The sequence below is a fragment of the Papaver somniferum genome, chromosome 4 (genome assembly GCF_003573695.1).
Source record: "Papaver somniferum cultivar HN1 chromosome 4, ASM357369v1, whole genome shotgun sequence".
Taxonomy (NCBI): domain Eukaryota; kingdom Viridiplantae; phylum Streptophyta; class Magnoliopsida; order Ranunculales; family Papaveraceae; genus Papaver; species Papaver somniferum.
In genome coordinates, this window is record NC_039361.1 from 136879745 (window position 1) to 136986486 (window position 106742).

At 37.2% G+C, this 106742-nt stretch overlaps 6 protein-coding genes and 2 long non-coding RNA genes across 14 annotated transcripts; 3 read left to right on the forward strand and 5 right to left on the reverse strand.

Moving 5' to 3' along the window:
• Positions 1 to 45639: 45639 nt before the first annotated feature.
• Positions 45640 to 46385, reverse strand: LOC113273177. Its single transcript, XM_026522937.1, has 2 exons — positions 46349 to 46385; positions 45640 to 46106 (listed from the first exon to the last, which is right to left on the reverse strand). The coding sequence occupies exons 1-2, from the start codon at positions 46383 to 46385 to the stop codon at positions 45640 to 45642; spliced, it is 504 nt and encodes a 167-aa protein (XP_026378722.1).
• Positions 46386 to 48207: 1822 nt separating this feature from the next.
• Positions 48208 to 49734, reverse strand: LOC113273178. The gene has a single exon (XM_026522939.1). The coding sequence runs from the start codon at positions 49732 to 49734 to the stop codon at positions 48208 to 48210; it is 1527 nt and encodes a 508-aa protein (XP_026378724.1).
• A 94-nt stretch (positions 49735 to 49828) lies between these two features.
• LOC113273179 lies at positions 49829 to 50731 on the reverse strand. Its single transcript, XM_026522940.1, has one exon. It carries the CDS (start codon positions 50729 to 50731, stop codon positions 49829 to 49831), a length of 903 nt encoding a protein of 300 aa, XP_026378725.1.
• A 3588-nt stretch (positions 50732 to 54319) lies between these two features.
• Positions 54320 to 58027, forward strand: LOC113362769 (protein NEOXANTHIN-DEFICIENT 1-like). Its single transcript, XM_026605265.1, has 11 exons — positions 54320 to 54403; positions 54831 to 54899; positions 55014 to 55097; positions 55178 to 55241; positions 55711 to 55757; positions 55885 to 55939; positions 56172 to 56210; positions 56846 to 57011; positions 57244 to 57310; positions 57402 to 57458; positions 57561 to 58027. The coding sequence occupies exons 2-11, from the start codon at positions 54835 to 54837 to the stop codon at positions 57796 to 57798; spliced, it is 882 nt and encodes a 293-aa protein (XP_026461050.1). The 5' UTR covers positions 54320 to 54403; positions 54831 to 54834; the 3' UTR covers positions 57799 to 58027.
• Positions 58028 to 71620: 13593 nt separating this feature from the next.
• Positions 71621 to 76498, forward strand: LOC113362770 (ATP-dependent Clp protease ATP-binding subunit ClpA homolog CD4B, chloroplastic). Its single transcript, XM_026605266.1, has 10 exons — positions 71621 to 71785; positions 72257 to 72879; positions 72951 to 73066; positions 73188 to 73310; positions 73414 to 73599; positions 73731 to 73946; positions 74197 to 74414; positions 74674 to 74749; positions 74841 to 74930; positions 75049 to 76498. Exons 2-10 carry the CDS (start codon positions 72312 to 72314, stop codon positions 76228 to 76230), a joined length of 2775 nt encoding a protein of 924 aa, XP_026461051.1. The 5' UTR covers positions 71621 to 71785; positions 72257 to 72311; the 3' UTR covers positions 76231 to 76498.
• Positions 76499 to 76983: 485 nt separating this feature from the next.
• Positions 76984 to 79487, reverse strand: LOC113362771 (serine carboxypeptidase-like 45). Its single transcript, XM_026605267.1, has 9 exons — positions 79150 to 79487; positions 78957 to 79058; positions 78779 to 78874; positions 78509 to 78681; positions 78146 to 78427; positions 77931 to 78055; positions 77746 to 77838; positions 77530 to 77647; positions 76984 to 77406 (listed from the first exon to the last, which is right to left on the reverse strand). Exons 1-9 carry the CDS (start codon positions 79409 to 79411, stop codon positions 77254 to 77256), a joined length of 1404 nt encoding a protein of 467 aa, XP_026461052.1. The 5' UTR covers positions 79412 to 79487; the 3' UTR covers positions 76984 to 77253.
• An 8142-nt stretch (positions 79488 to 87629) lies between these two features.
• LOC113362772 lies at positions 87630 to 90344 on the forward strand. 5 transcript variants are annotated; one of them, XR_003365825.1, is made up of 7 exons: positions 87630 to 87942; positions 88021 to 88198; positions 88383 to 88574; positions 88947 to 89023; positions 89251 to 89328; positions 89553 to 89618; positions 89762 to 90344. It is a non-coding gene; the product is annotated as an uncharacterized LOC113362772 (long non-coding RNA). The 5 variants fall into 5 exon arrangements; XR_003365823.1 differs by having other exon boundaries at positions 88021 to 88164; XR_003365822.1 differs by having other exon boundaries at positions 88021 to 88574.
• A 339-nt stretch (positions 90345 to 90683) lies between these two features.
• Positions 90684 to 93297, reverse strand: LOC113362773. 3 transcript variants are annotated; one of them, XR_003365829.1, is made up of 4 exons: positions 92991 to 93297; positions 91887 to 91983; positions 91320 to 91391; positions 90684 to 91062 (listed from the first exon to the last, which is right to left on the reverse strand). It is a non-coding gene; the product is annotated as an uncharacterized LOC113362773 (long non-coding RNA). The 3 variants fall into 3 exon arrangements; XR_003365828.1 differs by having other exon boundaries at positions 91142 to 91391; XR_003365827.1 differs by having other exon boundaries at positions 90684 to 91391.
• Between the last annotated feature and the right edge of the window lie 13445 nt (positions 93298 to 106742).

Genomic DNA, 106742 nt, shown 5'->3' on the forward strand with positions numbered 1-106742 from the left:
ACTTATCTATCACTCAAAAGTCTATCTACTCTATCTCCTATCTTGAGAAAAAAATCATTTTACTATATAGACTATGATTGTACACATTTGCTATTTCGAGTCGAGTTTATCTCGCTTATCTATTTCTCGAAATATGTGTTGGTAAGCTTTCGCTTTGGCCAAGTTCATCTTTACCTAGTGACGAAAGTAAAATTATGTTTCAATTACTTGAAAATGGCTTTGATGAAAAATAATTTGTGAACAACAACTATATAATGTCCTCTAAGAATGTTTCAATGATTGAAATGAGAGTTTAGAAGATATAACCATTGTTGGATATAAGCATTGTGTGGTAACTCATATATATGCATAAGTCCTTATTCCTTGAACCAAAGTTTGCGAACTTTGCTGCTTAGGAAAATCGGAACCAAGTCCGCGAACTCAGTCCGTGAACTTTCGGAGGATCTCGTCCCGAGAAAATCTGCTGGAGTTTGTGAAATTTTTTACGAACTTATTCCGGGTACTTAAGTCCGCGAACTTAGATTGGTTATTTTCTAAAAACGATTATTCATGAACTTATACTTATATTAACTAAGGAATGCAAGTTTGCAAACCGTGGCTATAAAGTTCATGAATCGATTCGAGTGAATCAAATCGTTTTTGCTTCGATTGTGTCTTGTATACTTCTATACGATCTAAGCAATTGAACAACTCTCTAACTAATTCATTTAAGTCATTTGAACTAGTTATGGTGAAGAAGAATATGGTTGATATGAAAGTAATCATATTGCTAACCATTTGGTTAACTATTGTTGAACCAACAAATGTACATGTTTGGGTACGGTTACACAAAACTAAAATCGTGCATTTCATTTGTGTGTAGCAAGCTAAGTTTTCGATCTAACGGTTGAAAGATATTAGCTTGAATCTAATCAGGTTTTCATCTAACGGTGAATATTGAATGCTTTGTTACTAAGCTAACATTGATTGCAAACCCTGATTTGAAAGACTATATAAAGGAGAACTTTATCAACTTGGAAACCTAATCCCCAGACCTCCTGTGTGATACTAGTTGCATAAGCTAGAGTCGATTATCCTTTAACCTTAGGTTTCTTCGAGACCCTGTAGGTTAACGACTTGAAGACTTCATTGGGATTGTGAAGCCAGACCGATACTACTTTCTTGTAGTTGTGTGATCTGATCTTACAGATTCTATCGTACGAGTACAATCACAACGATTGGATTGAGATTGATATCTCCGATAGGTAAGATATAAAAGTAATCACAAACATCTTCGTCTCATCTTTTGTGATTCCACAATATCTTCTTTCGCTGCATCGATTAAGATTATTGTGAGGTGATTGATAATACTGATATGTTCTTCGGGAATATAAGTCTGGTCTTTCAATTGGTTCCTGTTCACCTTGATTTATCAAAAGACTAAACAAAACTCGTAGGTATTTTTGTGGGAGACAGATTTATCTATTACCGTAGAATTTTCTGTGTGATACAGATTTGTTTATTAAAGTCTTCGACTTTGGATCGTAGCAACTCTTAGTTATGGGTGAGATCAGCTAAAGGAATCAAGTGCGTAGTATCCTGCTGGGATCAGAGACGTAAGGAGCGCAACTGTACCTTGGATCAGTGTGAGATTAATTTTGGTTCAACTACAGTCCATACCGAAGTTAGTTTGTAGTCGGATAGTATCTGTAGCGGCTTAATACAGTGTGTGTTCAATCTGGACTGGGTCCCGGGGTTTTTCTGCATTTGCGGTTTCCTCGTTAACAAAACTTCTGGTATCTGTGTTATTTCTTTTCTGCATTATATTTTTTTATATAATTGAAATATCACAGGTTGTGCGTTAAATCAGTCAATTAGAATATCCAACCTTTGATTGTTGATTTACACTAATTGACACTTGAACATTGGTATTTGGTACCGTTCAAGTGATTTCTCTTGTATTCAATTAGACTCGCATATTTCTATTTGCTTGAGTAAGAATTGAATCGAGAAAGAGAGATATAACTCTTTGATATACTTTATTAATATTGAGTCTAGTTGATTCTCTTGAAAGTATATTGGAGTTAGTCCATACAGATTGCTAAGTGAAATATTGGGTGTGGTTGTTGTACCCCCGCTTTTTCAGTGTTGTTACTGGTGCAACCGCCTATTCGGAGAGGAAAGTACCCTAATTAGGCGAAATCTCTTACGGCCACTCGGTTTAAAGACTTCTTTAGGATTGAGAAGCTCTATTAGCACCGTTGGTGGGAAACTAGATACTTGCAGCTTATTATTAGTTTTTGATTGATTTGATTGACTAAAGGTTGTTGAACTTTGATAGCACCTAGTTTTTTTATGCTTGAGAATATTCTCTTCTGATATAAGATTCACTCAAACTAGATCGAAGTTTCGACGGGGATCTTTAGACTGTTTGTAGATCTAAAGACGTCTTGTGATAGTCCATTGTTAACAGACTCCGTTCTGTGTATGATTGATCACAAGAGATTCAAGTTGATTGTGTGCAGGTGTTTATTGAAGATCTAAGAAGATTTATGATTTGGGTTCATAATCTTTGGTGTGCACAATACTTGTTTCGGATGGAAAAGGATCCAACTATAATCAGTTTATCATTGTGATAGATTGGATTGATTAGTTGAGTAGATCGCCATCAATACGATTCTTTGTGATTAAAATTATTGATTGCAAAATCTAGATACAATTACTTTGGTAGTTGTTATTGGATAGATATAAGGACCTGACAAAGGAGTTTATTGAGATAAACGGAAAAGCCTTTGTCAAACTCATATCACGTTGTTTGAAAAGAGTTGTTACCGAACAGATTTTTTGTTCCTTTATTGTTTGGAATACGAACCAAAGGAATTGTTCCAAGGGCATGACTTATTGCAAGTTGGAGGCGCATGGATACATATAAAACTAGGTGAACTATATGTTTAGTTGCTTGGTCTCAAATATATGAAGTTTGTTTAGATTTTGTATAGCGGCTTAATCCTGAGAGTATTCAATTTTGGACAAGGTCCCATGGGTTTTTCTGCATTTGCGGTTTCCTCGTTAACAAAATCTTTTTGTGTCTTTTACTTTTCTATTTCCACAATTATAATTATTTTATTGTAATTAGAAGTAAAATACACAAACGTTAATTCCTGTTTACTTGATAGCAATCCTATTGTGTTTGGTTAAGTCCGAACCATTTATCAAGTAACATACTTCATTGTTGTATTGTCTTGATATTGTATCCATAGTCAATCACACAAGTTATATTGTTGTCGTATTATCTCGATATCGTATCCATAGACGATCACACAAAGTGTGAACCGATTAGTTGTATTGTCTCGACTCATTCCATAGACAATCACTTTCGTAGAAAGGACTTATAGGTGGAAAAGTTTTAGATTGAGGTATATTCGGGTACCCTCGTCTTCTCAATTGGTATCAGAGCAGGCAAACACGAAAAGATTTAAAAATCTGTGTTTGGTGCGATCCAACTTATAAGAATGAACTCGAGTTCTCATGAATCGAATTCAATTAACGTACCACCAAGTTTGACGGAACAAACTATCTATGGTGAAAATCTGCTATGAGATCTTTTCTTCAATCACGAGACTTTAATACATGGATATTAGTCGCCGACGGTTATATTCGTCCAAAGATAGAAAATTCTGAAACTGAGTTTAAAAGCTTAGAAGATTTTTCAAACGAAGAAAAGGATCTTGCAAAGCAGAATTCAGTTGGTTTGAATGATACAGTGCATGTTGTAAGTCGTAATCTACAACATCATGTATCAACATGTCAAACTTCGAAAGAAGCTTGGGATAATCTTCAGATCGTATTCGAAGAAAACACATCAGAGAAAGAAGCTGGACTTCAAACTCTTACATCCGATTGGGAAAACCTTCGAATGGATGACAACGACACTTTTGAAGAGTTTCATAGTAAACTCTCTGAGATAATTAATGCTTTTATCTCTCTTGGAAAGACTATTTCTGAAAAGGATATAGTGTGCAAAATTCTCAGATTGTTGCCATCTAGATACGATTCTAAGAAGCATGCAATCATAGAAGTAAATGATCTTTCAATACTATAATGAAGCACACTCATCGGAAAGTTAAATATCTTTGATCATGAATCACAGTCTATTCAAACAAAAGGAATCGCTTTTAAAGCTGCAAAATATCTGAAAGCTCCAATGGAGAGGAATACACAGATGGATGATTCAGATGAACAGATTGCAGAAAATTCTGATGATGAAAATGAACAATCATTATCATTGATTACTAGACAGTTTCGAGATCTCTTAAAGAAAATAAATAAGAGGTTCATAAAGGATACTCATCGATCTTCTCGTCCACATGATCGAGTCCTGTCAAAAAGGATCATGAAGAAGATGATAAATATCATCCACAGTGTTTTAAGTATAAAGGGTTTGGTCATATTGCTAAAGACTGTCCCAATCTTAAGAAATACACTGGAAGTAAGGCTCTGGCTGTAACTCTAGATGAGAACTCTGATTCATATGATTCTGAAGAAGAGGAAACAGCTAATATTGCATTAGTTGTCAGTCTTATTTCTTCCTCCTCCATTAGTGATTTACCCATTTTCAAAATGGACATATCTTCCGATGTTATTAAATCATCTAATGGTAAAGGGAAAAATAAGACAAGATGCAAAAACTGTCTTAAAAACAAAATTGCTAAAAGTTGCATAGGCAACCCAAGTCAATCTCAAGATACTTCGCCAGTTCGAGGTAACAAAAGGAGAATTTCTCATATGATACTAGATCAAGGACACTCTGATTGTTCAAAATTCCATAATGATAGAAAATCTCATACTAATACCGCCCAATCGGTATTAGCATTCTTTCCTCATCTCGTGTGCTAATTTTTTAGTGAGGAAGAAGAAAGATCAAGGCACTTACGTGTAGGTTATGGAAATAAATCTAGTAATTGAAAATATTTGAGATATTCATATTTTTAGGAATATTATATTTTCGGTAGTATGAAAATTATAAAAAGATCCTTATCTTTTCTTGGTCATTCCTTGTCTGAACTATGAGTCTGGATCCAATGTCGTCTCTTGATAAGATGCTAGATCAGAAAGATCACTTTAGGAATAAGTTTGCATCTTCTCTTGATATAGAGAAATAAAATAGAAAAATCAAAAAGAGAGATTGGCTTAGCAAGAAGGAAAGAGAGAATATGCTGCAGAAAGATCAGTGTATTGAAGCATTGACACACTTCTGTGTTCAATCAAAGACCGAATTACATGTTATTGCAATCCTTCACGAAAATTTCTCAACTGCAAGAAATTCAGGTCAAACAACAAGGTTATCTACTTGAAGAATTTCACAAGTTGAAGACTGAAAGTAATAATCTACCTTCCTCTAGCATTGAGATGAAGGATTAATCAAGAAAAATAGACATCAGTTTTTGATTTCTTTCAATAATTATATAAGGTATATTTTGAATAAAACTATCTATTATTTTATGAATACAATTACTATTTTATAATTTTTCTTGTGATAGTTTTTGATTACATAACATGTGCTTGAATGCTTTATCTTATTGCTATGTATGTTTATGAGATATTTGATTTTGGTTTTCATGACCTTAATATTCGATCTCATATGTGTGAACCCTTATGGTTTGGGTGACTTATTGATTTAGCGGGATTGAGTTCTAGCCCATGTTGGTAGGCTTTATCAAAGGATCATAAGGGGTTCTGATTGAAACAATACGTGAAAAAGTCACAATATGTTGAATCGTTTGGTTTGCATAAAAGCATATGTGTTTCGGGATTTCAACTTTTGCATTGCAATAATTAAAACCGGTTTTCAACCTTTCTCTGGTAAATTTCTTTGTTGTTATTATTTTTTTTGCGAGAGGATGACAACATAACGGGGGAGAGTTCTAATGTGAACTTGCGCTTCGGGACATATCTATTGGTGGTGAAGAGGATGCGGAATTTGAGGTAACGAATTTGTTAGTTAATCGTTTCCTGTTTAAGAAAAGCCTGATTTTATTGCATATATTTATTGCTTTTGCTTAACAAAATTTCGGTACAATTAATGTTTTATTCCATTATTTGTGTATGGATGTGTGTGTGATTCAATTGTTTCCGGTTAAGAAAAACTATTATTTTCTTGCTTTATTGTTTGGTATCAATTGTTTAGGCTTACAAAATTTTGGTGAAATTGCGGTACTTTAATGTCTATGATGTTTCAATTGCTTCCGGTTGAGGTAAATAATTACGCAAGTTGATTTATTTGGTTTGTATGAATTATTTATGGCTTAATAAAAAGTTTTCGGTATGAATCGTTTACTCCAATTCGATTCCGGATAAGAGAAACTAAGTTAATTATGATCTTAGTTAGACTTATCAAAGTGAAGGTTTCGGTTATTCAAGTATAATCGAATGCCTTAACAAGAAATGCTAGTTAACTAACCTAGTACTTGTCTTGTTTAAAAGTGAAAGTCTAAGTTACTGATGAGAATAACTAGAGCCTGATGAGAAAAATAGAGTCAATTATGATCTTTATTTTGGTCTTATCGAACAAGCGATTGTATTTGTACAATCAGTTTAGCAAAGGAACTAAGGTGCTTATCCGATTTTTGGTTTGCTAAACTATTACGGAAAATTGCTTCAGGCAATTTTTTCCTTGGTAACATATCAAAAAAAAAAAATTACTTTATAGTTTCGGTTTTGATATTGGTTATAAAAAATGGTGTGTGGAACCCTCGTGCTTAACTCTTATAGGTTTTGCAAGTCTCTTTGTAAGATTTGTAAGATCCTTTCGGTTTGTCCTTTATTTGCTCGTACCTTTCTCATTTTGTGACAAAAAGGAGGAAAAATATATGGAGTAAACAAGTGATATTGATATTGATTTGGTATCACTAAAGGAAAGGACAATGGTGCTTAAACATTATATCTAACGAAAGAGTAAAGCATAGACTAAAGGGGAGTAACATATCATATGATGATGGAAATAACAAAGACGTGCGGATTGAAATTCTACATATCTTACCTTTAGGGGGAGTATTAGCTTTGTTATTATAATGTCAACAACGACATTTATGAACCGAATGTATAAGGTTATTTTGCTATTGAATTTGGGAATCAAGCGTATGTGTAATGAATTCTTATAATTTGTTTATCCATATGGTGTAAGAGTTTTGTCACTAAAATTGACAAAGGGAGAGATTGTGAGAGCATAGCTCGGTTAAACCTAGCAAGCGTTGGTATGTTAAGATTGGTTGTCATATTTTAGTGAACCAAAACTCATTTAAAGAGTCGCTTGATTATTTACTAGAGTCAACTTCGTATAGGTTAGCTTGAAAGTATTAGGATATGAGACATTACAAGTATTACGTGAAGACTTGAAGAATGCGAAGAAGTAAGGAGCTACAACGACGACATCACCCTTCCACTTGAGGTTAGTAATATTTGACTTGAACTGTTTCATTTCCTAACGTATCTTTCAAGTCGTGCATATTGAAAACATAACTGCGAAGCTGTGAATGATTATACTCTAGTTAGACATAGTATTAAGGAATTACAATACGAAGTATAACGTCTATCTTTTGAACTTCGTATATAAGACATCGACATAATCGTATGAATGTTATTGTGATTATGTATGGGTATGGGTGAAGCCTTCCTCCTAGGAAACAATGTTTTACAGTCGTTTAAAGGAAGTAAATTCATAAACTTGTTTTGTGAATCGAAAGGGAAATCGCTAGGCTTATTGGTATTGTTATTCATTGCAAATATTTTGAATTACCAATATGTGTGTTTAGTATAACCGATCATAACTTGTTTATGTATCTTGGTAAAACTATTCACAAGGCCTGACTTTTGTATTGGTATGACTTTTATTAGTGAAACCAATCTTAAGTAATCACCTGAGATGGTAAGATCGATATCTTGAATTTGGTGTGACTAAATACTAGCCATTGGGTAACCGATCCTAGTAAGAGGTGTGACCGATCACAAGAGAGAGTGTAATCAATCCTTGTAAGAGGTTTAACAAGTTTTAATAAGTTGGTGTAACCGATCCTATAACTTGGTCAACCGATCACAAGTTTTACCATAAGAAGTGGTAACCGATCCTAGTACTTAGTTAGCCATTTTATGGTAACTAGTGCAACCGATCCTAGTACCCACTTGGAGATAGAACCTAAACTTTATGTTGAGGTAGAACCGTGAAACCCATTAATAGTGATATGATAGGATAATAAATCACATAGTTCTTGGAAGTCAGATGAACCAATTCTAAACTTGTTTGGAAGTGTGGAAAATAGGTTCCAAGATTGTAAATATGAAAAAGGATTTACAAAGTAAAGATGTCGACATACTTTGAATATGTGCAGTAACTCTTATCTTTTATTGTTCAAAGATACTACTTAATAGCTAAAGGAGAATCCTGGATCGAAATAAATTGAGAATCTTTTAATTAAGGTTTTTAGTTTTATATGCTTTTAATTTCCAGCAATTAAAATGCATATCTTTAGATAATAAAAATTAGTAATGTGCATTTACTAGTTGGAGATTTTCTACTGAGATTTCGGTCAATATTTGGACAAAGCATTTCCAGGAATTATGAAAACCGATTTTGGCTTTATTGCATATCTTTGAGAATATTCGGTTTTGGAAATTCCTTGGTTTCCAAACTTCCTTGTCTATAAATACTGAAGTTTGCATTTCTATCAAACTAATCCTCAGAGCCAGCAAAACTACCTAGTTGTGTTGTTACTGGTGCAGCCGCCTATTCAGAGAGGAAAGTACCCTAATTAGGCGAAATCTCTTACGACCGCTCGGTTTAAAGACTTCTTTGGGATTGAGAAGCTCTATTAGTACCGTTGGTGGGAAACTAGATAATTGTAGTTTATCATTAGTTTTCGATTGATTTGATTGACTAACGGTTCTTGAACTTTAATTGTACCTAGTTTGTTTATGCTTGAGAATCTTCTCTTCTGATATAATATTCACTCAAACTAGATCGAAGTTTCGACGAGGATCTTTGGACTGTTTGTATATCTAAAGTACGTCTTGTGGTAATCCATTGTTAACAGACCCGTTTTATGTGTGATTGATCATAAGAGATTCAAGTTGATTGTGTGCAGGTGTTTATTGAAGATCTTAGAAGATTTGAAGGCAAAGATGGTTTCTGATTTGGGTTCATAATCTTTGGTGTGCAGAATACTTGTTTCGTCTAGAAAAGGATCCAACTATAATCGGTTTATCATTGTAATAGATATGATTGATTAGTTGAGTAGATCGGCATCAATACGATTCTTTTTGATTAAAAATATTGATTGCAAAATCTGGATACAATTACTTTGGTAGTTGTTATTGGATAGATCTAAACGGAAGAGCCGTTTTTCAAACTCATATCACGTTGTTTGAAAAGAGTTGTTACCGAACATATTTGTTGTTCCTTTCCTTTTTGGAATACGAACCAAAGGAATTGTTCCAAGTGCGTGACTTATTATAAGTTGGAGGTGCAGGGATACATACGGAACTAGGTGAACTATAGGTTTAGTTGCTTGGTCTCAACTATACGAAGTTGGTTTAAATTTTGTATAGCGGCTTAATCCTGAGAGTATTCAATTCTGGAAAAGGTCCCTGGGTTTTTATGCATTTGCGATTTCCTTGTTAACAAAATCTTGATGTGCCATTTACTTTTAATTTCCGCATTATAATTGTATTATTATAATTAAAGTAAATTTCACTTTGTACATTAACAGGACACTTGATATTGATCTAATTGGTTTCGGTTATCTTCGTACCTTTTATCAACTGATCACTTTGTTATTGTATTGTCTCGATTCCATATCCATAGACAATCACACAAAGTGTATTGGTTTTCTACCCTTGCCTTTGATATTTAATTCACGAGTTAGGCCAGTTCGGACTAACCCTATATCAAGTGGACACTGTGTTGAAATATTTCTTGAGTAATTGTATCTCCAATAGGTTTATACACAATGCTCTTGTATAGAGTGCGATCAAAATAAAATATTGTGGTTTATTTGGGTACCCTCGTGTTTTCACATCTTTTGCATTGGGTAAGACTATTCCTGAAAAGGACATTGTGGTGAAAATTCTCAGATCATTACCATCTAGATATGATTCTAAAAAACAGGCCATCGTTGAAGAAAATAACCTTGATGCGCTTTCCAGAAATACTCTTGTTGGAAAGTTAAAAATACTTGATATTGATAAAAACACAGTCAGAACATCTGCATTCAAATCTGTTGATCAAAACACAGTCAGAACATCTGCGTTCAAAGCTGTGACCAACACAAGTGAATCTTCTAATTTGTCTTGGGCTGATGAATGTTGTTCCTATCATGTTGATTTTGATAAATCACTGATTACACTAAAGATCAAGGATATTGTAAGAAGAAGCAAAAGATGTGAGAAAGTCTCTTTTGGTTAATGCTTCAGATGATTCAATACAAGAAACATCATCCCAGGTTGTGAAAATCGTGCATACTTCTGATGTGTGCAATGAACTTTCAGCTTTCGCAGCAGAAACTTCTTCCTACTCAAATTCTGATTCAGAGTTTGCGTCTGACACTGAGATTTTTTAATTCTTGGATAAGTGTGGATAATTTCACCAAGAAAATCTCCAACTAAAGGCTTCGTTGGAGAAACTTGAATCATCATTTCAGGAGGCAAATAAGCAAGACAATAAATTTTCCTTGATTTGTTCGTTTTGTGGAAATTCAAATCATGTCCAAGATAAGTGTTGGAAATTCAAGAGGAATGACAAAAGGATTTCCAAACTTCAAAATGACATGCAAAGAATGAATCTGGCCGTGGGTAATCAACAGGGTACTCCTGAAGACAAGAAAAAATCCAAAAGAACCAGATTCAGACATGTTTCATGGCTTTTGTGACTAGAGGTACCACAAAAAGGGATGCAGTTGAAGCAGTTAATGTGTATTTTTGTGAAGGAATCATTTCCTCAAGGAAGAATAAGGAGAGATCCACAAATGATGAAGAAGGTTATTCCTCTAACTGCCTCTTGTCTTTTTGTCATTTTGATAATAACTTTAGAGGTATGGTGAAGGATTTCATCAACAAAAGAAATGTTTTAAAATCTCAAATCATTTTAACTTTAGAAAATATAGCTCACTATGAACGTATGTGTCTCTAACAAAGAGCACCTTGTGTGGACTAAAAACAGAACTTGGTGAGTTAACTGATATTTCTGAAGATCTGGAGGAATTGAACGATCCCATAATCAATGGGTTTTTCAATAATGAGAAGGAATTCTCAGTAGATGCTCTGAGAAAGCTCTACGATGTTTAGGAAACTTTATATGAGAATTTATTCTTGTGTTTTAAGAAGGATAACTAGGGTTTGGAATAGCAATTATTGTGAGTACACATAGCTATTTCCAGCGATTTTAATCTTGCAATGTTTTTAGATTTATTTATTTAAATTCCCAAGTTTATTTGGAAGATGATTTTACAGTATTAAACTTTATGGTTTTATATATTGCAACTTGTTATGGGATATGTGTGTTTGCGTCCGTGAACTGTGGTTATCCCATATTTGCTCAAAAGTTAAGTCTATCATATGTCTTTCTTGATAAAAGATAGAATAAACTTTTGACAACAAAAGTTAAGCCTATTATGTTATTATGCAAATATTGATGGAAGATGGGATGAACTTTTGTTTACAAAGATTAAGTCTATTACATGTCTGTATGAAAATATTGATGAAAGATATAATGAATCTTTGAATATTCCGCAGTATTGGTCTTTCCTTGATCCACATATTTGTGTAAATACTGTGCGGCTCCATAAGTTCTCTTATGTGAGCATTTCCGATTAAATTAATCATGGGTTCTCCTGTGGTTAATTTAGTTGAGTATTTTAGATACAAATTCATGTTTCATGTGATTTGTTAATGTTCAGAGAAATCCTTTTTTTCTTGTGAAAATAAGGTCGCTCTTGTTGTTCTTTCAGGAATAACATTTTGTGGGGGAGAGTTCTTATTTGAACTTGTGCTTAATTTCCAAATCTTTGTGGGGAGTGTGGTTGTGGAATATTGTAGGAGTTTTCTTGTATATTTATAAACTCCTTGATGAATACACTAGTTTCGGCTATGTGAAATCATCGAAACAAAGTTGATATGTTCTCTTTTGGTCATGAAGTATCTCTATGGAAATTTTATTAGGATCCCACCAGTTTTCGTACCTTAGCCAATTTATATTGACAAAAGGGGGAGAATTAATATGTAGTTCACACTACAAATACATATGGTGTACGGATCATTATGTAAGTGGGAGTGGTTTTCATGTGAGATGAAGTATTGACTAAGGGGGAGTGATACATATCACCATAGTATTGTTGTCAAAGTTGTGATACAATTAGACTTTGATGTTGTGTAATAATACTATGACATTGTATAACAATGATTGAGAGCAACTGTTTTCTCATTGTTATAGCTACGGATCTTCAGCAACTATGATGCTGAGTTGAACACGTTCAGAATCACTAGAGTACTTGGAAGTGACGAAGATTTTTAGTAATGTTGAAGAACCAAGGAAATCAAGAATTTGGATGAGAAGCTACAAAGTTTATTTATTTTGTAATCCATGTATTGATAGTTTTATCACTAAAATTGACAAAGAGGGAGATTTTTAGAGCACTGCTCAGTTGAACTCGCAAGCGTTGCTATCTCAAGCTTGTTTGTCAAGATTAGTTTCCAAAACTATAAGTCTTGATTTATATTCTATTTATAGCTAAGTATCGGATTAGGATAGAAAGTGTAGTTGAGCATTAGACTTCACGACGTCCATCGATCGAAGACGAAGAACTACTAATGGGAGATTGTGGAACTTCATCAACAAAATGTATGTGAAGACTTGAACTCATATATCACTCAAAATTCTATCTACTCTATCTCCTATTTGAGACAAAAGTCGTATAGCTATATAGAATTCAATTATACACATTTGAAATTTCGAGTTGAGTTTAACTTGCTTACATATTTCTCGAAATATGTGTTGGTAAGCTTTCACTTTAACCAAGTTCATCTTATATTCTTGAGGAAAGTCAAAAGATGATCATGTGAAAATCGCCTTGTAACATCTTACATGATTTGTGTGAGACAGTCATCTGATGTAGACTCGGAATGTTTCGTATTGATCATTCGATCACTTGAAAATTGGTTTGGAGCTAATAGTTTGTGTGAGACAGCTGCTGTCGTCTTACAAGAATGTTTCAATGGTTAGAATGAGAGTTTAGAAAAATTGTATATAAGCATAGTATGTGTACTTTCATATATGTAGTCCAAGCCCGGGAACCATGGTATGCATACCCGTATACATACTGGTTGGTTTAGTGAAAGTCCGGGAACCTTGTACGTATATCGGTACACGTAATGGTGTGAGGTTCAGGTACGGGAACTTCTGCTGAGTTTGGTGGTATGCGTACCCGTTCACATACTGGCGAACCCAAACTTAGTCCGGATACTTAGGTATACATACCCATTTGCATACTTGAGTGGATAATGTTCTAAAATCGATTTTTTTCATGAACTAATACATTTATATAATAAGGAATGCAATCTTTTGAAAACCATGGATATAATGTTCATGAATTGATTCGAGTTAATCAAAATCGATTTTGCTTCAATTGTGTCTTGTATACTTCTATGAGAATACAAACAATTGAACAAATCTAGAACTGGTTTCACTTGAGTCATTTGAACTAGTTATGGTTAAGATGAATCAGGTTGATATGAAAGTGTTCATATGGAAAACTTCGGTTAACTATTGTTGAGACAACAAAGGTGTACACGTTTAGGTACGGTTAGTCATATCCAAATGTAGTCACATTTCATTTTTTTTATAACAAGCTAAATTCGATCTAACGGTTGAAATATATTAGCTTGACTCTAATAAGGGAAAACTCTTGCAACTGGGAAACCTAATCCCCACACCTCCTGTGTGATACTAGTTGCGACTAGAGTCGATTCTCCTTTAACCTTAGTTTTTTTCCAAAACCCTGTACGTTAATGAATTGAAGACTTCATTGGGATTGTGAAGCCAGACCCTACTATTTTCTCTGTAGTTGCGTGTTCTGATCTTGTTGTTTTGTATCGTGATTGAATACTATCTTCTCTAAGATTTTCTCGAGATTTAATCTCCGATAGGCAAGATGAAAAGTAGTCACAAACATCTTCGTCTCATCGTTTGTGATTCCACAATAACTTGTTTCGCTACCATACGATTAAGATTATTGTGAGGTGATTGATATTTCTAGGATGTTCTTCGGGAATATAAGTCCGGTATATAAATTGGTTCCTGTTCACCTTTATTTATCAAAAGACGGAACAAAACAAATAGGTTTTTCTGTGGGAGACAGGTTTATCTATTCAATATACTTTTCTTGTGAGACAGACTGGTTTATCAAGTCTTCGACTTTGGGTCCTAGCAACTCTTAGTTGTGGGTGAGATCGGCTAAGGGAATCAAGTGCGCAGAATCCGGCATGGCTCTAGAGGCGTAAGGAACACAATTGTACCTTGATCAGTGTGAGATTGGTTAGGGCACAAATACATTCCAGTCTGAAGTTCACTTGGAGTAGGATAGTGTCTGTAGCGGCTTAATACTGTGTGGTGTTCAAATCTGGACTAGGTTCCGAGTTTTTCTGCATTTGCTTTTTTCTCGCTAACAAAACTTCTAGTGTCTGTGTTATTTCTTTTCCGCATTATATTTGTTTATATAATTGAAATATCATAGGTTGTGCGTAAGTTCAATCAATTGTGAATCCAACATTTGGTTGTTGAATAAATTGATTGACACTTGGATATTGTTTTTTGATACCGTCCAAATTATTTCTTATATTCAATCGGGCTCGCAAATTCCTATTTGTTTGATTGCAGATTGAATTGAGAAATTGAGATATAACTCTTTGATATACTTTTCTTACTATTGAGTCTGACTGTCTAGTTGATTCTCTTGAAAGTATATTGGAGTTAATCCATACAGATTTCTAAGCGAAATATTGGGTATGGTTGTTAGACCCCCGATTTTTCAATATTGATGTTCATAGTGCGACTATCTGAGTAGAGCTCTATCACTTATATATGAATTTTAGTATGTGAGTGCAAACTCGTGTACAACAATTGGAATTTCACATAAGGGTACTTCCTCCTGTAGTCAATGAGAGTATGCCAACTAAGGAGGTTCTTTAGTGCTATTCCAAGGTTCTGCGTAGATAGCTAGGGTCTGGAGTAAAGGTTTTGTGGGTACACCTCTGGTAAACCCTCCCGAGACTATAACTCGGCCACTAGGGCCACCTAGAGGTTTAAAGGCTTGTTGCACAAGTTAAGTGCAATCGCGATGCCTGCGACAGTGAGTTAGGATTTTATTTTGTGGATTTGATTTGCTCGGGACTAGCAAATAATAAGTTTGGGCGTATTTGATAGACGCATTTGTGTGTCTATTTTGATCTCGATTTTTTATATTGCTAGTACCCATTTTTGTACTTATTTTGGTGTCTTATGTCTTTGTAGGTATTTTTGGAGAAATAAACATTTGCGGAGAAATCGAATCCAAAAGTGGTATTTGTACCCCCGGGAGAAAGTACTGGTGGCACCCCAAAAATGCATTAAAGGCACTCGGAGAATTGCTAAGGGGCACTCCAAGGTTATTTGCACCTCATGGATAAGGGCACCCGCAGATTGTTAGGGGGCATCCTTGTTCTTCCTCTTTTGAATTTTGAAAAATAACTTCCACAACTGCGTACTCTCCTATGAGGAATTTCAACGAGTTTTATGGAGATTCAACTGCAAAATTCGGATGGGCTGGACTTCAACTGATTAGACAGAAACTGTATATTTTTCGGATCCAAATGGATTGGGCTGGATGATGGAGGAAAAAGGAAACAGAGCGAAGTTGGTTCACGGGAAAATAGTTTCCCACCTGCGAGTATTTTTGAAGATGATTTTGGAAAAATCCTCTTGACATATTCTCGGATTTGGATTGTTTTGAATTGGCTACGACAATACAGGGGAACGTGTTTTGCAACCAAAAATCTCTTATTTTCACTTATCTAAAACATGGAAGTGTTTATTCGTGGACGATTTGTTGGCTATATTTTTGGGAAGATATATGCAGATAAGGATATATATTCGATATATATTCTTTTAGAATCCTATACTATTGATCGGAGAAGATATTACAGCTCATACACGTAAAGTAAAGAAGAAGAAAAGGAAATAGTCAAGACTTGTAAGAGAAGAGAAAAAGAGATTTCATCGATATCTTATGACCCTGTCGTGTATATAAAAGTTGGTTTGGAGTCAGAGAGATCTATCGGGAGTTTGGGGTAGCTGCAGAGCTAAGAACGAAGCTGCAGAAAAGAATAGCAGCAGCTGCAGTAAAAGGAGGAAGAAGAAACACAGTCGACATAGCGGAACAGTCGCAGAGGACTATCATTTATCAACGGCAGAAAATACTTATCGTTCTTCGACAGTGCTCGCAAAAGATCTTTAGCAATTTCTGTAGTGAACCTTTATACAACTGTTTTATTACTTTTCTACCTTTTCACCTTTGTAAACACAATTTGAGTTATGAATCCATATTACTTTTCTCTCCAATAATGTTGGTGTCGTTGTAGCCGACCGCTTAGCAGCCTCATGGAGTTCAGAGAATGTTTGAAGACGTAAGTTTTCCAGTAAAGCACGATAGATGGGAACCATACCATTAATGCATGACTCCACTAACTGTTGTTCAGTCACGTTTGGATCATGTCAATCCAGTGCTTGAATCCTGAATCTTTTAACGTAATCATTTGGATGCTCGTTATTTCGCTGGAACATTCTCCCCAAGTCTGAAAAGGTGATTTTCTCGGATACGAAGAAATACTTCTTGTAGAAAGCAGTTACCATCTCACACCAGTTGGATATGTTGTTCGGTGCAATGTTGTTATACCAGGTGTATGCTCTCCCGGTAAGTGACTTCGAGAACTCTTTCATGCGGAGGACATTAGTTGTATTTGTGCTCTCCTAATGACTCCAGAAAACGAGAGATGTGTTCGCGAGCGTTACCAGTACCGTCATAAAGAGAAAATTGAGGAGTGGAGTATCCTCTCGGGAGAGGAACTTTTTGCACATCAGGAGGATACGGAGGTTGGTGCTGGTCCACCAGATTTTCCTTTCCTCGATTTTGGAGAAGTCGTTCTAGGTCTTCACGCGTGATGAAATTGGATGGTTGATTCCTTTCTCTTGAGCGCTCATGAGTAACACGAACTTCCTCATCTATGAATGCACACCCTGTTGGAGCGCTTGCACCAAGAGTGTTGAAGGTAATACTTATTGGTTTCATGGGCTGACGCGACTCTTGTCGTAGTCATTCTGTTAGCGTCTTGAGGAAAGTGAGTACCTCATTCTGAGTTGAAGCCATGTCCGTCTGAGCCTTAGCGAGAATTTATTGTCTCTCCATCAAGTCAACAATGGTAATAGGGGGTTGGCCCCCTCTGGCTCCTGCAGTTTCTCGTCCTGATGGGGGAGCGGCAACAACTCTAATAACAACCGGGGGTGTTACGCTTGAAGAAACATTGGGGGTAGCGGCAGCGGCTCTGACTCTGGTGATTGGAGGTGTCACACCTAAGGGAACGTTTCCTGCGCTGCTGGTGTTGGTGGTTGAGGATGTAGTGCCACGAGATGCGTTGATCGTGCTGGTAGGTGGTACATTGTTGTCACCGGCAGGAATGTTGACACCATGGGTGTTGTCAGCGCCAGTAATATCGGGATTTATCGCTGATTCAGACCTAAGATCCACCATCTTGAATTTGAGAAAATTGAAATAAAATTGAAAATTGATCTTGCAACCGAGAGATTAATCTCCCACTGTGGTCGCCAGTTGTTTGAGGTTAAAAATGATTCTGTTGTTTTTGGTAAATTTTGGGTGTGTTGATGAGAAACAAATTAAAACCTTAAAAAAATGCACTGCACGGGAGTACTTTTAGATTCGAGAGATCAATTCGTAAGACTTTGGCCTAAACCAAGAAATGGTCGTTCCAGATTCAATTCGACCATAAGGTGAAGGAAAAGGGTTGATCTTAGGGAGGGAAGCGAAGAAGGTGTTTGAGATCAAAATGTTGAATTATGAAGGTGTGGATGTATATGACTTGTGTATCAGAAAATGGTTTCTGGCTACTTGTGTTCTGTCATTCGAAATAGATTGAAAACCTATTTATACAAGTCATTGAGCGCACCCTGATCTCTTAGGAAGTGGAGAAAGTAAAGTAGTGGAGAAGTGGGTTTGGGCCGAAGGTAGTGATCATCGTGTTTCCGTTATGAGGGAAGACCGACCACACGATTCTCCCACTACTCTCATCACCATTAACCGTCCGCCTTTCCTGACACTTTCTTATAATGGGCGCATTGCACGCCGCACGCTGTAAACCGCCAAACCAATACACCATTATGTATCCCCCAGTTTGTGACATGTTTGATGTCTCGAGTGAATGAGTCAAGTCATGTGACTTGCCGCTAAAATCAGCACGTAGTGCTTTTAGGAAAAACAATGAATTATTTTCAAAACTGATATTTAAAAGGCGTTGCTTATAATCGATGTACGAAAAGCATCGCTTTCGAATAAGCGGATGAAAGTAATCGATGTGTTAGAAGCATCACTATTTTTTAGCACGATCAAATCAGTCACGGATTGAGCGTCTTAAAAGTAGCACGACCGGCCACCTTTGGGTGATTGTTTGAGGACCCTATGGATGTGCTATGACTTGGTCGATGACCCCTTGTGAAGGAAGAATGGCCGGCGATCTCAATGCTGCTTTGTGAGCGTTTGAAAAATAAATCTATGCCATCCAACTAGGCTGGCGAAATTGGATGGTCGTGATCAATCTGCGGCAGTTGTCCACTGTCATTGACGCGATTTTTAGGGTTTTAGGGGCCGCGTGGCTAACCCCCTTTTGGGCGAGCGAATCGAGGCGCTGTGTGTCGGTTCGAGAAGGTCGACCGACCTTGTGCAAAGGTGGGTTGCCGGTGAGCATGCTGGTGTCTCCTGAGCCGCTTAAAATTAGATCTAAGCCATTCGATTTGGCTGGCGAAGATGGATGGCCGTGATCGATTTACGGCGGTAACATATTGCCGCAAACACCAATTAGGTTTTATAACGGTCGCGTCTTCCCTAGTTCGATCGAACGACTTGATGCGTTAAGGGCTTGTCGTGAGTAGTCGATCGACCAAGGAAGGAGTTGGGCCGCCAATGAATACTTTGGTGCTTCTTCGATCGTTCGAGATGCGATCTACGCCTTCCAATTAGGCTATCCAAGTTGGACGGACACGATCGATTTGCGACAGTTGTATACTGCCGCGACCCAATTTAGTGTTTTTGAATACGACGTGTTTGCTCAAGTTTGGGGAAATGGTTGAGCACCCTATAGGCTTTCCGCAGGAAAGTCGATTTTCAAAGGGGAAAATTGGGCCGCCAATGAACATGACGGCACTTACTTAATCGTTTGTAGGAAGATCTAATCCGTCCAACTAGGCTAGCAAAGTTGGACGGTCGTGATGCGTTTTGAGAAAACGGTCTCGGCTCGTTCGAGCTATTTTTATACAGCGTGATCACCCATGTTTGGGGTCGGTGTTCGAAGCACTTGTGGTTGAGGGAATGGGACTCGATCGACTAGGGCACTAGTGGGCCCGCCTGTGGTCACTGCAGTGATTTCCTAGTTCTGCTAGGAGTCGGCTATGCTTGTTGAATCGTGCGGCCAACTTGTGTGGCCGTGATCATTTCTGAGACTGATATTAACAGTCAAGATTTTCCTTAAGAAATTTAAGCGTGTTCGATCGAGCTAACTCAAAAGTGTGTCGATACGAAATCCTCTTTGTCAGAGGGTGATGCGACATATGTGGGTACTTCCATGCGGATCTCAATGTCGACATTTCGAGAGATTCATGCTACTCTGCTGAGAGTGAACATTTGATCGTCATGTCATGTCAATAATGAGAGTTCGGCTGGGAACATAGCACGAGAAAATACTAGGCGAGTCATGCATTAATGGGCAATGCTAGTAGAATAAAGAATTCACAGAAAATTTTGGGATTGCTGCTACACGCACCATTCTGAGTGAATTTCATGTATATTAAATTTCTCAATGAACGAGGAGGTTTTTTGCACTCGTCATTTTTCAAATAGTTCTATCCCTTGTAGGGTGATAGCACATTAAGTACAGGATTTTACAGTTTTGACCCTGGACTAAAAACCACCATCAACAAGGCCAGGATTGTACAGATTGATCTCTCGAATCTAAAGTACTCCCGTGCAGTACATTTGTTTAGGTCTAAATTTGTTTCTCAACAACACACCCAAATTTACCAAAACCAGCAGAAACAGTTTTTACCCCAAAACAACTGGCGACCACAATGGGAGATTCTCTCGGTTGCAAAATCAGTTTCTCAGGATTCATTCCATTTTTCTCTATTTCAAAAGGGTGGATCTTATATCAAATTCAATCATTAACCATAATTCACTTCAATCTCCAATCCCAGCTTTCCGCTTCATGATGCATCCCGGCCATCCGAAACACTTCCAAAGCTGCCAATGCTCGAAATCCAATTACCATGAAAGGTATGGAAAAAATATCAGAAGAAGTTGTCACAAATCAAGCTGATATTGTCAAGATGCAAAATGAGACGTTTTGTCTCTTAAAAGTATGGCAAACCGGCTCTATCAAGAGCCAGCAAACATTCGCTCGGAGAACGCCACCAAATTTCAGATATGGCACAAAAAATGTTGAATCCTTGTCTGAAGTTTGTGCCTCCGCCAACGACGATGCAGACAGAGTATGTGGACGTATCGAACAAGAGCAAAAGTGAATGACCAACACCAATATACCATCCGCAAGCGCAGTCAACACATCCCATGGATTTACATCCTCTAAAACCAACACCGGCGGTGCAGGAAACATTCCCTCTGGCGTGACGCCTCCTATCACCAGATCCAGAGCCGTTGTCACCCTTCCTAATGTTTTTTCGAGTGTAACGCCCCCAATTGATACCAGAGCTACTACCACTCCTTCATCAGAATGAGAGGCTGGAGGAGCCAGAAGAAGCCAACCCCCTATTACCAGTGTTGATTTGATGGAAAGACAAAATTCTTGTAAGGCTCAGACATGGCTACAACTCAGAAAGAGATACTTATTTTCCTCAAGACACTAACGGAGCGGCTACCGCAAGAGTCATATCAACCCCATATAGAGCTGAGAAGGAATACTTTTAACACCCGGCGCAAACACTTCAGCAGGACATGCCTTTATAGATGAAGAGGTTCGCGTTGCTCCTGAACACCCAGTACAAAGGAATCAGCAATCCAATTTCATCACACGTGAGGATCGGGAACAACTTCTCCAAAATCGAGGCAAAGAAAATCAACAATCCTCTTGATTTCATAGAGACCATCTTCCCGTCAAGAGCCGCATGATTTCTGGGGAATCCGTCCACAAAATCGTACAGTCTATGATGGAACATTTATGTGAGATTCTGTATTTCTCCAAGGCGCAGCGTCAAGACATATTTGCATCCCTCAACTGCACTGTATCAAGAAAGCAGTTATTTCCATCCAGGGAAGCAGTTCCCAAACCCCAACATCTCCTGGAAAGCACGATTAATAGATGGAACTGGGGACTCCTGACCACTGCTCACTTGAAGGATATCGAGTTTGACAGCATGCTGATTGATGCGGCCTCCGACCTCAACATTTTAACTGTCAAGACTCTAAGAGTTGCAAGGGAAAATCAAACAGAAGAAGCGTATTCTTTCCCATGAGGATAAAACACGACTTGCCGACCATCACTATTTGTGTGTCGTCTTCCCATCCGCCATACCGTATCAACTCGTTTTTCGAATTTAAGGGTTAATGACACCCTCACTGGAGTTCTCTCCAGGAGACGCTTCAACGTTCGCTCAAGGAGCCGCTTCAACGTTCGCTCCAGCAGCCAATCTGCCTCAACGTTCGCTCCAGGAGCCACTTCGCCTCAACGTTCGCTCTAGGAGCCGCTTCAACATTCTCTCCAGAAGCCACTCCGCTTCAACGTTCTCTCCAGAAGCCGCTCCGTTCAACGATTCCCTCCAGGAGCCGCTTCAACGTTCCTTCCCGGAGCCGCTTCAACGTTATCTCCAGAAGCCGCTCCGCTTTAACGTTCTCTACAGAAGCCACTCCGTTTCAATGATTCCCTCCAGGAGCCGCTTCAACGTTCCCTCCAAGAGTCGCTTCAACGTTCTCTTCAGAAGTCGCTTCGCTTCAACTATTCCCTCCATGAGCCGCTTCAACATTCTCTCCAAGAGCCGCTTCAATGTCCGCCCCAGCAACCGCTTCAACGTACTCTCCAGGAGCCGAAGCCGCTTCAACGCCTCTTTCCCGCCAAGGATCGTTCTGTAGCCACCACTTCTTCCTTCCAAGGTTCGTGCCCGTAGCCGCCAGTCCTTTCTGCTAAGGATCGTGTCGTAGCCGCCACTCCTTCCTGCCAAGGATCGTGTCGTAGCCGCCACACTCCTCCCTGTCAAGGATCGTGACCGCATCCAGCCAAGGTTCGTAGTTGTGTCCACTTTTTTTCCCATCCCGCCAAAGCTCGTGGTCGTCGACAGTTTTACTTTCTTACACAGCCAGCCAATCCCCTTGCTTCCACGGACGCCCATGCAATTCCAGCCAACCTATTTTGATCCCACGACGATGTAGCCTCTTCTGATCACAGCTGCTGCCAAAAACCTTTGCTGCTCGTTTGTTGATACCAGCCAGAGCTTCACCACAGCGACTACCACTACAAAGGTAATCCATACTTCTCCATATTTTAGTTTCACGTAGAAGAAGTAATAGAGTCACCAGTACAGATGCAAGATGGTGATATCTTTATCATGGTCAACCCACCGACCATACAAGATAGAAACATGTAAACCACACTTGGGAACTGAGGCTCTACACAGAATCCCTTCACTGTCAAAACTCAGAAGACACGGTAAACCAAAAGTCATAGCCACGACAAGGTCATCTATTCTTCAAAGGTGTAGCGTAAGGATATAATCACCTCTCTGTCTAGAAGGCGCCTGCAACATTTTACGAGGCCGTGACGGATCCCAAGCCTACTCAGAGAAAACAACTTCAGTAACTAAAGAGAAGTGCGACTGGGGGCTTCTCATCCCAATCCGTCCCTGGCAACAATCAAAGATTCATGAGATAACTCCATAGACGTGGTTGAAACGTTTTTCTTGAAGAAACAGGGGGAGCCACGATTAACAACATAACTCTCCCACTTCTACCTCTTCGTTATCTAGAATATTTCGTCCATGTGATGTTCCAAGCATCCCAGCATCGCATTCAGGGAGTACAATAAGCTTGTATCAAATCCCAGAGGCGTGGATTCAAGGTGATACAATCAAAGTAGTCTACACTTGGGGACTGAAGCCTCCTTCAGGTTTAGTAGTTTAAACGCAGTCACCACCTTACCAGCGAATGCAGTAGAAGCACATCTTCCACAAGAAAATAGGCTCAGGATAATTACGCATGGGGAGCATGGGATGCCTTCACTTCCCTAAACCAGGTTATTTCTGATGTTAACATCGTCACTGTCGAAGCTTTACGAGCAGAAGGAATTTCTCAACATGAAACCATACACGTGCATCAAATACTCCAGAAGCACGCCGCATAGGTATTCACATATCCGGCCATGCTATCGGATCTATGACCAGACAGAAGTGTAACTGGGGACTGCTCATCGCATTCTATTCGATACAATAGTCCAAGATTCATAAGGTGGTTCAAAGGATGTCACTTGGAATGAAGTTCTTGAAGACTTGATAGAGCACGCTGGTAACAGGACGCCTCTCATATCATCTACTTCACCCAATGGCTCCGGAAGATTTCAACCATACAAGCATACACAACATATCATCATCGCAATCAGAAAGGAAAGAATAATCCTTCCAGACACCGGCTCAGCAGTCCAGATACCAAATAACTTAAATTCAAGGACGGATCAAAAACGCATATACACTCTCTAAGATTAGCCCTGACGTGATCACTGTCGAGCATATATTTCATCCATCCATGGAGTGCAATGGAGTTTGGTAAATTTGGAATCCATTGGAGAGGTTAGATGCTCATTCTTCTGGAGAAGATCGATGGTACTGTTGGGTGGCTACATGCGCAAAATAGAAAAGATCACCTACCTTGAGTTCTCTTGGCTCGCCTGCTGTTGATTATAATTATTGGAGATTGCTTTGTTGTCGTTGACGCCGCTAACAAAGAAAGTCATTCACACCGAGCTAAATGTACAAGTTTGATCAACTACTCATGGATATTACACTCACAACTAAAATACGGATACAAGATGAACTTACCTTGCCGCCGACGATTGGCACGCCTATGATCGAGCTGCTGCAAACAAACACGAGAAGCAGACGAGCGAATAATAAAAGGAGAGGAAGTTAGCACGCCCTTTTAAATGCATAGCACTTTTAAAATTCGAATAGAGCAGGTTTTTCCTTTTGGACCATGCACGGGAGAAGGCAGCTGGCTCCACAGCACCAATGCTCCATGGCACCAACCTCCATGACCGAAACAGCAGCACGCCAGCACGAGGAACACCAGCTTCTCAACCTGCAACGCTCCGTAGCCAAACCAGACGCTCAACATGCAACGCTCCGTGGCCAAGCTAGCAGCGCGCCAGTACAAAGATCACCAACCGCTCGTACTTGTTGTTAAAGGTCGGTCGAACTTTTCCTGGTAACCTCTACATGTCTTGCATTTTCGATTTTTAGCTTGTCACCATCTAATGCTTACCCCGCAACAATGTCACGGTTACGTACTAAGAAAGGGACTTAATATTGATGGTGATTTTTAGTTCAGGGCTAAAAATTTAAAACCCTATATTTAATGCGCCATCTGCAAAAGGACTGAGCCATATTAAAGTAATGAGTGCCCGGGCCTCTCTACTCACACAAGTACTGAGCAACTCAGTATATTATTCAGAATGGTGCATGTATCAACAATCCCAAACATAATGTAAACTCTTTCCTACATTACTCATTAGTGTATGGTTTATTAAGTATTTTCTTATGTTATGTTCCCCAGCTGAACCCTTAGTATTGGTATGACATGACAATTAGTGTTCACTCGCAGTTGAGTAGCACGAATTTCCCGAAGTATCAAAATTAAGGTCCGCATGAAAATGATCAATCAGAAGATGCGCTAACTGCTCTCTGAGAATAAAAGGATTTTGTGTCAACATACATAATTTGTTCAATTTTGTGATAACACACAAAATTCAAGTTTTGACCTAATTAATTTGAAAAATTAGGCCTTTTTGTGCCTGTGCAAATATCTCGAACCCTATTGGTCGAGGCCAAACCTATGCAAACTAGGAAACTAATCTGTCATGGAGCTAGTAGGAGCAAAGTCCTACCAGAAAACAAGAAATAAAAGAGGAGCCGCAGAATAGGAGGAACAACAAAAGGAGGCGTGGCCACGTCACATGGACGGCCAGTTTAGGTGCCACCCGCAGACGGCCACGCCTCATGCTTCTTCACCGTCCCCTCTGTTTCATATCGACCAATCAGGTCGCTCTAAAGCCACCACGTGCACTAGAGATGTGGCCACGCCCCCATACTGCTTGTCGGCCTCCTCTTTCCCATCGACCAATCAGGTCACTCTAAATTCGTCACATGCACATGAGATGTGGCCGGGCCCATACTTTCCGGCCCTCTTTCCTATCGGCCAATCAGGTCGCTTTAAATGCGCCGCGCGCACTAGTGATGTGGCCACATCCTATGTTTGGCCGGCCCCTTTTCTATTGACCAATCAGGTCTCTCTAAACCCGCCACACGCATTAAAAGGCCAAACTATGTGAAACGTCCACCATGCTAATCGGCATGCCAAACGTGCCATGCCGCACAAACATGCTAATCGTCATGCCAAACATGCCATGCCGCGCCACCATGCTAATCGGCATGCCAAACGTGCCATGTCGCGCCAACAAGTTAATCGGCATGCTAACATGCCATGTTGTAGCAGCAACATGCCAACACACCACTCCGCTGCAGCAACATGCCAACGTACCACAAACAGCACAGCTACGAGCTAACCCAACGCCATAACAGATTCCGGTTAGGGTATTCTGATCAGAAAACGATTCTTGCTTTAGTGGCATTAGTCGAAACCCTAATTTTTGGTCGTGGCCCAAATTACGCCACTCTGGCCCCACAATATGCCACGAGCCATGCGGGACCCATAAAACCCTAAAAAAGGCGCTATGCCATGGCCACCCATGGCTATCCTTGCGCCTGTAGTCGTTCCCACATATGGCCCTGCCATAATTCCTTTGATGCGGCCATGGCACCATATGCACAAAAAACGTCACTGTGCCGCGACCACATGCCACACGCGCTAATTAGGGTTGCGGCATGCCAAACCCTAATTTAGGCAGGGCCTCTACGCCACATGCCACACGCGCTAATTAGGGTTATGGCATGGCAAACCCTAATTTAGGCAGGGCCGCTACCACACATGCCACACGCACTAATTAGGGTTGTGGCATGCCAAACCCTAATTTAGGCAGGCACCACTATGCCACTAACTGGCGTCATTACGCTATTATGCCACTACTGGCGCCAACAAGATGTGGTCATAATCAACGGCCACCTTCTCTCATAAATTGCAATATCAGTCGTCCAACTTCGCCACGGAGTTAACCGGCCTATAACAAGTCTCAGGTGACCAACCAAGACTAACCTAATAGCGTCACACGCTATTTTCCTACGGCAAGTCTCATGACTTAACTTGCCACACATGATTATCCGCCACTTAGCTGGCGTACGATTAATCAGAATAGCCAGGTCTTGCACGCAAGACCCACTCAGGAATCTTCTGCACATTTTCCACGAAAATACTCGAGACATCAAACATGTCACAAACTGGGGGATGCTCATCAGGGTATTGGTCTGGAGGTTTACAGCGTGCGGCGTGTAACACACCCATTATAAGAAAGTGTCAGGAAAGCGGGAATTTAGTGGTGACAAGAAGTAGTGGGTGTAAACTAACCCGTTTCCTTCATAGTGAGGACGTGGTTTCTAGCATTTACACATTACCCCACTTCTTCATCACTCAATCACTCCCACTTCATACGAGATCAGGGTGCGTTCAATTATGACTTGTATAAATAGGTTTCTACCTATTTCGACCAAATAACAGAGTTTTGGTTAACAACAACACAAGTATCCATAAAAAAACACACACAAAATAACTGATAGCTTACATTTCGCAAGCCAGTTCTACATTCTGACACAAGTTATAAAATAGTCACACCTTCAGTATTAACCATTCTGGTCTCAACATCTTCTTCGCTTCCCTCCCTAAGACCAACCATTCTCCTTCACTTTGTGACCGAAGCAAGACTAGAACGACCATTTCTTGGTTTAGGCCAGGATTGTACAGATTCATCTCTCGAATCTAAAGTACTCCCGTGCAGTGCATTTTTTTAGGTCTAAATTCGTTTATCATCAACACACCCAAATTTACCAAAACCGGCAGAAACAGTTTTTACCCCAAAACAATTATTATGGAATTACTAAATAGAAAATTACACCCTCGATGATTGATGAATAAATCAACAAACTATGATCCGTCACTGTGTTGATCATGGCCCTTAAATAACTCTCTCGAACAAATTTTTTCATAATTCATCGAATAATTTCTCCAACAAAATGAGGTAAAATACTTATCTCACATAGCAAAATGGTCTTCTTTTAAAATATGTCTCTTCCAACACAAAATGATGTATCTTTCATCATCAACGAACAAGAAGATGGTCTCTTCAACAAACATAATCTCCCACATCTTTCATCATGAATAATTATTGATTTAACTATTCTCCTTCAACACCAGAGAATGGTCTCTCCCTTCTCACTAAAACTCCACCCCTAAAGGCGGGATGGAATCCCTCAAACTCTCTATACCCTTAAGAAGTCATCATCATATAAGCCTTCATATGTGGTTGCTCTGAACTTGGCCTTCAAGTATAATCTTAGACTTGCGAACCCTAAGCTTGGTCTTCTATTATATTTTTAAACATGAAAACCTTAAATGAGATTCAATTGGGAGAGAAATTACAGAATACTTACATAAAGAAGAAAACCACGAAAATAGGGTATCTAATGCTCTCAAATTTAATATCAAGACGTGTTTGATATCATTCATTAATAGTTATTTCTTTCAACTTTATATACATTTGGATTGCGTTGGTGAGTTGGCCCCAGGTTGTTCTTCAACATGCAAGCAAAAAGAAAAAAGGATATATAGGTGGGTCCTAGAACCACTAAAGGAATTATCAGTAACTTAGTCAATAATAAAAATAACATCCAAAAATAATAATACGATGGAAATATTGCTGTCAACTTTCATATCAAAATGCCCTTGACATATTGATTAAGATTATTTGCTTTCAAATCTATTTACATTTGGATTGCGTCGGTGAGTTGGACTCGGGTTATTCTCCAATCTTCAAAATTGTAGATAGTTGTAAATGGTAAGGCAATGTAAAATTCCAGTTACTAGAGGTGTTAGGCAGAAACATCACATTTCTTATTTTTAGCTGAAAACATTCTCAGTAACAATAGGAGAAGTAAGCAACATGGGTGGTAGTAGTAACAACATCGTGAGCCGACACCATGCCATAACAACATAATAATGGGGACACAAGGTTGATGATTCTTCTAGTATGATGAAGTCTCTTGGAAGATGAGACACTGGTAAGATGAGAGTCTCTAAGAAGATGAGAGCTTCTGAAAGCCTCTGAGAAGCCTAACTTCTTAAATCCCGTATGGAAACCCTTATCTGCACAACATTCACTCCAAAGGTTTTAGAAACTTCATACGATATCTAATTGAGATGCTTGACCATAATTCTTAAATGTAAGAGGATAAGTTATCTCACATAAAAATAATCACTCGATTTGGAGCTCGTTTTCCAGTCAAATATGCGTCCACATTTGTTATTAGTGATCCCCTGCAGATTTTATGACTCCATGGACTTAGGTATAAAAGTTATATCTCTTATCTCGTATATCCGATTCATGCGTCCTTTTAGTATGTCGTAGCAGAGACAAAGACGAACACTTTCCATAAAGTATACATTGCACCGTTCCTTACTGATTGTTTCCGATTTTCAGGTTTGTGGAATGTATAAGTAATATTAAGAGTAACAATGACGAATAAAAGAGTCGGTGCAGGAAGGTATTAGCGTAAAAAAATGTTAGCATCATGGGGGATGTTGTTTCTATAAGATATACAAGATAAAGTGAGACTCTGAGAAGAAAGTGAGGACCTCATGAATAGATGGTGAGGACCTCATGATGGATGGTTAGGGCCTCATGGATTTGAGTCTATGACATGCCGGGTTTTTGAGAAGTTGGGTCTCTGAGAGAGGTGGAGACCTCTAAATATCGTCTAGAAATTCTCGTTTGCACACTGTTGTAGTAGGGTAAAATATGATCCTGGAGAAAATAGTAAAAGTGGGTAGGTTGATGAGAAACGAGTCTAGACCCTAAACAAATGTACTGCATATGAGTACTTTAGATTCGAGAGATCAATCTGTAAAATTCTGACCTAAACTAAGAAATGGTCGTTCTAGTCTTGCCTCGGTCACAAAATGAAGGATAAGGGTTGATATTAGGTAGGGAAATAGAGAAGGTGTTAAGATCAGAGAGGCAGGATCTGTAAGGTAGGGTTGTGTATAAATTATCTCAGAAAACGGAGCTTGCTTGTAAAATGGTAATCTGTGTGTTCTCTATATTTTCTGGATACTTGCATTTTTTGTTGATTGAATAGATTGGAAATCTATTTATATCAAGTCACAGTCGAACACCCTGATCTCATAGGAAGTGGAAGTAGTTGAGTTATGGAGAGGTGGAGATCGTGTAAAAATGATGAGATCCATGTCCCTATTGTGAAGGTAAGACTGGTCGGTTTTACATCCGCTACTCCCTCTTATTGTCAATTGTCCGCCTTTCCTGACACTTTCTCGTAATGGGTGTGTTGCACACCGCATGATGTAAACCGCCATACCAATACCATGATGAACATACCCCAGTTTATGACATGTTTGATGTCTCGAGTATTTTGGTAGACAGTGGATCTTAGTCTTGCATGACTAAGGCATGCCTGTTTGTATGGTGAAGCCCACATAATGTGGAGCAAGTCGTGTTACTACTAATAATGGGAGGCGTGATAGTTGTTGAGTGTTTCCACCACCACGACATGTGAGAAGTGGTCATGAATAGTGGAAGAATGTGTACGTGATTATTCAGCAAGTAACATATTCCATGATCCTTGTACGTAAAATCTACAAGTAGAGAAATATTTCGACCAATCATGTGCAAGCTGGGCAGCAGGTGACAAGTCAAGCATTGCTTTTCATGACATCAACGAGAGGTGATGGGTAGTCATGAAAGGGTGGAGAAAAATATATATGATTATGGAAGTACTCAAGGATATGAAGCATGACATATGGTCTCATAATCACATTAATTCACCTCTCGTGAAAGAGTGAATGGAAGTTTATGTTAATACATAAAGGAATTCGTGAAATTTCGTAGTCAGAAAATTCAGATGTAAGACTCTTCACTAAAACTGCTGTAAAATCTTCATACGAACTCAGATTTTAATGGTTGACCCCACCATTCTTTTCAGAAGAGAATTTCCTATCTTCAGGAGAAATTATGTCAGTTTTCAGCCATGACCTAGCTCGGTTTTTAAGTTGTATCTCTTAGATTGTTAATCAGATTGAGGTGAGTTTTTAGTATGTTATACTAGTGTTTATGGGTGAAAACCGTTTCTGTTGATTTTGGTAATTTCGTGTGAGAGGGTGAGAAACTTAGTCTAAACCCAAACAGTGTGCTGCACGGGAGTACTTTTGATTCGAGAGATCAATCTGTAAAATCCTGGCCTAAACCAAGAAATGGTCGTTCCATGCTCGCTTCGGTCACAAAGTGAAAGAGAAGGGTTGGTCTTAGGGAGGGAAGCGAAGAAAGTGTTGAGACCAGAATAGTTGATTCTAGAGATGTGGGTGTTTTGTGACTTGTATCAGAAAGTTGAACTGGCTAACTGAATGAAAAGCTATCAGATGACTTCTGGATGTGGTATTGTTCTCCTAACCAAAACTTTTTGTTTGGTGGAAATAGGTGAGACCTATTTGTACAAGTCGCAACAAAATGTACCCTGGTCTCGTAGGAAGTGGAAACGATTGAGTAGTGGAAGAAGGGAGTAACGGGTAACGCCTGGAATTTATGTTTCCATAATGAAGGATACGTTTACACCATTACTTCTTGCCATTACTAACCGCCCCGCTTTATGACACTTTCCTGTAACGGGCGTATTTGCACGCCGCACGCTGTAAACCGCCATACCAATACCCTGATGAGTATCCCCAGTTTGTGACATGTTTTGATGTCTCGAGTGTTTTCTTGGAGAACGTGTAGCACTTTTCTATGTGTGGCAAGTTAAAATTGAGAAGCTTGCCGCAGGTAAATAGCATGTAATTCTATTAGGTTTGTCTTGGATGGTCGCCTAAAACTTGCCACGATCTTGCCGGCTCGGTGACGAACTTCGATGGCCGAGATCACATCTTATGAATAAGGGTAGACGTTGATTGTGGCTACCTTGTGTTGGCGCCTGAAAATGGCGCAGTGGCGTTTTGGTGTACGCCAGTGGTATTGCGGCATGGCTCGTGCATGCCAGTGGCGCAAGTGGCGCCTGGCGTAGCCATGGCCACTGGATTTAGGCGGCTGCCCGCCTAAAAGTTGCCATAAGTCTATCAGTTTGGTGGAAAACTTGGATGGCTGAGATTGCATCTAAGGAGGAAGGGTATCCGTCGATTATGGCTATCTTCTGTTGGCGCCTAATAATGGCGAATGGCATTTTTAGGGCATGCCAGCGTTGTTGTGGCATGGATGGCATGGCTCGTGCAAGTGGTGCCTGGCGTAGCCATGGCTGCTGGATTTAGGAGGTCGGTCGCCTAAAAGTTGCCACAAGTCTATCAGTTCGGTGGTGAACTTGGATGGCTGAGATTGCATCTCAAGAGGAAGGGTAACCGTCGATCGCGGCTACCTTCTGTAGGCAGTGGCGCCTTTAACGCGCGCTGGCGATGTTGCGTCATGTATCGTGCATGCCATTGGCACGGTTGCGTAAGTGGCATAGCCACACCTGTGGCATGGCGGCATGGCCAAAGTTAGGATTTGGTGTCGTGACCAAATTAGGGTTTGGCAATGTGGCCGAAATTAGGGTTTAGCGTCGTGGCCAAATTGGGATTTTGGTGTCGTGGCCAAAGTTTTGGCGGCATGGCTAGCATGGCTCGTGCATGCTAGTGGCGCAGTGGTGCAAGTGGCGCCTGGCGTAGCCATGGCCGCTGAATTTAGGCGGCTGGTTGCATAAAAGTTTCCACAAGTCTATCAGTTTGGTGACAAACTCGGATGGCTGAGATTGCATCTCAGGAGGAAGGATAGTCGTCGATTATGGCTACCTTTCGTAGGCAATGGCGCCTTTAATGCGTGCCAGAGGCATTGCGGCATGGATGGCACGGTTCGTGCATGCCATTGGCACGTGGGCGCCTGGCATAGCCATGGCCACTGGCACGCTGGTGTGGAAATTTTGCCTAAATTAGGGTTTGGCTTGTCAAAACCCTAATTAGCCTATATGGCATGTCGCATGTGGTGAGTGGCCATGTTTGGCGCGTTTGGCATGTGTGCATGGTATGTGCGTTTGGCATGTGCGCGTTTGGAGCGTTCGGCATGCGCGTTTGGCATGTTGGAGCGTTCTTGGGAAGCCAATTTGGATTTGCGGCCATCTGGCGCGGTTTCTTTCTTTTCAACACTGTGGCGAGTTTAAAGAAACTTGATTGGTTAATGTAAGAGGGCCGGCCAGGCGTGGGCGTGGCTACACTCCTTTGTGAGTGTGGTGGTTTTAGAGCGACCTGATTGGTCGATGGGAAGTGGGGCCGGAAAGCTAGGGCGTGGCCACACTTCCAGTGCGCTGTGGCGGATTTAAAGTGACCTGATTGGTCGATGGGAAGTGGGGTCGGCAAGCTAGGGCGTGGCAACACTTCCAGTGCGCTGTGGCGGATTTAATCGCCTAGTTTGGCTAAGCATAGTTTTTCGACCAACGGGGAGCGAAACCCTGATTTTGCAAATTAGTCGGGTTTATGAGTTCTTTGTGAGTTATCACAATAATTGGCTGGATTTTGTATGCTTCCACAAAAATCCTTATCTACATAATGCAGTGTGCTTTCCGTCTGAGCATTTCGTGTGATGGCCTTAACTTTGGTACTTGGAGGTTCATGCTACTCCGCTGCGAGTGAACATAAATTCTTCATGCCATACGATATTAAGGGTTCTTCCGGGTAACATAACATAGAAAAGTACTCAGTGAGTCTTGTATCGGCAAGGTGCCGAAATTTACAGAGTGTTTGGATGGTGCTACATTTGCCAATATGGATAATATTTCATGTAAATATATTGAATGGCTTAATAAATATGCCGGTGGAGAGATTATCACTCACAACACCGTTTCCTTGAAAAGTGACGTCACATCAGATGCAAGGTTTTACGATTTTAACCCTAAGCTAAAAACCACCATCAACAACTAGACATCCATACGAAACGTTTTCCATATATATCACATTCAGATTCTTTACGAGTTACTCCCAGCTATTTGGCCAACCTTGGGTGACCTTTCAATTATTTGAGACGGAGCAGGTAAACTAGGAGAGATCTGATTGGCTGAAATAATATAAGGGCCGCAGGTAGCTACTATAGAGCTTGCTTGGTCATTCTAGGAGAGGGCCAAGCTTGTTAAAATGACCGGCCAAGTCGTGTGGTCGTGATTAATTTGCGACTAACTTGGGCGTCCAAGATATATCCTTTAAGAAATATAAGCGCTTCGACCACTAACAATATAAAGAGAAGCTTGCAACTTAGAAGCAATGTGATTGGATAATACGAAAGAGGAGTGTGTGGGGGCGAACATGGATCAAGGGTGATCGGCCATAGGAGGCGCGGTCTAGGGAAAACCGGACAACCAAGTGGCACGGTCATGCCCCATCCGTGAGTGACCTAGTTCGTCACGACTTCCCTTTTTGTTTATTCTTCATACTTCTCGTAGGATTTTATTCCTCTAGATCCATGATAGGAAAATCTCCTAACTTGCCTACGTTTAATCTCGACCAATAGGAATCAAGATATCGTGCATGCTCCATTTTAGGACAACAAACCTAATATTTTGTGAATTGACACAAAATTAGGTTAAAATTGAGTTTTGTGAATTGACACAAAATTAATCGATTTAGGTGAATTTTGTATGTTAACACAAAATTACAAATTTTTACTCTTACGAGTAGCGCAGCTCTGATCTTATTAGCACAACTTGCGATTCTGATCAGGTACCCTTCATGCATATCTCGCTTCAGACACTTCGGGAGATTAATGTTACTCAGCTAAGAATGAGCACTAATCGTCATGTCATGTCAGAATTGAGAGATCAGCTAAGAACACAGCATAGAATAGATACTCAGCAGGCTCCCCATTAGTGAATAATGCATCTAGGATTAGTGCTAGTAATCAGTCAACAACATTGTAAGAAACATGCAATCAGCAGGTAGTTCTAGACAACAGACGGAACTAGTGACTATGAGATGATGGCTCAAGTTGTAGATGATAGCGGCGAGGTGGAAGACATAATCAGGAGAAGCTGATGGCGGACTCCGATAGTTTTCTTGACGTGGACGGAGATGTCGTGGTTATCTTGATCCTTCTTGGTAGCCAAACTGGTGAAGCAGATATCGACCATCAATACATAAGAGAGAGTCAGTAGCAACTAGGAGAATATGGTATTGAGTAACCTCATTATCTAGGGATTTTAGGGCGTCGGCTCATTGCAGGTCTCTATTTATGGTATTAGGATGGTAAAAATCATAGTTTGAGAACGTCGACGTCAAATATTGAAAACGGCAGCAACCGGTTGTGGAAAAACTTGCAAGGAGAGGTGTGGTCAATGAAAAGACGAGGGTACCCAAATACACCACAATATTTAAATTATCTACCTATAAGTCCTCTTACTGAAAGTGATTGTCTATAGACAAAGTCGAGACAATATAACAAATCGGTATTCACACTTTGTGTGATCGTTTATGGATACGAGATCGAGACAATACAACAATCAAAGTGTGATTACTTGATAATAGATTCGGACTTAACCAAACTCTATAGGATCACTATCAAGTAATACAGAGTTAACGTCTGTGTATTTTACTTTTAATTATAATAAACAATTATAATTGCGGAAATAGAAAAGTAAAAGACATAGAAAGATTTTGTTAACGAGGAAACCGCAACTGCAGAAAAAAACCCGGAACCTAGTCCAGAATTGAATACTCTCAGAATTAAGCCGATACAAAATATAACAAACTTCGTATAGTTGAGACCAAGAAACTAAAACTATAGTTCACCTAGTTTCTTCAGTATCCTTGCGCTTCCGATATTCAATAAGTGCGCGCACTAGAACAATTCCTTTGGATCGTATTCCAAACAGTAAAGAAACAACAAATATGTTTGGCAAAAACTCTTTTGATTCTTTCAAATGAAGATATCTCAAGTCATATGCAAAGGATCTTCCATTTAACCAATAAACTCATTTGGCTGGTTAGATCAATCTATCCAAACAACTACTGAAGTAGCAGACTTTAGATTTGCAATCAATCAATAGAGAATCAACAAAGAAATTATAAGGTGATGTCGATCTTACACAACTAACCAATCGAATAAATCTGATTCTATTTGGATCCTAGTCGATCAAGGTTTGTGCACACCCAAAGTTATAGAAAACAAATAAGAAATCTTCTTTGTCTTCAAATCTTCTTTAATCTTCAATAAACACCTGCACAACACCACTTGAATCTCGTGTGATCAATCACGTAAAGAACGGAGTCTCTTAAGAATGGATTATCACAAGATGTCTTTAGATCTACAAACAGTTACAAAGATCCCGTCGACACTTCGATCTAGTTTGAGTGAATCTTATATCAGAAGAGAAGATTCTCAAGAATAAACAAACTAGGTGCAATCAAAGTTCAATAACCGTTAGTCAATCAAATCAATTGAAGACTAAAATAAACTACAATTATCTAGTTTCCCACCAACGGTACTCGTAGATCGCTTCTTGATCCCACAGAAGTCTTTAAACGAGCGGTCGTAAGAGATTTCGCCTAATTAGGGTACTTTCCTCTCCGGATAGACGGCTCTACCAGAAACAACGAAAAGATGAAGTTTTCCTGGATCTTAGGATAGTTTGATCGAAATGCAAACTTGAGTATTTATAGACCAAGGATGTTTGGACACCAAGGAATTTCCAAAACCGAATATTCTCAAGATATGTAATAAATTCCCAAATCGGTTTTCATAATTCCTGGAAATGCTTTGTCCAATATTTCCGAAATCTCACTAGAAAATATCCAATTAGTAAATGCACATTACCAATTATTTTTTTGGAGTTTTACAGTTTTAGCCCTAAACTAAAAACCACCATCAACAACTGTTCACAGTAAAGGTTGTAAAAGCTTCATACAACGTCTGTATTGAGTTTTGAAAAGGATAGAGTACCAAGTATGCTACCAAATTTTTTGTTCGGAAATATGTATGTAAAAAACCTAATGCAATTGCAAGTAGACCAACTTAATGATCCTTGACAATATGTATGTAGAGTTTATATTTCTAGCTCTTCTTAATCAGAAAGTCTAGACACAAGAGTGCATGAACCTGATTGTTAAGAAGAGTACTAAGACGATCTTAAAAATTAATATCTCCAAATAATTGAATCAGAATTTTTCCAAATATGAAACTTGTTATCTATCTTTCAAGATACAAATTCTACAAGAACGAATCTCGTAATCGACCAGATTTAATATGGACTTATCTACTAGAATTAATTAAGTACAACCTGTGTTATTCCTATTATAAAGATATAACAATATAATGCGAAAACGAAAAACACACAAGACGCCATAAGTTTTGTTAACGAGAAAAATTGCACCTGCAGAAAAACCTCGGGACCTCATCCAGATTTGAATACCGAATTGTATCAAGACGCTACAGACACTATCCCACTATCAGAATTCAGACTCGAATGTAGTTGAGACCGAATTTACCTTCTAATAAATTCAACTGCAGTCGTGTTCCTTACATATTTTGAACCTCGCAAGACTCTACGCAATTGATTCACTTAGCTTACTTCCTTACATCCTAAGTGTTGTTTCAGCCTAAGAGAATACTTTTGGTGTCAATTTGCCTAACAGATATGCATGTTTGATTTCCCTTTAGATCCAATAGGCCAATGGCTTGGAAATCTGTTTGCAATAGACATAGCTAACAAATCTTACAAATCCGGAACACTTATACTTAGTTAGCTGAGAAGCATAGATTTTTAACCACCAACCAAGAACAACCTTAAAACTAATCACTTAAGAATAGTTTTTCAGATATCTTGAGGAATCACAAAGTATGATATGAAGAGAACTTTGCGATTTCTATCCATCTCGTTCCTTAAAGAGATTACTAAAACCTCGATAACAGAATGAACAAGATCATGATACACGAACTATCTACGTAAAGATAGTCATACCTGGCTTCACGAATCCCTAAGTGAAGTCTTTCAGTCGTAGATCTAATTATGCTTCTCGAGGAAACCTAGCTCAATAAAGGACGACTCTAGCAAACAACTAGGAATGTTACCAAGATTATATTTATCAAAACATACCAAATCTTCTTATGACCACTTTCCTTTTGCCAATTTCTTTTCTATAATGAAACCACTAGAAGAAACCTTTTCAAAGGTCCTACTACTAGAATCATTGATAAATATAATTCTAATAGAATCTTGGTCACTTGGTATGTTCATACTCATAAGAGATGAGGAGTTATGATTTTTTGAAATCTTCTTAGAATTCTTATCATCATTATTTATTTTCCCCATGAACCCTAAAAATTGAGAGTAATAATAAGGAGAAAATCTTACTTGATATGCTCCTTGAAGATGATGACAAGCCTTTGTATCTTTGGCCTCCAAAAAGAGAGTTAATGGAGTAAACTCGTGAACCCTAGAAACACCCTTGTTCACGAACGCAGACAAAGGGATGAAGAAGAAGAAGGGTACGCATACTGAAACCCTTAAAAACCCGGTAGTGGGTATGGACCCACACCGGTTCGGTAACCCATAAAGGGAAACATGATTTTATTTCTAAATCCCAAACCATGAGGTTCGCACACTGAGGAGAAATTAAATAATGCAAAAACTAAAGTAGTATAAAACTACATCGCGTTAATTAACCTCAGGCAGACAAAAAAGAATATGTAAGACGAAAATTCCTTCAAGGAAAAATAAATTTCAAAAACTAACTCATAGTACAAAGACACAAAACAAATCAGACCGTTACTTGCCCCATTTCAAGTTATATACAAATGGGGTAGAGTCAATCTTGTTACCAAGAGGCAATATGGGCAGGAGAACCTTCATGCACCTTCTCCGGTCGATATTTGTGAATTGTACCAGAAGTATAATCATAGTAATGATGATACCCAGGAGTAGTTAAAATTTTTGACTCATTTTTCTTGTGATTAAGGAAAGGATTTTCCGACTTCTGGAACTTGTTCCGAAACTTGTAACATGAATGGTCGGAACTTTTTTAGCGGTTTTTCCAAAGTAGTTAACAAGACCCGACTATTTGTCACGAAAGACATAGTCAGAAATTTTTCCAGTACAAACCTTTTCCTTAATCGAAATTAGTCGTTCCAGCGTTTTAAAAATGTTTGTAAAATCCATAAATAGATCTTTGTTAATTGATCCATCACAATAGTATTCAATAAAAATATTGATAAGCAGTCTAGAGAGGTTCCATATCCTTGAGATTTTGTACACACACTTCCTACAACGAACCTTTTTAAAGGAATCTTTTTTTTTTCCTTTAGATTGTTTCCATCATATAAGATTTCTAATGTTTTAGATGATGTGATATTATCTTGAGAGACCAGAGGTCTTGAGATAGATAAACTCTGAACAATCTTTGAGGATTTCTGGTGTGCGTTACAGATGCACAGAACAAGTTTCCCAAAGATATTTCCCATAGGAACAGTGCTTAGGATCAACAAACACAAACTTATTAGGTTTATCGTATTTGCCCGCTTTGATACCAATTGAAAAGGCGGGGGTCCAACAACTACACCCGATATTTCGTTCGACATTCTGTATGGACTAACTCCAATATAATTCCAAGAGTATCAACAAGACAATCAGGCTTAATCAAAGAAAAATATCCAAGAGTTATATCTCAATTTCTCAATACAATCTGGAATCGAAAAAATAGAAATCTGTGAGCCTGATTGATATGAGAAATAACTTGAACGGTATCAAAAACCAATGTTCAAGTGTTAATCAATTTAAAGCAACAACCAAAGGTCGGATTTACCAACTGATTGAACTACGCACAACCTGTGATATTTCAATTATATAAACAAATATAATGCGGAAAAGAAATAATATAGACACCAGAAATTTTATTAACGAGGAAACCTCAAATGCAGAAAAACCCCGGAACCTAGTCCAGATTTGAACACCACAATGTATTAAGCCGCTACCGACACCAGCCTACTACAAGTTAACTTTGGACTGGAATGTAGTTGATCCCTAACTAAGTATCACACCGATTAAGGTACAGTCGCGTTCCTTACGCCTCTGAATCGCAACAGGAATCTACACACTTGATTCCCTTAGCTGATCTCACCCAAAACTAAGAGTTTCTACGACCCAAAGTCGAAGACTTGATAAACCAATCTGTTTTACAAAGATAAGTTTATTCTGATAGATAAATTTTTCTCCCATAGAAATATCTATGAAGTTTTTTTTCCGTCTTCTGATAAATCAAGGTGAACAAGAACCAATTGATAATCCGGTCTTATGGTAGTAGAAAAGGTTATTGTGGAATCACAAAGAATGAGATGAAGAGCTTTGTGATTACTTTTTATATCTTACCTATCGGAGATAAATCTCGATCAGAAGATCGTACTTAATACGATATAATAAGTAAGATCATAACACGCAACTACAGAAAAATTAGTTAGGTCTGGTTTCAGAATCCCAATGAAGTCTTTAAGTCGTTAACCTATAATGGTTTTAGGAAAAACTTAGGTTGAAGGAGAATCGACTCTAGTACGCAACTAGTATCACACATGAGGTATGGGGATTAGGTTTTCCAGTTGCTAGATTTCTCCCTTATATAGGCTTCAAATCAGGGTTTGATAGCTTTGAAACAAAGCAATCAATATTCACGGTTAGATGAAAACCTGATTGAATATTCAAGCTAATTTTTCTTAAAACGAAAGAAATATCTCTCAACCATTAGATGGTCTTAGCTTGTTACACACAGATGAAATATACCTTCATTTAGATATCGGTAACCGTACCTAAACGTGTATATTGAGTTGGATCAACAATAGTTAACAGAAGTTAGCCATATGAACACTTTTCTATTAACCTCATTCATCTAACACTTCTATATCAAATGATAATCAAATGAATCTAATTGTGTTACTCATAGAGTTGTTCAATTGTTTATATTCTCATATAAGTACACAAGACACAATTGAAACAAAATCAGATTTGATTCATGAGAATCAATTCATGAACATTAAGCCACAGTTTGCAAAGATTGCATTCCTTAATATATATATATATATATATATATATATATATATATATATGTGTATTATGTATTTGTTCATGAGTATAAAATCATACTTAACCGCTTTTAGAAAATAAACCAACTTAGTTTGCAAACGGGTATGCAAACTTAAGTTCCGGATATTGGTCTTGTCCGACAGTTCGCAAACGGGTATGCATATTGTCGTACCGGACCGCAACTCAGGTGAAACCGTTTGTGAACGGATATGCAAACTTGGTTCTCGGACTTTGATAGTAAAAACCATTCGCATACTGGTATGCATACTTGATTCCCGGACCTGAATCACACTACAACAGTTTGCATACTGGTATGCATACCGTGCTATATCCAGACAATGGTTATTAGTTCTAATCTCCCATTTCAATCACTGAAACATCTTTAGAAGACGACAATAGCTGTCTCACACAAACTATTAGCTTATAAGTAATTTTCAAGTGATTGAATGATCAATTCGAAACATTCCGAGTCTACATCAAATGACCGTCTCACACAAATTATGTAAGTTGTTTCAAGGTAATTTCCATATGATCACCTTTTGACTCATTGTTTAGTTGCCAACAAATAAATCATTTCCAACTAAACTCGTCAAGAATAATGATGAACATAGTTAAAGCAAAAAGATTTCCAACACATATTTAGAGAAAGATATAGGCGAGTTAAACTCAGCTCGAAATATCAAATGTGTATAATGTAAAGTCTATATAGATATACGACTTAGTCTGAATAGGAGATAGAATAGAATAGACTTCTGGGTGATAAAGAAGTTTTAGTCTCCACATACCTTTTGTTGATGAAGTTCCTTCAAGATCTCCTCAGTAGATCTTCGTCTTTAATCGATGAACGTTGTGAAGTCTAAAGCTCAACTACACATTCTATCCTAATCCGAGACATAACTATAAGTAGACTAGAAAGCAAGACTTATAGTTGTGATCACCTAAACTTGACAAACAAGCTTGAGATAGCACGGTTGCGAGTTCGACCGAGCAGTGCTCTAATACATGCTGCAATACTCCCAGATATTCTATACTTTTATAATGAAATCTCAAGCTCTTAGATGATTGCTCACTAGTATAGAGCCGAAGGAGTATCTGTTTGGTGCTATGTTCCTCAGCTGAAATCCTAATACTAACCTAACATCCATGTTCATTTTTAACTGAATAACATGAATTTACTGAAGTGCCTGATCAAAGCATCACAGCTATGTCAACGAGACCGGGTAATAAGCATGCTAGACACAAGAATTGTAAATTCAACAATTTTATGTCAACACACAAAATCTGCTTATTTTATTCAATTTGTGTCAACACACAAAATTTGCATATTTCACCTAATATTGCGTCAATACACAAAAATTAATTATTTTGTGAATTCCATGCAAGCACACAAATTCATGGTTTTACTTGGCAATTCATGTGTTTTAATTTGCTCCATTCATGAGTTTTACTTGGCAGAATTTCGATTTGATTATTTTGGATTTTTGTTATAGGGAAATCTAAAGTGTTTACGGGGAAATTTGACTTCCCGGTCCAACAAAATTGACTGAGGATGACTTGGGCAGAAATAAAAAAACTTAGTAATCTTCCATCTTGAACACCACTGCATGTGTTCAGTGCATCTTCATCTTGCATATATTTTTATCTCATGAAGGAATCTTGTATATATTTCTCCTCGTGAATTGATTGTTTACTTCTTCTCTTCTAATCCGATCTTTTTCGAACATATTGAAACAAAGGACAACTTTCTACCATTGGCCATTTGGACCCGGTTACGATTAAACCCTCGGATTTCCGGAATGAATAAGCTTCTGATCATATGAAAATAAATTAACGAGAACATGGTTTTCAAGTTATAACACATTAATTAATTTTTATTATCTAATCACATGGTTAAATATAGATTATTGTTATGATCATATCATCATCAAAACGTCGAAATAATGATACACATCGCATTCTTTGCATCTCATTTTGGATTGCGGCCCTATCTTAACTGTAATTCCATGAGTTTTATAGTGAGATTATTTGTATTTTTTTTTTGTCAGTACATTTCATACTGAGACTTTTCTTGCCCCTCAATTCCCACTTGAATCCCGTTTGAAGCAAATCATTGATTCACATAACTTAACAGTAAAAAATCTCTTTAAAATTGTGTGCGCGAAAAGGATTTTTGTAATCAGAAAGCTAAAATATTTATAGGGGGCGACAAATTGTTTCAATCAAGATGGAAGATTATTGATTTGAGTTCTTTCTTGAGCTTTTTATTTCTGCCCTAGTGATCCATAATCAAACTCGATTGATCAGAAGTCAGGTTTTCCCGTAAACGTTTTAGCTTTTCCTATAACAAAAATTCTATTTTGATACGACTAGATTGATCCTGGATATTGATTTTTGAAATCGTCTAAGTACTCTTCTTAACAATCATATTCACGAAATCTTGAGTCTTAACTTTCTGATTGAGAAGAGATAGAGATATAAACTATATACACATATTTTCATGGATCATTAAGTCGGTTTACTTGCAATTGTATTAATTAGGTTATGTACATACAGGTTGCCGAACGAAAAAGTTAGTGGTGTACTTGGTACCCTTTCTTTTCATTTTATTTTGTGATTCTTCTCTTCCGATACAAGGTCACTCGAATAAGTTTAAGTGTCAACAATTTCAGATTTGCTTAATTGCATCTGGATATGAAGATGGAACTTGTCATCATCCATTATTAACACACTTTGTTTTGTACGCGTGATCGATGTGGAATCTAGTTGTTTGTTGAGGTGCTTTGAAGACAGAAGATTCGAACACTAGAATATTTTCTTGTTGGTATTATGATCTTTATGATACTTCGTACATACTTGATTGAATGGGATCAGACAAGCTCATTTATCTTGATAGACCTTTTATAGCTTGTTGTATAGATCGACAATATATCACTTGGTGTTTCCCTTTAAAAACCGAATTTGATAAATTGTAAACTAAGATTTGATATTTTGGTAATCCTGATTTTAGTTGATCTAACCGATACAAAAGAGTTTATATTAATTAAACGAAAGATTCTTTGTAACTCAATAACATCTCTGATTTAATTTCTGAGACTGATTAGAACGGAAACTGGAACATATTTGTCCTTTATTTTTTTGGAGTACAATCCAAAGGTGTTGAGTGCTAGAAGACTTCACAGCAGGTGAAGCGACTTAAGATAATGGACTCGGTCTAGGATTCACGTGCATAGACCAGATTGGTAGTAGGCGCAGGGATACTGAAGGAACCGAGTAAGTTGGATTTAGTTTACTTGGTATCAACTATACGAAGTTGGTTGTAGTGTTTGTATGATGGCTTCATTCTTCGAATATTCATAATTGGACTAGATCTCGGGGTTCTTCTGCATTGACAGTTTCCCCGTTAACAAAATCTTGTGTATGTTTTTATTTTACTCTCCGCATCATAATTATTAATTTAGTTATAATAAAGTAAACCCACTAGTATGTTAATCAAACACTTGGCTTGATCCCATAGTTTAGTCGCGGTTTCGAACTTCTACTATATGCCAAGTGTACATCCTATGATTGTCATCTTTTTGACGGTTCTTGTCTATATTAGATTGCACAAGGGTGTTTTGAATAAGTAAATATTGAAAGGAAGATTGTGGTGTACTTGTACCCTCGTCATTTTATATACACATGTAGCAACGTATGCCTTCTAAATAATATTGCATCAATGGTATATAAGCAATGCATTTTGTAATATATTTAAGCATATTATATTGAATGTCATAAATTATAAAACGAACCTTAATCATAAAAACAAATGATCCGACTGTTTTTTTTTATTTTTTGCTAAGTCCAATAGTTTATTAAAGCAAAAACGTAACTACAAGTAATTACAAATGGAGGCCCTAAGGCCCCCCACCCCCATAAACCAAAGGGGTTAAAAGACATAACGCCAAAAATAACCCCAAAAGGATACTAACAAAAAATATAAATGATAAAACATAAAGCAAAGAAAAGAAAGAAACTATTTTCGTTTAACACTTCCTCTCATTCTTTCTTTCTTTTTGTTTTTGGAAAAAATAGCATCCATAACGCCTGTAACTTCAATACCTGAAACCTCAATACCATCCAAAAGTTCGCTTTCGTCCTCCTTATCAGACGTATAATTTCCTGGAAGTAACTTAATTGGAGTTTGAGTTTGTCGTTCTTACGTTTATAAAACCTATGAGACTTACCATTTTTAGCTTTAAAATCTAGGCTATTATTAACCATATTTGGCGAAGCATCCAAATCAGCCAAAAGTGTTTTGGATTGTAAAAAAAATGATCCGACTGGGTACCTAAATATTTCAGGAAACTTAGACGAATGATCCATAAGAACTATAAATCTAAATATTTATTAGCATTCAACAAAGAATCCCATATAAGGCACCTTACTCATCACTTTTCATGATATAAAAATCGTTAACACTTGTGTTTGATCTCATTCACTATGATACTAAGAAGTGGAACTTATAGAAAGTTAGGAATAACTTCCCGCACCTATATTGCTGCACAAATTCTAAGAATTACACTATACTATCCTCAGGAGTGTCATATATTCAAGCATACGTTGATCTAGACTTTAGCTCATAATGGTATCTTTACAGTGAAATCCATGTATGAAAATCGTATAATCCATCTACTATCAATAATCATTGTGCAAATCTCTGGAAAACATTTTGGAACCTAAATTATTATTTTCTTGCTTAATAATAATTTTTATTAATAGCCAAAAATTCCAAAGTTACAAAAGATAGAAATCAAGAAAAGCTAAAATAGTAGATAAAAAAGAAAAAGAAGCTAGTACATTCAAATGAATCTATAGTAAGCTTGATTATCATTCTCTATTTGCACTAGGAAAGGTGGTATGGAGTTGTATATGATTTGTTGTCCTTGATCCAATCTTGATCCTCTCTTAGCAAGAGTGTCAGCTGAGAAATTGATTTCTCTATAACTATGACAGAGACTCAGATCATCTGCACTTCTACAAATCTTGTTCCATCTGTTAATGGCAAACCAAGGAATTTTATGAGATTTGAAAGCTTCAATCACTTCCTGTGAATCTGATTGAAATATCAGGTGAGTATAACCTTTGTGAATGGCCCATTCACCAGCACATATGATAGCTAAGACTTCAGCATAATAATTTGTAGCTATCCCCAAACTTCCTTCAACTGCTACTATGCATTCTCCATCACTGTTTCTGGCAATAAACCCATATCCAGCTGCACCTAGATTTCCTTGAGAAGCACCATCACAACATAGTAATATTTGACCTATTTAAGGAAGTTTGAAAAAGATTTCTTGTATTTAAGTGGATCTAATTTTTCTGCACTTCAACCCAAAGGATTTTAGAATTTGTAGATCATAAGCTGTGTTCCACATGTGAGCCTTCACTCTGAAGTTTGCTTCACAATTCTATCTTGAATGACTTTTACATTAACTTTATCTTCATCATACAAACATCTATTTCTTTGAAATCAAATCTCTTTCATTGTTATAAAAGATGTTATCTTACATAGTTCTTTAATTGCAGGACTTTTGTGCTTTGCCATTGTCAGCATCTCATCATATGATCTTGGATGTAAAAAACAGAATATTCCACCCAGCCATTTCCAGATGATTTCACTAAAGTCACAGTGCCATAGAATATGGTTGAGGTTTTCTTCAAATTTTTTGCAAAATATGTATCTTGAAGCTAGCTTAAACTTTCTAGATTTCATTTTGTCATCTGTAGGAGTAATTCCTCTAAAGAGTTTCCATATATTACTTGAAATACTAGGATGAACAGATGAAGACCATACCTTTTTTGTCCAGGACAATTTTGGGAATTTTCTTCTTATACATTCCACAGCTGATGCAACTGTGAAATCTCCAGTGATTGTGCCACACCAGATTCTCTTATATTCATTTGTACTTATCACAGGCAGATCATTTTGATGTAGCATGTCCAACATTTTAGTTGGTATTACTCATTCTCCTTCTAAAAGCATATCAGATACTTTCATCTCAGGGAAATTGAGCATGTATTCATTTCTGGGAAATATATCCTTTAGTGCTCTTTCTTTCACCCATGCATCTTTCCAAACTGAAAATTGAGAACCATCTCTTACAAGCCATCTTGAATGGTCTTGAATATCTTCTGTCACCCATATTAGACCTGGTAAGATAAAGGATTTTTTATGATATTTGATCCAATCACCATTCTTTGTCATAAATTTCTCTTGGAAGTATTTTGCCCATTCATCTAAGCCATTTTGTATTTTCCAGAGGAGCTTCATAAGTAATGCTTTATTTATTATTTCTAATCTTCTCAGCTTCAAACCACCTTCTTATATTGGAGCACACACATAGTCCCCATTTCAGAGTTATGCATTTTTTTGTTGAAGGATCACCAGTCCATAAAAAAATTCTTATCATTCTTTCAACATCTTGAATAACTTTCTTGGGCCACTTGTATACTGACATGTTGTATATATTGGTATGCTGCAGAGCACATGTTTTACTAGAATTAACCTTTCTTGAAAAGAGAGAAGTTTTCCTTTCCATCCAGCAAGATTTTCTTGAATTTGCTCCATATACCCCATATATGAGATGATTTGATGCATCCAGGAGTTAACATAACACCTAAGTACTTATCTGAAAATGTTGATAGAGGCATGTTGTAGTCATTTACCAGTTGAACTTTTCTTAGTTCACTAGTCCCTACAATGAAACATTTAATTTTTCTCAAAATTAAATCTTTGACCCACATTTGATAATCCCTGAGAATATTAAGTAGCTTTCTAATGTTTCTCTTATCTCCATTGCAAATAGGAAGATATCATCTGTAAATAGAATGCGAGAAGGTTAAACTCCATTTCTTGACACCATTGGCTGGATTGTCTGTCTTGAATCATTCTTGATAATGTTCTACTCAAGAGGTCTTCAGCAATAACAAAAAGAAGTGGAGACATGGGATCTCCTTGTCTCAGTCCTCTGCCCACTTTGAAATATCCAATAGGACCACCATTGAGGAGAACTGATATTCTAGCAGATTGCAGCAATGTATGTATCTATTTAATACCCTTTTCCGAGAAGCCAAAATTTCTAATGACCTGAAAAAGAAAGTCCTAACTTAAGGAGTCACATGCTTGAGTTATGTCCAATTTGAGTCCCAGATTTCCACCTCTCCTTTTCACATCAATTTCATTTATCAATTCAGAATCTAAGACTATCTCTTCTTGGATGTTCCTGCCTTTTATAAATGATCCTTACTGTGGGGATATAACTTTCTGAATCACACTACCAATTCTTGTTGTTATGATTTTTGTGATCACTTTGAAGCTGAAGTTGATCAAACCTATAGGTCTGAATTGATTAGATCTTTTAGCATTTTTAACTTTTGGTAGAAGAAGAAGAAAGTTTGCATTCAAATCCTGAGGAATAAATCCACCTCTCCAGCAGTACTTGATTGCAGAAATTAAATCTTTCCCAAGCAAATCTGAAAAACCACCCAGCAAAACCATCAGTTCCTGGTGCACTATCAGGATCAAGATCATAAACTGCTTTTTTAATCTCTTCATATGTTGGAACATCATCCAAAACTTGTTTGTCTTCATCACTAAGTACTCTAGGAATATATTGAAAGATCCCAGGAGTGAATTGCACTTCTTGATATTTGAACTTGTCTTCAAAATGAGATATTAGAGATTCATCAATATGTTTTTGATCATATATTATGTTCTCATCTGCATTCTCCAATTCCACTATTGCATTTTGAGCTTGTCTAATTTTTAGATTTACATGAAAGAATCTTGAATTAGAAGCTCCTTCTTTTAGCCATTTCACTCTAGACTTTTGTTGCAAAATCTCTTTTTGTTTATCTGAGAGAACTTCCAGCTCTCCTCTTGCAGTTACTAAGTTATTTAAAAGATGTAAATTCATTAGGTTTTTATCAGAAATTAAAGCAGCCTGCAAAACTTTATCTTCTGCTTCTTTTATCTTCTTTGTTATATCTCCAAAGGAAGTCCAATTCCACTTTTTTATTTCTTGTTTCAGTATCTTTAATTTTTTCATGAAAACAAAGATAGGATTACCTGGAATATGGATCTTCCAAATTTCTTGTACTTGATGATAAAAATCCGGATGACTCATCCATACTTTTAATGCTCTGAAGGGAACATTTTTTTTGTTCTGGAATTTCAGCATTTGCACATATAGAACTCCATGATCTGATATTCCTCTTGCTCCAACTTTATATCCCCAACTAGGGATTAACTCCAGCCATTTGTCATTGAAAACTGCTCTATCTAAATTGCATACATTTCTTTTCCTTCCTGCTCTATTGTTACACCATGGAAAATCTAATCCAGTACTTGGTGCTTGAATGAGACCACAAATATTCAGACAATTTTTAAGCTCCATCATTGATATTTTTAAAGGAGCTAATCCTCCTTTCTTTTCCAATACATTCATCACTGTATTGAAGTCACCAATCACAAGCCATGGCTTATTCAGATTATTTATGTCCACTAAATCTTTCCATAACTCTCTTCTATTAACACTAAGAGTAGCAGCATGAACTCTAGTAATAAGAGCATCTCCCACTTCCACTGTTATCTCTTGTCTGGTGTTTGATATTATTGAAGCACTCCACAGAATCCAAATATTACCTTTGTTTTCTTCATAATAATTATCAATGAGTTGAAAATGCATACCTGGTAATCTTAACTTTTTAATAAACTCAGAAGTAGCCCAGATTTTTGGTTCAGCTAAAATAACTAAAGAAGGACAATTTTTTTTTACTATATTTCTTAACTTATCTCTGGCCTTTGCTCTCCTCAGGCCTCTTATGTTCCAGTATAGGACTTTCATTTGGAAAAGAATGATGAGAAGAGATTGTACTTCTCTTACCTTGTCCATTTTTACTCACATTTGCATTCAAATTTGCAGCCTGATTTGTTGTTGTAACATTTGGCTTTTTACCTGCTTTTGGCTTTACTTAAATAAAATCTTCTCATTCTTTTGAACTTGAAGCAGTTGATGTATCCTTAGTGACATGAAGTTTAGTTGTAGCAGTATGTTTTTCTTGAATAATATCTTCACCCTCATTTGAAGTAGAAGCGGTTGAAGTATCACTAGTAGGATAAAGAGGAATTGACTCAGTTTGTGTCACTGGAATCCCAATTGGAGGCAGAATATTGACCACATTATTTATTGGTGGAGCACTGGAAACCATAGTAATAATCTTGTCCACAGAAAGTAATGGGAAGTCATCGTGTGAGTTAAGAGTTCCCCTGAATTCCTCAGACTTATCTTGTAAAATATGGAATCTAGCTTCACCTGTTTTTTGGATGTGAGGAATTATTGCATCAACCATTTCATTTTCACTCAATAGGTGCACTTCAATATGTTCAATTATATGATCAGTTTCTTTCTCAGTTGGAGTGAAACAAATATCAAAACCTCTGGGAGGTTTAACTTTTTGCCTCCATTGTTTCTTTGGCTTTTCCACTAAAACTTCCTGAACTTTTTCTGTAGTAGTAGTTTCAGTTCTTTTAGCCCTGCATTCAGTTGTTAAGTGACCCACAATTGAGCAATGATTACAAAATTTTGGCTTCTTTGATATTTGAATAGCTTGTTCAAATTTCCCATACTTGTATTCAACAATCACTTTTGCTGGAATAAACTTAGCAAAATCAACTTCTACTAAAACACTGGCATAATAGCCAATTTCTTTTTTTAAAGTGACTTCATCTACCTTTATTGCTCTACCCAATTGGAGAAGAATACCCTCCTTCCAGTATTCTATGCTCAATCCTGGAAAGAAAATCCATACAAAAGCTGAGGAAGTTTTCTGTGTCTCAGGATTGAAATTAGGTTCCCATGCTATGAGTTTCAGAGTTTGAGATTCAACCATCCAGAGACCTTTCCATATAAGACTTCTATCCGCTTCATTATCTAAATTGATAGAAAATCCTTTACCCAAAGGTATAAATTGCAAGGAACCATTGATAGCCTATTGTTTTTTTAATGAAGTAGCTGGAACTTCCATTTTCAATCTAACAAAATCAAGTCTGCCAATCAAACTAAATTTCTATTCATTTAAACTCTCTTCAAATAATATCATCAGATATAAACAGAGATGGAGGATCTTCAGTATTCATTAACGGAGAACCCAATTTCGAGCTCAAATTTTTTGTATTGGATCGAAAACCAGATCCATTCGATATTGGATTTTCATACATGATTTATCTTATCCAAGTATTGGAACCTAAATGTGTCACAAAAAACTAAGGTTTTCTTATGAAAGTGCTTACATAATGTTTTTCATCTTAAACACAAACTAGGCCAATACATCAATGATATACATAATAATTATATCTTCTACAAGAATTATAGCGAAACTGTCAAGTATTTTTTCTTTGGTTGTCACTGCTGGGTTGAATATCAACTTCAACTCCGATGCTCCTTTAATGGATTACTTTAGAAACTGGTTTATAGATCTGATATAAAAGTGATTGTGAAAAAGTGATGGATAATTTGGGAAAAAAGATATTCCTATAGTTTTGGAGAACTATTGTAACTCTAGTTTACAAGCTACCACTATAATAAGGGTTGTGGTTTTCGAGAACCATTGTAACTCTAGATTACGAGCCACCACTATAATAAGGGTTGCCAATGTGTCTTGTCTCCGTAGTCCTGATGAACCTGGGATCAGACTCGATATGAAAAGATGGATTCGGGTTCTAACAATCCCAGGTCCAATTCCTAATTTAGTGAACTTGGAACCGGACCCGATAAGGGTCCAGATACCCGTCGGTTACGGTTATCTGCTGGGTCTTTGAAAATCAATTATATTTTCTTGCTAAATTTATGTTTTATTTTTTGTGTTGGCTTGAATTTGACAATTATATATACAAAATTATGGTTATATCTATATAAGTATCCAAATCGAAGATTAAATCTAACGCATTAAATAAAAGAAGAAGAAAATCCAACCAAACCTAGGAAAAACTTTTAGATCTTTGGTAAAATTAACTAACAAATGACAAATATTCAGGAACCCTATACCCACGGGTACCCAGAGGGTAATACCGACCCGCTAGTATCCGAAAATTTATCAGTTTCTAATGTGTCTATTCGTTGGGTATCAATGTTTCTGATGCGTCCAATTTTAGGATCCCGAACGGACCCGACTCATTAGGATCCGGCTCATCGACAACGCCCTGATTGCAATACAAAGGCATATGATTATTTTTTTTGGCTCTCTCACTCTTTAAACATAAATAACACATGCGGTAACACAACTATACTAACTAAAGAATTACTATCAACTTTTCCCTGGATATCTCCTGATGGTAACCAATTAAAGCGGAATTTTGATTTTCTTGGATTTCTAAATCCTTAGGCGGTTATAGGCGAATTTCGTGTAATGATACATCTTTAGCTATCCAAGCTGGTTTTGGGTTCTTTTCGGCCTCTAGTCCTGAAATATCTAAAGCTCTAAATATTATAGGGGATGTAAAGTGCGCAAAAGCTTCAAATCTTCAATTCTTCTTACTGGATGGAGACTGCATGCGCATCATAACTTATGCACAATGATAATACAGATCCGTACCAGGAAATAGTTAACGAAGTAATGAAGATTTTTCTCACTTGTTAGAATTTTTTAGGAGTCTCTTATATCAATCACAAAAGAAATTCAAATGTCGATATCTTGAAAAAAAAAAATAAAGGCAAGGAAAAGAAACATTTCTTGTTAATGTTCTATATGAAGGCACAACTGAGAAATACTCTCACAAATTGGGGGCCCCCACGGTTATATGGGGATGGATTTTGGTTAAAGGGTTGTTTTTAATTTTCTATCCCCCATGAAAACTTAAATCAATTTCAATACCGATATTAGTTTTTATATGATTCTGGTAACACTTTGATCTTAGTACCTGCCAAATAAAGGTTCTTAACCATGTCAAAGCCCCAAATCAATACTTTGATCTAGGTGAGGTTAACAGTAAAATCATCGGGTAGAACTTTAATATCATAACTTGTGACATCGAGATGCATCAGATTTTTCAAATGCCTAAACCCACCAAGAAACCCAGTAGCATTTATGCATTGACATAGTATCAATGTATGAAAATTGTGGGAATGGTTCAACGACACATCATGTAACGAATCAAATTTACAATTTAAAAGGTCCAGATATCTCAAATAAATCCGAGAAGAAAACTTTTATATGACAAAGACAGACAGGTCATTCTATGTATTAGGTTTGTTTTAATATTCTTTTTGTGGTACACATTGGTAACTGTTGACACTGATATTAGTTTGAATGCAATACCGACAGTTATAGTCGGTATTGTTTTATTGGTGAACCAATACCGACTGTTTTAGTCGACATTGTTTGTAGGTTGAATTCAATACCGACTGAAATTAATCTGTTTGGGTATTTTTGCATGTTAGGAGTCGGCATATAGTCGATTTTCATGATTCCAATATCGACTGTTAGTTACCAATGTCGATTCCATTTGAACCAATGCCGACTGTGGTTTGCAAAAATGTGTGAAAATTGAATTATCTGCCTTGAAATTTCCATGGTCGACATTGTCGAGTAACACTTCCCTCTACCAACTGTTAACACACTTGGATGATACTCAAAGGTAGTTCATCCATTACAAAAGTTATTTGGATAAGGGGTTCTTAAATTACTTCATAACTTTTTTTTCTTTTGGGTATCCCCCATTGTGCCGTGCCCTTTTTCTATTTTATTTTGGAGGCTTGATTTAAGGATAAAACAAATTTGGTTTCGCATGTTTTATCTCCTTCATCAGCATGGGGTTTTTCTTTTTTGATACCCTAGACTACTTCCGAACTCCTTGAATTGGAATGGATTCTGGCAATTACGAAGTTCGAATCCCTACCTCCGCAATAGGAAGAACCGTGAGAATCATCAGATCATTTGGTTGTGATCGACATGAGACTTTCATTTGGCTTCTCCTTCCTCCGATTTTATTCATATGCATGATTTTGAGCACATTAAACTGTTAGAAATCTGTCCTATATTAGCGACTATTGCTAACACAGGAACAATCAACAGGGAAGTTCTATTTTTGTAATTCTCTTCTCGCTCGGAATACGCTAACTAACTTACAGGATAGAAAAAAAACAAAAACAGAAGAGGTTGTGAATATCCAAGGGTGAATAAAGCAGAAGTCTTACCAAGTCTTGCTGGTTCCATTGGTGAACAACCTTAGAGAGCCGTACATCATTGTTGTAGCGAAACACATAACCATTTCTCTCTTTCTAGAGTGATAAGCAAATATTTTGGCGCGACTTTCTAATTTGGAAGGTAGTGAAAAGGGGAACCGACGGCTGTGATCAAATGATTGGCTAATAATAAAGAAGATTCAGTTTGATGGCGCCAAATCATTGGGAAATGAAAAATAAGTTATCCGTTAAGGTGGGTCCCGCACGGTGAGGCTTAGATCTGTTTTCTCAAACAATCAGTGACTTCAGTTTCTCAGCTGCACTCATTTTTAGAGTGAGGATTTTGGAAGCTGGGGATTTGCTTTTGAAAGCTTCAAATCCAGTAAGTTATCTTTCAATTCCTACTTTGAATCTTTAAATTGCAATAAGCATTATGAATTGTTTTTTTCCCCTTTCAGATTCCAACTGAAGTTAGGGTTTTTCTGGGTACCGAATTGATGATTCAATTTGTCTGTTAAAACTTTATGGATTCGCATCATTCACTAAAGATTGCGTCTTTTTTTGTTTTTGAATTGATACGGAAATGGTGAGCTTTTTGTCTCATGGACATTGAGAGCTTAACGAACAACGGTTTCTAATCATTCTGGCTTATCCACTACTTATAGGCAATTGGATTTGAGTTGGATGGACAATCTTAACACGGATTTGATTTTTCTTTTTATCGGCACACCCATGAGTGTCCCATCTAGGATTCTTTACTGACATCTCCTTATTCTTTTGGATTGCAATTTTTTCGTCGCTAATCTCAGACACATGGAAGTTTCTGATACAAAGACATGCAAAGGATATGCTAAGCCTCCATGGTTGTTCAAAGGAAGGCAAGTGCTCTTTCATTCTCTTTTCTAATTTAAGTTTTCATTTACTTTTGCTGTCGGGTTTCGTGGTTATGGGTTTGTAACTTTCAGCATAAATGCTTTTATTTTGTGTTTCAGTGCCCTGTACCAGCTTCATCTTGTGAAAGCACAAACTGCCCGTACTTTCATCCCTAAGGAGTTTAGATTGGTTGAAGCTTTTGGGTACTCAGCATTTGTCCATTTTATAAAACACTGTCATTTATCATAGTCAATACTGATTAGGTGAGCTTTGGATCTTGCAGATATACTCTAGGTGGATTCTTCCTTGCTCACTATGATGACAGCCCTGCTGGAATATTTGATGAGGTTGGCATGTTGTCAAATGTGTTTCTTCGTTTTTATTTTAATACATGTCTGATTTTAATGTTTACCTTCTATCTTTATTTGAGGATTTTCTGTTTGTGAATCTCAGTATTTTCTCGCATTCTAGTACTATTCAGTACTTCCAAGCAATGTATGAAGTAGACCCTTATAACGGTCACAAAAATAGGGAAATGGAAACAACAACGTCCGTTGTCGATGGTTCTTGTCTGTTATTCACAGTTCTTGAGAATGGTAACAGGAGACTGTTCCCGTTATAACCCCCATAGATCGTTCTGGTTTTATAATGTGGCGCAGCGGGCTGGTTTGCAATTGATTATAACGGCTGTTCTTGATTAACTTCCAGGTTTTCAGATCAGCTGATATATAAGCAATCTACAGATACAGAAAATGAAGACAAATTTGTTTTTCCTTTTTCGTGTTTTATAACTAACAATTAAATTTTCACTGACAGCTTGTTGTGATTGCTGGAATTGTTTGGAACCCCCCGACTTCTTGCGCGTGAGTTTGTTTCCTAATGCACATGTATTGTTGAGCTAATGTCATTTGAAGTGTTCTTAAACCATATACATAATGATATTTATCAGTGATACACAAATGAACACAGTTCAATTATTTATGGGTACAGATGGGCTGCGAGGGTACTTGTGAGCAGCCACGAGGCATGCAATCATGGACGAAAGGTTCGGGATCTGCTGTGACTCTTTTAGCAGATCTTCTGTCATTTTTTCCAGAAAAATTACTTTACATTCAACTTTTTCCTCGTTTTGTATGTTATCATGATTATGTTTTCCCTGTCTCATGTTTTATGAAGTTGAGTTCATGGTCTGATTTCAAAGAATATTTGCTGGAAGTTGCAATGATACCAATTCCTAAAAACTGGAATTCTACTCATATCAACCTTCTTTGTAACAGGAGGTAGGCCTCCCGAGTCAAGTTGCTGGATTCTCAAAGGTAAATTATGTGCTTAGAGTAAATCCTATGGGGAGTAGGACCCTACTTCAGATGAAGTAGTGTCCCAAAAAAGAGCAAACTTGCTCCCACTATGGGACTAGAAGAGCACCCTTTCACCCACAAAGTCGTTCGCTTTTACTTCCCGCAGTAGAGAAGTCACTCGTTCAGCGCTTTCCTAATCCGTTTTGAAAGGGATAGGGTGTTTTATCCTATCCACGCCCTTGCTCTTAAGTTTTTTATACATAGTTGATTAAATGTTTATAGCTTTTGCATGGCAGTGGTATGCGTTATGAAAGTATTAAGTAGTAACAGAGTTCGTGCTGAGTGCATTTATCGTAGGACTGGAACCATCAGGGCCACATTAGCAGCTACATTCTGCATCATTATATGACTGATAAATTAAGCGTTTGAATATGTAAGAACACAGAGTCCGATTGAGACGATACACTTATTACTAAGGTCCTGATTTTAGATTGTGTCTTCTGGTGCCAACCAGTTACCAGTCACTTCTTTCCTAATGAAAGAACCATGGGAAAACTGGGAATAGTGTCCTCAAGCAATGAACCAAAGTTCAACTTTTTTAAGCATGTATTAGAATGTGCCATGAAATGTAAGTTAATTTTCATTCTTGGCAGAGCACTATGGGACTCTCGGAGAAGCAACGAAATAAAGGCAGTGATTTCCTTAACCGGATTGGTATTGATACAGCTTTCAGCAGTCCAAAGGATCGTATGGATATCCATGTAACTGAAATTGAGGGGTCGGCTACAACTGATTTCTGTAATATTAACCTTGCAACTTGTGAGTAGGATGATTCCCATTTTAAATCGATTTTGCCAACCAGTCCCCATTCTTCGTTTCAAGAGCGTCTACGCTATTGATTTGAGTAACAATATTATTATTATAGTTAACCGCAAAGCAATGTTGATATTTTTAGAACATGATTTACATTCTTTCCCTCCAACTTGTGCATCTTTTTGCTTGTAGCATTACTGACCTTATATTTTTCTGGATATGAGTTTAATGTTGGCAGTGCCAGATTCAAACTCAATTGACAAGTGGATGGGACCTGCCATCAAAATGTCGCTCCCGAGCTTTAGGTATTATTCTGCAGCAATATAACTTTTTGGTTTCATAACTTCCCAACTTTGAGAATAACTGAGAAGTCGTTGATGATGCAATTTAACGCAGTGGGCACACAGAATATAACCCTCAGATTCTCAAGTATTCGTGCCAGATTGACTGCAGGTTCATCTTTCTTTTCGTCTTACAATTATGGATCTTCAGATTCCAGAGATTAAATTGTTGTTCTTTATCTGGAACCTCTGATCAATGTCTTCTTCATTGTAGGGTTCGAGCAGTGGAGCCAGCGAAAGTTTCAAAAGCAACTCAAGCATCTGGTCTGCAGAGTTCCAGTACATCTGTGGAATCTAACATCTACTCAAAAGAACAAAGCAGCGCACGTGACCGAAGCATTTCTGTGTTATTGTCAAAACCATTATTGGCTTTAGAATTTAATTTTCTGAAAATGCAGGTTGAAGCTCCCACTGTAGTTGGTAACAACTCAACCAATGCTGGAGATTCTTAAATTACCCTCCATGTCTAGTCATGAATTTCTCACCTAGTTAGCAAATTCCTCCACGGTAAATTAGGTTCCTAAACGATGTATTCTTACTCGGGGCCGTTGTTGAGGAAGCAAAAAACTTGGTAGTTTGAACTGCGGATCAATTTTTTGTTTATTGAAAGAGGCTAAGCTTAGAATTGCGGTGTTGTTTTTGTATCTGTAAATGGTTATGATATATTTCAGCATTTTTCCTCTTTGAAGTGTTGCAATTGCATGCTCAAAACAAGTGAATCCATATGTTCCAAATGTTGTCTCGGTGAACTCATATTCCTGACCAGATTTCAGTTGAATCTTGTCAGTATGGTCATAATTCTTAAGAGGTATTCCTAACGAACGATTTTATGGGCACCACTGTTTTCTTATTTTTTGGACCATGATTTGATTAGACCACCTTTTCTATAGTTATAAGGGATGTTCTAAAAGGAGGAGATGACTAATTTACCCTTTAATCTAATTCAAATTATAGGTAATTTACAACTTCTTCTTCCTCTATTCTACAATTTTTCTTCTTCTCTTCTTCATCAATTTATGATCATCTAAACTAATTATATACAAATCTAATCAAAATCATCAAATTTTCATCGTCGTCGATTCATTGAAATTTCATCGTCGATTAATCAATCTTTTGTAAGCAAACCCGTCCATAAGTTTTTTCCCACAAACCCACTACTTCTAATTCGTTTTGATTGAAATTAGAAGCAGTAGTCATCAAAATAGGTTGGATATAGAGGTTACAGTAGTACGTTCGGTTAGGATAATTTTGAAAAAAAACCTAGTTTACAACCGAACTTTTAAAGGTGAAGAACACTTCATCTAAGATTTATTTTTTTGTTCCTAACCGACGCCTGGTTCGGTTGAGTCGCAAAGAAAAATATTCAAAACCGAACTCTTCTCTATATAGCCAAAAGTTGAGTTCGGTTAAACCGCAAAAAATAAATTCCTAACCGAACTTTACTCTGAAAACCTATATAATGAGTTCGGTTAAGTCGCAATTTTTTCTGCTAACCGAACGAAGAGTTCGGCAATGTTTTATAAACGTTGTGATCATGCCGAACTTATAGAATTTAAGTGCATGGAAAAACTAAGGGTTCGGCTGAATCACTGGTTCGTACAGATTTTGCAAACCAACTGAACTCTGTTGTTTAAGGTTCGGTTATAACATGGTCGAGTCGACTGAACCGAACAAAATTCTATAAACTTGAGCATAGTAGTTCGGTTACATTTGATTTTTCATCAGCTAGTCGAACAAACAAAAAAATCCATTAAAGATCTGGTTCGGTTACCTGTGTATTTTGGATTTATTAACCGAACTGCATTTGCAGAAAGTTCGGTTACATGTTATTCATATAATATAACCGAACTTTGTTGACCTAGTTGAATTTTTTTTGTTATAATTTTTATTTTTGAAGATATTTTAGGCCATTTATAGCAACATTAACTAAGGTACAAGCATACCTTGGTATACAGAGGATGTTTTTTCTCCATATCCACCCATCTCAAAATAATTTTTTTCTCCATCTTCTTTTTCTTCTACTACTTGAATCACTCAATAATTCTACTTCTTTCAAAAAAAATCATCTATTAATTTGACCCTAATCAATGATTAATTAGTAATTACGCTTCATTACACAAAAAAAATCAGGAGGGTAATTTTGGTATTAATATAAATATGAGATAAGGGGTGACCTAGATTTAGAATGCGCGATTGAGGGATACTTGAACTAACTGGGGGATATAAATTACTTCCCCCAACCAATAGTGTCTGCTAAGGGGTGTTTTTAGGGGAAAAAAAATACTAAAATACCGTTCCCTCAAAATTAAAATAAAAAAATTTAAAATAAAAAAAAACAAAATCATGTCCCCCATTTCCATCTTCACCTCTTATTGATCTCTTTTAGGGTTAGGGTTTTGAAACCTAAATATTGCACACTCCCTTTCAAATTCTAAATTTTCCCCACTCCCTTTCAAATTCTCTTCTCCTTCTCTGTCGGCTCCTCACTTTGAAAACGATTTTTTTTTTTAATATTCGGAAGTGATGAAGACCATGCCGGTAGTGATGAAGACCATGCAGGAAGTGATGAATACCATGCCGGAAATGATGAAGACATGCCGGAAGTGATGAAGACCATGCCGGAAAATGGTGTCAGCATGCTTGGTAACTAACACTCAATATCGTAACTAGATGCCGGCATGCTTGATAGAAATCTGTCAATGCCAGTAGTCAAGTGGAAAAAATTCAATTTTCCGGATACTTTACATCATGTGCCGGCAAATAAATTCAAGCAACATACCATGCCGGTAGCAGTACCGGCATGCTCGAGATTTAACTGACTGTGCCGGCAGCGGACTGAAAACCAGAAGAAAAAAAAAATGGAATAGCGGTAGGTAAAAAACAACTTTTGTACCGGTATAGTTTTTTGGTTGAATACTATGCCGGCTTGAATTTCAAAATGGGGGATAAGCTCGGTGCCGGCATGGACGTGGTACGAATACCATGCCGATATGGCTGCTTCCGGCATTGTATTCATACCACTTCCATTACGGCACCGAGCTTTTTCAGCTGTAAAAATGGTGGATTCAAAGAAAAAAAATCAAATTTTCAACCTCTTAGCAGCAATTCCCTCTTCACAATCATCCTTCATTTTCACCAAAACAAATTATCTCTCAAATACTTTTTCCCTCCTTCTACTCTCACCTCACTCACTCAAATACAAATAAAAATACACACTAATCATTTATCAAATAATCTTATAAATTTACTAATTATAATTAAGCACTAAACATGATTAGTGAGGGGTAGATTAGGTATTAGGTAAAATACTTAGATAAGGGGCGACCCTGATTTGATATTTAAATCCAGTTTTTGTCCTTTTCCTCTATCCCCCAATTAGTTTTAGTATCCCTCAATCGCGCGTTCTATATTTACTAAATGTCCTACCCAAAATAAGACAATGGTCCCCAAAAAAAGATGGTCCCCAAAAAATCGTTCTTCCCAACTTAAGGGGAAGCATTGTCATCTCTCATGTGGCCCAAGCCCAAAGAAGGCAAGTGCTAACCTATAAATAGAGTCTATATAGCTAGAGGCTCAAAAGAAATTTCTCAAATACATTGTAAAGAAGTATTTTATTAAGAACGATTTTGTTTTTGATTAGACCACCTGCCCTATAGTTATAAGGGGTGTCCTAAAATATGGAGATGACTAGTTTATCCTTTAACCTAATTAAAATTATAATTCTTCAATTTATTCTTCCTCTATTCTACAATTTTTCTTCTTCTCTTCTTCATCAATTTATGATCATCTAAACCTGATCATATACAAATCTAATCAAAATCATCAAATTTTAATCGTCGTCGATTCATTGAATTTTTATCGTCGTCGATTCATTGAATTTTTATCGTCGCTTTTGTAAACAAACCCGTCCATAAGTATTTTTCCAAAAACTCATTACTTCTAATTCGTTTTTTATTGAAAATTTTAAGTAGTAGTCATCAAAATAGATTAAAAATGGAAGTCACAGTAGTAAGTTCGGTTAGGAATTTTGTGGAAAAACTTTACCGAACTAGCCAAACTTGCTGGAAATGAAGAACATGAAGAACAGTTCGGCTGTTTCGCAAAAAATATTTCCTAACCGAATTTTTAATTTCCTAACCGAACTTTTTAATTTCCAAACCGAGCTTTTCTCTGAAATCCTATATATTGAGTTCGGTTACTTCACAATTTTTTTTCTCCTAACCGAATTCCCTATATATTTAGTTTGGTTACATCGCAAAAAATTTCTCCTAACGGAACTTTTCTCTGAAAGTAAAAAACTCCATTAAAATTAAGTTCGGTTACCTGCGCTTTCATGAACATTAGCCAAACTACATTAGCATATAAGTTCGGTTACTTGTTCTTCAGATCTTGTAGCCGAATTTATTCGACTTAGCCCAAATCAAGCTATAAAATTTCTCTTTTTTAGAAAATTTTGGCCAATTCAAGCAACAAAAAACTAAATTTGAAGTATGCTTGGGTAGTTTGAAGGTTTGGATTCAACAAATAAAAAAGTAATTGATTTTTTCCAACTCTTATATTCCCCTTCTTCTTCCCTCTCAATGACTTAATTTTAAGAAAAATAATATTGATTTAATCTTACACTAATCTAATCACTAATTAACCTAATTTAATTACACTAATTAATCATTGTACAAACTTAATTAAAAAGGGTAATTTTGGTATTAACATAAATATTTGGACAAGGGTTGTCTTCACTTTACTTCTAAATGTCTTGCTAAAAATGGAACCATGGTCCCCAAAAAAACCAAGATCCCCAAAAAATCGTTCTTTATTAAAGCATCTCTCACTCCTATGTTCAGGGTCGAGATCATTTTATGTGGAGATCTAAGGCACGTTCCTATGCAGTCTACAAATTTTCTATTTGCTATACCGGGTTGCCTGACAAATCAGTTGCGCTATTATGGAAAACTGGTTAAATGATGAAGATGTTATCGAGCATTTTGATTATAGCTATTGCTGACAGTCTTGATTATATTTCCCGATATAATTAATATCGCCAACAATCGTCTCTATAACGCTTATAGATATTCACACCTTCCACCATTACTCTTTGCACCTTCTCTGTTTTCTCTAATTTTCCTAAATAAATTTTTTTCATCTTTAGTTATTTCTGTCCATATATGAGTTTCAAACCAAAAAATAAAAGAAACATCAAAGTCAAAAATTTAGTAACTAAAATTTGATTATATGGTAAAACAATGTATTGTCGAAGTATTTTATTTAGGTTTGAAAAATCAAAATCATACAAGACGAGCCTAAACTAGCAGGTGGAATGTCATGCTCATCGTCATCCTTACTCCCTCTACCAGCTGGAATTCCTTGATCATTATCGTTATTACCTCCTTTACTAGGTGGAATTGATTGGTTTTCATCAGAATCGCTTGGTTCATGTGGTGGCTGAGTATCTTTCCGTTCACGGATTTTAAGCGTTTCAGGTTCCACAAATCCCCGTCTAAAAGCGTTGTAGTCAAGAGTTTTTCATCTTTACTAGGAGGTTTTGAAGGAGGAGTAACATCTTTTTTTCCTTTCTTGATCTTTGCATGCCTAAAAAATAACACAGTACACAAGTAACCAATTAAAATTGTCATCTACGGACTAAAAGTTCAAGAACAATGAAAATGCATTGCAACTAGTCGTCAATGTCAGACAGTCGAACATAATGAAGACTAACTATCTTATGGACTTAGTCTTCATGGTCGAAAATTCTACAAGGGACGACCAAAGATAAGTTATCAACTTATTTTAACAAAACCATAATGACTAATAACCTAGTTGTACTCTGGAAAACTTGGTTTGGGTCGATTATAAGTCGTCATGCTCGGCAATCTACAAAGTGAAGACCGACACTTGATCGTCAAGATATTACTCCAATAAAGTGGCGACCAATAACAAAATAGTACACAAGAAAATTTTTGGAGGTCATTAGTTGTCATGCTTAGGAATTTAAAAACCTGACGATTAATAATACCATATCAGTAGTCGTCAAGTTGTTAGAATGAATATCATGACGACCTTTGAAATGTCACTTTCAGAGATGAAAAGTCATCAAAATAGTATACCTAGGAAAATAACGACTAATATTAAATATGAAAAGATGTCAGGGTAGTCGAAGTGGTATCCTAACAACCACATAATTGCAATTCCAGAATTTCGATATTTTTGACCTAATTTAATGTTCAAACAATGAAATGAAGTATATGATCGAGTTTATGTAATTACTTATTTCCTCAATCTCGTCATTTCTTTCTTTCCTTGGATTTCAGAGATTTCTTCGTTAAGACTGATATTTTTTTTTCTTTTGTACTGAATAAATTTTCCAATTATAGGGTCATCACAATTAGGTTTGATAATTTGTTTCATACGCATTGTTGAAGATTAAACCAAGATATAGTTGGTGGAAGAAACTAGTCGAAGTTACTGTTGTCTGAGTGAAGCAACTATCGGAAGTTGATAGACACATTTTTGTGTCTACGTTATCCTTAATTTCATGTATTGTTGGTAATCGATTTTTTGTACTTATTATGGTATTTTATGTGTTTTTAGGTATTTTTGGAAATAAACATTCTTGGAAAAATCGGCTCGAAAAGTCGTCTAAAGCACCGGAAGGAACGTGTTATTCAGACTCTCACTTGTGGATAAGGGGGACCCAAATGATAAGGGGTACCCAAAGGATATTTGCACCCAAGCAGCTGATCAGAGACACCCCTCATGGCATCTCTATTCGCACCCCAGGAACGGATAGGGGCACCCATCTTCTTCTTCACGGGATAGATTGGCGGGAAAAGAAATCTCAACTGTGTGAGATTCTGGTCATGATATTATGGGGATATTTTTAAGACATGATTATCTTCTTACCATGATAGTAAGATTTTGTACGTGTCTTGAATGGAAGGAAATCGTATACTTTTGGACATTTTCGAAAACAGTGAAGGAATTATTCACGGAATTAATTGAAGATATTCTCTTCATTATTTGGCTCAATTAAATGAGAAGATTTGGATATACCATACAACTTAGAAGACGTGTGAAAATGGAGAGGAACTACTCCCATGAAATACTTTCATTAACTGCAAAGATCTTTTGGAGTAATTGAGATGATTGTCGACCTAAGATTGGCTTCACAGTATAAATAAGAGTGTCTTGGGTATCAGTGAGGAGATGGAGAGTTTGGGGATCGTTTAGAGCAAACCCGGTTTAATCATTATTTTCTCCCATTTCATCACTTGTAAACACTTTCGAGCAATGGAAAATTATTTTGAGTGTGTTTCCAATATGCGGAGCTAAACCCAATCCTTGGGGCTATGGAGGAAGTTGTTGTTTCGGTAAAAGTGATATATTTTTATTAATTAATTACAACAACTCTATTATGATTTTTGCATTGAACTAAAAATTGTTTATATGATTTTGATTAGTTAGGTGTATTTTCTCTTGATAGAATATGCTTGCTTTAGGGTTTTGATATTCTATGCTTGGATTAACATCTATTCTTTTGGAAATCTACATGTCTAGGAAATATTATTAGAATCAATTTGAATGTTGAGTTGCATAATTATTGTTTTATTAAATCACTAATATCAACCAATGGTGGAATCCTAGTCCCATTCTCTCCATAATTTTCACAACATCTTTTTAATTTAGTTCGCTATTTTTATTTATTAAAAAAATCTAAAGTCCGCTTTCACAAGTCTTGAACGAATCATATTACTACAACAACTTTGAAAAACACATCAGAAGTTGATGTTGTTATGTGGAAGCAACTAAGTCAAGTTGATGTGGTATTATGAAAGCAACTAGGAGGAGTTGATGTTGTCTGAGTGAAGCATTAGGTAGAAGCAACTAACAGGAGTTGGAGTCGTACTTGGAAGCAACTAGTACAAGTTGATTTGAGTTACTGAGAATGTATAGTAAACTTGAGAAACAAGTTTACCAGTTTTAGAAGTTTGGTTACGTATAGTATTTGTTGTATAGAGTTTAGAATATTCTAGAAGTATCTTTAATTAGAGTTTGACATGTTAGTAAAGAGTCTTTGCTTGAGAGTCAAGTTTGTTAAACTATAAATAGGCTGCAAAGCCATGAGATTATTTACATCAATAGAAGAGATTTGTTTAAGTTACGTTTGTTCTTTAAGTCTTTGATATTAGATTTTCTACATCTGGTATCAGAGCACTGGTATCAGATTCTAGGATTGTGGGTATGAGAAGTTAAGTTGAAGAAGATGACGAGTTTAAGTTCAATAAAGGTGCCAGTGTTTGAAGGAAAGAACTTTGAACATTGGAGGTTACAGATGGAGAATATTTTTATCTATCAAGAAGTATGGGAGATTGTGAAAGATGGTTATGTTGAACCAGCAGAAGGAGTTGTTTTGACAGCAGAACAACAAACAACTCTAACAACAAATAGGAAAAATAATTCGAAAGCAACATATATTCTTCATCAAGGTGTTCATGAATCACCCATGGAAAAAGTTATTTATATTAAACAAGCTAAAACAACATGGGATGGATTGGTTAGTTATTACACAGGTTCTGACAAAGTCAAGAAGGTTAGGTTACAAACCCTGAAAAGAAAGTATGAATTATTGCAGATGGAAGCTACTGAAACAATATCAGAATTTTTCTCAAAGGCATTGAATCTTGTCAATGAGATGAAGGCTAATGGTGATACTGTTGAAGATTCAGCAGTTGTTGAAAAGATTTTAAGGAGTTTACCTGAGAAGTTTGAAGCAAAAGTAACTGCTATTGAGGAGTGTAACACTGCTACAACTATGTCTCTTAATGAATTATTAGGTTCATTACAGGCTTATGAGCAGAGATTATGTGAAAAAACAGCTGCTGCAAAACCAGTAGAAGAAGCTCTACAAAGTCAAGTCACATGGAGTAATAAACAAGGAAACTCAAGTTCTGGAGGAAGACCTAACAATGGAGGTTATCAAGGAAGAAATAATACTGGAGGAAGATCTAATAATGCAGGTTATCAAGGAAGAAAACCATTAGATTTATCAAAGGTGCAGTGTTATAATTGTGGAATTTTTGGACACTTTGCTACTACATGTACAAAACCTAGAAGGACAACTGCTAATAATTACAAATCAAACTTCAAGGCAAACATAGTAGAAGAAGGAAAAGAAGAAGATGAAGTGAAAGATGAGAATATGTTGTTGGCTTGTCACACAGCTGAAGAACAACTTCATCGGAAGTGGTATCTAGATACAGGGTGCAGCAATCACATGTGTGGAAGAAAAAAATTGTTTGCTAATCTTGATGAATCCATAAGATCAACTGTTAAGTTTGGTAATAATTCTACCATTCCAGTTATGGGAAAAGGAAGAATTGGAATAGTTCTTAAGAATGGTACAAAAACATATATCATGGATGTATTCTATGTACCAGGTTTACATCAGAATTTGTTGAGTATGGGACAATTATCAGAAAGAGTTTATTCTATGAACATATTCAATGGAGTGTGTTTAATAAGATATAGATATAGAAGACTCATTACAAGAGTACATATGACTAAGAACAGATTTTTTCCTTTGAATATTCAATATCAAAGTGCAAGCTGTTATAGTACACATGAAAGAAACCAAAGTTTGATGTGGTACAAGAGAATGGGTCATGCAAACTTTAACAATTTATAATCTTTGTCTAAGAAGGAGATGGTGACAGGTCTACCCATTATAGAGCTTCCAGAGTCAAGGTGTTGAAAATTGTATCTTTGGAAAACAACACATAGATCCATTCTCAGTGAACAAAGCTAGAAGAGCAGAACAACAGTTGGAGATTGTACACAGTGATCTGTGTGGTCCTATTGAAGTAACATCACATGGAGGTAATAATTATTTCATAACTTTCATTGATGATTTCAGTAGAAAAGCTTGGGTGTATCTAGTTAGACAGAAAAGTGATGCTTTTCATGCTTTTAGAAGCTTTAAAGCATATGCTGAGAAGCAGATTGGAAAGAACATCAAGATACTAAGAACTGGTAGAGGAACATAATATACAGTTATTGATAGTTTTATGGAAGGACATGGCATTCTACATCAATTAACAGCTAGATATACACCTCAACAGAATGGTGTTGCAGAAAGAAAGAATAGAACAATAATGGAGATGGCAAGAACTATAAGAAGAACAAAAGATTTACCAAAGAACTTCTGGAGTTATGCAGTTGATACAACAGTGTATCTATTTAATAGATGTCCAACAAATAGTTTGAAGAATAAAACACCAGAAGAAGCTTGGAGAGGTGCAAGACCAAGTGTACGACATCTGAGAGTTTTTGGGTGCATTGCTTATGCAATATACCTAAAGAACTTAGAAAGAATCTAGATGATAAGAGTGAAAAGTGTATTTTTGTTGGTTACCGTTCAGTAACAAAAGGATATAAACTTTACAATCCTGTAACAGGAAAAATAGTTATAAGTAGAGATATAATATTTGATGAAGATTCTCAGTGGAATTGGAATGATATCAACTCAACAAATGAAACTGTTAGAACATTACCAATAGCAGTTGAAGAACAAGTAAATACTCAAGATGGAGTTACTGAACAACAAAAAGAAAGAAGAACCGAAGAAGCAACAACTGAAGAAGTAAGAAGTGATGTGATACCACAACAAGAGACTGCAAGACCAAGAAGAAAATATGTTATACCATCAAGAATGAAAGATTATGTGATAACAAGAGATGATGATACTGATGAAGAGGAGATTAATTTTGCTTTATATGGAGATTGTGATTCCGTTGTTTATGAAGAAGCCTTTAAAGATAAGGGATGGGTACAAGCAATGGAAGCTGAGATATACTCAATAAAGAAGAACAATAAATGGGAACTTACAGAACTTCCAGAAGGAAAGAAAGCAATAAGAGTCAAATGGGTTTACAAGACAAAGTACAAATCAGATGGTGAAGTTGATAAATTGAAAGAAAGGTTAGTTGCTAAAGGATATAGATAAAAACAAGGAATATACTATTCTGAAGTCTTTGCACCAGTTGAAAGACTTGATACAGTTCGAATGATCATTGCTCTAGTTGCTCAGAAGTAATGAAAGATATTTCAGATGGACGTAAAGAGTGCATTCTTGAATGGTGTACTAGAAGAAGAAGTATATGTTGAGCAACCAGCAGGTTATGTTATGAAGGGGAAGGAGAATCAAGTGTACAAGCTAAAAAAAAGCGTTGTATGGTTTAAAACAAGCACCACGTGCTTGGTATACAAGAAATTATACATACTTCATTGAGAAAGGTTTTACAAGATGTCCACATGAGCAGACACTATATTTGAAAGCTGATTTATTTGACAATCATATTATAATTTGTTTGTATGTGGATGATCTTATTTTTACTGGCAATAACTCAGAGATGATCAAGGAATTCAGGGAGGATATGGTGAAAGAATTTGAGATGACAGATCTTGGATTAATGTCATACTTTCTTGGCATTGAAGTACAACAAACAGAAAGAGGTAACTTTATAAATCAACATAGATATGCAGAAGGAATATTTAAGCGTTTCAAGATGGATAATTGTAATCCAATTTTAACACCAACTGAAGAAAGGTTGAAGTTAACAAAAGATGAATCAGGAGAACTTGTGAATCCAACAGATTTTAAGAGTCTTGTTGGATGTCTGAGATATTTAACTGCTACAAGACCAGACATTATGTATGTAGTTGGATTAGTTAGTAGGTTTATGGAGTTACCAAGACAGTCACATCTACAAGATGCAAAGAGGATTTTGAAGTATGTCAAAGAAACAATTAGTTTAGGAATTCTCTATACAATTTCTGAAGATCCAAAATTGGTTGGTTATACAGATAGTGATTGGGATGGAGACACGGAAGGAATAAAGAGTACATCTGGTTATGCATTTCATTTAGGAACAAGATTCTTTTCCTGGTCATCAAAGAAACAACAAGTTGTTGCCTTGTCTACAACATAAGCTGAACACATAGCTGCTGAAAATTGTGCTACACAAGTTGTATGGCTAAGGATGATGCTGAAGTCTCTTTTCAATAAGCAGAATACACCTACAACAATAATATGTGATAACAAGTCCTCAATTTCATTAACAAAGAATCTCGTGTTTCATGGAAGGAGTAAACACATTGATATCAAATATCATTACATTAGAGAGCTTGTCAGCAATAAGGAGATTGTTGTGGAATTTTGTGAAAGTAAAGATCAAGTGGCTAATATTTTTACTAAGTATTTGAAGTATAATACGTTCGTCTATTTGCGCGGAAAACTTGGAATGATTAGTAAAGAATATCTTGGTTTAAGGGAGGATGTTTAAGATTAAACCAAGATATAGTTGGTGGAAGCAACTAGTCGAAGTTACTGTTGTCTGAGTGAAGCAACTATTGGAAGTTGATGCTGTTATGTGGAAGCAACTAAGTTAAGTTGATGTGGTATTATGAAAGCAACTAGGAGGAGTTGATGTTGTCTGAATGAAACATTATGTGAAAGCAACTAACAGGAGTTGGAGTCGTACTTGCAACAAACTAGTATAAGTTGATCTGAGTTACTGAGAACGTATAGTAAACTTGAGAAACAAGTTTACCAGTTTTAGAAGTTTGGTTACGTATAGTATTTACGTATAGAGTTTAGAATATTCTAGAAATATCTTTAATTAGAGTTTGATATGTTAGGAAAGAGTCTTTGCTTAAGAGTCAAGTTTGTTAAACTATAAATAGGCTGCAAAGTCATGAAATTATTTACATCAATAGAAGAGATTTGTTAGAGTTACGTTTGTTCTTTAAGTTTTTGATATCAGATTTTCTACACGCATCTACATGTTTGAAGATTAAGCGATGATAAAATTTTCGAATTGATGAGTTTTTTCCGGTCGAATGATGGAGATGGATTTGGTCAGTAAAATTGATAGAAGATGATTTGGGTTAGCTTTAATTAAAATTGATAAGGGTAGTTTCCTATCTTTACCATTTTTGATACCCCTTACCTTGTTTCTAGATCCAAATTCAGCTGAGTAAAAAATACCAAGTCATTTATTACATTTGTAAAAGTCAAATGCTTAGATCTCTACTTGATAATAGTTGTTGTCCCAAAAGCAAACTTTCGTTCGTCCATGGACTAAATTCCAGATGTATCTAGTCACAGTTCTAGAACATTTTCTCTTACGCAAAAAGTTAAGCTCGAGCCCCGAGGTGGCTTTCTCTCCCTTCCTCCGACTACTACCAGTCTATGTCTAGGATGGAATGGAAATTGAAGTTATCTAATTAAAATCACTGTAAACGGTGGTAATTATACCAACGTCGACTATCAAAGTCTGACAAAATAATCCCTTAGAGCGTCCACAATGGTGCGAGTATAACCAAAGACCAAAGACTAAAAAAAAAGATCAAATTTGGGTTTAATCCGTCGTGTGGCGTAGTGATTGCAGATTAAATTTGGTCGCGCGTTGATAAAGATTACGCCTGGGATCAGGCGTTGGTAAAGATAACGCCTGACGTGGGGCATTGGTATAGTATACGTTTCAAAAAACAAAAAAAAATAAAAAAAAATAAATAATGGGGCGGAGGTATAAAGCCCGCCCCATGCAAATTTCACAAGTTTAAAACTTAAAGTGGAGTGGGGCGTTAAGTATATGAACGCCCCATTTCGTGCGTTAAGTTTATGAACGCCCCATCGGGCGTTATCTTTACCAACGCCCCATTCAGGCGAAGTTTATATGCACGCCTGTTCGTTGGACGTTAACTATACCAACGCGCGATGAATGGCGGAGATTATATCAACGCCCGATGTGTAGCAGAGATTATATTAACGCCCGACTATATTTGGATTTGCTCTTGATCGCCGACCAAATTTGGTCTGGATTTTACTCTTTGATCAAATTTTGATCGATGGTCCGTCCCACTACGCCAGCCCACTCGAGTAAAAATTTGGGTTTACTCGTGGATTGCAGTTGCTCTTATGCATAACACTCCGGTCACCGTTGAATCTCTTGGTATAAATTATTAATTTATCAAAAAAATATCTTGGTAGTTTACTTGCACACATACACATACTACACGCAAGGATATGGGAGGAAACCTTTTTACAAACGTGGAAGAATTCCAGTGGCTAAATTATTCAGATATTTTTGTTGAATTAATTAATAACAATAGGAATTTACGTCACCTGTCTTCCTACAGAGAAGGGAAAAAAACAACAAGTGAAGAAGAATTATCTACAGGAAAAAGACAGAAAATAGGGGGTTGATTATCATCCACATTTCCCACTTTCCAAATCTCCATTTAATATTCCATCTCACTTCTCTGATCTTCTTCATTCCCATCTCACAGGACCTCCTTCTCCTCCTATACTCTCCCTCTCTCCTGTACCAGGAGAAGCAGAACAACAACAAGAGGAAGAAGAGTACATCCATCAAAATTATTCAGGTAATGATCATTTTTAACTTTCCTAGCTGTCGATTTGGTTATCTTACACTTTAAATACACCAATTGTACCTGCCCCAGACTTCAATTTTGTGTCATTTCTATAAAAATGGAAAGTTTCCATCATGAGCTTTGCACTGTGTTGTGTGTTGATTTTGTATGGTGCAAATTAGGAACTATACTAACATTCCATCAGAGAGACAAGGGTGATGATTTTTTTGCATTATTTAAGTGGCGACCCTTCTTTCTTGAAGGTCAGGATCCCCTGACAATTCAGTGCATGATATCTCCTTTAACTTAATTACTAATAACTTCCTGTTAAACCATGTGACTGATGAGGATTTTAATGTCCTGAACAAATTTAATTGATGTAGGAATGAGTATAAGAAACCCATCTTTGTGTCATACAGAAATTGACTTAACCTCCCAAGCACTTTGAGTCTCATCTGGGGTTTCGTTTCTGCTTCTCTGCAGGTTATCTTGAACCAAAAATAAGAAACGTATACTGAGTTTTTGTAAGTAAAGAATCATGGCTCGGGCTCTGGTTCAATCCACGAACCTTTCAGCAGTCATTGTTGGTGAAAATCATGGACAACTTCAAGGATCTTCTGGAAAAAACAAAAGGACAGTCAAAATGATGTGTAATGCTCAAGCTTCGACAAAGAGAATGCAAGGTTTTTCGGGATTACGGGGATCCAACGCTTTGGATTCAATGGTAAAGTCTGGGATGGATTTCCACTCTAAGGTAGCAGCTGCAATCTCTGCTCCACGTGGAAAGGGAAGCCGTGCTGTGGCTAAAGCTATGTTTGAGCGCTTCACAGAGAAAGCTATTAAAGTTATCATGCTTGCACAAGAGGAAGCAAGACGCCTTGGGCACAATTTTGTTGGCACAGAACAGATATTATTGGGTCTTATTGGTGAAGGCACTGGAATTGCTGCAAAAGTTCTCAAGTCCATGGGAATTAATTTAAAGGATGCTCGCGTTGAAGTGGAGAAGATTATCGGCAGAGGAAGTGGATTTGTTGCTGTCGAGATACCATTCACTCCTCGTGCCAAGCGTGTTTTGGAACTGTCACTTGAGGAAGCGCGACAACTTGGTGAGTCTTTGAGCTGTCTTTTATTTGGAATTCGTCCGTCAATTGTTTTCTGACGGTATTGAATGTTTCAGGCCATAACTATATTGGATCCGAGCACCTGCTTTTGGGACTGCTCCGTGAGGGTGAAGGTGTAGCAGCACGTGTGCTTGAGAACTTAGGTGCTGATCCAAGTAATATTCGTACCCAGGTAAATTTACAATGGGTCCACCACATGCATCAATTATTTATATCATCAGTTACTGGAGGTGTTGGATACAGCTGATCTGGAAATGTTGAATTTTATCTTTTATTACCAATTATGCAACCAGGTTATCCGCATGGTAGGTGAGAGCACAGAAGCTGTTGGAGCTGGAGTTGGAGGAGGCAGCAGCGGAAATAAGATGCCTACACTTGAGGAATATGGTACTAATCTCACAAAACTGGCTGAAGAGGTATAACATCTCATTTTTGCTTTCTGTGATTATTGTTAGATACTGGCTTGTGTTTATAATTAGTTCAATAGGAATAAATGGGTTCAACTTCTTGCCTTCTCAGGGTAAGCTTGATCCAGTTGTTGGTAGACAACCACAAATTGAACGTGTAACTCAAATATTGGGTAGGCGAACAAAGAATAATCCCTGCCTCATTGGAGAACCTGGAGTTGGAAAAACTGCGATTGCTGAAGGACTTGCTCAACGAATTGCAACTGGTGATGTGCCAGAAACTCTTGAGGGGAAGAAGGTGATTATATAATTGATAATTTATATCCTCCCATGACCATGCATTATAAAACGAGTGATATTAATATAATTACAAAACAGTGCATTTATGTATAAGCTGATTCTAATGCAAACATTTGGTTCACAATTCAGGTCATCACCTTGGATATGGGTTTGCTAGTTGCGGGTACAAAGTATCGTGGAGAGTTCGAAGAGAGGTTGAAGAAACTGATGGAAGAAATTAAGCAGAGTGATGAGATAATACTCTTCATTGATGAGGTGCATACACTTATTGGAGCAGGAGCAGCAGAGGGTGCCATTGATGCTGCCAACATCTTGAAACCAGCTCTTGCCCGAGGAGAATTGCAGGTAATTTAACCTTCAGTCTGTAAATGTGTTTATACTTAAGGCTATAGTCTGCCTCCTATTGTTGCCTTTTAAGTAACTTTTTGTTTTCTCACTTTTGGTTTTCCATTAGACGTAAAGAAACACCTTTTTTCACCCTTCACAAGTTTTGAATCATGTTTTATGCTTTAGTATCTTCCATGCAAGTCATAGCTTTCGAACTTCCAAGGTTCTATTCTTAGTCATTACAGTACTTCTCAATTTTTTGGTGCAGTGCATTGGTGCTACCACTCTTGATGAATACAGGAAGCACATCGAAAAAGACCCAGCATTGGAAAGAAGATTCCAGCCAGTAAAAGTACCTGAACCAACTGTTGATGAGACCATACTGATTCTAAAAGGTCTTCGAGAGAGATACGAGATTCACCACAAATTACGATACACAGATGAAGCCCTAGTTGCTGCAGCGAACTTATCATACCAGTACATCAGGTTTGTGATGTTATTTTCCTTGCATTCATGTCTCATGATTGCTGAACCTGATAACGTGTTTTTTTTTTTTTGTTGGTGTTTGACTTGATACCTTTTACCTTGTTGTATGGTTAAGGAAGCAATTGTTTTTGTACTTTTACATGTGTAATATTCGCTCATCAATATTTGTCTGAATGCTTTCAAATGGGTGGAGCGTACTGCATAGTTTCTCAAAATTTTCTACCCTATTTGAGTTCTGACGACGACTTCATTTTACCAGTGATCGGTTCCTTCCTGATAAAGCAATAGACTTGATTGATGAAGCTGGTTCTCGAGTGCGACTTCGTAATGCTCAGGTACCATTTTCTGTTTCGGAATAGCTTTCCTCATTTAGCTCCACAATATCAATTGATTGAGCTGTCTGATTCGTTCTTACTTCTTATGCAGCTTCCTGAGGAAGCCAGAGAACTTGAAAAGGAATTAAGGCAAATTACAAAGGAGAAAAATGAATCTGTTCGCGGCCAGGATTTTGAAAAGGTACTTGCAAGCATTTTATGTTGTTTTGTGTGTGTGTTAGTGTTTTTTTTTTTTTTTTGCTTGTTTGCCTTTACCTAAAATTTCTATCCAGTAGGCTTACAGTGCACAATTTTTTCAGGCTGGGGAATTGAGAGACAGAGAGATGGATCTTAAAGCCCAAATATCAGCTCTCATTGACAAGGGCAAAGAAAGATCCAAGGCAGAGTCTGAAGCAGCTGATACAGGTCCAATTGTGACAGAAGTCGATATACAGCACATAGTCTCTTCATGGACTGGTATTCCCGTCGACAAGGTCTCCTCTGACGAATCCGATAAACTTCTGAAGATGGAAGAAACGCTCCACAAGAGGGTCATTGGCCAGGATGAAGCCGTTAAAGCCATTAGTCGTGCTATCCGCCGTGCCCGTGTTGGACTTAAAAATCCTAACAGACCAATTGCCAGCTTCATATTCTCTGGACCTACTGGTGTTGGAAAGTCAGAACTTGCTAAGACACTGGCTGCCTACTACTTTGGCTCTGAGGAAGCTATGATTCGGCTAGACATGAGTGAGTTCATGGAGAGACACACTGTTTCAAAGCTCATTGGGTCTCCACCTGGTTACGTCGGCTACACCGAGGGTGGTCAGCTGACTGAAGCAGTTAGACGGCGGCCTTACACGGTAGTCCTATTTGATGAGATTGAGAAAGCCCATCCTGATGTCTTCAACATGATGCTTCAGATTTTGGAAGATGGTAGGTTGACAGACAGCAAGGGCCGAACCGTGGATTTCAAGAACACGCTTTTGATAATGACCTCCAATGTTGGAAGCAGTGTGATCGAGAAAGGAGGTCGCCGGATTGGGTTTGATCTCGACTACGACGAGAAGGACAGTAGTTACAACAGGATAAAGAGCCTCGTGACAGAGGAGCTCAAACAGTATTTCAGGCCAGAGTTCCTCAACAGGTTAGATGAAATGATTGTCTTCAGGCAGTTGACCAAGTTGGAGGTGAAGGACATTGCAGACATAATGTTGAAGGAGGTGTTTGAGAGACTAAAAGTCAAGGAGATTGAGCTCCAAGTAACAGAGAGATTCAGAGACAGAGTAGTTGACGAGGGCTACAGCCCTAGTTACGGAGCAAGACCGTTGAGGAGGGCAATTATGAGGCTTCTGGAAGATAGCATGGCCGAGAAAATGCTCCAAGGAGAGATTAAGGAAGGTGATTCAGTTATCGTGGATGTTGATGGCGATGGAAATGTGACGGTGCTCAATGGTAGTAACACTGCGATCCCGGACGCACTTCCTCCATCCATTCCTGTGTAAATCAAGACCCTTCTTCTCTGATGGAACTTTTATGTCCATGGTCTGTACTTAATGAACTAAATATCAAGTAGGTATCAGTAACAATGTATTTACATAAAAAAAAAAAAACTACACATATACAGCAGCTTAATTGGGTGCATGGCTGAACCTACGAAACTTGTTTTCTTCACCACAAGCAATGCATGTATTATTTAGGTGTTGGACAGAAAAGAAATGTAAGGTTGGCTAGTGAATTGATACTGATTCATTCTCATGCTTTCGAGTTCAATGGCTGCTCTATTCATTCATGTGCAAGTCACTTTTGTATTAAACCGAACTCAATGGTGCTGCTTTTTAGCTCTCTCTCTTTTTTTTTTGTTGTTTCTTTCCTGCTGCGCTTCATCTAGTGTCAAAACACTAAACTTTTGAGGTATATATCTTGTTTTCTTCGTATAGACGCGTACTGAAAATATCTTTTCTTTTAGAAGGTAAAAGAGATGGATAAACATATTCTCTCAGATTTCTTCTCACTTTAGTTTTTGTTTTTGAATCTTCTTTTGTTGGTACAGAAATGGCCCATCAAATTGAATCACTTTACAAACAAAATGTTCTCCAAACTTGTTTGAGAAAAGAAAGAACAGGAAAAAGAAAATTCCATGTCAAATCATTTCTTAATTCCAAACTTGCAATTAAGTTATTCTGATTCCGATGTTACATCCGTCTTAGTCGAAGAGGCTGTTTAACACGCCGTAACTTCCCCAAACGAACACATTGAGTAAAATTCTAACAGAAAATCTTCTTTCTTTTCATGGATTCTTTACAAAAATCGTTCAAACTCAAAGCTCAATTACACCAACCAACACAATAAAAAAACTAAAAATGAAGACACAAAAAACTTTTTTTTTCCCTTATACATTTTCTTACCCCCCTTGATTATCATTACATTAGACCTTATGACTATAATAAAAAGGATCTTCCCAAGCTCTAATTACATTGTGATTAAGACCCTATGTGGCTAATATGGACTTACTTATTGAGTGAGGGTCAGAATAGTACTTCGGGTAAAGGCCTTCCTTCCAAAAATGCCTTGAACAACACAAGTGATCTCTCCGGCTGAGAGAATGGAGCTTCATGTGAAGCTCCTCTGATTGTTGCAAAAGACAGAATGTTACCATAAACTTGAGTCCATCCACCAACCTGAAATAAAACCAACAGGAGAAAGATAAACGTTAACAAAGTCAAACAGACAACAGGTTTTTTATGTAATCCATGGTTCATTTTTAGAATAGGCCACGACTAAGAATGTTCAACAAGACCAACCTGCTTCCCCTGAAACCAAACTCTGTATGGGACTGTTGTCTCCAATCTTAATCGCTTTGCCAACCCATGGACAAGTTTTCTACTCCCTGTCAATGGGATAACAGAATCTTGGTCGCCACTACATTCAAGAAAATCATTATAGCAGTTAAGTAGAACGAAGTTTGAACATTTTTCGTGATCTACAACACATGGTGGTAGTATTGTAGGAGTTTTCACCTGTATACCAAGACAGGAATTCCGGCCTTGACAAGTGAACCCACGATGGATATTGTAGGTATTTCAATGTTAAGTAAATCGTAGTCGAGAACACTGTCATCAAAGTACAAATAAAAGTTGATTAGATAAGCTAGACATAGCTGTTTTAACTACTAGTTTCATAAGAATGAAATGAAGAGAATTACTTGCTGCAAACTTCCCATCTTCGAACGCCAACAAGACGGGCGTGGAGTGCTTTCTTAACATCTCTACGGTTCAAATAATTCACCGTCTCATCTTCCACACAAACGTCGATACTCTCTGGCACTTGCTGTGAGTGACATCAATAATGCAACAGTTGAGTGAGAGGAAACAACAAAAATTCAAACACAAGAAAGACTATGAATGAACTAAAACTTACTTGGGGACTAATGATTTTGGACTGAGAGAGAACCGAAGACATGCAAACATCGAGTGTAACATCATACTTATCTACGAATTTACTGGTTTCTCTGCTCACTTGGCTCATCACTCTTGAACAAACTGAAGAAACGGAACCTCTATAGTACTCACTAACGTATCGAGAATAGTTACAAGATGAAGTGAATTCTGTGAATGTTGAATCTGATATTAAACCATGAGACCAAAAGTATTCCGCCCTTGAGTTAAAGTCAGTTGCAAATTCTAGTACCGGGTTTCCGAGCTGCAATGCAAGAACAAGGAAACGATCAAAACAATGTATTGAATTTGATCGACACAATTGAGGTCTAGACTCGGTGCTTACAGCAATTCCTTTGAGGTTGAAGAGGTTCTCCTTCTTGTTGAATTCCATCATCAAGTTTGCAAGCTGCGGCACATAATGACCGGCATAGCTTTCCCCTGTGATGAACAGTTCTCTATTTTTGTGCTGTGGGAATTTCAGAAACCATCTTTTCAAGAACACCAAATTGTCCCTGGCTTCAGAAATAAAAAACCCACAACATTTTTAGAACAATAAAACTCCACAGCAATTTCAGATCAACTTAAGAAAATGTAGGGATTGTTAACAACATGCCTGTGATTTTGTCATCAGCACTGACATAATTGTTGGTATCATTTGAGTATGAGAATCCAACTCCTACTGGTGTTTCCAAGTATAACATATTTGCTTCTGCAGATGGAAAAGAACACACACACACACACATTAAAAACATGCGATTTCCTCTGTTTTATTTCCCCTCTGTTTTACATACCTCTGTTCCAGCTATGTTCATTTCTGATCAAAGCTTTACCACTTGGTCTAAAAGGACCATTCTCAGAAAATGCACCAACACCCAAGGAAGAACAACCAGGACCTAATTGAAAACCCCAAAAACCAAAATCAGGCAAACAATGTTCAAATTTCAAGAGAAAATAAGATGTGAATCTTTTTGTTTTTGGTTTTACCTCCATTTAACCAAAGAACAAGGGGTTTCGTAGAAGGTTCGATTTCAGCTTCAGCAAAATAATAGAAGAGAGACCTTTGATTCCTTACATCAACTGGTACATACCCAGAAAACTGCTGGAAACTAACTTTGGGTTGTCCTGGTAACTCAATAATCCTGTCAACATGAAGTGATGAAATGAAGGTTAGTTGAAGAAGCAATGCTGTTGTTACAGCTGCAATAGTAATTCCCCATGAATCTACAGAGGATGAGGATGTGTTCATTGTTTGAGTATGAGTTACTTTCTAGCTACACAAGTGGTTGAGAGTTGAGAGAGAGAGGTGAAATGTTGTGAAGATTGAGGGCAGGAGGGGGAAATAAGTGGGGATTATATAGGATAGGATGTATTTTTACAGCCTTATTGGTTGTGCCTCTTTTTGGCTTTTTGGTGGAGTATATGTTAGAATTAGATTAGAGCTTTTCTACTCTATTATGCTCAAAATACGAATTAGACCTCTCTTTTCTTTTCACTTTTCGTTGTAAAATTTTAACCACAGGGTGGGTTAATGCACTTTCGTGGAAAGGAAGATAAGGTATGATATGATATGATTCATGTGAAGGAGTCAATGTGGTGTAGAAAACCATGGACCATGAAACTAATAACGCATTTGGATGCACATTCAGAAGTTACAAAGTAAGAAGTCCATAGACTTTTAAAACAAAAATTACATTTTGATTCTGATTTGTGTTCTGGTGTACAAATGCGACGATATAGGAGTGTTCTTTTATACTTGTATTAGTCCTATTACTTATGGAAGAGATTTATGTCAATGTTGGTTTAAAGATATTCTGATTGGGATATTGAATCAAGTAAAAGACTACAAAAAGCTCACTAAACACCAGATGGAAAGAACATTTGATTCAATTTTCTTTTCCTAACAACTCCAGAAAAGACAAGGATGTCCAACCAACAAACAATGAGCCTTTTTTTTTTTTCTTTAATCTCTCAGACCAGCCAGAGATTGAAATTTAGTGGGGTTTTGCTTATATTTAACTATAATATTACTTTTGTTAAATCTGCAGCCTACCCAGTACAAGCAAGAGGGAGTTTTCACCCTTTTTTTTTTTTTTTTTTTTTTCTCTTGTCCTCATTTTCACTTGAGTATCTTTGTGTTTGTCTCCTTCCTTGGGTAAATAATAATATTGCATCTCATCTCATCAGAGGCGCAGCATTAATTCTTAAAACCAACAAATATAGATAAGTCGAATTTGCTGCATTGATGGTGTAGGGATTATTAGACATAAAACACATCAGGACTCATTTGGTAATGAGTTCCAACCATCCCCACCCAACTAAGTAGTCCTCGGACAGAAAAATAATTATGATGTTCAATGAATTGTCCCACCATATACTTTGGCGTGGTTAATGTGCAACTACTCTTTCTGTCATCTCAACAAAGAAAGGAGAGCATATACATACAGATTTCCAAGATCAGCTCATCACGCATCGCATAGTAATGAAGCTCCGGGTTAAAGAGGATGAGAGTTTTAGTGAAAGTGGATTTTGTTTTGCTGCAGCACTAGTGGAGCGCAGTAACAAAGTAGGACAAAATCCAACATTCTCAAAAAATGTCTTTCTTTTTACACATTCATCATCATTTCTCTCTAGTGTCTTTGTGTGGTGGTAACCAACATACATTTCCAATCTACGCCTCCCTCCCTACAATCATAGTTATTTCACCCGAAACAATATACTCTGTCTGTTTTTGAAAAAAAAATATTTTAATCTAAAAATAGGCCAAAGTGAAAGTATCCCTATTTCAGAAACGAAAACAGTAATTTTCAAGTATTTGGTGTGTGACTTTGGCTGTTCTTAGGCGGCCATCTATGAAAACGGAAAATGGTAAAATAGATAGATGTAAGGGGCAAATACCTCTTTCATTCAACGGATATAATGTTTGATAAAAGCCAATCAATGAAATATTTAGCTACCTAGCTAGAGCTTAGTGCTCGACATTAGAATTGGGAAGTGCGAGGAGAGAGTGCAAGATGATGATGTTTCTTATATTTAGCTTTTTGTAGTCTTGCGGATGAAGCAAAGCACCACTTTCTCTCTATAACCTCTTTTCTTCATTTAAGGTTGTTTTTTTTTTTTTTTTTTTGCAAGTCCTTTCTTATTTATTTAGGATTTTTGTCTTTGCAGGGAAAGCCCATGCTCTTTCTTACAATTCAATACACTTGAGAACTTTTATTCTCTTTACTTTGGGGTTCACATTTCGTTTGTTATTTGACACTCCTTTTGATTTATACTCCTGCCTGCTTAAATGTTGTGTTTTACAAAGATCGAGTACCTTGTTGTAAACATTTCTCGGGAATCAAAGTATCCATAAACTAAAGTATGTTTGTGGCCGCTTGATGACTACTGACTTATTGTTGAAGTTAGTTTTGTTGACGAGATCCATAAGTCATGAACAAATGAAAATCTACTTTTTTTTCTTCACTTGTTTCAGACCCAAAGTAAAAGGCTTTGACATTTTGATAGAAAAACTCATGGTGGACTGATTTTAAACAACACCAATCTAGTTAAGCTCAGCCGAGATATAGCCGGTAACACCGGTTTTGGTGTTTATCTGGGATTCTGATATTCATCAATAATATGACTTTAAGCATGAAAATCGAGCCCTGACCAGCTTGGTTAACTGAAACTGGTTGAGTAGCAGTGGTGAATCGGCAATATGGCAGTTGTTCCAGGACGTTGGACGTTTAGTATAACATTTTCAAATTTCACTGGTGTGTGCCCACTGCCCACTATCTAAGAATCGTTTTTCTTTCCCACATCCATAACAGAACGTATACTCAAAAAACTTTTAGAAAAAGACTAGTAGAATTCAGTCAAGTCATATGGATGATCTCTCTAGTCATTTTATTCTTTCTGTCCATCTCTGGAATGGTGTAGCTCTGTTCTGTTTTATGGTTTTGTGCAAGAATATGATAGTGGTGTCTGTCATGATTCAGTTTATTTAGTCAAGGCATTGCAGTAGTAGGAGTAATCATTTCATCTGCACTGTGCAGTAGAAAGAGTGGAGAGTGGAAATAGTGCAGGCGTGGGTGACAGGTATTATACGGAAGAGCATTTTTAACCCGTTTCCATATTTTAACAGAAACCATTAAAAAGGAAAAAAAAAAAGAGTAATAAATAAAATAAACCTCTATTGTTGCTTTCACTCTGGTAGTGTCCCTCCCCTGCAACAGCATCCACAGTTACCAAAGACTGAAATGATACTTTTCCAACAGTATTTCAAGAAATGACTGTCATTTGTTTGGTGGTGGTGGGATAACCCCACCGACCAACTTTGCAAAAACCTCCTCCTGTGATTCTTAGTCTCGTGAATCAGTAAATCCTGACTTCTATCTTACCAACTTACTGTGCGACGGGAAAATCATTGTGCAGAACTGACGGTTACAAGCTTCAATGATATTATAGGGATGTATTTGTATTGGATTAGGATTTATGTATATATTTAACAATCTAGTAAATTCATGAACTTTACATGTATAATTCGTGAATCCATCTATATGGTCCGAATTAGTCTGCATCATCAGTATTTTTAAAACCCTGATTTAGATTCGTGCATTTTCAACGTAAAACAAATTACATGTGTATTTACAAGTTATCGAATTATACGCCTTGTTAAGCTAAAAAATTGCATTCTAGACGTTTATGCTAACAAATTTGATCTCATTTGTCTCAAGATTGAGCGGAATAGTTCATACCTCTTCAGCGAAAGCACTTCCCCATGTATAATATTTGTAACGTCGTCACCAAATTATCATTATTTATGTATTATATTTTTAACTTATAAAACCTTACATACACCAATTTAAGCCCTATACCACCAACGTACATGTTATTTGCTGATTAAATTGTATTTATCGTATGTACGCGTCATTTAAAATATTAAATCACAGTACCTAAGTCGAGATAATGTTTAAAATAAATCTTTCACACATGAATTATATACGTACGTATGCCGCTTCGATTTATCCCCGAATCACGAACCATTGACCACATAGTGGACCGAATTTACATTCTATCGAAACAATAATACTCATAAGGTTGCAGTCCTGAACTTTCTTCGTATCCCGAATTGCTAACTAGATTACTACATATTCAATTAGAATATGTGAAGAATTATTAAATGTCCTAGGCATTCAAATTGTTTTTTTTAAATGCCATAAATATCCTTGTGTTAAGATGGTTGAGGTACAAAATATATAAGGACTCTTATGAAAATTTGTATGTCATTATCTCATATTCTCTCTGTCCCTAAAATATGTCCTTGTCATTTAAATTTTTTATCCCTCTAAAAGTTGACCAATATCGTTAAACAATGGTATATTTCTAAAACTTCCCTTTTAATTGATTATTGTTGGTATAAGATATATGTATAAGGCAGTGACTAAGTGCAACCCTTATTTAAGTTATATACAACCCTTGTCCAAACTTATTAACCAAACCTAATGCGGGTATCCAACACCCACCTTCAGAAACCAGAAACCAGAGTCCTTTTCCAATAGCAAGTACCAGGTCGGACAAAGATAAATCGCGTAACGATCTTATATCGAGAGATGTGGCGAAGTTTTTACACCGGCTGCCAGCCCACCTAGACGCAACTTACCCGGAGGCAAGAATAATCCTTAACACATCCAGTGTCTTGTTCATTTTCGGTGCAGAGGGTGCAGTGGCCATCACTTCAATGGGATTACGCGTTCGCGACCATTTAGATGATGTGTCCACATATTCCATGTCCCGGCTGCAGGGGGGTTCCCCTTCACAATCCTACGAGCTGCGGGACCCATTCACAATTCTGCCATGGTTGTTTACAAGTTCGCGGTTTTGGCAATCCTACTAATAAAAGAGACAAAAATTCAAAGGTAATAGGGTCAGCTCACGTACCTCGGGTACATACCTCCTTCACGTGGATGGATGCTTTCCACGCACTTCTGTCGAGCGCCAGCTCTCTCTCCAAGCCTCTGTCAATCAGGTCCCGTTTAATCAGTTCATCCCATGTGAGTTTCGGTCGTCCCTGACGCTTCATTTTACCTTCCGGCCGTGTGATGCGTCCTACCCGAACTGGGGCGTCCGGTGGTCTTCGCTGGAGATGCCCGAACCAGCGTTAACCGATGTTCTGACAGTATATCTTTCATATGTGCTATCCCCAGTTTCCCACTGACACAATCATTTCTGATTTTATCGCACCTTGTGTGTCCACATGCCCACCTTAACATCCTCATTTCTGTCACATGGAGCGCCATGAGGTGCGAGCTTCTAGTTGCCAGCATTCCGCTCCATACAGCAGCGCAGGCCTGATTGATGTCCTGTAGAATTTTCCTTTCAGTTTAACTGGGACCTTACAATCGTAAAGGACTCCAATCGCCAGTCTCCATTTAGCCCATCCTGCCTGGGATATGATCCAACACCTACCTCCATCATCTCATAATTTATTTTGATTCCCTCGTCTCCATCAAAGATTCACACAGTGGAAGTCTAAGATTTACCAATTCATAATTCCATATACGTTTTACCTAGTATAGGTTCTTTTTGTTCTAAGTTGTAACATCTTTTGTCTTGGTCATTGTTCCTTTAGATTTAAGGTTTTGGAATTCATCATTGGTGACTTGCTTGAGTATCACTGGGTTTTTTCTCCTTGCGATAACTTGAAACGTTAACTGCATCTTGTTGACATCGTTACTAAAATCACAATTAACAAACATAAGCCAAATTTTATTACAACTGTTAACATGATTGTGATAACATAGTTAGAATTTTTATATATAATATAAAAGAAACTAGGCTTTAAGTTAAGAATATATTTTAATTTTCATGTTTATAAAAACTTAGTTTCTTTTAGATGGATTTAAAAGAGATGAAGACATCGATTAATTATTACGATTCAATCTCAAACAATAGTATAGAACAGTACAAATTAAACAAAAAGAAGAAAAAGGAGTTACTCGTGTTCGGTTAGTATTAAATCAAATCCCTAATCCGCTGACAAATCCAGCAGTGAGTTTTTGTTACCCACATTAACAGAGATGCGTGGCTTTGGATACAAGTTGTATTTATGCAAACAGGGGTTGTATTTAGTCGTCATCATGTATAATTTGATAGTCATGTTTATATTCATTACATAAATAATTTAAAATGTTTTTGATTGGTATACAGTTTACGAATATCCATGGTATAGTTTAAAAGATATATCTTTTTATAATTTTACTAATTATTATCCGCAAAAGTATAATTGAAAAATAATATCTGAAAATACTTTTCTCCTCTCTTTACCTTAATAATTGTGCAAATTTGAAGGAAGTCATCTCTTTAGAGATGGAGGGAGTAGTAATCTCGACCCATACCATAAGAGTTCTGTGAATTCTTATGGAATATTTTTTTCTTATTATTATTCTTTTTTAATGTACAAAATATTATGTGTTTCAACCACTGCAACCCAACCACCACACAACACCAACCAGCACCACCACTACAACCACAATACAACAACTACCACCACCGACCACCACAACTGCTATAACCAAACGCCACCACCACCTCAACTTATTGACACTTTTTTTTTTGAAAGGGAAACATGATTTGGCAATCCACATCAATTATATTATAATTTGGTAATTCATTTCGAGAATCCTAATTTCAATCCATTATAGTCCAAAATTATATATATATGTTAGAATTCATAATTTTTTTTTTTAAAAAAAAAACATTATAAATACACTAGATTTAGGTAAACTAGTATCTAATTTTGTTTATATGACTCCTCATCCAATAAACTCCTATTGAGTTGACATATTTATTTTTGATGGGAATTAGCGGTCCGTCTTATTCTCCCCTTTTCTTCCCCGAGTATTACCCAATATGTGGCCTCCATCTTAGGTCTAGGAATATGAATGATACCAGGAGTTGAAAGGTAAAAAAGAAAAAAAAAACTTGATATTTGTAAGATAAAAATAATTTATTAACCTAAGAGTTTTAAATTATTCCGCCGATGCATATATGTCTTACCGAAGGATTACTAATTTAACGGGTATATTAATTATATACCCCTATATTTGGAACCCTTCAAAAATTCTCATACCACATTATAAATACGCTTCACCTTTTAAAAACCTTATCCACTAAAAAATAAATTACTTTATTAACTTATCGCACATCTCATTTTCCTTGATTTTAAAATACAATAATTTTCTTTACCAATCACGCCACCACCACCGGCACTACACCACCACCACTACCAATATTCCACCATCACCACTCCACCACAAATCACTGTCACCGCTACCACTAAGAGTCCACGAGCACCACCACCGACGCCTCTAACTTCGCCGCCATTGCACCGTCACCTCCAAGTTGATAACAAAGTTGAAAATTCAGAAATAAGTTCGATCCAGATTTTTGTGTCGTCGACCGGAGTTGATATCATATCTGGTGTTAACAACCCAAGTTGTTACCAAAATTGAAAATTCAGAAATTAGTTAGTCCAGATTACGGTGTCAACAACACATACCAAAATATGGCGTCACCACCACTTCCATAGCTACAGTCACCACCGCCACCAACATGTGAAATGATAAATGAAATGACGATTTTCACCTAAATCTTTATTAATGTAGAAAGGGTATTTATAAGATCCAAAATGAATTAGTTTTAGAATATGAGGGGCATAATTTCTAATGGATAAGAGTATATGTGAAATCCATGAAAAGAAGGGGTATTAATTCCCTTTCCACTAATTTAAGTTCTAGAGGGTGTTCATCGTTCTTACAAAAATAAATGGATTTGGCCTGATACGACGGTTTATAATTGCCATTTTCCAGCAATCCACGGTTATCATTACTTTCAAAATAGAGGAGAGTGAAATGCACCCTTCTTTCTCGCCCAATCCAACGTTGGATATTCAACTTCTATCCTCGTATTCAATGCGTTCATTGCGTTACATTTGAATGAGGAGTCGCCAAAATAACGTGCCATTTACTCCCATTTATATGGATTACCAAAATTTCCATGCGTTACTTCTTATCCTTTCCCGTCTGTTCTAATTGCCCATTTAATACCATAATTTACTGCTCCACTAAATTCCCCACTAACTGCATCAACTTAATAACACCGTTACTTCTTCATTGTTTCGATTGTGAATCCTAGGGGTCCAGATCGTCTGTGCCAATGCTTGTGTGTGCGCTATGTGCCACACCAATAGAAACACGGTATTTTCTCTTGAATTTGTAATATCTTCTTTAACTAATTAATTATCTTTCCTAATCGATTAGTGTTCTATAAATAGAAAATCTATTTAGTTAGTCATGATTAATGAGAGGAATGATGTGGCGTGTTTCTATTGGTGTGACACATAGGGCACACACAAGCATTAGCACATACGATCTCGACCCGAATCCTAGACATGAGTTGTAATGGCTCTCTCACAAACCTTCTACATTCTTCATGTTCTCAACAAGATCCCTTTGGAGCGCCGGGAGCGGCTTAAATATTCTAACAAAAAAAGATTTATGAAGTAAATTGATTTCTTTCTAAAATTGAAGGTATTAGAATGATGAATATATACCTAATTTTCTGCTGCAGTTTACCATTATCGTATTTTGGGGGTTTTTGTTTTTAATTTGATTTTTTAATTTGTTAGTGATGATTTTAGAGAATTTGGCTTTAGATATTAGAAACTAATGGATCCTTGAGGGTTTTTTTTCTTGATGGAAGACAGGAATATCAACTGGATAATTTGATTTTGTCTTTGTAAGTATTGGGTCTGTCTTATTCGTGTATAAGTTGAGTTTTCTTTCCCTACTATGATGATATATCCATCATTTTCAGGTGTCGATTTGAAAATGAAGGTGTTCGCAAGAGGTGAAAAGAAGCTTAAGCTGAAAATTTGGGATGTTGGGGAAGAAGCAATTCTTATTAACAAAGAGCAATTTGTTTCTTGGTTTAGGTGCCTCACTGTTGGTGGAAGTTCGGGTACGTATTCGTCAATGCTAGAATATCAGATATGGTACGATTCGATACACATCAACTTCTACCACTACCACTGCGATACTCAATGATTGGCTTATTGCACTATGATCAATCGTTGTCGAGTCTCCCTTAAATGTCCATGCATTTTTCTTTTAGGCGGTTTTCTACCCATAAAGAAGATCTTTTAGGCGTTTTTATTCTCATATTCCTTCTTTGATTAGGTAATCAAAATCATCAAAATAGGGAATATCAGCCAAACAAAAATAAGGAATATACCTTCTGAAGAGAATTAAATCTGGATTAGCATGGCTTTCGTATTGTTGTTGTTGTTGATCGTTGAAGCAGAACAGGTAGGATTTGGAAAGAGATCGACACCACCACCATCAACATAATTCAGTACACTAGCTGCTCAGGTTCGATATGAAAACCCTAATTTCTGTTGCATTTAATGATTCTTTTGGTTTATTTGTTCTATTAGGGAATCCACTGTTCTAGGAAAATGTTCATCTGTGCCGCCATTTTGGTTGAGACCCAAGTACTTATGATCATTTAGGATAATTTTGGTATTCATTTAGGATATTTTGTATCAGAATGCAATTAATTATGTATAACACTACATACACATATGTTACATGCTTCAAAATTATAAATAAAAAACACACATGTGGAATTTGATGTGGAACTCAGGAAAGTAATGGGTAACTGCTGATAAGGTTGTTTTCTCCCTGTTAGGCGAAGCTGCATTGATTAGAGTTCTCACCTTTTCTGCTCTTTCAATAATACAGGGTGCAGGAAAATCCCAGGTGGATGTTTATGATACCACGGAAGAAAACCCACATAAAATGAGATCCCAGAAAATAAGGTATGAGGGTCCAATTGTAGTTTCATAAAAAGGAGACCACTAGGAAAGTTTATGGCACATGATATATTGGCATTTTATTTTTAGATTATTTGAAAACTCTCAATTGTATGATTACTTATTTAGTTTTTCATTATTTGAATCTGTTTGTTAGTGTTCATTTTCTTTGGAACTTTCTTATCCTTTATCTTCCTTCATATTTCTTAATTTTAAGATCTTTAATTTTTCAGCTTGGTTATTATCGTTCTTAACATGCAGAAGCCAGAAAACTAAGTAGGTCTCAGCATATAGTTGCAGTTCCATTACAGGTATTAAAACTGATTTTCCTTGATTCACGGGTACCTAATCTCTGCTCCTGTAATTTTTTTAGATATTGCAATACTTATTTGTCAATTTTAAGTGTAAACTGATGCTAGAAATGTGCCGTTGTTCATTAGAAGTTAGTGCTGTAGTTGTGGTTGACACTGTCACCCTTATTCCTAAATGTTAACAAATCTTTTATTAGGTTTTACTTTGTTATTCAACTTTGCAGGAGTGAGTTTTCCCTTCGTAATATTTTATTGAACTCTCATGCATTCATCCAAATGAAGTGAATTAGGTGTGTAAAATTCCTCTAAGCAAAACTATTCAAAGGAAATTGGAATTTTTTTATTGCTAATTTTCATAGAAGTAACTTTTCTTTTTCGGATTTGGATGCTTATAAAATACATCTCTTATGATATCTTTATTTGTTTACCATAGTGTTCAATGTGCAATCAGAAGTGTTTGGTGAAGGATGTCGTGAAGCTATATCTTTCAACCTCTACTTGATATCATGCTTGGCTATCTAACAAGGTATAGTAAGAGCAACATGAAGTACTTTGGGAGGTTTACCATCTTTGTTCATCGTTTTGGAAACTTTTAACATCCTTGCTTTAAGTATATCATTCTATCAATATTCTCAGGCGGTAATGCAGATTCAATGATGTCAAGTATAATTTTGTATGACTAAAAGCAGCTTCTCTATGCCCCGACGGGTCTGTAGAGATTCAATGTGTTCGTTATACCTAGACCATGGAGTAGACTAGATGAGGTTAGGTTTGTAAAAGGAAAGCCTATGGTGATTCTGCCATTATAGGGATCACAGAATTATATTCAATTGATTCAATTCCATTTTATGGGAAATATGGTGATTTAGTTGTTGAAAAGAAGATGTTTGATACGATGCCGGAAAAAGATATTGTGGCTCTGATTTAAATTGTATAAGTGCGACTGTGTTGTCACTCCATACACTTAAATATAACGTTGTTCTTGATTCTTCAATAATAGCATTTTTGTTCTTGCTTACCTTATAAAATTCAGGGCAATGAACGAACTTTTAAGCCAGTCTAATGTAGTTAACGGAGAAAGTGGAGCAGTAGATGACTTCTGCTTGTCATATCCAGTATACTATTAAAAAAGAAAAATATTTCCAAAAGATTGCTCTTTTTTACTTCTAAAAGTCATTTTCTTATTTTGCTCCCAACTTATTTCTTATTTTTAGCTTCCTCTAATACATTTTTAGCTTCCTCTAATACAGAAGTTAATTTATACAGTGCATCCTAACACCCTATACATGAAAAGTGGCAAAATATGATTTCATTACTAGATGACCGCTGCCACGGTGGGATGGCCCACCGAAAAATTTAACGCAAAACTAAATTTTATACTCATAATTTAGTTTAGCCACAATGGCACGGAGTCGGACTTGTAAATTTGTAAAGCGAAATTGTAAAGCGAAATTGTAAAGCAAAGAGATGTTAAAACAAATATATCATATTTTCTCGTGCTTATAAACCCGCTGAGCTGCCCAAAAAATATATCTTCCGTCTCGTAAAATTCTATTGACCTCAAGAAGCAAATTTCCATCTACAACAAAAGAAGACCGAAAATTTGAAACACTCCGTAGGTATAAACTGCGTATCGCCACCGGGAAACACAAACTTGTGTTTCACTCTTGTGATCCAATTCTGACCTCCTTTGTCTTCAACTAAACGTGTATGAGGTACACTCACAAACCACACCTACCATTAAACAAATATGAATTGTTGAACACCACCTTAAGCTACTAAAACACATTAAAGAAAATGAAATTTTCATTACCTCATCTCTAGATTTAGGCCAAGGGATTGAAGTTTTATAATCAACAGGAGCAGGAACTAAACAATTCAATTGATGATCTGAATCAGGACAATGTCTCTCATACTTCTCACCCTTTTCAGTTGAATTCAGTTTCTTAATGAGATTTAATCATAAATTAAACACACTAATAAAGACTTACCCTCAAACGACCAATCCATAGTAAAACAAGAAGATTATTTCAAGGAGAAGAAGTCAACTGTTCAAACAAAACCTGGAAAGAACACATGCAGGTGAGTTAGAACACCTAGTAGCATAAAGATACCAGGCAGTACAAAATAAACCCAACGTATTCCTTGATTTATGATATGGATCAATTTCACCCGCGAATTCGAGAGATGTGTCTTCAGTAACAATCATGTGCTAAAGTCTAACCTACAAAGCTACTGGCTAAATGTTCGAACAATGTTATCTTTCAATGTCTTAGAGACTTCTAAATGCACAAAAATGCTTGTTGGGTGTTAAACTTGTCTAGCCATGTCTCTTGGTCTCAGTGCCTAAATGTAAAAAGAAGAAGTCACAAACAACAAGACGCAACATGAATAAAGTGATCTAAGACAGGGCGAATAGACAGTCTAAACCTGGCCAAAGAGAGTTGAAAAGGATGGGGGTGAAGTTGTGACGTTTGAAGAATTTCAGTGATGAGTTTTAGCTAGGTTCAAAATATGTCAATTAGACAAATGAAATGCTACAAGGGTAAGTAAAGTACCTTCTTGGCTACTGTTTTATTGTCATTTCGCTTGAAAATCTTTTCCACTAGTTTATGCCAGAAGTGCCAACAGACCTCCATATGCAAAACCAAAAAGCTGCAAGCAGATTATGTAAGGATACAGCAAAACAATACTATGCATAAACTTGAATACACAAACTGGCATGCACACCATTATAACGTAGCATGAAGTGCGCACTTTAATATTCCAGGTTTAACAACGAGTTTCAGCTTTGTTTTCGACAAGGTCTGGCTTGACATACCTGATTCTATATTTTCTATTGAAGCGTCATTTGAAGAAAGCAAGGTCATACCCGATTCCATATTTTTCTATTGGGGCGTCATTTGAAGCAAGGAAGGTTTAATAACATGATTTATTTCGATTACAGTATTTCAGGAAAACCGAGATAATCGTCTAACACAAGATACATTGAAATGCTAAAGTCAAAACCAAATATTAATTCTGAACCATGGGAGCTCAGCTGATGGTCAGAAATTTCTATGTTTCAGGCCTTATGTTCCCCTCCTCAATTTTATCATATTTTAGTCAACTGCTATGCCGTTCAGATACTCAATCAGTGGCAGTGGTGTCCGTGATTGTAATGTCAAGAAGCATCTAAGATACACTTACAAATCATTTATCTAGTGATGAAAGAAGAGGATATTTAAACTTATACTCATACACTTAACCACGTACAAATTACAGATTAAAGAATGTGTCTGCTAAAATTGGTTATCTGGTGGACAGAAAGCAATTGTAAGCAGTATGGTATATTGAAATTAAGAAGCAACGGAGCTAATATGCAAATTCAAGATATATCAGATCAGAAGCAAGAGATCAAATTCAACAACTTAAATTCGAACCCCACTTTCAGTTTTGGAAAGAAAGAAAAAAATCAGTAGCTGGATGAGAAAAGAATAAGAGAGTTTCAATTGAAGTTTCTGTATACCAGACAGTTTCTGAGCTACATAATCACTTATTCCTGACAAGACAGATTAAGGGTTTTATCAACACATACCCATAATTAACTCTTCAACCCATAGTTTTATACAAAATGAAGAATCGAATTGAAAGCAGAGATTTACAGTTGATAAAACTCATACCGTTAACGGAGATTTTATAGTAGTGGTGTACAAAGCAGAGGACGAAGTTGGTGATGGTGGTGGTGGTTCAATCAATTCACCCAATTTTGAATTTAGGGTTACAGGTTAGAGAAGATTGAATATTCAATAACCAAATCCAAACTCTGTACTCTAAAGTCGAGATTGAGTAAGATTAATGGAGATTTAGGGTGTGAAATTGATGAAACTGGATCCGACGAAGAAGAAAGGGTTCGAGAGAGATATCTGCTGCTGCTTGGTAGAAAGAAAAGATTAGAGATAGGAAGAAGAGAAGAAGAAGAAGGGAGGAATAAAGAAAATGAAAGTTTTGGAGTTGGCCAGGATCGACCCCAGGACCTCCAAATCTATTCCGTATTTTGTTATTTTCATTTTACAAAAAAGCCCTTAATATTGTATTTATTTGCGTCTGTTTAAGGGAGGAATAGGCCTGTGAATGGATACCGATTTTCCGTTAGCCGATACCGATAATCCGTTATCCGTTACTGCTACCATCCGACATAGCGGTAAACGGATATCCGATACCGATAAGCTAACGGATAATCCCTTCTTAACGTAACGGTAGTGGAACCGTGTATTTCCGTTAGGTTTAGTTCCGTTATCCGCTAACGTGCGTATTGCACGTGTAATACATTATGTTTTGGTTTATCTCATTCTTCATCTTCACTTCAGTTTTATCGACAGTTCGACACAACAGAGAACTCAGAGAGAAAAAGAGAGAAACTAGGGATGCTGAATCAAGCATCGTCTTCTCTGCCTTAGAAATCATCACCTTCTCTGTGTGATTACTGATTAGAAACTAGGGTTCTCTTCTTCAATTTCCTTTGAGTTTAATTTCAATCTTCAAAACTCAATTTTCAATTTAGGGTTTCTGAAATTAGGGTTCACAATTTCAGATTTGTGAAATTAATCATGTCCCAAAGCGAAAGAGGAGCATCAAACCATGTTGGGTCTTCACAAAATCTCTCTTTTTCAGTTGCATCACATTTACCTGCTGCTGGTGCTGCTGCATCCAACCAAGTTCAAGCTTCTGGAGTGAATTCAACACCTGCTTCTATTACACCTGCAATTCGTCCTAGAGAAGAAGAAGATGCAGAAGTAGATGAAGACCCAGTTATAGTTGAAGAGAAGAAAAAAATGCGCTCAGTAAGGTCTGATGTATGGGTTGATTTTGAAAGGAAGGTTGGAAAGAAGAAAGTAAAAGGTGGGAAGGAGGTTGGGGTACTGATAGCTGAATGCAAACACTGTCACAAGAGAATACCTTCTCCCAGTAACCAAGGAACCAGCCGCTTGCATTACCATGCCAAAATCTGCAAAGAAAATCCTGACAATAAGAAAGGACAAAGCAAGATTACTTCTGTCAAAACAGGTAATGCTCAAACCAAGTTAGCAAATTGGAAGTTTGATCCTGTTGTTACTAGGACACTAGTTGCCAAAATGATTGCTAAACATGGTTATCCAATCACTATAGTTGAGCATCCTTATTTTAGAGAGTTTGTTAAGTCTTTGAATATTACTGCTAAGCTTTACACTAGGAATACAGTTAGGGAAGACATCATGAGACTAACAACTGAGTTCAAACTGCAATTACAAGAACAATTTGAGAATATTACATCTAAATGTAGTTTAACAACAGATATGTGGTCGTGTAAGCATACAAAGGATGGTTATTGTTGTGTGACACTGCATTACATAGATGAGGAGTGGAAACTGGTTAAGAAAACACTAGCATATACTTTAGTGCCATCACCACACTCTGGAGAGGTTCTAGCATCTGTAGTGAAATCTGTGTGTCTAGAATGGAACATAGACAATAAGCTTTTTGCTGTAGCTGCTGACAATGTTAGCTCCAACAATTTTATGATGGAACAGCTGAAGAAATGGCTTGATAGTAAAGACTGTTTAGTTCTTAATGGGAATATGTTCCAAATGAGGTGTTGTAATCATATATTGCACTTAATTATTGGGTGGGGAATGAGAGTAGCTGCTCCATTTATAGATGCAGTTAGAGAGTGTGTAAAATATGTCAAGTCAAGTCAGGCTAGAAAAGAGAGATTTGAATGTGCAATTGCCCAAGTTAAGCTTCCTGCTTCAAGGTCTGTCGGTTTAGATGTGGATACCAGGTGGAACTCCACCTTTAAGATGCTAAAGGATGCAATTTTTTTGAGACAAGCTTTTGCTAGGCTAGCTGATTTGGATGATGACTTCAAGATACTACCAACCTCTAAGGAGTGGCAACAAGGAGTACACATATGTGAATGTTTCTAATTGTTTGATGTCCTTTCAACCAAATTTGCTGGGATTAAGTATCCCACAACAAATTTGTATTATAATGGGGTTCAAGAAGTTAATAGATGCATTAAGATCTGGGAATCAAGTGAGCATGAGTATATCAGAGACATGGCCAAGAATATGAGGATGAAATTTGATAGCTACTGGAAAGAAAGTAACACTTTGATGGGAATTGGAGTTGTTTTGGATCCTAGGTACAAAGCTAAATGGGTGGAGTTTGTTATGAAGAGAGTATATGGTGTGGAACACTATAAAAGTCACTATAACAAATTTGAGCTTGAACTCAATGCTCTTTCCTGTGCTTATGAAACTAACACTACAACTCAAGATTACTTTGATACTGGAATGCATTCAAGTGCAATTGAGAGCTCTGCAGGTACAACAACATCATATGAATTTGGTTATGATGATTTCATTATGGAAAACAATATGTTTGAGGTTGAGAAGTCAGAATTGGAGACATACTTAGCAGAACCAGTTCTTCCTAAAGGCACAGCCACTGAAGAAATGAGGTTTGATATCTTAAGTTGGTGGAAGAATCATGCTCCTAAGTACCCAATTCTCTCAAGGATTGCAAAAGATGTATTGGCAGTTCCAGTGACAAGTGTAGCATCAGAATCTATGTTTAGTATTGGTGGCAGAGTTCTCACATCTCACAGGAGTTCATTAGCTCCAGATCTTGTTGAAGCTTTGCTTTGTTTGGGTGATTGGATGCCAGATCTCACTGTCAGTGACAGTGATAGTTGTGTTACATGTACATCTTAATCTTTCTTTTTTTTTTTGCAATTTATTGGCTTATTGCACTGACAATGACATTGCCAGCTTAAAATGTCTAACACTTTTGATTTTTCTTTCAAAATACAGAAGTTCAGGACTAAGGAGTAAGGTAAATACATTTGCAGATGCAGTTGGCACTTGGGACTTGGCAGAGGAGAATCTGGAGATGGAGGAGGAATGCATTTGCAGTTGTTGACTCAAATGGAGATGGAGATGTCTTTTTTTTGCACAAAAACATGAAGATTATGAATTTGTTTTCTTGTGTGGCATAAACATCTGTATCTGTATGTATTTTTTTGGTGTGGCATGGATTTAGAACCTGTTTTGTTGGATTTTAAAGCTGTTATGTGTACTTGTTCTGTGTTTTTAGCCTGTTTTGTGGTTGTCCTGTGACATACCGGATGGCAGCGGAAAATTATCCGTTATCCGGTAAGTCCAACGTAACGGTAACGTTTTTGAATTTCCTATTTCCGCCGGATATTAACGGATAACGGATATCCGTTAAATTTTAATAGCAACGGAAACGGCAGAGCCTATACCCGTTATGTTGGCATCCATTGACAGCCCTAGGGAGGAAAAAAATCAAGGAGGAACAGTGTTGTCCTTTCATCGTTGAACCAAATTCAATCTTTTTTATCTAATTGGAAAAAAATGTCACGCTTCACATTGACACAAAACCAGCATATATAGAATCCTCCCTCGCTCGATCGGCCTAACTAAATAAACACAAAATTAGACATTTCCAAGATTAGTATATTTATTTTAGACGAATTTTTAATTACACGATTACTATTAATTAAAGTATGTCATTTACACCATTTTTATTTAGAACGTTTCCATCTGACTATCAACTTTAAAAACTTAGTGAATATAAATAAATACAAGATTATAAACAATTCTATCTTCCTTTGATTTTTCATCTTATCGGTGGAAGGTGTTCAACATCAAAGTGAAAGTTTATCCCGATATTAAAGGAGATCGAATTGTGTTATTTATCACAGTATATTTTTCAATTTTCGTGATCATAAAATTTTGAGCATCCCATATCACGAAAGAGTGTCATACATTTTTTATATGTTTAGTTCGTCTGAAAATCGGTCGCTCTTATAACAGTTATCTCCTAGAAGATATTAGTAAGTTATCAGGAGTTGCTATTAGTAGGAAGTGTGTGAGTGTTGTTGGATCCTGAGAGGTGATAACTGACAAACTGCAAAAGAAGTTGGCTCAGTGGAAGAGGAGATATTTCACCAAAGCAGGAAGAATAGTGCCTATCAACACTTTTATGGCAAGCGTGCCAATTTATTTCATGTCCATTATGCAAAGTGGTAATTGAACTATTGTTCTTGTTTTTGATGGGCCTTCACAAATATCCCTAACAGACTTTATAAATGTCCCTGATGGCATAATCGAAATTTTATATGAAAACATAATCTTAATAATTCCTTATTTAGCCTTTTAGTTCTTCTTCTTCGCTTCTAAAAAAATCAGTCGAACCTAGCTAACTCCATCGCTGCTACCAGTACCGCCATCGTCTCTTACGCCACCACCGTAACCAACACCATCGTCACAACCACGATTGTATCCATCGTCACAGCCACAACCATCACTACTGTTTCTCCAATTTCGATTTAGATCTAATCAATCAATTTAAAATCGATTTTCATGTTTAAATCATAAATCTGATAGTTTTAGGGTTCTTCTTCTAACGATGATTTCTTCACCGTCACCAGCTCTGCAACTATCACCGTCTTCATCGTTGCCAACTAGTTCGTAATTTCGAAGATTAATTTTCAAAATCATATTTGATGAGATGAAGATTCGATTTAGGATTTTGTATCTGCTCAATGGTTCAGATGGTTCGAATTGATGTTGAAGCTTCAGAGCAGACAGTGGCGGTTGCTCCTATGGATTATAGATTGTGGTTGATGTTTTTGTTGGTGGATCTGAAACTGCAGATTGTGGAAGAATGGGTCTGTTGCGGGAAGATTCACAGTTAGATGAATTTTAGGGTAGTGACAAATGTGTAGGAATTACAGGGAATATAGAATTATGAAGAGAGAAGTAAGGATGATAATGGTAGCGGCGGTGGTGGTTCTGTTGGCAACGGTGGTGGTGGTTCGAATTGGTGTTGAAGCTTCATAGAAAACAGTGACGGTTGCTGCGATGGATTATAAATGGTGGTTGATGGTTTTGTTGGTGGATCTGAAACTGCAGCTGGTGAAATGGTAGCATTTTTCCATCAGCTTAGATAAACATCCATTATTGATCCAACTGAAATGGATAAACATCCATTGTTGATCCAACTGAAATGGATAAACTACTGTTGTTGATACAAAATTATCTGAATCGATGGTGGCGGCGGTGACAGTGGCGGTGGTTGCTGCTATGGATTATTAATGGTGGTTGATGGTTTTGATGGTGGATCTGAAAATGCAGCTGGTGAAATTGTAGCATTTTTCCATCAACATGGATAAACATCCATTGCAAAAACCTCCTGTGATCCTTAGCCTCGTGAAACAGTAAATCCTTACTTCTATCTTACAAACTTACTGTGCGACGGGAAAATCATTGTGCAGAACAGGCCGTTACAAGCTTCACTGATATTATAGGGATGTATTTGCATTGGATTAGGACTCCATGGATATTTAACAATCTAGTAAATTCATGCATTTTATATGTATAATTCGTGAATCCATCTATATCGTCCGAATTAATCTGCATCATCAGTACTTTTAAAACCCCGAATTAAATTCGCGCATTTTCAGCCTTAAACGAATTATATGTGTATTTACAAATTACCGAACTATACGCCTTATTAAGTTAAAAATCGCATTCTAGACATTTCTGCTACCAAAATTGATCTCATTTGTCTCAAGATCGGGAGGATTAGTTCATACCTCTTCGGCGAAAGCACTTCCCCACGTATAATATTTTATCACGTCATTACCAAATTATCATTATTTATGTATTATATTTTTACATACACCAATCTAATCCCTATACCATCGACGTACATGTTATTTGCTGATTATATTTTATTTATCATATTACATTTCATTTAAATAATTAAATCACAGTACCTAAGGCGAGATAATGTTTAAAATAAATCTTTCACACATGAATTATACACGTACGTATGCCATTTCGAATTATCCCCGAATCATGAACCATTGACCAAATAGTGGACCGAATTTATATTCTATCAAAACAATAATACTTGTAAGGTTGTAGTCCTGAACTTTCTTCGTATCCCAAATTGCTAATTAGGTTCCTAGTTATTCAAATTGGATTTCTTTTTAAATGCCACAAGTATCCTTGTGCTAAGAGGGTTAAGGTGCAAGATATATAAAGATTCTCATGAAAAATTTATGTTATTATCTCACATTCCTTGTGTGCCTAAAATATGTCCTTGTCATTTCAAAATATTTTCCCTCTAAAAGTTCATGAAATATGTCCTTGTCATTTCAAAATATTGTCCCTCTAAATGTTGACCTATATCGTTAAATAAGAACACGCGATTGGGGATACTAAAACTAATTGAGGATAGAGGAAACAGAAAAAAACTGGATGCAAATACCAAATCAGGGTCACCCCTTATTTAAGTATTTTATTTATTTTCTAATCTACCCCTACTAATCGGGTTTAGTATTTAATTATAATTAGGAAAAATCTTAAGTATTTATTAAATGATTAGTGTGTTATTTTATTTGTATTTGGGTGACTGAGGTGAGAGTAGAAGGAGAGAAAAAATATTTGAGAGAGAACCTTTTTTGGTGAAAGTGGAGGATGATTGTGAAGAGAGAATTGCTGCTGCTGAATCTTTAGCTCAACTACAACAAGGAGCATATCTTGAATCTTCAGCTAACGACAACAACTCACAATTGCATTATTTGTTGAGCTAACACCCTTGAATGATGATTTTTACGAGCATGGCGAGTTTTTTGAAGAATCTATACAAGAAAGTAAACTAACAAAACATACAAGCATCCCCAATACACAGGTAAATCTGCTAAGAGGTTGAAAATTTAATTTTTTTTCTTTGAATCCACCATTTTTGCAGCTGAAAAAGCTCGGTTACGGCATAGACGTGGTATACATACAATGCCGGAAGCAGCCATACCGGCATGATATTCATACCACGTCCATGCCGGCCACTCGATATCACCCATTTTGAAATTCAAGCCGGCATAGTATTCAACCAAAAAACTATGCCGGTACAAAAGTTACTTTTTACCTACCATAGAATATTCTACGGATGCCACCGGCATGGTTCAATTCTAAGGTTACCATGCCGGTATCTCTTGAAAAACATACAGGAACCAGTGTCTCCTTAAGCTAAATATTAGCGTAGTTGATTAATTAACGATCATGCCGGCACTATGTACCGGTGTGGAACCATAGGTAACGAGCATGCCGGCACCAGTGTTTCCGGCGTTGGTTTCAAATGAAATTTTAAGGTCGGAAGCTTCTCAAATTTTGTCTTCAGTTTCGGTTCAGTTCGACCATGCCGAAACTTTGGTCGAGCATGCCGGAATTGTGGTATGGCATAATATTTTAATTTTTTTTTGAACTAATTTTTTTTCTTCATTGGATGCCTAGGTTTTGGCATATATTGATCCAACAAATGCAAGACCGTTTGGTCGGGATACTATAAAATGCCTCCGGTATGTTACCAAAGAATACTTTTCACCTAGTATCTTGAACTTTACTACTGGAGCTTGTAACGAACCTTATAACCCCCATTATTGTCCTTATTTAGGGAATAAAATATAAAGAGGAAGCAATTGCTTGGGTTAAAGAGACGGCTCTTAGGAACATGTGTGTGTTGGTGAGGAATACCCAAGGTTCAAAGTTCCGTTTTGAGATGGCTTGCGAGAGAAGTGGGATATACAAGGAGAAGAATAGCCACAAGAGAAAGGGTTATGTATATCCAAAGAAGACTAATAAGGTATACAAGACTCGTACGAGGAAGGATAATTGACGCTATAAGCTTGTATTCCATTTAAGAGACAAGGACAATGAATGGATTGTACGGTGTGGTTTGGCCGTCATAACTACCCGGATCCGGAAGATTTTGTTGGTCACTCCCTAGTTGAGAAGCTAAAACCTCATGAAATGGAGGATGTACATAGATTGACCAAAGCATTTATCAAACCGAGACAAATTCTCAGAGGATTCAAGGAGAAGGATCGGAAGAACGTGTCTTCTCTAAGTACAATTTATAGCACACAAGCAAGTATTAGAAGGGTGGAATGAGAAGGAAGGAGCGTTATGCAAGAATATGAGAAGATAGTTTGGGATCACAACTACACTCGTATCATCAAAAGAGGGTCGGAAAACAATCCCCTTCAAATATTCATTTCGCATCCTTTGCTTGCACAATTGGCTCATACATGTTGTGGTGTTCTTATGATGGATTTCACATACAAGACAAACAAATACAATATGTCGTTGTTCAACATCATGGGGAAAACATCGGAAAAGGTATCATTCACATTGGCTTAGTGTTTAATGGAAAACGAGAGGGATTACAATTATAATTGGGAATTACGACAATTGAAATTACTCTTCCGGGAAAATAATCTTCCGAGGGTGATCATAACCGATCAAGATGATGCATTAATGAATGCAATATCTGACGTCTTCCCTAATGCACAAAATTTTCTATGTACATATCATATACGTCAAAATGTAGTAAAAGCTTCCCATGCCTTGTTTGAACCCACTAAGGAGGATATTAAGAAGAGAATGATTGTTCAACTAGAGGAGACGTTCGCAAGAACAAACTATCACCCGAAGAAGAAGAAGATGAAAGAGGCAAGATCAAATAGCGAGTGGACAAAGAACCCGAGGAAAATCATAAGAAGTGGTTGGAATTTCTAAGAGATTGGGAGAAGGTTTATTGGTCTCTTACCGAGGATACGTACGAAAAGAATTTGTACAAGTTTATTGCCAAATGGAACGAAGTTTATCCGACTGCCGTCTCGTATTGTCGGAATCAATGGTTGGATAAGTTCAAGGAAAAATTTGTGCGTGCATGGAAAAACCGGTATAAATACTACGAGAATGAAGAAACTAGTATAGCGGAGTCCGCTCATGGGAGATTTAAAGATCTCATCAATTCTAGCCAAGTAGACGTGGTTACGGTCACCGAGGCAATGAAGCAATACTTTAAGAGTGATATCGATAGGATCAAGAAGGATTTTGAGAAAAGATCAATGGAAAGGATGGCTTCATATTTTCAATATGGTAAGTTTCTCTGAGGAATATAATTCAACGTCTCTCGTTGGGAAATAAAACATATGATGAGAGAAATGCAAAAGGAGATAAACTACGACAACCCGGGTGATGTGTATATTTGTCCCGCCATGTCTTCATTGGGGCTTCCGTGTCGTCATATACTTATGAAGTATGAAGAAGTGATACCTATTTAAGTTATTGATCCATTTTGGAAGCAACCATCTTTCACCCCCCCCCCCCTACGGAAGCTCCCTGACAATCACCATGGTTTACGAACGAATCAAAGGAATTCTTTGAAGCTTACTCACGTAGAAACTTGGCTAGCCGACAAGTCTTGTTGAGCCAACTAAGGCTAATTAGAAGCCCATGGACAACACAAAGTGAAGATCCAACAAAGGGAGATCCTCCTGGTAGAGCACAAACCAAAACTTCAAGGAGAAAACAAAGGAAAGAATTGAAAGAAATGAGTCAACGTGAATGTGAACTCGAGGCAAGTAAGAAACGAGATCCAACCGCTTGTGAGATTTCAGAAGCAAGGTTCATGGAAGCGCCGGTTCCAAAGAAAAGGGGTAGGCCGAGGAAGGAACCGCTATCTGATGAGTCCTAAAAAGTGCATATTTCTATATCTTTTTGTTGGCATTTAACTCATCTTTTGTGCATTAATTCTACATTTTATCCCACATTCTGTATTTTATTTGTTTTCAAGAATAAATATTTTTATTAATTAATTTTGTATTTTTAGGTACTAAATAAAGTTTGGATGGAATTGCAGAGCGAAAAGAGCAGAAAAGTAGTGAAAAGTCGGGAGGAATTACACAAGGAAGCCGCGAAGAATGTTGTGCGCAAGACCAAAAGGCTAGAACTGGGCTTGAAGAGAAAGAATTGTCCTTAAAGAAGATATGGGCTTGGCATACCCAAGGCCCAAAACCCTCACCCAAACCCATTTCCAATATCCATAGCCCACTTCTCCTGTAGCCGTCAGATTGGATCATCTCAGCATCCTATGGTCGCCTCATCGTCCGCTCATCAAAATCTGAAGATCCTGCTTCACACTACAACACCTAACTCTAATCTGCGCCGTTAATTTTGATGTATTATTCATCCAACGGTCGCTACAAGCTCCCTTCTATCTCGCCGTCAGATTGATCTATCAATTCCACATCCAACGGCTGAGCTTCTCAAATCATCAAACTCGTTGTACCCGATCAACACCCAAACACCAAATTCCCTATACCCGAACCAAACACACTTTACCCAAATTTCCCATCGACTTCTTCTTCTCTTTCCCCTCACCTCCGTCTGCAACTCCATCACCACCACGCCCTGCCACTGCCACAACCACCTTCTCCACCTGCCATAGCCACCATCACCACTCTACAACAACCCATCTCCTTTCCCATCATTTCCCTACCACTCTACCCACCTAATTCATCGATTTCCCCTTTTTTTTCTCTGAAACCCTAGATGAGAAAATCAATGAATTAGGTCGAGTTAGATACGCAATTGGAAGGCATGGAGAGGAGCAGGAGAGTCAGAAGAAGAATGGGTCGACGTACAGAAGCCATTATCAAGGATTAGGTAAACTGAATTTCAATTTTCAGAAACCCTAATTTACTGTTCTGGGGGTTTTGCTTGTAAAGTGTAATTGAGTATAAATAGATGTTGTGGGTATGTGTTAGAGTTATGCCCGGAGTAGCCGGTGCACCAAGTTGTAGTAGTTTATTTTCAGTATTGTGTTCATCATGTTATAATTTAATAACTAGGGTTTTGATGAAACCCATAATCATATGTTAAGATAATTCATGTTCATGTTGTTGTTCTTGTTGTGCTTCATTGCTTTAGGAATGATAGTTAGCTAATGGATCAAATTAGCCTGTGATCAATTGTACTGTAAGAAGACAGTTGATACTAGGGGTGAGTTAGTGAAGTTGGTTGATAAGTCATCCATTTGAGACCTCTCTGGAGGAAGAAATGTGCTTAATTGATAAAGGAATGACAGTTAGCTAATTGAACCAAATGAGCCTGTGATAGGTTGTGCTGTAAGAAGACAGCTTATACTAGGGGTGAGTTAGGGAGACTAACTGAGAGATCATTCATTGTAGTTTTATCTGGAAAAGAACAAGAACATAATTTGAATAGGCATTGCCTTAGCTTAGGATTATTGGGTGGATTCAAATGCCCTAGTGCTTTTAGTCACTGTCACTAGAAAGATTTAGAAAACAACACCAGCTCCCTCCTTGTCCCTGTGGACTTCCCCTGCTTATTCATTATCTACTATCTGACCCTGTATACTTGCAGGTGTAAATATAACCATAGTTTTAGGACTTATTCCTTTTGCTATCAAGTTTTTGGCGCCGCTGCCGGGGACTCGGTTAGCGGCGCTGTTGTTGTTTTTGTTCTACATTTGTTTGCTGTTCTCTGCATTTGTTTGCTGGTGCAGGTCTTGTTGCTGGCTAGCCTTTGTTAGCTAGCTAGCTAACTGTTGCCTGTTGCTGCTAGACCTTTCTTAACCTTGCTGCTGAGCTTGCCAAGCTGCTGGGTTGTAAGAACTTGACCCTTGTTGCTGCTGCCCTGCCTGCAAGCCCTGAACTGAACCACCTGCTGCTGCTGGTGCTCTTGTGCTGTTGTGGTGCTCCTGTTGGTGCCAGGCCAAGAATCTTGTGAGCTGCTGCACCTGTTGCTGTGCTGCTAAGGCTGAAACTTGCTGAACCAAAGCTGCAGCCTGAAACCCAAAGCCTGCTGCTGGCCTGTTGTTGTTTGAACCTGAACTGGTGCTCCTGCTGCCACTGAAGCTGCTGCAGCTGGTGTAAGATAAAGCTCAACTGGGCTGTAAGCTGCAGAAGGTGAAGAAGTTGAACCAAAGCCCAACTGGGCCTCAGAAAAGCCAAAGCTTAGGATGATCCAAAGGCCAACTGGGCTTTTGCAACCAAACTGAGCAGTTGGGCTGTGCTTAAGCAAGTAAGCCTAAACCCATTAAGAGAACCCAACCCGTGGGCTTCCATTCTTAATTTGTGGGCTTGTAATAATTTTTTCCATTTTTCTGTTGGGTTTGTAATTAATTTCTTGTGGGCTTGTTTGTTTAATTGCTTGTGGGCTTGTGGTGTTACATTGATTTGGGCATGTAGTTTTAAATTAGAAAAACTGAACTTTTAAAAGCCCAACTGGGCCGCAGACCAAACAAGCAACAATTGGGCTATCTCAAAAGCTGCATTGGGCTTCAGTTTGCATACACATTGTGGGCTTGTTCACCTTCCCTTGGCAAAGATGATATGTTAGAAGAACATGAAAATATTGTGGAACCTGTTGGTTCAATAACATATGGCTTCTCGCCCTCGACCTTCATGAATGTTGTTTTTTCTAATACTCATTGTAATTCATATGATTTTGATATTGGCATGGGATTCGTACAATTATTCTGTGAAGATGAGCATGACATAGGAATAGTTGAATCTTCTGTAGACACTAATGTTATTATGCATGAAAATATAATTGATGTGTCTGATTCTCTACCTAGGTCACATTGTGATATTTCTCCTGATTTGCCGATGCATGAGAATAATTCTTCTGATGATGATGATTCTGATTGTGGACTTGATAATTTGTTTGATGATTGTGAGCATGTTGTGACACGTGTAGAATATTTAGGAGATGTTGATGTGATTAATAATGATGTGCCTATCTTCCTACATAAGTCACAATCTGATGGCCTTCCACCCAACCTAGATTTGGTTTGTACCCATATTGTCAAACCGACTTTTCTGAGAGTCCCTAATCTAGGTTTGGAACTGTGTGCTTCCCAAGTCCTCTTGGACTATTTTGCTTCTAAGTATAATACATTTGAGGAACCACAGTTGGAATTAGCATGTTTGCCCGTCCCTAGCACAGTTCACTTTGAGTTAGACCTTGTACATGATGAACCCCCAAAACTGCGAGATTTTGTTTCCAAAATTTTATCCGTTGAAAAATCCAGGTTTGGGGGTAGCTCATTTTGTTTCACAGTTTCACTTGCGTTTATTTCCTGTTATGTTTGTGTGAAGCTGTTGAAACCTCTACACTTTGTCTTTTGGGTTGATCCTCAACTCTTTAGATTGTTAGTGTATGGTGAATTTTTTGTATATAATCCAGTAGATAAAATTTCTTAAAACCCTTTTGTTCCTTTTGTATATATTTTGCTAATCCAATATGATCTCGGCTGACATATGTTGGATTCTTGCCTTGAATAACGGAGTTCTAATATTGCTTTCGCCGAAATCGGGTATTCTCTTTCCTTTTTCTCTACTCAACATGATCCTCTTCATATGTTGTATTATAATTTTGTTCATATTTTGAAACATTGAGGACAATGTTTAGTTTAGGTTTGGGGGTGAAAAGTAGATACTTTGATAATATGCCATAATTGAAAACAAGAACTTCTTCTTTTTGAAAAAA

Coding starts and splice junctions, on each gene's coding strand:
- LOC113273177 (XM_026522937.1), bottom strand. CDS start 46,385: ATGGCAAAGCACAAAAGTCCTGCAATTAAAGAACTAT. Junction 46,107..46,348: donor TCCTGCAATTAAAGAACTAT/GTAAGATAACAT, acceptor TTCCTTAAATAG/GTCAAATATTACTATGTTGT.
- LOC113273178 (XM_026522939.1), bottom strand. CDS start 49,734: ATGGACAAGGTAAGAGAAGTACAATCTCTTCTCATCATTCTTTTCCAA.
- LOC113273179 (XM_026522940.1), bottom strand. CDS start 50,731: ATGGTTGAATCTCAAACTCTGAAACTCATAGCATGGGAACCTAATTTC.
- LOC113362769 (XM_026605265.1), top strand. CDS start 54,835: ATGGAAGTTTCTGATACAAAGACATGCAAAGGATATGCTAAGCCTCCA. Junction 56,211..56,845: donor AAGTTGCTGGATTCTCAAAG/GTAAATTATGTG, acceptor CATTCTTGGCAG/AGCACTATGGGACTCTCGGA. Junction 57,459..57,560: donor TCGTGCCAGATTGACTGCAG/GTTCATCTTTCT, acceptor TCTTCATTGTAG/GGTTCGAGCAGTGGAGCCAG.
- LOC113362770 (XM_026605266.1), top strand. CDS start 72,312: ATGGCTCGGGCTCTGGTTCAATCCACGAACCTTTCAGCAGTCATTGTT. Junction 73,600..73,730: donor AAACTCTTGAGGGGAAGAAG/GTGATTATATAA, acceptor TTCACAATTCAG/GTCATCACCTTGGATATGGG. Junction 73,947..74,196: donor TTGCCCGAGGAGAATTGCAG/GTAATTTAACCT, acceptor TTTTTGGTGCAG/TGCATTGGTGCTACCACTCT.
- LOC113362771 (XM_026605267.1), bottom strand. CDS start 79,411: ATGAACACATCCTCATCCTCTGTAGATTCATGGGGAATTACTATTGCA. Junction 78,056..78,145: donor CCAAAATCATTAGTCCCCAA/GTAAGTTTTAGT, acceptor TGTCACTCACAG/CAAGTGCCAGAGAGTATCGA. Junction 77,648..77,745: donor ATTCCTGTCTTGGTATACAG/GTGAAAACTCCT, acceptor TCTTGAATGTAG/TGGCGACCAAGATTCTGTTA.